This window comes from Triturus cristatus, chromosome 5_1 (genome assembly GCF_964204655.1).
Source record: "Triturus cristatus chromosome 5_1, aTriCri1.1, whole genome shotgun sequence".
NCBI classification, from domain to species: domain Eukaryota; kingdom Metazoa; phylum Chordata; class Amphibia; order Caudata; family Salamandridae; genus Triturus; species Triturus cristatus.
The window spans coordinates 829,757,648-829,901,826 of NC_140587.1; positions in this window are offsets into that span (position 1 = coordinate 829,757,648).

The window sequence follows — 144,179 nt, forward strand, 5'->3', positions numbered from 1 at the left end:
TATTTACTTGAGGTGGATACCTAACCCACTCAAGTTATGACCAAATGTCATACACCCATTATGTTTTTCTGTCAATATTTTAATACTGTTGAAAGAAATGTTCCTACTCCCTTGCTAATGGATGACACTTTTAGGAGCTGTAGACCAGCCATTCTCTTCCTGCAACAGTTATGCACTCTAGCAGTTTGTTATGCAGTACTTTGATTTCTTTGTAGTGCAGTGAAACATAGGAGCACAATCAAAAAGAGTAGCACAATATGCATAAATTGACAGTGCTGACAGTAAGATTTTGAGTGATTTTAACAATGTTATTTTTGACAATGTCATTTTTATAATTGCTTTCATGGATGCTAACCTTAACCAAAATGAACTTGGTTTGAAAAATATTTGGCGTAGGAATTTCTGATGGGTTTGCATGTAAGGTGGGGGTCAAAGGTACATGCAGGGAGAGATTAGATACAGGACAGTACTGAGGCACTAAGATGAAGCCTTCCTTTTTAGGTCTCGCCTGGCGTAGACTGCGCAGACATGCGCAGTCTCTCTGGTGAGATTTAATGATTTAGAGGAGATTGCTCTAGTGGGCTTTAAGCCCCGCCCCTCTTTTCCATTGGCTGGCATCACCGTTTATGCTAAACGGTGGCCAGCCATCGGAAAAGAGCGTCTAGTGACATACACTTTTCTCTTTTAGAGCCGTCCCAGTTGGACTGGCTCGTTTCCTTTACGTTTGTGGTAAAAGCATTTCTTATCTTTATGAAGCCATGTGTTTCAAACATATAGCCCCATACAGACAAGAAAGCTTTCATAAAGGATGATAGTGAAAGCGGACTGGGGAGCAGTGGTGGCTCTGCAGGCGCCTGTGCGGGAGGGAGGGCGGGTCATCGGAGGGACAGATCACTTGTTATATCTAGTATCATACGTATTTTAGTAGGTTTAGAGTGGGGCTTTATCCCTAAAACTTGGACTGTCAGTAGCTGTGCGCTGCACTGCACAAAGGTAGCTAAGTGCGCCCAAGCTTTCAAAGGCACCGAAAGTGCACGTGCACAGCACCAGGCAAACACGCATTAGGGACGGAACCATCTAGATGGGTAGGGAAACTGAAGTAATCACCGCTATTAAAATGCAGGGCCAGGAAAAGTTACACTAGTTGCTGGGATGTACTGCGCAGAGCTTTCACGAGAAAAATATTTGCAGCGAAGTCTCAATGGTATGCCAGTCACCGTATATGTGTATATGGAGCTGGCGTAGACAACAGTTTTAAAGTGCAGTGAGGTACAACACGAACATGCTCAGTGTTCCTTTTCTCTTGCTGGGACGCGCACAAACCTTAGCTACTCCCGACGAAGAGTAACGCTCCCAACATCCTAGAAATAATCGGGCCGTCCAATACTCCATAATACGAGGCAGCTAGCTGCACGGAAGATCAGATGTGCAACTAAAATGGCCGCACCACGCACAGTGACGTAGTCACGTAGCCTTGCAGCGTCTCAGTCCCAGCATGAACCACACAATGGGGAGTTAAGCAGGCCGGCGATGAGTGGGAGAGTTCACTCACACAATACTTTGAGGGAGTCCTCGCAGGCTGAAGGCGCGCATGAGACTTCGCATGCACAATACCATAAGGAAGTCCTCGTGCGCTGCTCTCGAGACGACTTACAACGGTAAGGCTGGCACCATTTTCCAACTTTCAGACAGACAGGTGTCACTTTAGTTTAAAGTACCTTCTTGCTTCCACTAGACACGTTCTTGCTCCTACTGGCCACCTATGAAAGTAGTAAATGGGATTGTTCAAAATCCTCGATGCGATCGGTCCCGCGACGTTGTGTCGATTCACACTTTAGTTTAAAGTACCTTCTTGCTTCCACTGGACACCTTCTTGCTCCTACTGGCCACCTAGGAAAGCAGTAAATGTGATTGTTCAAAATCCTCGATGCGATCGGTTCCGCGACGTTGTGACGATTCGTCATGCCGATCTGTCCCATTAAGTGGCACACTCTCTCAGGGCAAGTAGTTATGATGATAGCTCAACACCACCCACAATGTAGTGAGATTACCTGGCTGACAATCGATGAAAGACCAAAGAGCAGACCCTGCCTAAAAACTCCCTCACCCTTAGGAGGAGGATTGGATGTGGCCTATCGGCTAGAAATACTGCCTTTGGAACCTGTAGACCGATGCTCAAATCCAGGCCTTGGTGAATGACTCAACATCATGTGGTTTTGGGTGGGCACTTAATCTCGATGTGCTTAAAAATTTGAACATGTAACCTGTGCAATGTATTTGTGTGATCTCTGCTTGATGGACTTTCTCTAGTAGATCGTCTCCCAACCCACCCCATGCCACTTATTTACAGCACTCCGTTGTTTCATAGCTAGAATTTCTCTCTCTAAATACCATTGCATACTTAACATAATCCAATGAATTCCTTCTTCTTTACCAACCACCCAGTGGTAGTACTTGGGTAAATCTAATCAGCAACCCCTTGTTGAAAGGTCCTTGTAGAATTTCTACTGGCAGCCCTGTCTCTATCTTCATTCATTTCAGTGTCTGGGTCAACGCCCTCTGGCTTCAGCAATGCAGTGAACAAACTTGCTCTGTCTGTGAAGGTGCAACCCTTCTCCATCTTGAGCCATGGCAAACCAAGGGCCATCTAAAATGGATCCCACTTGTTCCTCACAAACATACACTGCACACACTCACCTCGTCATGAATGAGCACCACATATAATATGTACACCCACATAGAATGTTAGTGCAAGGATCTGAATATTACTGTGAAGTAGGCCACACACCCTCCTAGAACATACAAAGGTCTGCTCTACACTAATAATCCTAAAAAGAATTGGTATGTGGTTCCCATTTTTAATGTCAAACAACTAGGACATAAATAGTATAATGTCCGCAAAGTGGACACGTATGGTGTATCTTGGCTTTACTATTAACAGGCCTGGGCCTTAGCCTACGCACTAGATTGGCGCCCTAGCTTGGGTCAACAGAAAAGCCAGAATACTGGTTTTGCATGCTGTCTGGTCACTCAGGGTAGGGGGTACATGCCTGTATTCCATGCATGAGATGTTTGCGACTCAACAGTAATATAGTTCACATCTCAAATGTCCTATTTTGAGTTTGGGATGCCTTGGCAACACCACTCTTGTGCCAGTTATTCGCATGTACATTCTCTGAACTGGTCCAAGAAAGGTTTGGTGCAAGAAAATTAGCCAAAGAGTAGCGTAAGGCTTCTGAAATGGATGCTTGCATTCACAATAGTCATTCTTCAATCGTCATTGAAAATGCAATAGGCGTCACCTTTTATTAGGTTAAAGCCGTTTGCTTTGCCAATGGTATTATTTAGCAAAGCAAATGGCTTTAACTTAATAAAAGGTGAGGCCTATTGCATTTTCAATGCTTGTTTTAACTCCCTCTTGCTTTGATTGAGCAGAGAATGTACAGTCAGTTCACTCTTTTCAACAATAGTTGTAATTACATTACAAACTTCTACATGGGTTTGTGCACCTTTGCTCTCTCCTCTCATTTATGTAGAATTCATTGAGGCCTTTCCCTTTGAATTGCTTTTGATGTCACTACTCTTGTTGTTGTGTTGAGTCTCTTGTGACCAAGTTTCAATTCTGGGTGATCCCATTTATACCAAACTTTGTCACTGAGTTCGATCCATTGTGATCAGACTCTATATGTACATCACTTGTAGTGTCACTCAGACCAGTGCTGCTGGAACATTTTTCAGAGTGGGGGTACTGCCATTGATACTCTATCACTGAAGTCATAGGGATTGTGAAAAATCCAAGCTTCACTTAAAAAACAAGTGCAGCAAATGTACTATGCCAATTCATGAGGAGAGTGGTAAGGACGGAGTATGTAGCTGGTGGTGTATTTTGGATCATTGGTGGGGTAGCAAACAGTACTTTACAGAAAGCACATTTTGAGTTGAAATGGGCACTAAAATGTGCATAATCATGCAGTTTTACTGGTAAAACTAAATAGCGCACAAACAATGATCTGTGGAAATAGGGTTTCAGACAATGTTTATAATTTGCACCAAATAAAGTATCTTGATTTGTTCCTATTAAAATCTTTATTTCCATTACACTTCCGAATTACAAATAATAGTCTTCATTTGTGCTCTCTCCTAATTGCTGATAGTTTTGAAGTATGTGTATTGTTTATTTACAGATTGTTCCTTTAACTTCCTGTACCACAGCAAAATTGGCTACTAAGTCACTTTTACAAAATCCTTTCACTTTGCCATGAGAGATATGAAAGCAAACACCAGTATCAAAATATGCAGGTATTTTTCCAGAAGACATAGCCTGACATTTGACCTTTGTCTCTCAATGTGCAGCAAATGTGACATAATAAAAACTAAGGGTATATTTATCAAAGGTTTGCTGCGATGCAAGGGTAAGCAGTGTGACTCAAATTCAAGAATTAGATTTATCAAGCCACCCCCTGTGCTGCTTTGTAAATCCAGAGAAATGCAATGCAGCGCAAGTTGCTGCCTTGTGTTACTCTGCCTCAAGGAGGCATTCCATGGGTGGAGTGGGGGTGTTCCCAAACATCTACCTGTACGTCTTGGTGCATTCACAGAGTGGTAAACCTTGAAATGAATCAAAATGATACACCTTCCAAGAGAAGGCGCAATGAGGAGAAATATCCTTACATCTCCTGTTTTTCTCCTCTTTCTATGTGTGCTGCACTGGCATTGTGTAGTAACAACATGAAGTGTATTCTTCATGTAATCGACAAGGCTAAATGCTCTTATAGGGAAATAATGCTTCTGGCCATAGATGCAGAGAAGCCGTCTGACTGGGTGCATTAGTCCTATCTGGCATTGACTTTTTACCACTTTGGGTTTGGAGCAAGACTCCGCACCTGGGTCCTCAACAATCACGGGATGCCACAAGCAGCGGTCAGAGTCAATGGGCAGACCACAGCACTTTTTCTATTCCAAGAGGCACCTGGCAGGGGTGCCTCCTATCGCCCCTGCTATTTGCTCTGCACATGGAACCCTTGGCCCAGTGTATCCGGGATAACCAGTCCATCACCAGGATTTCTTTCAGCAGAGAGGAACATACCATCAGTCTATATGCTGATGATGTACTAGTGGCACAGGACGACCCCACGAGGGCCTTGCCGGCCTTCTTAGCAGGGGAGTTTGGCAGGGTTGCCAGTTTCCGTATTATTATTCAGACGTTGCAGGTCCTCAGTCTGTCAATACCTCCAGAAACTGAGGCATTGCTGACACATCAATACCAGATCTAATGGCGGCTACCTCCATCACCTATTTTGGGGTTCAACTAGCCTCAACAGTAAAGGTGACTGTATCTCTCAATTACCATGCCCTGCTCGGACAGCTCCGGAAAGACCTAGCTCAATGGAAACATTACCACCTGTCTTGGCTCAGCCAAGTGGCAGTATTGCAGATGACATTCCTCCTGGAGATCTTGTTCTCGTTTCAAGCTCAACCCAGTGGGCATGCTTCACTTCCTGCAAGGGGAAATGTGTTGCTTTGTCTGGGCAGATGGGCGGCCCCGAATGAGCTGGGAACAAGGTTTCTGATCCCAAAAAGAAGAAGTCCTGGTGATTCCTAACCTTTTGCACCACTACCAGGTGGAGCAACTGCATTACATGGTGGAATAGACCAATAAGGTGTCCGAAAAAGGCTGGTTGTTTATGGACAGAGTGGTAGCCGGGTCCCACCTGTGGAAGGTTCTGTTTCTGCAGTGGACACAAGGGGTGTGGGGCTATTACTGTTCCCAGGTTCCACCCTAGAGGTGTGGGGCTGAGTGGTGACAAGCAAAACCTTGTCATCATTCCTCTCCCCACTTGCCCTATTCATGTGCAATGCAGATTTTACACCGGGGCTCGACCCAGTTGCGTTCCGGTCAGGGCAAAATACAGATTGCCATTCGATTGGCCATATTTTTGATGAGGAAGGCCTTCTCTCTTTTAAATGATTGCATAAAGATGATGTACTCCCAGAATCAGAAAGACTACATTACCTGCAAGTTTGTAATTGGCTTACTAAACCAGAAGTTAGAGTGGGGGCCCAGTGCCTACTTACCCCTTTTTAAAAATGGCTGGGACAAAGTCCTCTGACAGTCGCCTGATTACAGAACTCTACACGATCCTCCAGAACGCTCTTCCGGTGATCAAGACCATTGGGCCAAAACGATGGAAGCATGAACTTGAGAGAACGCTGATGCACAAAGAATGGTATAACATCTTCAACAGGGTGAGGCACATGACGAGCAACATTGCTAGCATAGAGGCTGCTACTAAGATCGTTACTTATTGGTATATCACCCCCGTATGCTTGTGCAAGGGCAACACTGCGTGCAGTCCAAACTGCTGGAGGGGATGTGGGTCCCCTGGGGCATGCTTTATCTGCTGTGGGGTACAAAAGGGGGTGGTGATGGACGGAGCATCAGAATCAATCAAACACTCACACCCAGTCAACAGATCTGGGTTTGATCCATCACCGTTCTTTAGCCCACTATGCCACCCCAGTTCAGACATGGCCATATGCAAATCAGTCAGACCCTGTGCCTCATGGGAACAGTCCAGCCCAAAATGCCAAGCCATGCCTTCCCTGGACCGGAAACAAGCTTCCTAGGACTGGTTTCTGGCATTTCAGCCGTCTTCAGCCAGGCTTGCTTGAATCCAGTGGCAAAGTGAGCAAGGGACTCACGTCTGAGCATACCCTGCCAACTTATGGCGAACAAAGCGGTACAAAAGGGGGTGGTGATGGACGGAGCATCAGAACCAATCAAACACTCACACCCAGTCAACAGATCTGGGTTTGATCCATCACCGTTCTTTAGCCCACTCTGCCACCCCAGTTCAGACATGGCCATATGCAAATCAGTCTGACCCTGTGCCTCATGGGAACAGTCCAGCCCAAACTGCCAAGCCATGCCTTCCCTGGACCGGAAACAAGCTTCCTAGGACCGGTTTCTGGCATTTCAGCCGTCTTCAGCCAGGCTTGCTTGAATCCAGTGGCAAAGTGAGCAAGGGACTCATGTCTGAGCATACCCTGCCAACTTATGGCGAACAAAGCGGTACAAAAGGGGGTGGTGATGGACGGAGCATCAGAACCAATCAAACACTCACACCCAGTCAACAGATCTGGGTTTGATCCATCACCGTTCTTTAGCCCACTCTGCCACCCCAGTTCAGACATGGCCATATGCAAATCAGTCTGACCCTGTGCCTCATGGGAACAGTCCAGCCCGAACTGCCAAGACATGCCTTCCCTGGACCGGAAACAAGCTTCCTAGGACCGGTTTCTGGCATTTCAGCCGTCTTCAGCCAGGCTGGTATGCCCAGACGTAGGTCCCGTGCTCTCCATGCCACTGGAATCAAGCTATCCTGGCTGAAGAGGGGTGAAGCCCTGAAACTGGTCCTAGGATGCTTGTTTCCAGTCCAGGGAGGACCTGTCTTGGCAGTTTGGGCTGGACTGTACCCATGAGGCACAGGGTCAAGACTGATTTGCATATGGCTGGGTTCAAACTGGAACGGCATGGTGAGCAATAAAACGATGGATTTAGGCCCAGATCTCTGTACTGGGGTGAATGTATGACTTTGTTCTGCATTCTGTCCATCAATTGTTGTTTTTGCATTTGTCACCCCGAGTGGGAAGGGTATGCCCAGACGTGGGTCCCGTGCTCTCCATGCCACTGGAATGAAGCTATCCTGGCTGAAGAGGGGTGAAACCCCGAAACCGGTCCTAGGATGCTTGTTTCCAGTCCAGGGAGAACCTGGCTTGGCAGTTCGGGCTGGACTGTACCCATGAGGCACAGGGTCAAGACTGATTTGCATATGGCTGGGTTCAAACTGAAACGGCATGGTGAGCAAAAAAACGATGAATTTAGGCCCAGATCTCTGTACTGGGGTGAATGTATGACATTGTTCTGCATTCTGTCAATCAATTGTTGTTTTTGCATTTGTCACCCCGAGTGGGAAGGGTATGCCCAGACGTGGGTCCCGTGCTCTCCATGCCACTGCAATCAAGCTATCCTGGCTGAAGAGGGGTGAAACCCCGAAACCGGTCCTAGGATGCTTGTTTCCAGTCCAGGGAGGACCTGGCTTGGCAGTTCGGGCTGGACTGTACCCATGAGGCACAGGGTCAAGACTGATTTGCATATGGCTGGGTTCAAACTGGAACGGCATGGTGAGCAAAAAAACGATGGATTTAGGCCCAGATCTCTGTACTGGGGTGAATGTATGACATTGTTCTGCATGCTGTCCATCAATTGTTGCTTTTGCATTTGTCACCCCGAGTGGGAAGGGTATGCCCAGACGTGGGTCCCGTGCTCTCCATGCCACTGGAATCAAGCTATCCTGGCTGAAGAGGGGTGAAGCCCCGAAACCGGTCCTAGGATGCTTGTTTCCAGTCCAGGGAGGGCCTGGCTTGGCAGTTCGGGCTGGACTGTACTCATGAGGCACAGGGTCAAGACTGATTTGCATATGGCTGGGTTCAAACTGGAACAGCATGGTGAGCAAAAAAACGATGGATTTAGGCCCAGATCTCTGTACTGGGGTGAATGTATGACATTGTTCTGCATTCTGTCCATCAATTGTTGTTTTTGCATTCATCTGCTGTGGGATCACACGATACTTGGGCACAATACTGACTGAAATCACTACCCACTCCCAAACACAGTTTTGTAGAGGCCTTATTTTTGCAGATGTTGATTCTATTTTGGAGTGCTGTCTCGCTTTTTGTTGTTAGATGTACCTTCTCGAAATGCAAGAAAAACAATTTGAACCATAAAAACACGTTAGACCTTGCATCTTTGGCGTGTTTTTTCCCCAGTCTTTGTTGCTTCTAACCTTCTGTTTTTGACTGTGTGCTGCACACCAAATCAAAGAAGTCAGAAAATGTTGCTAGTCTATGATTCGACTTTTAAATTCGCAGGAAGACTGGGCCTCAAGCTCACAAAGGAGATGACTCACCTTTACAAGACTATGGAGCAGGTGTGTGGGGTTATGAATCCCCGGAGAGACTGCAGGCAACCCAGAATAAATATCTCAGTAGGCTTTTATTTCTCTCCAAATCCACCTCTAGTTTCATTTCACCCTTTGAATTGGGCATGGGGTTTTTGTAAAATGTGGTTAAAATGGATCAAGTTTTATTGTGGGTTAAAATATGGAGCACTCCTAAAGCTATGTTTTCTAGGGGTGTGTTGAAGGACTGATTAAATCTAAGGATTAATAGTTTCATCCCACCGTTGGCATATGTTAGGAATACTCTTTCTAACTTAGTCTTAAAAACACTTTTTGATTCTCCAGACAGTATTGAACCACATACAAAAGCCTTGGTAAAGCAAAAGTTCCTCTCGTATAGAGACAAGGCTCGAATGGTGAGAGCTTTAGACATGGTTTCAGCACTGAATCACATACCAATCCCTACCACTTCTGAAATGGAGCCCTATTTAAAATGGAGAGTACATCCAGAACATAGATTTTACTTAACCAGGTTAAAAGTAAATACAATCCATTTCTTAGTTGTTTTTCCTCACACTAGATCCTAGTTTTAATCTCTACCATGCTGTCAATGTTTTGCTTCTTCCACTCAAACTACTGTGCATTTTATTCTATTATGCACCTTATGCCGCACTTTGAGAGTTTACTTTTTATGCCCAATTGTATTGTCTGAGCATTTTAAATTTTACCAAGAAGGGATGGAATTTTTAAAACATTTACGTTCTCCAGAAATTTGTTTTGATGTTCTTACTTATATTTTGCTGCTATCAAATTGAGAAGGAGATATGCTTTATGAAATCGGACATTTTCTGAAATCTGTTGCCTGTATGTACTGTATCCTATGTTTTTTATGGTATTTTTGATGACCAAATAAAGATTATTAAAACAAAAGAACTGTGTGCTGCATTTTGTTTTTGCTAGTTTTAGAACTCTGGGCACTTTACTTCCGCTGATCAGTGCTAAATTGCAAGTGCCCCCTGTTTAAATGGTGATATGATCGGTTATCCATGATTGGCCTATTTGATTTGCTGTTAAGACCCTAGTAAGGTGCACTCTGTGTGCCTTGGGCCTGTAATTCAAATGCTGCTTATGGGCAAAATTAACCTTTGCTTAACCCTCTTGTAGCACTGATTGAACCAACCACCTGAGTAACCCTGAAAACATGTCTCAGGCCTGCCACTGCAGTTTCTGTGTGGGCAATTTTAAACTGCAGTGTCAACCTGGCAAGTGCACCCACTTGCCAGGCTCAAACCTTCCCTTTTTCTACATGTATACCACCCTTAAGGAAGGCACAAGGTAGCCCCATGGGCAGAGTACAGTGTTTATGAAATGTAGGTCAGGTACTGGTGTGTTTCACGTCGTTATAGTGAAATGCTGCCAATTTCGTTTTTCACTACTGCAAGTACTTTTTTTTATCATCATTGGAGCTGCCTTGTAGCCTCTCAAAAGTACAACTTTTGATTGGGAAGATACAGAAATTTTGAGTTTGGGGTCCCTGAGCTCACAATTTAAAAAGACATCTTTTAGTGAAGTTGGTTTTTAAATTGTGTATTTGAAAATGCCATTTTTAAAAAGTGGACTTTTTTTGCTTTACGATTCTGTGCCTCTGCCTGCCTGTGGAATCCACGTCTGTTTTAGACTGACAGTTGGATGTTTGTACATTCACTTTAGAGAGTCTCACAAAGGGAGCTGAGGTGTGCCCTGCATATCCTGATGGCCCATCACCAGGTTGATGAGTTTTCCTGAGCTAGAGTGGTGGGAGAAGTTGTCACTGATAGTTCACACAAAGCTGTCTTCACACACTGTAGCGTATCAGGATCCAGGTCAGGGAAAGGCAGGGTCTTGTGCACTACAAAGACTTTCCTTTGAAGTTTGCCTACTTCAAAGTCAGAAACTGGTATAAGTACTGGAGCTGTAACCCCACAACTTCAGAAAACGGCTGGACTCAGAGGAGATTTTGGCAAGAAGAACTGCTTGAGAAGCTTTGTTGTGTGCTTTTCTTTGTTGGCTTGCTGCTTGCTGTTTCTATCTTGGACAGTGAAAGAACAGGACTTTGCTTCCTGTATCCTTCTTGCCAAAGTTCTCCAAGGGCTTGTGTGTGCTTACCTCCAGTTAAGAGGTCTCAGGGCCATCATAAGACTTAATCTGCAGACCCAGTACTCCTCTGCTGGCAGTTCTGACCTGCCAAGAGGTGCCAATTCCAGTTCTGGGACCTTGGAGGTGGTTTTGCTGCAAAGGACTGAAGAAAATCAATGCATTGACCTTCAGCACTGGTTTTCCCTGATGCAGCACCACTGGGCAGCTGAAAAACCAACACACTGCCGCGGTGCAGCCGAAGAATAGGCGCAGCGCCTGCAATTATGACTTAAAAGATTGCCGCAGCCCAAGCACTGAGAACCATGTCCCCAAAATCTGAAACACCCACTCTCATTCCAACGCAGGCCCTGCTGTGCAGCTAAAGAAATTGACACATCACCTATTGGTGGCTGGAAAATCGATGCAGAGCCATTTTCGCCACTGCTGCATCGACCCAGCACGCCCTGATTTTCTTCATCAATGTAGCCCAGCAGTAAGGTACTGAGGCCGCATGTCCCGAAATCGATGCATCTCCTCCTCTGCAGGAAGAAATTGACGCCTCACATCCCCATTCAGTAAGGAATCAAAGCATCACAGCCCCTGCACGGCAGTAAGGAATCGATGCATCAGTTCCCCTGGAAGTAAGAAATTGATGCATCACCTCCCTGGGAGTAAGGAATCAACACATTGCTTTGTTTTCCGGTGCCCCATCTCCCCTGTGCCTCTTTTCGTCTCTGATTTTGATGCATCCCAGATACTTTGTGATAAAAGTGACACATCTATATTTTCCTATTAACTTTTTTAAAGTGATAGCCTTACTTGTGTATGTTGGATTTTTGTTGTTTTGGTCTTGTTTTATTCAGATAAATATTGGTTATTTTCTAGACTAGTGTTGTGTAATTTTGTACTGTTTTCACTGTGTTACCGAGTGTGTTCTTGCAAATGCTTTACACATTGCCTCTGAGATACGCCTGACTACTCATGCCAAGCTGCCAAGGAGGAGGTCAGGGGTTTTGTTAGCTGTGTAACCACCTTACCTTGACTAAAATAAGGGTCCCTACTTGGACAGGGTACAAGCCACTGCCAACTAGAGACCCCCATTTCAAACAACACAACTGGATGTTTGACTAATTAAAACAAGCATTGACATAGCCAATAGGTCTCGCCTTTGGGACCATATAAGTGTTTAGCCATGCAACAGTTGCAAAACTAAATACTTATAAGGTCCCAAAAGCGAGACCTATTGGCTATGCCAAGCGGCCGTGGGGCCGCAAAAGGGATAAGTGATCGCAATCGCAATCAAACATCAAAGCGGAGTGCGGCCGCGAAAGTGAAAGTAATCGCGGTATAGCACGGCGCCCGCGCACATGCACTGTAGCTCTAGGCTGGTCGGGCAGCACTTTTTGGAGCCCTCTCAATAAGCCTCTCCAGACCAGCGCATGCGCTGGGTCAGGCGAGACCTAAAAAGAGAAGAATGTTCTGACCCATAGAAAAATCAGAAAGTCTACTGCAGACACAAAAAGTGCCTTATCACACAGGGCCTCAAATACCACTGAAAATTGTAACCTGCTAATTTGCATAGCATGGGGCACACACATTAGCAATTGCCAGTTGCATCTAATTACAGCTACAGCATCCAGGAATGCAGAATCCTGCACAAGTTGCGCGCGATTCCTCCCATGATGGAGTGTGCAAAATTACAGAATGCTATTGTATTTGCTTGTATAAAACTAATAAAATACTTTGAAATTAAAAATAAATAAATTGGAACTTGCGTCTAAAACTGAATCACTGCCTTAATCTTGATCAGGAACATTTTATTCTTTAGAACATGTTCTTAAGCATATTTTTTTAATAGGTGCGCCAAACTCGGTTTTAGTTCATTAAAAACCTAAAAACATAGTGATCGTAAATAACATCCAGCATTTAAAAAATAGTTCTCAATGTATTCCACGCACCCGGTTCTGTCCACAGCAAACGCACCTTCTGAGTAAGAAAACAATTTTATATCAGTGACCACACTTGCATGATGTCGCTGTTATACTGTTTTTAGCAAGAACATTTCAAATCAGAGCTGCAAAATTGCATGAGATAAATAACACCTTCATTGAAAGCCCTCCCCGTGGTCTTGTGATCACATAAACTTATTACACCACAGCAATCACCCTGCAAGAGAGTTCTCCAGTTTCTGTCACCATCTGAGTGTCTGCTCCTCATTTCTTTACCAGTGTATTCTGTTCCTTTGGCGTTTGGTGCAGCGAGCCTCAGAGGGCCGTCTGCAGCCAGTTATAATGATGCTCTGACAACAGTTGTAATTGAAGAGCTCCTAGCAGATGGAGCCACGGTGGGTGAGAGATCTGTCTCCCTGTTGCTTGAGGCCATCAGCCACTCTGTCCAATAAGAAGCTCATATTTTTCCGAGTACTAATCATCTCGGCCTGCATAGCAATCAATCGGCGAGGCACGCTTCCCATTGTAGGTGTAATTGCCTTTGCTATATTTCGGGCTTGGACATGGCAAACTATCCTCGTGTCTGCAGGCCCAGGGGCTGTGCATTCTAATAGCCACCTCTGCCGGCACCTGTGAAAGCCGCTGCTCCCATTGTGCACTGCGTCTTGAAGTATGGTGTCGTGACTTGTCCCCGAAGAGCTGGCTGCGATTTCTGCCTTGATGCTCGCGGTCTGGGCAGCAGAAGGATGAGAATTTTGTGTTCCACTGATGTATTAGCATTGCTGTCACTCGAGACGTTGAAAATAGCGTCCATTTTGAGATTGTCTCGTGTTTACTCTTAATCAGGTGTTTTCTTTGGACCCCGCACTTGGTGTTGGTAATTTCAATGATTTATTTGTGGGTGATTTTGAATGCTAATGATGCCGACAATTTTGTGTTTTAGCTGTCTGCCACTTGACCAGTCTCAAGAGAAAACAGGGGAACCCTACTCACTCAGGAATCAGGGTAATAGTTATATAGGAAAAACAATGGTTCCTGTGGAATTATATACTGTGAGGTTATGATACATAAGCACAATCGCAATATAGAGGGTTAGATAATGGCAGAGCACGAAGGAACCACTAACACACCGATTCCATTGTAGTATATTTTATGGATTTTTTAAACAATAAAGTTAGGAGTAAACATTATACATCAAAACAACATTTGTGCATAGTGTCCCAAGTGGCACAGGGAACCTAAACCTAAGTGATAATGTGAATATTATATACAAGGTTCCCACTGTTTGTACAAGTCGACCATTATCAAAATAATACCATGTGAACAACAGCTACATACAATGATATGTGCTGGGAAAATGGTTCGCTTCTTCTGTTTGTCGACGGCATTTTGTCCCTCAAAACAATGTGGGATCTCTTCAGGACTATTGATGAAGAGAAATCTGAATTTATGATTGCGCAGCCTTGTGAAAATGATGTGCCACACGTGAAGAATAGAGGAAAAGGGTTTACTCACATGAGGACCCGTCCAGGTACTCAATGTGAGGACAGGCTGTCAATCCAATGGGGTACGTAGGTGGGCCAGAGGGGCTCAATTAATTTTACGCCACAGCCGTAGTGTTGTAGAATACCTTTGTGGATTAACAGTGACAATGCACTTAGAGTATTTCTTGGTAGAAGATTGGAAAAGCAGGACAGCGCTCCGCATGTAGATTCAGAAAAAGCCACGTTAGTCACCTTGATCTGACTTCTACAACACTACGGCTACGGCTGTGGCGTAAAATTAATTATTGCGATTGTGCTTCTGTATCATAACCTCATAGTATATAATTCCACAGGAACCATTGTTTTTCCTATATAACTTGACCAGTCTCGGTCGCAACGGTATAAACAGGGCACAATACTTATGACTTTTAAAATATATGTCACCGCTATTGTCATAAATTGTTCAGCCCAGTAAGGGTAAACTAACACATTTAAAAATAAATATGAACGTGTTTGCGAATCGAATAAGCATGGAAATGTGGTATACAGAATCATTAACACATTTAACAATATCAGTAGCCCTAAATATATTCCAGTGGTTGCTGGTAGCTCTCCTGGCACGTATTCATCTGGAATTGAACTCTTTGCTGCTTCAGCACTGTTTGTGTGTGCAACTCGGGCACTTTTTATTTCTGTGAAGCTTCACTGAACCAGAAGGACAGCCCAAGACTGACTGTAGTGAGTATTTCACGTGCCTGTCACGTGCTTTACCTTCATGTGCAGGCGACAGCCACGTCGCTAGTTGTGGGGTGAGTTCTCGCATATTGTAGTTAATTGAAGACGCATTGTTATGAATTTTAAGTTGTATGTATTTCACTGCCTCGCAAGCCCTGTGAGCAGTGAGTATGGATAATGGATTCCTTAAACAGTTGAAGCATTCACTGTTGGGATCCTAGCTGACCAGTATCAGTGCGCCATGGACTTCAGACTATGAAATAAACCTCTTCAAACATCTGAAAGTAGTCAGCCACATTATTACATATTGGCAACGAGGATGGGATAATATTTTCACTGCCGGTTCAGGCAATAACCTGTCAGCCAGACTTACCAGGCTGGTATCCAACCTCAAAGAATTTCTGTTTGAAATTAAGCATGTTCCAAGAGGCAAAACCTTTGTGCGGATTGTCATTCAAGGAAGCCAATAGAGAATACGAATGATGATCATGTTTTAGATGGCGTTGTTTGTGTAACGTCAGTAGATGGTGTCAGCAGGGAATACACAGGCCTGAATGAATCTGAGTGGTTGTATGCATATCAGAGTGATGCTGTTTCAAATAAGCTCAGTGAGTACATTATCCAAGAGTGGCCCGAGAAGAGATACCTAGGGCCTCATTTACTAGATTTTTGCACAGGGCAGTGCCACAAGGAATCTTGCTGCGCTGCCCTGGAGCAAAAGAAAAGGGTAGGAGGCACCATATCTATGAGATATGGTGCGTTCCTGTCCTTAACCCCTGTACTGGCACAAAATAGGCTGCCATGCATCAACACAGGCACCCTTGCATCATGATGCAAGTTTATCTGCATTGTAGGGGTGATTGTGATTGTTTTTGTGCAGGAAAGAACACCTTCTTGCACAAAAACAATCATGAGAGGTGTTTTCCTCTTTCTATGTGTGCTTCAGAATGCAGCACACATAGAAAAAGGAAAAATAAGGAGAAATAAAGTTATTTCTCCTCGTTGTGCCGCCCTTACGCCTTCCCTGTAAATCTGGGAATGCATCAGATTCAATTAATGTTGTGTGGGAACACCCACAGCAACACCCATGAAATGCCTCCTTTCACGCAGAGTAAGGCGTGAAAGAGGGCCATATTTCCAAGGCCATGAAAAGCCATACAGGGTGGCTTTAAGTGGCCTGGTAAATATGAGCAGGCACACTGCGCCACTGTTCATCCAAAAAAAGTGATGCACCGGCGGCACAATGGGCTTGTAAATAGGACCCCTTGTTGGGTAATTGAGGTCATTTGATCAGGTGGCAGATGAATTGTCTCTGGCAATTGATCAACTTTTGAGAGAGAACTTGTATGTGACCCCTACCACACTGCATATTGCCATCATCACACTAGCACATCTAGGTCACCTAGGTGCAACCAAAACCCTCTTGTGTATCAGACAGTATTACTGGTGGCCAGGTTTTGAAGCACACTTTAGATTGCTGATTCATAAATGTCAAGAATACTTTTTATCAGACAAACACTGGAGGGTGCACAAGACACCTTTACATCCTGTGTCATACCAAGATGTCGCATGGGAGAAATTGGGTCTAGATTTCTCTGGGCCACACATCTTGCTACCTGAAACCATGATGTATCTGTTTTTGGTTGTGGATTACTATTTAAAGTGGATGTAATTTCGTTTTGTTAAGTAACCTGGCACGGATTTGGCAATGGAGTTCTTGGAGCAGGTGTTTAGTTTAGAAGGTGCTCCAAGAACCATTGTTACTGACAATGGTAAACATTTTACCTCTGAGAGGATGGCAAAGATGTTTCAACAATCATGATATCACCCATGTGCAAGTAGCTTTTCACACCCTTTCCTCCAATGTACTAGTCAGGAGAGGTAACAGAATTATCAAGGAGGGAGTACTATGTGCTTTAGATGCTAATCTGGATGTGGAATCATTTCTAAAACAGAAGTTGTGGTATTCTCATACCACACCACATTGCACTACTGGGGTGTCATTGTTTTCTTTGCTCAGGGGCAGAAGTACCTACACAACTCTCTTTCCCACTTGGCTGGAGAAACAAGTCAAGAGTGTTGAAACTAAGAGTGCAACATGTAAGGAGGAGGTTGTCTCAAAGGTCATTGCCAGTCAAATTAAAAATGAAACAGAATTTTGACAAAAGACACAACCGTTCTTGCCAGGATATACATAAAGGTGACAAGGTGATAATCAAATGTCCAGTCAAAGTAAGGAAGGGTGATTCTATTTACTCAGCTCCTTAGTTGATAAGGTTGGTAAGGGCGCTGCAATACTCGAGAGCAAGACTTGGTGGAACAAACGTTAACTTGTGAAACGGTCTGATCAATAGGCCAACAATATACTGAGAAAGAGTAGACCAGTGTTAGATTCTGATTGGGCAGACTGGGTACAACCAACATCGGTTACTCTTGATGAGCGTGGGCCAGCAGAACCTGCTATGAATGGGTCTTTCTGTCCATCAAGCTCAGCTGCAGTAGCTGAACAGGCACAGAGGAGACAGGGGGGCACACGTGATGTCAGAGTACCTGCCAGATTCAATGATTTTTTAATGTATTGAACTAATGTATTGTTTGTCATGGTGGGGCTTCTTTTGTTTTGTTTTAAGGGAAAGGTGATTTAGTAAGTATATGAAATGCCTCTCGTATGCTGTATCTGCACGTGCCGGCGACAGGTGTTGTTAGTTGTGAGACGCATCCACAAGCATTGTTGTTAATTGAAGGAACATTGTTATGAATTAAAGTTGTATGTATTTGACTTCCTCAAGTATCTTGCGAGTGGTGAGTATAGATTCCTGAAACAGTTGAGGCATTCGCTGTTGGGATCCTGGCTGGCCTGTCGCAGTGCGCCATTGGCTTCAGACTATGGAATAAACCTCTTCAAACCTGCAAAAAGAGTCAGCCGCTGTTGGAAAGTAGGATCTGCTTCTTATGGTTACCCCCACGTTTTGCTTGATGTTACACTGTTTTTGACTAGTCTGGCTGGGATCTTGTTAATCAGGACCCAAGTATATCTGCTTTCTACCTAAAATGTATTGACATGTACTTATAAGTCCCTAGTATATGGTACCCATGTACCCAGGGCATACTTATCCCAGAGGCCTCCCCTGGGCTGAAGCATGTATTATGCCACCCAGGGAAGACCATGCAACATGGAACTACAGGTCTGCCATTGCAGCCTGTGTAAGCTGGTGCATGCACCACTCACGATTGATATAGGTTTACTATATCTATAGGTCACTATACTTTAAACCTATAAGTCACCCCTATAGCAGGCCGTGACAATCCTGAAGGCAGGGTGCTGAGTTTTATGTGAGAGGTTCCCCTGCATGAGCAGAGTCCCTCTTCAGCCTTCTGAGACCATTCTCCTGGGTTGACTGTGGCACAGCCAGACATATAGGTAGAGGTGCATTATAACCTTGCAGTAAATGCTAAACCTTGAAAACAGCTGAGACAAAACATGTTGTGTTTGGTATCAAACACCTTTGAATCATACCTCCACACCGGTAACCGGTGTTGGAGGTATGATTCCACCCCTCAGAAGTAAGCTTCGTGGGTCCCTGGTCTTCCCAGTACCAGCCTTCTCGACCCAGACAGCACAAAATGGATACTGCCGACCAGAGACACATTTCTGCCCTCCTGCTGCTGAGCCAAGCTCAAGCAGAGGAAGGCAGCACAATAGGCATCCTGTCAGAGGGAGGTGTGACCACCTCTCAGACCGGATTTAGTGTATTGGAACTGGGTGGGTGCACTTCCAAAGTGCCTGAAAGTCTGCACAAGGGGCACATTTGCGGTCCGTGTGCATAGTCCAGTTCAAACCAGTTCTGGCAGCTGTTGGCTCCTGCTCTGGTGCAAAACTGGACAAAGGACATGAGTGTAAACACCCCCCCTGTTCTGACCCTCCCCTAGGAAGGTCCGCGGAATCTGTCCGACCCTCTCCTGTGAGCACAAAAGGCCTTATCTGGCTGTAGGACCTTAGATTCAACGTGAACATGATTCTCAACAAGAAACCACTGACCTTCGACCGTTTGGACACTCTGGACTTCGCTGGACTTCGACTGGGCCCGACTTCGTCTCCTTCTCCATCCAAAGCATTGTCTTTGCCTGTGCACCATACAGGCTCTGTGCAGGACCTGTGGAGCATCAAGGACAACTAAAGTATCTCCCTCGGGGTGATGGAGTCCCTCCCCTGTATTCGCAGGCTCCGTAACGCTACTGACCAGTCTGCTGATCCTGAGCTCCTGTGGACTCTGAAGGCTCCAGCAACACAGGAGGTGGGTTCCTATGTTCATTGAGGTTGGGCTGTCCTCTCACCAAGTTTGAGGACAGTATACCTCATGGGGACTACATAACCCGAACCCCTGTGCATCGCATACTTTGGCAATTGCATATGCTTGTTGGTATTCCCCAGCTTTGTGCATTAGGCTGTTGATAGCCCCAACCACTGTGCACATTTCTTACCAAGGACTGTGGCCTCCTTATACTCTGTGCCCTGCAAGCTGTTATTTGGTGAAACTGCTAGAGGTACCCTCGCGACTCCTGTGCCTTCGGCCTGTGGGTCCACTTGAGGGGCAATCCTGATTTTCTTGAGCTCCCCTGGTTGCTCCAAGCCTGCCCTTACTCCCCTTGCTGTGGTGAGTCCTCTGGTTCTTGCTGGGCCAGACCGTAACCTTTCTTGACCTTCTTCATGGGTTGCTGTTGCCAAGGCTTGTTGGTGCTCCCGCCGGACACCTACCCCTCAGCACTCAACATCCTTCGTGGGACAGCTGGTCCCTGTAGCTGTAGAGTCAAGGTCTCTTTCTTCACACCTGAAGCACCCAACATTGGTGGGCATTCGTCTACCGAGCCCCTGGTCACTCCTGAGTGACCCAGACTCTGTCCCCTCCGCTTTCAGGTTCCTTCCATCAAGAATCCACCAGTGTATTCCACCGGACACTTTTCTTCTTTCCAGCAGTGGCATTTCTTTGAATACTCCCATTGAGAATGATGACGGTTTCCGACGCCACTTCAGACCTATACACCCGGCTTCCCTGGGATAGGTAACTCTGGTACTTTAGCATCCACGGTTGGGGTGGCTCTCCAACCTTCTATGATCCAAAGGGTTTCCTCATAATTCACTGCGAAGGGACCTTTAACTTTAAAATTGCAACCGCAACTCTCCCATTGAATTGTACGTAGCACGCAGTCGTGTTCTCACACTGCACCCGTCCTCCATGGGGTCCCTACTCACTCACCTTGGGTGGTTCCTTGGGGTCCCAGCGATGCTACACATTCTAGACTCTGTCTTGACTCAAGTCGTGGTTCTTATACCACTATTTTTAATATTTGGTTTTGTCTCTACCTGGAGCCCACTATGTATTAGTGCTACTTACGATTGTTTCTGTGCTAAAGTATCGTGTGCTTTGTGTTTATCTGTGTGTAGCAGATACTGTGAGGTATTTAAGGTGTTATAATAATAAATATATATTCTTATAACTACTGTGTGGTTCTCCTTTCTTTTAACCAATACAATAAGATTGCATTCTAGTAAAACAAGCTGCTTAACATTCCTTCAAGACTAAGCCTGAAGGCTGCTCTCCTCAGCTACCACTTGGATAGCTTTTCTAAGGTTATCTTTGACCTCTTAAATCATCATAAGGGTTGTTTGGACTGGTGCAAGGTGCCCACTTTAATTAGTGGACATCATATACCAGGCCAACTTCTCACAGCGGCTTAATACACAGATCTACTGAGGGTATTTGTAGCTCTACTTCGTGTAAAATTGGGTTGTAAGTTGAATGGGGGGGGGGGGTGACCCCTGTTCAAGAAACAGCCACAATCCCTGTCAAGGTGAGCTACAAAAGTTATTAAATTAACCTATGCTTAACCGTCTTGTAGATAGGCACAAAAGCAGTCAGGCTTAACTTAGAGGCCATGTGCAATGCAATAAAGTGAAAATACAACACAAGAAAAGTTTCTCCAATACATACAAAGCGAGTAAATTATTTGATGCCAAAATAACAAAAATCCAACGATTAGTACCAGACTTATGAATATTTAAAGTTCACAGTAAAAAATTGTGCCTAAAAGATCAAGCTTCAACTGTGGACATTTAGTCACAGGAGACTGGGTCAAAGTCGAACATTATGGCAGACTGTGATGGAGCGTGAGTCAGATACAAGAAGTGGATTGGGCCAGGTGGCGCTTAACTTTGGACTTGAAAGAAATTTTGAAAAAAATGTTAGAGTAGGTAAAAATTCTGCGTTACACAGCTACAGGGATGTCCGAGGAGGAGGCATCATCACCAGGGACCTACTGAACAAAGTTAAGGTAAAAAATGTTACAGTCGGACTTAGTCCAGTGGCGTAACGAAAGTTGAGGGCGCCCCCCTTCCACGCACACAGAGGGGCACCCGCTCCGGATTTGATCCGAGTTATTGGGCCTGAGTACTGTGCTGAGGGGGCCCCCTGTAGCTCAGGGGCTCCGCGCACCGTGGGGGATGCGGGGGCCTGTGTTACGCCCCTGACTTAGTCTCATTTTTGGGAGTCAAAAATCTCCAGCTGTACGAGGCAGGAGGCTGTAGCTGATAAGTGTTCCACGAGGCAGACACTCCTTGGACAAAGTACTGCTAAGCAGGATTTGTTGCTATGGAGAAGAGTGTAGTGGGAGCTACCGTGAAGTAAATCTGACCAGCGATGTACCTTAGGTGCAACTGGATGGGTGGGTGGATGGGTGAAGGGTGAATGGAAGGATGGGTGGCTCAGTGAAAGGGGAATGGAGAGAGAAAGGGAGTATGGATGGATGGATGATGAGTGAAAAGAAGAATGTAAAGATGGATGAGTGAAAGAATGCATACATGAGTGAAGTGGGTGGAGAGTGGAGAGCTGGAAGAATGGATAGATGAGTGAAAGGGTGAATGGGTTGGCGGAAGAGTGACTGGGTGGATGGATGAGTAAGTGAAGGGATGGCTGGATGGTTGAATGGATAGATGGGTGAAAGAGTGGATGGATGAGTGAAAGGATAGCCTGAATGAAAGAATAAATGGTTGGATGGTTGAGTGAATGGATGGATGGGTGGAAGAGTGGATGAATGAGTGAAAGGATGGATTGGGTGAAATGGTGGATGGATGGATGATGAATGGATGAGTGAAAGGGTGGATGAAGGGATGGATGAGTGAAATGATGCATGGACCGACAGACGATGGATAGGTGTGCAAATGGTTGAAAAAGTTTGGATATGGATGGGCACACAGATGGAAGAACAGAATGAATGGTGAAAGCCTGAATGATGAATAAAATAATTAATAGATGCCATTTTGAGAGACAGCAAACTGCTACTGGAATGTTACACTAGTAATTGTAAATGTTTGCATGTTTCTTTTTAGGTGTAAGGTTTTAAGGAGAGCCTCATAGTGCCATGAGCTGTGCTTGAGATGTATATTGTGTTTGTAGCAACAGCCAATGCATCAAAATAAACTATGTAATAGTGTATTGACAGTGCATTATTTAAGAAAGCTGCAGGGAAAAACACCTTTGTGACTTCCGTCAGCTTGTGCAACTCTCTGCAAAGCCCCCATAAGCAAAGTCATATTTTATGTTCCACTTCCTGAAACACCCAAAATGCGTTCCCTATAGTGGGTTCATCACAGCAATCCTCCCTTTAGTTCACCTATGCGTGCTGCTTTACATATCACAATGGCACCCAGATATGAGATGATAGTGACAAAGTCTATCGGAGCAGATCTTCCTGACCACTTCTATCATTAAACACGACAGCTCAGGACCATGAGTTGTAATCAAAATATCAGACTGGACATCCCAGTGCAGTAACCATATAAATAGATTATTGTCATATGAAATACCACAAAAGACCAGTACAGTTGCTCAAAGCTTCACGCATACCGAAAAACCTTGAAGCGCACGATTGTCTCAACCTAATATAAAACTTATTTTGACTTATACTTAAGTGGTTGTCTATTTACTTACATTTATGCTATGGCTCAACTCCCTCTGATGTGTCTGTAAAACTTACCTTTTTTCCTGAATTTTGACCTTCTGTGCTGAATTTATGTCCTGAATTTTGACCTTCTGTCCTGAATTTTTACTCTTACCGTCCTAACTTTGCAACCATGATAGTTGGTCACTCTATGCAGTGGTGCTTCGTGCATCTGATCAAACAATCAGCCGCAGTCCGTGCAGGTAACAGCGGTGGGGCAGTGGGGCCAAGTAAGGGGGGATTTCGAGGGATGATGCAGAGGGAAATTTAATTATTTATTTAATTTTCTTTCTGCATCATCCCGCGGAATCACCCCTTACCCGGCCCTACCGCTGTTACCTACACGGACTGCGACTGCAAACAACGATGAAGAGTAGCCTTAACCTTTCTTCGTCTACTTACACACGTCTGAGAAAAATTACACTGATTTACTTTTGCAAATTGAGGACTGACTATTAATATCATATTTACCTTTCGTCTAGGAGCTTTACCCTGGCGTCAGTGGGAAATAGCAAGTAACAGTAGGGTAGAATTGATTAAGAAATGCTCACTGTTTTTCTAAACACCATCATGCAGTATCGCAGAGCTGTGCTGCTTTTGCTCAGAGTTGTGTGTACAAAATTATAGTTCAGAAATGCATCCTTTGTGATTACTGATAAATTATTAAGTGGATAGAACTGCTTCCCTTAACATATTTAACTTACATAAAATTCTATTGCATTTCTTTCCAACAGTATCATTTATTTTATCTAAAACATAGTTGGACAAAAATCAGCAGAAGTATCAATCCAAAATTTATTTTAAGTCAGATCATGTGAGACAGACTAAATTGCAGAAAATAATGCTTAAAGTAGGAAAGAAAGTGAAATGAGGTATTTATTTAGACGGCAACGGGCTACCTAGAAGGCTTTTGCTAGTTGCCTGCAGACTTATTTCCTTTATTCTACAAGCACGGGACATAAATCAAGAGACTGTCCACAGCCTGCTCCTTAAAGTGTCGAAGTCGCCTTTTGGTTATCATCAGGACAATACATTTAAAGTACAATACAATTGTGGTTTTATCAGCGTCAGGACTCACTACGATATAATGCAGACAGCGCACGCAGAGTGGATATTTGTATGGGTTGTTTATGGGGAAAAGGAGTAAATCAGCAGTGGCAGGGTTTCTTATAGAGAATGGTTGTGCAGCATTCACCGTCCACTCTTCGCGGTTCTGAGCCTCACAATGTTTATCCAAGGTTCGATATAGACATATTGGAAGGAATACGCTCAGGGGCGTAGCTACCATGGTACCCAAAAGCCCAGAGACCTGGAAGGCCCATTGAACCCTGGTCATTGCTGTATTTTACTACCCCAACAGCAGCCCAAGGACCATTCCCTTTCTTGCACCAGGGCTCATGACATTCTTGCTACGCTATTGCACTTGCTACTTGGATACTAGTGAGTTTTTTGGAGAGCAGCACATCAGGCTCCTGCGCTACGGAAATATGGAAACACATGCCACAAAGAAAAGGGAACACTAGAAAACAATCACATGATAATAACAACAGGGAATGTCCCTGTATTCCTTCCTGGCAATCAGAGCAGCTCCCTCACGGGGCATATGAGGTGCAGGCCCAATGACACTGCAGGCACAAGTGGAGATGATTGAGAGATTGGTCCCCTGCTCTCCCACTGCTGAGCATGGCATTGGATGGAGACCCAGTTGGCATGCTAGAGGGGAAAAGTACCATTGAATCCCAATCACTCATGTCCTCTTTCTTCAACTTTTCTTAAATGCTGCCCTATTCTACAGATTCCTGTCAACTTCATCTGCAAGTTCCACTATACTGTATATTCTGGCCTCCAAATGCAGTGTATTGTAATATAAGCTACATGTTGTGTTTATTCTTTGCCAGGGAATCGCTGTTTTAATGTATAGGGGTAGGATGAACATTCCCTCAACCTCTAGCTGATGCAGAGGCCACAAAAGTACCCCTCTTGGTTGGTCACTAGCATACCCTACCCGAGGTCCTCAAAATCTGGTCAGAGGTTAGCACACCAAAGGCAGTGGGTGGTGGATCATTGTTGAACCTTCTACAGGATTTGCTAATGTCTCACCGGGTCTGAACCGTGGCGGCTGAAGCAGGTACCGAGAAGGGTCCTAGACCTTGATGAAAGTGTGACTACAGGTCGGGCCCCCACAGGGAACTCATGGGGCACTTTCCGGATATTGTTTGCAAAGCGCCACTAGAGGAAATTCTCCTCTACCACATATCACACCTTAGCGCGTGTGTCACATATATGGTCTTTTGATAACACGTTTTTAGACCACTCACTTTGCACTACACATAGGTCCTGAAGAAAGTCATACCACTAACAGAGCATGGCTGAAACATGTTGACCGACTAGGATATTCGAGTTACCTTAAGATCTCCTTAAATATCCGACTCTCGTTTTTATTAACTACCAAGGGCCCACTCATTAAAACAGTCATTTTTTAACCCAGGGACCCTTACGACAGCTTTTTTAACATTCACTCATTTCCTTTCACTCCACTCTCATGGCACAATACCAGCTCTGCTGTATCCAGGCGTCGTAGCACACTCAAGGTGCACTCGGTACCTTGTTTGGAGCCCGATGATGAAGCATGTCTTCAACTATGTTGGTGAGTGAGGGCCTTACTATAAATATAATGTGTTTCCTTTCCAAAACAAACACACACCAGGATCACCCACTCCAGAGCTAGTTCTCTTTGCTAAAACAAGTTTCATGTATGTACATCAAGTGATGGACAAAAAAAGGTAATTTAAAAAAATGGCATGTGCCATTGTGAGTATCACTGGAAACTTTAATTACATCATCGGAATATTTGGTCTGAAAGTAGACCTTCACTAAAGGCAGTGACTCTCCTTGGTTTAGTAATAGTTTTCCAGAAATTAGGAAAGTGCCTAGGATGGCCTCAAATTTCAGTGCCCTGCCAATCGAATTCGGAATATCTGGCCTGCTAATCTGCAAACAGTTTACAGAACATTCGTGCATTCATATTTGAAAAACAGCATTTCATTGGCTGTGGGAACTTTTTCATCTGTCTTTTAATTCTGGCCTGCAGATCGAAGGATCTGTCCATGCACCTGAAGCTTTTTGATTGGCTTACCGAAACATGAAGAAAATTTTGTGAGCACCATCAGAGGATGTAAAGATTCAGTCCCCAATTCCTGAAATACAAAATGTATAGCTGGGCGATAAGCAGACCCAAGGTTGAAGCATGCCACTTCAGTGGGTGATGGTTTCTGACCTAAAAACAGAAAAAATCAAGATGGTATAACCCATTCTCGGCCTAAATAAGGTTCTTATTCTCCTATTCTTCAAGCCTATCATTATGTATTGTGTATATGCTGATATTTATACAGGGCATGCAGGAGTAATAGCCTTATCTTGTTTGGGTGAGCAAAATGTATAGAAAGAAATCACTATACAGGATCCTGCTTCAAATGTGCAAATATGTGTTCATTAGACATGTGCATCGAACTATCCTTATGCTGACTTGAACTTGTGTTACCATCCTTATGAAGCCTTACTCCATTATCAGTGAAATGTGAAAATATTTGAGTGTAAATGGCTATGGGGGTATGTTATGACGATGCACAGAAATTACATGACAGTCTAGTTACGGATCTCCCACAAATAATGAATGTAGTCAATTTGATCTTATAGCTCATTATCAAACAACAGCTGGAATCAACTGGAAACTCAAGAGCCCCTACAAATGTTTACACATTCATTGATATGGGCGTAAGAATACTATGCACATGACTAGTCAGGACCAAAGCGTACTCCTCATTTACTGCACACTTTCTGACTGCCCTACTAAACCTTTCCCATTAGTTTCCTCATCTTCAACAGGAGTCTTCCATTTTTTTCTGGGTTCTCAGGCTTGTTTTTACTTCCAGAGCAAGAATTTAGACATTTACGAAACCAAACCAAAAACTAAAAGAGTCAAAACCATGTGATAAACCGGGGTGGCCAAACTTGTAACTGCACATGCAAAGCCTCTCATACATTTTAATTATTGCCCTATCAATAGTTAGCAAACGTTTCTATGTTTCCTATATTTAGGTCCAGGCACAGTTTTGTCCTGAAAAATAACAATATATCCTATGAATGCTAGTTGTTTTTATCACTAGTTAAATTAAAACTATTGTCTGCACAATTTTGAAACTGAATGGGTGATCGTGCTCTTTTTTCCTTTTTAACAGAAAAGGGTCACAGCATTTCAGATTTTAATTTAAAGTGAAAACACTCATGCAGTATTGCAAAATTCATATTATTTGTCGGAATTAGAGAAAGTTCACATTACAAAAACTTCGCATAGTTATATGGGAGTTCTAACATACCACAGGAAAAAAATATGAATGATTATGCTCTTCTTCCCTCACACACCTAAAAGCAGCTTCAAACTAGATAATTTGCAGCTTTGTAACCTCAGCCATGATGCCAAAGTCTGTGTACATAGATTGCACTCGAATCACACTCAGCACCACATGTGCATGCTCCAAGTGACTGCAGTGTGATATAGAAATGTCAAATAATAATAACAAGTTCCTAAATGGAAATAAAACCAGAATAGATGAGCTACTTGTACTCAATATGGTATACACTGGTACTGCAACTAGATGTATAAATATTCTCAGGTATTCATTTCTTTGTGAGGTAATTAGAGGTGTGAGAGATTTCTGTAATCTGCTTTTGCGTAATTAACCAACATTTTGCAAACGCCTGTAATTATGCAAAATGCAAATTCCTCACTCATTGCCCTATTTTAGTGTGGAATGCCTCTTCAAATCCATTTTTTAAGCAAGGACACATTTCATGCTAAAAAAGAAATTAAAAAAACAAGTACCACTAACGACATCTGTTCGCATTCTGGTTGTCCGCATTTGTTCTGTATTATAATTGTGCTGCGCATGAGGTATTATTATGCATTGTGGTGTACAGCATAATTTGGGGAATTTCACATTGCAAGCGTAACATGAAATTCCAGATATTATGCTAATTATGCAGGCACAATTAAAAGTTCTCTCAGGCCCAGTATCAATACATTTCACAAGTTGGTTTTGGTTACGTGTGGCAGGGCATGTAGCTACTACACACTGCAATGTTCATATGAAGATACTATTCGGCAGCTTTCTGATTTTGTGGCCACTAAAAACTGGTACATATTTAGTTTTTTTTGCTCTATTTCAACATCATGTATAGATCTGACACATCTTACTTGTTTCAAGTAAAATACACGGCTCACAGTTCACAAAATCAATAGATAGAAAATAATCAGGCATGCAAAATGCACTTTGGCACTGCAGATGTTCACCGCCCATCTATCCACCTGTTAATTACTGTACAGGGACTTACAAAGGGTGTGAAACTGTCCACAGCAGGAGTCAATAGCACTTTTGCAGCTTCTGGTGTATAGTAGAAACCTACTCTTTTCAGCAATAACAATCCTCTGCATGTTTAAAAGAAGTGAAAACATGAAGATGGAATGGAAAAATCTATTTTTGCTGTAATAACGGGTTTGAGCAAACATTTTTGCATAGCTTCTATGCTATCATCAACCACAATAAGGCATAACAATGCTGAATGACTGATGAAAGTTCTGCACTGGTATAAACAAGTATTTGATTGATGAAAAATAGCCCTGCGTTTAATTTGATTGTACAATACCTTTAAAACTTTCAGGTGTTGAAAGCAAAAACAAAATGTTAGGATCAAACTGCTAACTAAATACAAGTTTTTTTTTTTTTTTTTTAAAGGACTGTGAGAATTTAAAAGAACACCAAACATATTACATTTGGTTTTTCTTTTGTTCTAATTAGTTAAATATAATCTGTCCCTGAGACATACTAAGAAAAGGGTCACCTTCCGGTACAAAATCAATAATTTAAGGCATTTTCTTCTTTCTATGCATTCTGAAGAATGCTGTACGCATAGACAGTGGAGAAAACGAGGAGAAATAGAAGTATTTCTCCTCATTATGTCACTTTACGCCTCCCCTTCTGATGCATTCCCAGGTTTACAAAATGTTGTAAATCTGGAAATGCGTCATGTTGGGTGTTGGTGTGGGAACTCCCACAGCAAAACCCATGCAACTTCCCTTTCATGCAGAGTTATTTACAAGGCCATGAAAAGTCACACAGGGAATCTTTACATAACCGTGTAAATATGGTGAAGCCCATTGCGCTGCTAGTGCGTCAATAAAAGGGACGCACCTGTGGCACATTAGGCTTGAAAATAAGACCCTTAGAGTCCAACCCTTTCCCCAAATTGGTCTACTTTACAGTGGAAATGATAAATGTAATCACTTTAGTGTCCAACATCTGTCCCAAAATAGTTTAGATTGGAGGTAGGGTAGTACATTTAGTCGCTTTAGTATCCAACAGCTTCCCCAAAATGGTTTAGATTGGAGTGGAAATAGTAACTCTAACCCCTTTAGTTTCCAACACCTTCTCCAAAATGGTTTAGATTGGAGTGAGACTATTAAATATAACCCCTTTAGTGTCCAACTCCTACACCAAAATAGTTGAGTTTGGAGTGGGAATATTAAATCTAACCCCCTTAGTGTCCAAAACCTTTTTAAAACGATTTAGATTTGAATGAGAGTATTAAATGTAACCTATGTACTGCCAAACACCTTCCTCAAAATGATAAGGATCCACCAATGGGAAGTGAAACACACTGCTTTGCAAAAGATAACCTATAGCATGAAACAGCCAGGTCTTAAATGCTTTCCTTAAGGGTGAATGAGATCTAACACCAGCTAAGTGAGTTGTCAGTGAGTTCCACAGTCTTCTAACTCCCCATTTCTTTTTCTGAAATCTGGGCACTGTCACCATATGCAGGTGAGCTGAGTGAAGATTTCTACCAGGGATATAGCTATGAAACATAGCCCTAAGCCCTGCCAGGCAGATCTGATAGATTGTTTTGTGCACTAAACAGACAGCCTTGAACATAATACGTTGCCTCATTGGGAGCCAGGGAAGGTCATGCAGTCCCTCAGTCACAGACTGCTGTTTAGGAATGTCCAAGGAGAGCCTGGCCAGTGAGTTCTGAACTAGCTGTAGTCTACCTTGAGTGCTCTTGTTGGTCTCCAACTATATGGCATTACAGTAGTCGATTTTAGTCATGACTAGTGCCAAAACCACTTGATTCAGTGCTGCAAGGAAAGATGTTGATACCACCAGATTTGCCTGAAGGTCTAGGGAGCACTAACAGTCTAGCAGGGCCCGCAGGTACTTAAACTTTTTAGTAGGCATGGGTATAGTACTTAGTGTCTCAGGCCACCAGCTGTGATTCAAAATGGAGGTCTAAGTTCCAAAAAGCAGCATCTCAGACTTTTCCCCATTGAGCTTCAGGTATTTCCCCCATCCATCAAGCTACTGCTGTCATGCGGTGGTTCAAATTGACTGCAGTAGCTACTGAGTCTTTCATAATTGACATGATAAGCTGGATGTCATTGGCGTAGGAAACCACCTGAAGCCCAAATGAATGAATAATCTTGCTGAGTATGGGGATAAAATCTCTAATTCCTTTAGTGCCCAACACCTTCCACAAAATGGTTAATATTGGAGTGGGAATAGTAAATCTAGCCCTTTTTAATGTCCAACAAATTCAACAACATTGTTTAGATTGGAGTGGGAATATTAAATTTAACCCATTTATGTTCAACAACTTCCCCAAAATTGTTTAGGGTAGTAGGAAAACAGGCTTTTTGAAGGTGTTCCCCTCTTTCTGCCCACATTTGGACTACTAGCTGCTGATTTCAACTCTGAAAGGGCACTGGAGCCTGCTAACCAGGTCTCAGTGCCAGTACTCTCTCCCTGAATATGAGGCATGTGAATTGGTAACTCCAGTTGGTAAGGACTTAAACCCTATTATAAGTCCCCGGTAAGTGGTGGCAGAGGTACCCAGGGCATGGGAGTTAAAGGGGTCACCATGGCCTGAAGAACTGATTGTGCCACCCTGAGTGACCCAAGTAAACAGATGACAGCAGTCCTGCCATTGCAGACTGCATGAGTGGTGAAAACTGGTGTGGAATTATAAATGCAAGCATATATGTGACTATATTAGCCTCTTTCCAATAAGGGCTACTATAAGTGATCAGGAGACTATAAAATACCATGGGCTGGCACTTGGGCACCCGCAAAATTGCCTCAGCCTCTCCTAGGACCTGGCTGACAGCCTATAGCTGCAACCACCATGACTGGAATCTAACTGCCTGCCAGGAGGTGTGAACACTCTCAGGAGTTAGGAACAAATGCCTTGATGGGAAGGAGGTAACACCTTCCTCCCTGACGGGATGGCTAGTAAATTGGTACATCAAGGATGTAGACTTCAAAGCTTACACCGCCTGTGATATGCATCCAGGCTGCCTCCCAAAGGAGGAAAGAGCCTTCCCCTTGTGCCCAGACACATTTGCACCCGGGCAGGTGTGACAATTATGTAAACACTAGATGATGGACGGAGCTCTGAAACATTTCAGACACTCACCCCAAGTCACAGATCTGGGTTGAATCCATCATCATTCTTTAGCTCATTTTGAAACCTCAGTTCAGACCCAGCTATAGGCAAATCAGTCTTGACCCTGTGCCTCATAGGAACAGTCCAGACCGAACTGCCAAGCCGGGTATTCACTGAACCTGAAACAATCATCCTGGGACCGGTTTAAGGGTAACACCCTTTATCAGCCAGGCTAGCTGGAATCCAGTGGCAAAGTGAGCAAGGGACCCACATCTGGGTATACCCTGCGAACTAAGGGCGAACAAAGCAAACACAAGGAGATGATGGACGGAACGCTGTATCTTTTCAGACACTCACCCCCAGTCACAGATCTGGGTTGAATCCATCATCTTTCTTTAGCTCACTTCGCCACCTCAGTTCGGACCCAGCTATATGCAATTCAGTCTAGACCCTGTGCCCCATGGGAACAGTCCAGGCCAAACTGCCATGCCAGGTCTTTCCTGAACCGCTCAAGAGGTGTACACCCGCAGAAGGCTATCCACACACCTAGGGAGGGCTACCTGGTCTGTACAGCCGTGGAAGGTATTACCATTTTTAAAAGTGGCAGAATAGAGGGTTATAGCTAGCAAAAGTGGCACCAACCCTGGATTTGGTCACCTATGTGGTGGATTAGCCACTGGGGCTCGTAGCCCATTTCTATTTGCACTCACACCCCTAACACTCATAAATCTAGGATTTAAGGGGCACCCCTGGCACCAGAACCTCAGTTCTGATTTGAATTGCAACAGAGGACAAAGAAGAGACAGAAGTCTGCAACTTCAGAACATGCAGAACAAAGTTGCAATAATCTGCTTCTGGGGCAACCACCCTGCAACTGCACAACAGCGACTCGTCCTGGAAAAAAGACTGGTTATCCCAGACAGAGAGCCCCTTTGAAATCCAAAAGCTCTTGGGCTAGTGGCATCAGTCCACAGGTAAAAGCACTCACCGGGAACCAAGGAATCACTAGCCATCTGGCTCTCTCAGTGATTGCTTAAAAGTAGATGATCTACTGATTTGTGGGAAACATAGTCCTGACATCCATGTTTCAGGCAGCTAGTGTTTTCCCCAGGACCTCGGGACATTGACATATCTTCACATTGACCTTACTGCTGCCATGGCTTGTTAGTGCCAGTCCGACTACCACTAACTTCACTCAACACTGCAACCCGACAGAACTCTGCAGCACCTTCAATCATCCACCTCAGTTGTCTCATTGTTTACTTTGTGCATCTATTTCCTCACCAGTACCATGTAAGTGGTAAAACGAACTCCGCTGTGGCTTGCTCTTCAGCACCAGGGACAACCAGGGCAACTCTGCATGTGGGCTTTACAAGCAAGGTAATATTCAACTGAATGTTGTGGCTTGGTCCTGTGACCCACATCACCGTTCCCCCCTAGTGGGTTCCATGCAAATCACCCTGCTGTTATGTGCCGAGTAGCAACGCTGCCCGTTTTCTTACATTGGTCACTTTTCTACACAATAACATTATTTGCTGTGACATTTTTGCACATATTAGCTTGTTTGACATTGCTGGATTATTTTTTCTGAAACTGCTTTGCTTACACATCTGGCTTCGATCAACATTATCAAGATGTTTTGAACACTGAGTACAAGACCTTTACACATGATGTACAAATGTTGCTCTATGTTCATCCACGGGGCAACATGGCTTTCTGCATATCCATAACAATGCTAATCTGTGTACACATCGCAAGGATGCTTTTTAATATAAATAAAGAAGCATTTCTGGGGGTTGGCAGAGGAGACACTTCCACTGACATCGAAAGGACCTGCATGCTGAGGCTTCGCTAAGCAGCTGTCTAACATCACCATGAGGGTGTCCAGTTCATGACCAAGACGGGGTCCTAAATTATTTTCCGCCAGGTAATAGGGTTGGATCATCCTGGGAATGATTTTTGGCTCTACAACTACATATACTCTAGAAATGCACAGAGTAGGGATTGCATAGTTGGAGTATGCCTGATTACCACCTTATACTACATGCCTGCATATATACACCGTGGGCCCGATTCACAGAACTAACTTAAGACAAATTCCTAAACTTACTACCATTTTGGTATTCACAGAAGGCACTTACTCACTTTGGTATTCACAGAAGGCACTTACTCATTTTGGTATTCACAGAAGTTAGGTTAGGACTCCTAAATGCCTTCTGTGAATACCAGGAGTCCTAACTTTACTACTCCTAAACTAGTAATTTTTCGGTCTACCTGAGTAGTTCAATCGTGCCTTCTCAGAGACTCCTACTCACCTTTAAACTGGAGAAATCTGTGGTGGTAGGGAAATTCACCTCAGCTGAGTATGTATACCCCATGTATTGGCTATAGGCTTTTCAAGCTTGAAAGATAAACTTGCCACATTGTGTTACCCTGTCAACATAATTCATTTACTTATTTTGTTTTTCTTCCAAGCATTTTACAACGTCTGAGAACGAAGGAGAAGAAGCAATAAACCTTGCTGAGAACTGCTGACATGCGGTTACTTAAAATTATTAAACAATGGTCTACCGTCTACTGGTGGAGATGTTACCATTGTGGTTGAGGCATATGAAGCATTCAAAACAAGGGTATTCTATTCCTGGGTTAAATTCCTAGCTGAAAATGTTCATACTAAGTGTGTCATACCTACATTGAAAATGAAACACCAGAGAAATAATGTTATATCCTACTTAATTGTTTAACATTGTAGTCCAGCACTGCTGCCACTAGCTGCTCAGCCAGAGCGTGAGATGGTCATAGAATGTTGGTGTGCCTGTGATGCATGGAATGCCTGGGTGTCTGAGTGGATGAGTGTTGGCAGTTGAAGATGGGCTGAGCAGCTAGGGAGGCTGCTCCTGGTGGGGCTGGTACCACACTAGGCTGGCTGGAGTAGAGACAGATGTAACCAGAACTGGAGACTGAATAAAGATGGCTTAAGAATACCTCCTGGCTCCAGGTGTCTTTCTACAGAGATCACAACAAATACACTCTGTATGAGGGCATAAAAATTCTTCCCTTTTACTGAGAGCATATTAATTGGTTTGAAGGCGCCCTCCCACACACTACAGAAAATGTAAGACTCGGTCTGCCCAGCATAGAAGAAGGCACATGGCTGGTCTTATCTGCATACACACCGCATACTGACATTGAGTAAAAATATACAGAAATCTCACACAATTTATAATGCAAACACGTACAGTTAACCCTGCATGGAATACTGAAGCTGCATATCCTCAATTGGCTACCACAAGTATCAGCCCACAAATGCTGAATGCCCTTATGGGAAAGATGTCCACCAGTATAGAGCAAATTCCATTGTGGAAAGCTCAAAAACAAGCCAGCTTGAGGCAGTATTTCCTCATACAGGCACACTAGAAAAACACAGAATACTAACTATTTGCTTGCCGATGGGGATGGCTTAGGGATGAAACTGATGGGAAACTTTGCTGCAGTATCCACCATTATGTTAAGTAACATAAAAAAAGAGATAATTGCATTGGCCTGAGGGATCTCACTTCTGCAGAGAAGGAGCGGGAATTCCCTAAGATTATCGAAGAAACCTATGCTACCTTAGAAAACCACAACTTAAGAGTAATTCTGAAATGATAATTCTAAGCAAGCACCTGATCCTTCAACAACGAAAAAGTGAGATAATAAACAAAAACATTAAGACAAGCAAAGATAATGGGGTGTTTCTCCTCAGCAGGAAGCCACTGAAAAAAGATGCAATCTTAGAAAACGTGATAACATTAGGAAGCCTTAGAGTTATCAGGATACTGATACACATTCCTCTCATTCCTTTCAGGAGTCTCATCGGATACACGTTCGGAGAGAGGTGGATGGTGAGAGCGCAGATCGGAAGAGCATGTGAAGCCGAAGAAGGAATCACAACGCTCATATTGTCACTAGTGCTTTTTACCATTGACTGCAATGTTAACGCTATACAGTACTGATTCATACTGATTTATACATCCTTCTATAATCTGTAACTCTGCTTATGCTCATTTGATTGTTTTGGTGTTAAAATGTATATAAAAATTGTTTTTCTTTTTATAAGTTGGTGTTGGATTTCCATTGAGTCATGCCAATGATTTATCATCCATCTTGATAGTCTGAAATGCTTAACACATGTTCCTCTAGAAAAGCCCGACTGCTCTGTGCCACACTACCACGACTGAACTAAGGATTTATTAGTGTGAATCCGAAGGACCTATATTGTGGTACTCTTGGAGTGTTACATAATGAATTCTAACCAGCCTCACTGCATAACACTCCACTTTCCTACAAGAATGGAATGGAATAGGAATATTAAATGTAACCCCTTAAGTGTCCAACACCCTCCTCAAAATGGTTTAGGTTGGAGTGGGAATCATAGATCATACCCTTTTAGTGTTCAAACCCCTAAAAATGGTTTAGGCTGGTGTGGGAATAGTACATTTAGCCTCTTTAGTGTCTAACACCTCCACAAAATGGTTTAGGTTGGAGTGGGAATCATAGATCATACCCTTTTAATGTTCAAAACCCTAAAAATGGTTAAGGCTGGTGTGGGAATAGTACATTTAGCCTCTTTAGTGTCTAACACCTCCCCAAAAGGGTTACATTGGAGTGGGAATAGTAAATATTATCGATTTAGTGTCCACAACCTTTCCCAAAATGGTTTAGAATGGATTGGGAATAGTAAATGTTGCCCTTTTGGAGTCCACCAACATCCCCAAAATGATTTACATTTTAGTGGGAATAGTAAATATACCCCATTAGTATCCAACACCTTGCCAAAAATTGTCTATATTGGCGTTCAAAATAAATGTTTTCCTTTTAATGTGTAACACCTTCCACATAATGGTTTGTGGTTTCTACCTGTGTATAGTGTGTATGCATGTATTGTACTTACATTATTAAATGCACATTTTTTGTTTTATTTTTGATACAGACATTTTTAGTAAAGAAAAAATCATGTATATCAATGTCACATATTTTGCTGGTACAGAATTTCCTGTATGTTTTTGGTGTATTATCACATGTGCTGTTTTTTATCCCAGTTATAAAACATGTATAATTTCAAAAGCTCATACAAAAGTAGTATATAAATATTTTTTTCATGCATATAGTTTTTATACATAGTATATTTTATTTCTATATTTTATACTTTTTTGTGTAATAATTAGTACGATTTATTATACAGGCATTTTTTATAATACTATTATATATACATATATATATTCACTGAAACAACCATAGGTTTTAGGTAAAGTTATAGATAGTTGGACATTTCACTCGAACAAAACCAGAGAAATTCTCCCGTTATAGTTAGTTTAGCTAACTATAACTCGCGTCCCCGCAATGCACTGCTGATGACATCACATATTACATCACTCATGACATGGTCAGTGACATCACTGATGACATCACTGATGACATCTCAAATGACATCACTGATGACATCACTGATGACATAATCCAGTGACTGTATTTCTGTAAAGTTTAAATATGTTTAATATATATAGGGAAAGGCGTATTGAAGAATGAGTGGGTGCATAAGTGTCTGAATGGATGATTTAGTAGGTACGTGACTGACTCTATAAGTGAGTGATTACACGTATCTTACTGAATGCATGGGTTAGTGACTAAACTGTGTGAATGTCTGTATCTGTCTATCTGTTGGTGAGTAAGCGGCTACATGGGTTTGTGAATAGCTACATGAGTGTCTATGTGGGTTATTGATTGGTTGTCTGAGTATCTGTAAGGGTGCCTGAGTGTTTGTGTGGGTGGGGTGTGTGTGACTCTGTGCATAGATGTGTGAGTGGTGATTCACTGGGTGCATGGTTTCAAGAGTGCATCTGTGATGGACTGTATGGGTGGGTGAGTGTGTGTATGGGTGTGTTAGTGAGTGAATGTATATCTCAGTGGTACATGTGTGAGTAACTACATATGTGAAAGGCAGTATATATGTGTGTTGAAGTATATAAATGGCTATAAGTGAGAGTGTGTGATTGTGAGAGTGGCTGTATGGATGAGTGTGTGCTTGTATCAGTGATTGTATAAGAGTGTACAAATGTGCTAGTATTTGAGGGATTGAGCTGGTGTGGGTATCACTGTAGAGGTGAGTAAATGGCATTGTGATTAATTATTTGCATGACTGACTAGATGTATGAGTGGTGGTGGGTGAGTGTTTATATAGGTGTATGAGTGCATATGATAGTCCTGTACTGAGTGACCATAAGCATGAGTGACTGTACGGGTGAGTGAGTGGATGTGTGTGTAAACCTAAGAATCAGTGAGTGTGTATGCAGTTATTGCTGTTGGAGTGTCTATGGTTTTGAGAATGGCAGTCTGTAATTTAGAGTGGGTGTATCAAAGGTTATATTGGGGTGTGAGAAGATGCATCAAATTATCACATGGATGATGTCATGAGTGATGTCATGAGTGATGTCATGAGTGATGTCACTGACCATGTCATGAGTGATGTAATATGTTATGTCATCAGCAGTGCATTGCGGGGGCGCGAGTTATAGTTAGCTGAACTAACTATAACGGGGGAATTTCTCTGGTTTTGTACGAGTGAAATGTCCAACTAACTATAACTTTCCCTAAAACCTATGGTTTTTTCAGTGAATTTTAAAGGTTTTTTAAAGGCTAATTTCTAACTATAACGTGCCTGAAACCTATGTTTTTTTCAGCTAGCCCACCAGGTACCTCCAGTAAGCGCCACTGCGCTGCATTGCAGAGAGGTGGCCCAGGCCACACCCCTTTTTACACCACTCTGCAACGCAGCTCTGTGGCGCTTACTGAAGGTATGTGGTGGGCTAGTTGGACCCCAGGGACCCTCAGGATTGAAGAGCAATTAATTCCCCAATTTAAAACATGCCACAGGGCGTGTTTAAGAACACATGTCACCTCAGGCCCCGGCCCCTCCCTTCACCACTGTGCAAACACGCCCGTGGCGCGTTTTATGTTGGGGGATTAAGTCCCCTTGAATCCTGAGGGTCCCTGGGGTCCAACTAGCCCACCAGGTACCTCCAGTAAGTGCCACAGAGCTGCGTTGCAGAGAGGTGTAAAAAGGGGCGTGGCCTGGACAACCTCTCTGCAATGCAGCCCTGTGGCGCTTATTGGAGGTACCTGGTGGGCTAGTTGGCCCCCAGGGACCCCCAGTATTGAAGGGGAATTAATTCCCCAACTTAAAACGCGACACAGGGCGCGTTTGCAGAGTGTTACTGGGAGGGGGCGGGGCCTCAGGTACGATCGCATCTTATTTTGTTTTTGTTTTTTTAAGACGGGGGCTGTGTGGCCCCCCTTCCTTACCTATTTTATGGGCCCTGGGGACGCCATTCCCCAGGGTCAGACCCCTATTTTTTTTAAAAATGGAACGGGGCCACGTGGCCCCCCTCCCGAGGCCGTATTCGGCCCCGGAGACCCCATCCCCCGGGGCTTGGCCAGTTTTTTTAAAATTAATATTTCTTTGGAGGGGCTGCATGGCCCCCCTCCTCAGGCTATTTATTGCCCCGGGGACCCCATCCCCGGGGCCTGCCTTTGTTTAAAAAAAAATGTTATCGTGGGGAAGGGGGGCCATGTGGCCCCCCTCCCTGAGGCCAATTTCGGCCCTCGGGACCCCTTTCCCCGGAGAATGACCATATATATATATGTATTTTATTTATAAAGGAGGGGGGCCACGCGGCCCCCCTCCTGAGGCCTCTGTTAGCCCCGGGGACCCCATCCCCCGGGGCTCTGCCTCATTTCTTTTTTTTTTTAAGTTTATTGTGGAGGGGGGCCACATGGCCACCCTCCCTGGCCACTTCCGGCCCCGGGGACCCCATCCCGGGGCCTGGCCTCTTGTTGGGGACCGTGTGGGGAGCCCCAATGCTCACCATGTGGAAAAGCAATCTGATTTGAATTTTGGAAGAGAGAGCAGGTTTCCTACTCTCTCTTCCTAAAATTCAAACCAGAGTTTGCCATGACAGGGCAGGAGCCGCGAGGCTCCCGCCCTGCCATAGCAAACTGCAGTGTACCGGGGGTGGGCACCCCGGGACACTGCAGGAACTGGCCCTGGGGGGGTGGCGATCCCCGGAGCCATCACTGGCTCCAGCGCGGCCCCCTCCCAACATTGGCAAAGCCCCAGGGGTGGTGGTACCCGGGGCTCGGGGGTCCGTTACAGACCCTCAAATTTAAATATCAGTGCCCTGGGGAGGTGGCGGTCCCCGGGGCGTGTGGGGGGGGTCAGCCCTCACACAGGTATATTTATTAAAAAAAAAGAAGCCCCAGGGGTGGCGGTCTCCGGTGCTGCGGGGGGCTTTAGAGGACCCCCAAACTTTAAAAAAACAAGCCCTGGGGGTGGCGGTCCCAAGGGCTGCGGGGGGGCTGTGTGCCCCCCACAAATATTTATGCACAGCCCCGGGCAGTGGCGGTCCCCGGGGCAGTGTGGGGGGGATTTTGGCCCGCGTTTTGTTTTTTTGTTTTTTTTCTCGGCCGGATTTCTGCACCCAGCGCGAATTCGGCTGATTTTATTTTTTTAAAAAAATGCTTTTTTTGGCCCTGGGAGTCCTTGTGGGACCCCCTGAGCAGGCCTAGGGGGTCAGGGTGTTTCTACCCTGCCCCCTTTTGTTGTTTTGCGCGTTTCTTTTTCTCTTTCCTTGTGTCTCGGTTCTACTGAGGCACAAGATGGCTGCCAACACTTCCTGGTTTGAAGTGTTCACAGCCAATTAGATTGCAGGTCGTGATCCACCGCGGCCATAGATATTGAAACTTTTATTTTTTGATTTTCTCAGCAACTACTGAACGGATTTACACCATTTTTAAAAAAAAAGTCTCTTTCTGTACCACGGGCTACCTTTTTGCCAAATTTCCTATAATTCCGTTCAGCAGTTTCAGCTGTAGCCGTGTCTAAAGTTTCCGAAGGGATATTGATTTTTTTTACCTCTATTTTTTGAATTTCTCAGGAACTACTGAACGGATTTACACCATTTAAACAAAAAAGGTCTCTTTCTGAACCAAGGGCTACCTTTTTGCCAAATTTGGTGTATTTCTGTTCAGCAGTTCGGGCTGTAGTCGTGTCTCAAGTTTCCTATAAAAAATAACATGGAGAAAACACGTTTTGGGACCCCCCTTTTTTCTTGGTCCCCGCTTGCCGAATCACCCCGAAACTTTCAAGATAAGAGCTGACCGGAGCGCCCCACGAGTTTTGAAAAGTTTGCGAAGATTCATCAACCGGCGTCAAAGTTATTTGGAAAACAAAAAATGCTTTTCCTATTGAAAATAGGTCCTAACTATAACTATCTACTGGCGACCGCCAGTAGATAATATATATATGTATTGGTTCAATGTATAATTTAACATTTTGTAAACATTTCCATACATTTTCTACATATATCTGTTAACACTTTTAAATATTTTTGTAACATTTCTATTGCTTTCTGAAGAAAGACAGTCATTTTTTTTTTTCATTTAACGGACACTGTCAATCTATTAGTATAATTTCGAGATGGATTTCATTTGTTTCTGTTGTAGGTCCCTGATGCTGTCTGATGGACAAGATAAGACCTTTTAAAATTTTTATTTAGGGTTTTAGGGGTATGGAGATGAGGTAGATCAAATTAATGTGGGTTATGGTGTTAGTTGTATTTGGTAAGGCTGTTAAGCTGTTGTTTATGTTTTGTTGTTAAGCAGTGTAATGCAATAGGTCTAACTATATTTTGGTAGTATGTTATTGTACATAAATGTATGTCAGGTGCTGTCAGGTTTGTTAGTAGCCCAAGAATACCCACAGCAACTAACCTGCCACTTGTGACCAGCAGAGACGATGGCAGTTGAACAGTTCCCCCAATTCCCCCGAACGCTATCCCCAGCAGAGGACGGAGACCCACGTGCATGAGACAGAGCCCAGGGGAAAAAGGGAAGGGGATAAAATACCAAATGAACTGTGCCCCTTTGTTTTCTGTAGGGTCTGGTCAATGACACTGGGACTCCTCTTGAAGGAGAAGAACCTGCAGGTAAGGAAATGAGAAAACACAACAGTTGTAGCAACACTTTAACTAACCGTACTAAGCGTACCCCCTCCAACTCCTATGTTATCTCACCAGAACTCATGAAAGCCATACCCAGGCATCCCCATCCGTCACACATCTGAAAAGGGGTAGCGGGGTCAATTGGAAGATCAGGAGGCTTCCTCACTTCGAAGAGTTAACTGAGGAAAGGCAGAACTCTTCTTCAAGGGCACGGCTACCTCTCCGCAATCCCCAGAAGACTAGAAGTTCTACCACAAAAGTCTCTAAGGTGTCCACGAGTACAACGTTAATCCTGAAATGGAGCGACACCGAAGGGACTGATCGCCCTCTAGTGTCGAATACCGGTATTTAGGGGGCAATGTTTTACAGGCAAAGAAAAGATAGATACGCTTGCCGCGTATTGTAATTAATACGTAGCCATTGATTTCCGCTATCTTTAAGTGTCAGTGGGCTGATTTACTCTCAGCCAATGTTTGAGCCCTGTTCCCAAATGTCACGGGCTGCCTATTGCGCACTCCGGCGTCGGCCGTACACATCAGCATAGGCACTGGGCGGGAACTAACAAGTCGCGCTTGCGAAGGAATGTTCCGTCGTTGCTAGCGCGATTGGAAATTAAAACTGAAGTGACGGTACAGGACGGAAGCACGCCGGCTTCCCCCTATTACCTGTACCGTGGGTTGACTCGTTCTCTGGGCATCGGGAAACGGCTTCAGGTGCAGTTTCTTCAGGAGCTGCACTGGAGCGACGCTGCAAGGTCTTCACGCGGGGATCCGGCGGGGAGCACCATCCGCCATGATGGTAGCTTCGACGACGAGATTGTCAAGCACTTTCTGCTTCCGGAGGAGGGGCTTATGAATGGTCCGCCTTCTGACTCGTCCCTCTGCATTCTGGGAATTGTATTTTGCGGTTCTTTTCTTGTATCTAAGCGCTAGTGTGGGTGTATGCTTCCTGAGGTGCACTATCTGTTTCCCGACCCTCAGGTAAGTGATCGCTACAATGTATGTGTGCTATTATTTTTGTAGAGTTGTAAAGTTATGTTTTTTTTATCTTTCTTTTTTTTATTCCTCATTCACCTCCAACCCCAGCCAACTAGAAGGTTGGGAAGTCGACACTGTTGCTCTATATTGAGACGTAGGCCTTCGAGGTGTACACCCCGCTTCTGTCGCCCGCCTACCAGTAGCAGGCAAACCCCCTTCATGTTGCTGACATCTAGTTATCAAGGAGAGGGTGGTCTCAGCCAGACAGGGTTGGAGTAGGGACACGTGGAAAACAGGATGGATCTGCCAGGTAAGGGGCAAAGATAACCTCATGGCCACAGGGTTGATAACCTCTTCAATGCTGTAAGGGCCTATGTATTTAGGTTTAAGTTTGTTTATACCCCGAAGATGCAGGTTTTTGGTAGAAAGCCACACCTTATCCCCCACCTGGTATAGGGGCTCTGGTGTTCTTTTCTTATCTGCATATTGTTTCTGTGCTGACTGGGCTGTAGCTAGATTCGCTTTGGCTTCTATTAAAACTGCTCGGAGATGAGCATGGTGTTCTTCTATGCTGGGCAACGGGGAGTGGACCGGCCATTCAAAAGGATGCATATTCGGATGATGACCATAGACACAAAAAAAAGGAGAGCAGCCTAGTGTGGAATGTATAGCGTTGTTATAAGTGAATTCTGCAGTCCATAACAACGAAGCCCAGTGTTGGGTGTTTTGTAACGTGAAACAACGGAGGTATTGCTCCAAGGGCTGATTCAGACGTTCGGTTTTACCATCCGTTTGGGGATGGTAACTAGAAGAAAGGCGAGCCTCCAGGTCCAGTGTTTTACAGAGGGCCTTCCAGAAACGAGAAGTGAATTGAGTCTCCCGATCAGTAATCAGTACACAAGGGATCCCGTGAGCTCTGACCACATGCTGGAGAAACACCAAGGCAAGCTCTGAAGACGTCGGTAGACCTACTAACGTAATGAAATGTCCCATCTTAGTTAGATGATCGACGATTACCAGTATGACCGTCTTTCCGTCACAGGGGGGCATTTCCACGATAAAGTCCATGGATATGGTATGCCAAGGCCATGGGGGGATAGGCAGGGAGCGGAGTAGGCCCGTAGGTTTGGTGTCCTTATTTTTTCCTTGCGCGCATACAGCGCAGGTGTTGAGGTACTCCTGGACGTCTTTACGTAACCCAGACCACCAGAATGCTCGTTCTACACATGCTATTGTTTTGTACAATCCCAGATTACCTCCCATTACTGAGTTATGGTCCCATGTCAGGGCTTGTTGTTGCAGGGTCTTATGGGGTAAGTACAGCGCATGGTGATGATAGGCTAACTCCTCTTTTACTGAGCAGTGTTCTGGTTGCTTCTGAATCCAGGCCTGTATGTCCACGTTTGCCAAGGCTACTCTCACGTCTTCAAGAAAATCTTTGGAAGTAAGGAGAGCTACGGTTCCCGGAGGAGGGTCTTTTTCTGTTAGAATGGATGGTGGTTCTGGAGGACTAGTCAGGGTTGCCTCTCCTGTTTCATCCATACGGGAAAGAGCGTCTGCCTTTCCGTTTTGTGGTCCAGGTCGGTATTTTATAATAAAATCGTAATCGGAAAAAAAGAGAGTCCACCGTAACTGACGGGGTGTCAGGGCCTTTGCCGTTTTCAGGAATAGCAGATTTCTATGGTCTGTGTATATCTCTACAGTATGCAGTGCTCCCAGGAGATAGTGTCGCCATTCTTCACAATCCCTCTTTATGGCCAGCAACTCTTTGTCGGAGATCGTGTAATTGACTTCACTGGGAGTTAACTTCTTTGAATAGTATGCCACAGGGTGTAGCTTTCCGGTTTCAGGATGGCGTTGGGACAACACTCCTCCCACTGTGTTTTGCGAGGCGTCAGTTTCCAAGATAAAAGGGAGTTGTGGATCAGGATGGCGTAAGATGGGAGCCTGCGTGAACTTGTCTTTTAGTAGCTGGAAAGATCGAGCAGCCTCATCTCCCCACACGAAAGGAACATTTTTCCGAAGTAGGTTAGAGATAGGGTGTATAATCTTAGAGAAGTCCTGAATGAAGCGCCTATAGTAATTAGCGAAGCCGAGGAAACTTTGCACAGACTTCACGTTCTGGGGGGTATTCTATGTGGTGATGGTTCCGACCTTGCTTGTGTCCATTTGGAACCCCAGTGCATTAATGATGTAGCCCAAAAATGCTACTTCCTGGGCATGAAAAAGACACTTTTCCAGCTTGGCGTATAAGGAATGTAGTTGGAGGCGTTCCAGAACCGCCTTTACATGAGATACATGCTCACTCAGTGTGGTGAGTAAATTAAAATGTCATCGATGTATACCACACAGAATGTTTCCAGGTAACCTCGCAGTACCTCATCCATGAAAAACTGGAAAGCCGCGGGGGCGTTGCATAGCCCAAAAGGCATCACCTGGTACTCGAAAAGGCCGAACTTGGTTCTAAAGGCGGTCTTCCACTCGTCGCCTTTCCGAACCCGTACCAGGTGATAGGCCCCTCTGAGGTCGAGTTTTGTGAAATATCGAGCCCCCTTCAGCTGATCTAATGACACGGGTATCAACGGCAGTGGGTATCTGTTCTTTATTGTGACTCGGTTTATAGCACGGTAATCGATGCACGTTCTCAACTCATCACAGTCCTTCTCCGGAATGAAGAAAAGAGGAGAAGATGCTGGAGAAGAGGAAGGCCTAATAAATCCGGATGCCAGGTTGTTGTTGAGGTACGTCTTCAGATATTGCGTCTCTGGTTCTGTCAATGCATACTCTCGGCTGCACGGTATATTGGTTCCTGGTATCAGCTCAATGCGACAATCATATACCCGGTGGGGTGGTAACCGGGTAACTTTTGTTTATCAAAAAGGGGCTGGAATTCGCTGTAGGTGTCGGGCAGCAAAGTGGAACAGCAATACCGGTCCTGGGCACAGGCTGCTGCCAAATAAGCAGAGGGGTTGTCTTTGGAATCCGAACAAGGTTTGTTCTCCTTGCTACAATGTGCTAGACAGTAGTCGAAGGTCATCGTAACTGTGCAAGCCGCCCAGCTGACCTCGGGATCATAAAGCATCAACCAAGGCATGCCAAGGATGAGGCGGAATTGCGGAGCGGCGATAAGATCAAATTGAATTTTTTCCGAGTGGTCCCGTCCAATCTTCATCTGAAGGGGAAGTGTGTGATGCGTCACCGGACCTGAAGACAAGGCAGACCCATCCACTGCTTTCACGTTCTCTGGGGCTTCCTTCTTTTCACACGGTATCCCTAGTTTCAGGGCATATTCCTGGTCCATGTAATTTCCTGTCGCCCCGGAATCCACCAGGGCATCCACCTTCAACGGGTCCTTGGTCTTAAGCCATAGGGATACCTCAATGTTCAAGTGAGCTACGGCTGCTTGTTGGGTGTTAGCAAGCACTGACGAGATCATTATGCGTGGGACACCCAAGTCAGGGACTTCATCCTGACTCGGGTTTCCTAGTTTTCCATCGTTTCTCCCTGTCTTGAGGTCGCTGGGACGCGTGGACTGGAGTTTCTTCCGGCTACAGGGGTCCGAGCACGGCACTCCCGTATGAAATGCCGTCCTTTGCCACAATACAGACACAGCTTCATCTTTCTTCGTTTTTCCCTCTCCTCTGAGGTAAGGGGTCCTCTAATCCCTCCGATTTGCATTGGTTCGGGGTTTTCAAGAGACTTAGCGTGTTCGTCCATAGAGCCCTTCGGTCTTGTAAATGACATCCAAACTTCTCCTCGGGCCTTGTCTGCTTTACTTTCCTGGAGTCTATGGTCTAGTTGAACCGTTAACTCAATCATTTCTTCACACGTGGGGGGTAGCTGAACCACTTGAGATAGCACGTCCTTGAGCTCCCCACTGTGTCCTTGGTAAAACAGGGTGACTCTTTTCTCAACCGGGCACTCCATCTCAACCACTAGCCGGTTGAAGGTGGTTATATACGTTAACAGGTCTTGAGACCTTTGCCGTAAAGTGAGAAGCTCTCTGTCCAACGTCATCATGTGCGATTTTCTATCGAACAATTTTCGCAGTTCAAGACAGAAATCCCCAAAATGGTGCAGGATAGGATCATTCCTTTCCATCAGCGGGATGGTCCAACTAGCGGCATTACCCCCCATGTAGGACATCATGAATGCCGTTTTGGCGGCTTCCTCCTGGAATACAGCAGGTTTACACAAAAAATGAAGCTGACACTGATTTAGAAATGTCTCAAACTTTTTCGGATCCCCATAAAAACGTTCAGGAGGTGCTAAGGGAATGCCGGGGTTCTGTATCACATGTACGGTGGGGATGGTGTCTGTTGTTGTGGGGGGAAAGGGAGTAGCAGCAAAAAATCCCCCTAGAAGGGACAGAAGCAGGGGGGTGTGTGGTAGATGCAGGAGGGGGTAAGGTGGCTGGCCGAATGTAAGAGCTCTCCCCTTGACCCCTACGGGAGAGGCCTGCGACCTCTCTACGCAGTATTCCCATCTCTCTTCGTAGGTTCTGGTTCTCGAGGCGCGAGGTTTGGACTTCCTGCTGCAGAGCCGTCAGGCTCTCCAGCAGCGAGGCCAACACCACGTTGGTATCCATCGTCCGGGCTGGAAGTATATACGTGGGCTTGACAATTTGTCAGGTGCTGTCAGGTTTGTTAGTAGCCCAAGAATACCCACAGCCACTAAGCTGCCACTTGTGACCAGCAGAGACGATGGCAGTTGAACAGTTCCCCCAATTCCCCCGAACGCTATCCCCAGCAGAGGACGGAGACCCACCTGCGTGAGACAGAGCCCAGGGTAAAAAGGGAAGGGGATAAAATAACAAACAAACTGTGCCCCTTTGTTTTCTGTAGGGTCTGGTCAATGACACTGGGACTCCTCTTGAAGGAGAAGAACCTGCAGGTAAGGAAATGAGAAAACACAAAAGTTGTGGGAAAACTTTAACTAACCATACTAAGCATACCCCCTCCAACTCCTATGTTATCTCACCAGAACTCATGAAAGCCATACCCAGGCATCCCATCCGTCACACATCTGAAAAGGGGTAGCGGGGTCAATTGGAAGATCAGGAGGCTTCCTCACTTTGAAGAGTTAACTGAGGAAAGGCAGAACTCCTCTTCAAGGGCACGGATACCTCTCCGCAATCCCCAGAAGACTAGACGTTCTACCACAAAAGTCTCTAAGGTGTCCACGAGTACAAAGTTAATCCTGAAATGGAGCGACACCGAAGGGACTGATCGCCCTCTAGTGTCGAATACCGGTATTTAGGGGGCAATGTTACAGGCAAAGAAAAGATAGATACGCTTACCGCGTATTGTAATTGATACGTAGCCATTGATTTCCGCTATCTTTAAGTGTCAGTGGGCTGATTTACTCTCAGCCGATGTTTGAGCCCTGTTCCCAAATGTCACGGGCTGCCTATTGCGCACTCCGGCGTCGGCCGTACACATCAGCATAGGCACTGGGTGGGAACTAACAAGTCACGCTAGCGGGAGGAATGTTCCGTTGTTGCTAGCGCGATTGGAAATTAAAACAGAAGTGACGGTACAGGACGGAAGCACGCCGGCTTCCCCCTATTACCTGTACCGTGGGTTGACTCATTCTCTGGGCATCAGGAAACGGCTTCAGGTGCAGTTTCTTCAGGAGCTGCACTGGAGCGACGCTGCAAGGTCTGCACGCTGGGATCCGGCGGGGAGCACCATCCGCCATGAAGGTAGCTTCGATGACGAGATTGTCAAGCACTTTCTGCTCCCGGAGGAGGGGCTTATGAATGGCCCGCCTTCTGACAAGCCCCTCTGCATTCTGGGAATTGCAGTTCACGGTTCTTTTCTTGTATCTAAGCTCTAGTGTGGGTGTATGCGTCCTGCGGTGCACTATCTGTTTCCCGACCCTCAGGTAAGTGATCGCTACAATGTATGTGTGCTATTATTTTTGTAGAGTTGTAAAGTTATGTTTTTTTATCTTTCTTTTTTTTATTCCTCATTCACCTCCAACCCCAGCCAACTAGAAGGTTGGGAAGTCGACACTGTTGCTCTATATTGAGACGTAGGCCTTTGAGGTGTACACCCTGCTTCTGTCACCCGCCTACCAGTAGCAGGCAAACCCCCTTCATGTTGCTGACATCTAGTTATCAAGGAGAGGGTGGTCTCACTCTCTGCTAATTACTCATAACCGATGACTGTTGCTTAAGGCCCACCAAAAGTCAAAACTGGGAACCCGGAAGGCGAGGCCCTGCACAGTATGAGAGCTTCCCATGAGGCTTAATCATAGGATCAAAGAATATGTATCTGAACTCATTAAATAGAGAAAAATAGAGAAAAATAATTAATGCTCAACCAGGAGACCAATTTATCAGACAATCCCGTACGGCTTTCTTTCTGCTACTTTTCAGTCTGGCCAAGTCGATCCTAGAGGTTTTATACAAGGAAGACAACCAGTCTGAGTATGTGGGGTGTGTGACCTCAACCCATCTCCTACATATTTCTCGTCTAGCCAACAAGATAGAATAAAACAGGAAGCCCCTGCTCAGGCCTATGATGTGACTTGATATACTAAAAATGATGAGCCGAGAGAAACGTGTACTGGGAGGCCCAAGATATCTGCTAAGGTGTTCCCTACTCTCTCCCAGAATTCTTGGATGGCTGGACAGTCCCAGAACATGTGTATATCTGAGGCGTTCACCATACCGCATTTTTTGCAACTGACAGGGGGACCCTTAGTGATTTTGGAAAGTCTAGCTGGGGAAAGGTAAGCCCTGTGTGTAGTAAAATAGTGGTTTCTCCTAAACCAGGCTGGCTTTACGACTGCCAATAAGGTGTTAAAAGAAGGTTGCCACAGATCTACCCAATCTATGTCTGGTATGGATGCTCCTCACAGTTCTTCGGCTAGCCTGAAATCCCCATCAATGGCCTCCTCGATAGACCAATAAAAGAAAGATACTTCTTTCCTCCCTGCCGATCTCTATACCAGTTGCTCTTCCAGCGCGTTCCCTATGCCTATGGGTTTTTTAAGACTCTGGGACCAGCTCTTAACTTGTAGATATTTAAATCTAGACGTGCCCTCCTCCAATTTATCATTTAATAATGCCCAAGGCAAGAGTGAACCCTCAACTGCCAAGTCACCCCACACCAAGAACCCAGCTGTTTTAAGGGAGGCTGCCAATTTATCATTCAAACAGCCCGGGGCCCCCGGAGAATCCCACAGTGGGGCCACACATGAAAAGTAGCCTAAGCCTGTGCATTGTTTAATTCTTGCCCATGTACGAGCCGTACTCAATAAGACTTTCAGACTTATTTTCTTGAAATATTTCTGGTCTCGATATTTAAAAAGAAAGCTCTCCTTAGATAGTCCCACTTGATCTAACATAGCCAAAAACATCTTCCCCCTCTCCGATAAATCTGGGGATTTCAACAACATTCTTGAATGTGTTAGCTGGAAAGCCCAGGCGTAGTACTGTAAATCTGGTAATGTGAGGCCCCCTTTTTCCCTCCTGCGCCTTAGCTTTTTCCAGGATATCCTCGTGGTTTTATAGGCCCACACAAATAAATTAATAGATTGCTGAAGTTTGTCAATAGCCTGCTTCTCAAAATATATAGGAATGGTGTTGAAAATAAAAGTTACTTTTGGGAGGATTACCATCTTGATTAAATTAATTCTACCCAAAATAGTCAAAGGGAGATGGGCCCAGGACTTCAAGAGTTTCTGACACTCTCTTGAAACATTCAAGAGATTGGTCTCCGAGATCTTGTCTATATACTGGACTATCTTCACTCCCAGATAACTTATCTCGCTCGTAATTTGATGTCGACACCCCGGCAGATTCCAAGACATAATCTCAGTTTTTCCTGCATTGACCTCGTATCCCGAGACTAGACAAAAATCCTGCACTAAGTGAATGACTTGGGGAAAAGACACCTCCAGTTCTGTTGAAAGAATTAGTACGTCATCGGCATACAGGGCTACCTCCACTCCCATGCTCCACATTTAAATGGTGTAATACCCATCGCTTCTCTGAGACGTTGAGCAAAAGGCTCTATGTACATGTCAAATAGGAGGGGGGAGAGGGGGCAACCCTGTCTAGTTCCTCTTTTAATCCTGAAGGGTTTGGTCAAATTTCCGTTTACCAAATGCCTCGCTGAAGGCTCACTACATATATGATCAACAACTCGACTACATTTTGGCCCAAAATTAATCCTCTCCAGGACAGCAGCTAGGTAATTCCAACTGATCCTTTCAAATGCCTTGGCGGCGTCCAGTGTCATTGCTGCCAGAGGAAGTGAGAAGGTGGAGGCGAAATCAATGGCACCTATGAAATCATGGGTAAGGTCGAAAAGATTCCTAACTCTCAAAAAACCCTTTTGATCTGCATGCAACAAACCGCCCGCCACCGCACCAAACCTATCAGCCAAAATTCTAGTAAAAACCTTACAGTCGGTGTTCAAGAGTGAAATTGGTCTATATGACCCACAATTAACTGAAGGTTTCCCAGGTTTCAAAATCAGTGTTATGGTGGCTTCTCCCCACGAGGTAGGAGGCCTGATTCCATCGAGTAATATTTTATTGAAAAGGGTTATCATTATCGAAATTATCGCATCTCCCAGGACTCTGTATAATTCTACAGGAAGACCATCCGGCCCCGCAGCCTTACCTGGCTTACAAACAAAAATGGCCTTCCTAACCTCCTGTTGAGATATCTCTAGCTCTAGTTTTTCTCGTTGAGAGGAGTCTAAGGAGGTAAGATTGATCTGTGTCGTGCTCCTCCGTCCAATTCCTCGGGGTCATGCTGATGCTCAAAGGGGGACCATCTCTGAATTACCCCAAGTCTGGACAAGCAATGTACACACAGACTATTGAGGTAATTGAGCGGGGGAAGAATAGGGTAGGAACTGCGGGGAGGGAGACCTGCGAAGGAGACAAGAAAACAGCTGTAGACCCCCTAGCTCAGCACATCCCCACAACCTATCTATACAGCCTATTTCTTCTCTATAACACCTCCTACATGAAATAAAGAATAACGGGGGTTGTAGCGTCAGTAAAGAGCAGAGGGCGATGACAAGTTCAGAACACCTTCTAGGCAAATGAGAAGATAACAGAGGATACAGTGTTTAGGGATGGCTTCGTGTTCCGCTTCCCCTCCCTTCCTTGAAGCGTTTTTATGAACCTTTAAATAAACGCCCGACCCTACACCTACCCAGGGTCTCAGTCTGATTTCCTGATTTGCCAAGGTTATCCCTTACCGACAGATCTCTCTTCTCAAGGACGCTAAAGAAAGGATAACCAAACGACAACAAAATCAAGGGTTGTTCTGCACCACAGGATCAATACTGCGTGGTCCCAATCCATAAAGACAATGTTTCCACACGTAATGTTCAATAAAGGAAGTTTGAACACCAAACAATTAAACCTTGTTCATGTTCTGCATGAAGTCCGAATATATATATATAAATGTACAAAGGCGTCACTTACTTCCACGTTGGTGAGGTGCTAGCGGAAGTGTTTCGCGGGTGCGTTTTCTTCCCTTGCATGAGACCGAGGAAGCTGTGTGGTCTCTCCAACAAGGGAACAAGCAACCCAAGTGTCATTAAAGACACCTACACTCCCCTGCAAGAAACAACAGCCCTATGTGTTTCCTCCAACAGGGGAGTCTGGCGAAGAGGGCGGTGTACTCACCGCCGAGTTATTGCTGTGGGTGATGAGAGGCTGATCTGAGCGATAACGCTCACTAAGGTGCCCCTGCATGAGACCGCAAGTCCTGCACGTCTCAACCAACAGGGGAAGGCACGGAGTAAAACTCGGGGAGCTTGTCCCCGCTTTGATCCAGGACGAAGGAACGACGAAGTCCTCAGGAACACCTTAAATCCTTGGTGATCCCAGGAATATCCAAAGGAGGATGAGGACCGCTACACCGGAAGAATAATCGGCAGCGTCTTCAGGAGGCTGTCGTCTTTATTCTTTCCGGCTACCATGTCCGCGTCACATGTGATGCGAACCGCGCGGCATGTCGGGATATGTAGTTTTCTTGCCCTCCCATGCGTGTCCGTGCACGGAGGGCAGATTGCGTAACCCCTTATGAACCTGAAAATCTAATTCAGCCATTCCTGTGCACAGTTGCTATCTACCTCATTCTCTTCATTATACAGGTCTTGAAAAAAGGTGAAAAAGGCTTCTCCGATCTCTTCATCACTAACTACCGATAAATTAGTATATTCATTATTGATTTATTTTATAAAATGTCGTACTCTGTCAGTTTTGGCTTTCCAAGCCAAAAGTTTACTGACCCCCTCACCGTATTCAAAATGGACGAGCTTACTAGCTTCCCATCATTTCGAGATCCTGGTCTGAATAATATTTTCTAAATGATCTCTCAAAGTTCTCAATTTCGCAACATGTGCCTGGCATATTACTTGGTCCACCTCATTATTGATCTTCGTTTCAACCTCCTTCATTTCACACTCAATGTGTGCAACTTCCTCCCTGTATTACTTGTTTTTGTAAGAAGTCCTACTTGTTTCTAACCCTCTCAGATAGGATTTCAGGGCATCCCACACCAACGGAGTCTCTGCCGAACCTAAGTTTATATTTAGGAAAAACTCTGTCTCCTGAGACAGGTAACAAGCTTCTGATTCATCTAGAAGGGGTGTGCGATCAAATGTCCACACCCGCTGCAATTCTTTCCCTACCAAGTTGAGCTCCATCCATACTGCCGCATGGTCTGATAGGTGGGGAATCAGATAGCCTATGTCTTCAACTTTACCCCTCAAATCATTACTAATCAAAATGTAATCAATCCTGGATTTGTGTCCATATTTTCGATTATAGAATGAAACACCTAAATGAGCACCTGAACTTTCCAGATATCAGATAGGGCATTCTGCCTCATCATCACCTGAAGGTATGTCCTTGATTTGGACAGAAAATTTGCCCTACTGCTTGGAGATTTATCCAATTGAGGGTTTAAGACTATGTGAAAATCTCCGGCTAAAATGGTCGAATCTGGAAATCCCAATAAGTTCGCAAAAATAGTTTTCAATGTGGAGGGGTCATCCTGGTTAGGACCATAATAGCCTACTACTGTTAAGAGAGAATCCATAACAAGTAGCTTGACAATCACTCACCTGCCACTTGAGTCTGTCATAGTATTTAGAAGATGAGCTTTTGCTTGTTTTTAACTAGAATGGCTACCCCCCTAATGGTAGCACTTTGACAGGAACCAACACAGTGCTCCACCCATCTAAGCTTCCCGCAGATCCCACTTATTTCTTCTCTCAGGAGATGTGTTTCCTGTAAGATGATTATCTGTGCGGGGGAGTCTTTAAGATATTGAAGATTTTTTTCCCTTTTACCTTTAACCCGGAGGCCATTAACGTTCCAGGATAAACACTGTTGAGTTTTCATGGTGGGTCAAAAAGTGAAACCCTAAGTATGCCGATCTCCCCAAGTGTCAACACCAAACTGAGAACAATAGCCAGTAAAAACTAATTAGGCCAAGAGGCAAATGAGGATTATTTTTATATTTTATACCCCAATACTCCCCCACCCGTGCTTCCCCTACCCCACCCTTGGAACCCTCCCCGGAGAACCCTACCCCTATTTACCTGGACTATAGGTCCAGATTCTGCCTGCCGGGATACCCTGCCCTGTCCCTGATTATAACACATTACTAAAGTGAGCAAACATCTAACAGACTCTCACCATTACTGCCACTTTTTATGGTGTTGTTTCTAGTCTTGTGGTAATATTCTGTTGTGTTGTTTTGTGTTGTGTTGTGACCTCCACGACCCCCGTGTATACTTATTTAACCCAGTTTCTAACCCTAATTACCTAATGCATGTCACATTCTCTAATAGGTATGTGATGTGACTTTCCAGTTTATGAGATTATTAGGGATTTTTACTTAAATTTCCCAAAAGCTCCTCAGCCTCCTGCACTGTTTTCAAATATACATTTTGTTGTTGTCTATAATTTTTAAGTGTGCCGGAAACTTTAAATGGACGACAGCCCCCATTTCCTAAAGTCATCCATCTTTCTTCCTAACTCCCATTGTTGATCTAATGTGGCTCGATCTAAATCTGAACGGATTTCAAAAGCAAAGTCTCTGGGCTTCAATGATTTCTGCTTTAGGGCAGCATTTAGTATATTCTCTTTCAAGGAAAAAGTCAGGAAGTTTATTAAAATATTTATTGGTTTTGTTTGATTAGGGTGCTTCCTGATGGGGTCCCTGTGGATCCTTTGTATATCTCTCATCAAATCCTCCTCAGACTCTTCAATCAGGACTGCTTCTTTTATGAGGGTTACAATGAAAGCTTTAAGGTCTTCCCCCACTTCTCCCTCAGGGATGTTCAGAAGGCGTAAATTATTGCACAGGGAGTTGTTTTCCAATAATTCTAATCTATCTCGCAGCGCAGCCTCTTTCTTCTTGAGTGTTGAAATATCAGCTCTGGCGACTCCCAGATCGTATTTAAGCTCCTCCACTGAACTTTCTAGGGCCACTGTCCTGGAGTTTAGGAGGTCAAATTTCTTCTCAAGAGATTCGCAGAAGAGCCTGATCTCTCCCTGATTCGCCTCTCAGACGGCGAACCCCTTTCTGATATCCGAAGACAGGGTAGAGAAAAGAGCCTCCAAAGATGCCACCGAGGGACTCTCTTTCTCAGGAACCTTCCCCCCCTTCTCTACCTCGATTACCATTGCCACAATTGCTCTCGTTGCCTTTACCATGGAGGTTGTCGTTGACCTTGCCACTGTCACTGGCCTCTGCATTATCCACGGCAAGGTTTCCACCTCTGACCTCCCTGCTACCTTCAGCTGAGCTCATGATTATACCTACTCCAGAGATTTCAGGATTGCTTAATGGTTCAGGTTATTTGGGATGTGCTAGGCGTGTGGCCGGTATAGGTACAGGGGTAGGAGTGGAGGTATTACCCGAGTCGAGCTCTTCCATGTATCCCGGTGAAGGCTGTCTTAATGTCCCAAGATCTTTCCTTAGAGTCTCTCCCTTTTTTGTCACATCTAATACCTGTGGAAGGATTTTGAAATATGACCTCAATGAAGGGGTGATCTTTATTTTAGGATCTAGGGGGCGAACCTTTTTTCTACAGATTTTGGTACCCCTGCCCTTGATCTCATAGGGCTGAGGAGACAAACTATTGGAGCTATCTTCTGGGTCTATTTCCCCAGTGGTTGCCCCCTTCTTGTGTGCAGGTAAGGCAGATCTGCCCACTAGGGGTAACTTGATGTTTTTTTCAGCAGTTTTCCCTTTTGTGGACCCACGCACTGGTGCTCCTCTTTTTCTGCCTCTTTTCGCACCTTGTGCCATCGGGGCTTTTCCTGCCTTAAGGTTAGTGCTCCCTAAGTCTCCACTAGGTAGTACTGTGTTAATCTCAAGAGGCCCCCCCTCCTGGCCCTCCACGGTCTGTCCTAAACAACTCTGAGATATGGGGAGGAGAGGTAGTAAAAAGTCACCACTCTCGGCTGCTTCGCTTGTGCCCCCCTCCTCCTGGCTTCCTAGTACCTCACACAGGTCCAGAGTTGGGCTCAAGATCGACGGGACCAACCTACAGCTCTCTCCAGGCAGCCCCCGGCCCGTCTCCTCCACTCCAGCAGTCCTCTCCAAAGCGGCTGGTGCAGCAGCCACGGCAGCCTCAGCAGAGCATGTGCTGCCTCTGCCTCTTCTGGACTCAACTCGCAGGAGTCCACGAGCCACCGCCCTCCGGCCTCTCCTCAGCTCCAGGGCCGCTACAAACAAACATGGACGATCTGTGAAAGCTCCAACGCGCATTCCCTAGGTGAACCAAGTTTTAAACTACTATTATTTCCTCGACTGACACTATGGCATAATGCTGTTATGCCATTGCCTTTTTCCGTTTTTCATTTTTTCTTCCGTTTCCTGCTTGCTACGTGTTCCACTGGGAAAGGAGCACCACCGGTGGCAAGCGACCGCTCAAATCACGGCCCCCCGTGTTCTCCATAAAGTTATGTTATTATTGAATTTGGATTGTATGTTTTGTGAGGGTGAGCACATTAATGTCACATTATTTTGCATGTTACAAAGTCAGAGTGTAACAGTTGCAGTTATTTGTAATGCTTTATTTTTTTTAAAAAGAAATAATTTGGCTAAATTTAAACCAACATTATTTGCTAATTTCCCTTGATTTTTCATATTTCCCGGAGCGGATTTTGAATTAAAAAAATGGGGGATATTTTTATGTTTCCCAATGATAGTGGATTACTTTGTTGAATTTAATTTGGACATTTCATTTTTGGCTTTCTTTTTATGTTTGAGTTTTTGTGGATTAGATTGTTGAGAGGTAGAGGTGGATGAATAAATTCAGCTACACTACTGTATTTTTCTATGGGGTGGCCAAGACGGGTATTCATATAACAGGGTCTTGTCTGTACTAACATATACAAGCTAAAAAGCATAGTCGGGATGTAGGCTAGAGCGATTACAAGGGACAGAGATTAACGCAGACAGTACATCCATACTTTGATCTGTTCTGCCTTACTCCGTCAAAGAGCGCTAACCTTGCACTCGAAATCCATATGAAGCAATGCACATTTCCATCTCTCATCACCTCCACTCGTGAGCACATGCGGAATTGGGTTTGAGATAAAACAAAGTCGCTAGACTCCTTCAATCTAACTCACTACACTTGCTGGCTAAAGAAGTCTACAAGACCTAGTGCTTGGCCCAAGTCAATAGGAGATATCTTTGTCAATGTAACCCTGCACTAAATTGTAACAGTAAATGCATATAACTTATTGATATCTCCTAGTAGCCAACTCTGTATTTTGATGTTGTTCTGATGGGAATGTCCCCTGCATAGTGCACAGATATGTCCCTTTTAGACCCAACTGTGGAATGTCTGGTCTCCTATTTGTTGGATTTTAGCCACAACCGTTTGTAAACTAGCGAGGGCACAATAGCCTAGGCTTACCTTTGACAAGAGGCTGGTCTTCCACTTCTCCTGGATCAGGAGGGGAGCACCAAGTGAACCCTCAATAGTGATAGAGGACAATTGTCCCTGTCATGGGTCTGTTCAAATAGAGCAGTGGTGGCAGCATACTGTGGGCAAGATTTTGCTAGCCTTTCATGCAACACAATGCAGCAAGGCAACTTGCTGTGCTGTAGTTGTGTGAAAGGAGGAGCCAAAATACACCATATCTACTAAGATATGGTACACTTCTAATCTATCATAGTGCTAGCACACTGACATAGACAAGCTAAAAAGCATAGTCGGGATGTAGGCTAGAGCGATTACCAGGGACAGAGATTAATTCAGACAGTACATCCATACTTTATTCTGTTCTGAATTACTCCGTCAAAGAGTGCTAACCTTGCACTCGAAATCCATATGAAGCAATGCACATTTCCATCTCTCATCACCTCCACTCGTGACCACATGCACGATTATGAGGGTCAATAGTAGATACAGTGAAAGAGGAATTGGGTTTGAGATAAAACAAGGTCACTAGACTCCTTTACTCTAGCTCACCACGCTTGCTGGCTAAAGAAGTCTACAAGACCTAGTGCTTGGCCCAAGTCAATAAGAGATACCTTTGTCATGATAGCCCTGCACTAAATTGTAACAGTAAATGCATATAACTTATTGATATCTCCAAGTAGCCAACTCTCTGTATTTTGATGTTTTTCTGATGGGAATGTCCCCTGCATAGTGCACAGATATGTCACTTTTAGACCCAACTGTGGAATGTCTGGTCTCCTATTTGTTGGATTTTAGTCACAACTGTTTGTAATCTGGCATGGGCACAATAGCCTAGGCATACCTTTGACAAGAGGCTGGTCCTCCACTTCTCCTGGATCAGGAGGGGAGCACCAAGTGAACCCTCAATAGTGATAGAGGACAATTGTCCCTGTCATGTGTACGTTCAAATAGAGCAGTGGTGGCAGCATACTGTGGGCAAGATTTTACTAGCCTTTCATGCAACGCAATGCAGCAAGGCAACTTGCTGTGCTGGGTTGAGTGAAAGGAGGAGCCAAAATGCACCATTTCTGCTAAGATATGGCACACTTCTACTCTCTCATAGTGCCAGCATACTTCAGGAAGCCTAGCACCAGTGCAGACACCCTTTCATCATGCTGCAAGAGTGCCTGCATTTCAGGTGATTTGTTTTTGTGAAGGATGGGATACCTTCCTTCACAAAAACAATCCCTCAATGCATTTTTCTCTTTCTATGTGTGCTGAAGAATGCATCTTACATAGACGGAGATGCTACCAGGGAGAAAAAACTCCTTGTTACGCTATCTTCTGGGAGGCTAAGCGTCTTCACGCAAAACCAGGTTTACAAACCTTTGTAAGTCTGGGCATCCATGAAATCCATGGGTGGATGCATAGGAACACTCATGCTCCACTCATGAAACAATTCCCAGAACGAAATGTAACACAATGCAATGCAAGCTGCCACGTTGCTTTAGTATTCTTTACAAACACATACAAGGCAACACAAATCATCCCTTGTGTGGCTTTGTACATATCTACTAGCATTTTGCGTCATGGCTTCACCACAACTGTGGCACAGCCACAACACAAAATGTTAGTAAATCTGGCCCAATGTTTGGTAGTGATCATAGCATGATGAGCCCTTTTTATCTGCGTAATGAGAGTGGAAGCCTACTGGCCCACTTGTGCAAATTTTCACTGCCCATGAACCTAGAGCCTTGCACTGTGAAGATTGGCAGAGGAGTCATGTACAGATACAAGTGAGCAGGACTAAGCTGAGCGATGTGTGATACTCTGCAGATAAGCAAATTTGGCAATAACAAAACAGAGTGTCAGCGGCGGCAACCTTCCAAGTTTAACTGTGGCTATCCTCTCAGAGTTGGTACACAGCGCCTATGGTTCTGAGCTATGTAGACAACTGCGTGTCTACTGAAATCACAACAGTATATACAAATTGGGAAACCATAGTAAGTGCATGCCCGTACACATAAATGCAGCAAAACAAGGTTGCTAGCTATGTAGAGTTGTGTGGATAAGAGTCAAATATGAGCCCTTGGCCACATGAAAGGACAATGTGTATGCAAGACAGCACAGCAAGGCAGACTGGTGTGGTGTACTATGTGAAAGTCAGACTGCAGGATCGAGAATTCTACATGACCGAAGCAAAATCATTTTCCCTGGGGCTGTGGGCTAAGTAGTGGCCAGAAGAAGTGCAAGCACCCTGTTGACTTGCTGCAATGTGCACAGTAGTGTATAAAAAAGTGAAACTCCATTCAGTATAGTCATCATGAAGAAGGAAGGCAATCACCATGCAGATGTGGACCTTACCTCAACTTTCACTTCCTGGCAGGGCAGGTCAGCAGGCTGTGTGACTGTGTTGCAATGTGTGATATGACAAAAAATGTTACCCTTGTCACACAGGGTCCTGTAAACAATGTAGAGATAATACCATCTGAAAAGGCAACTACAGTGAATCTTTGCCACATTTCTTATGAGCAACATATGGCCTAGACATCAATGTTGAATTGAAAGTGAATGAAAATAACCTTTGTATGTCTGCCAAAGTTACTGATGTCAACATCTTGCATAGATCACCATTAACATAGTCCAATTTCATTGCAGATGGAGAAACAACACCTCCTTACCACCAGCCTGTCCTGGATGACCAATCTGTTGGTGATGACATCCTGAACCCCATGGACAATGAGAGACCTTTCAGCAACTTCTGGACTCTATGTGAACACCTTCTCCTGTCATGGCAAGGAGTGACAGCGTCAATGGGTCTCCAGATGAACCGCCTACCAAGGAACATGGCCCCTCTGCAAGCCAAAGCCCAAACCTGGACTCTGAGGACCCCCAATTTGTCTTAAAACGGTGAGCGGTAGGAGTCCAGCAGCAGCTGCTAGATGACATTCAGTCAGGGATGGAGACCATTGTGGGCAGCCTAGAGGGAGTCCATAGGTGTCTCAGTCCCAATAAAGACACCTGTACGGCTATAAAAAGCACCTACCTCTAGCTCATAGAATGGAACAGTCCCTGGCTAACATTGTTGGTGTCATGAGACAGAGGCAATAACAACAGCCCTGCCAATCTGATACCAGTGAGGTTGACACCCAGCTGAGGTCCATCCTTGGCATCCTCCAATCCAGGGAGCAGAAGCAGGAGTTCTGCATTGCTACTATGAGTGCTTTCTCAGTGCTGTGCTTCCCTCCTTTCTGTCACAAACAAATGCTGTACCTGTTGTGTGTGTGCCTTTAGATGCCTCCTGCACAAATACCATCACCCTCAGGGAACACACAACACACATCAGAGGAAGAAGATGTGTTCTTCACCACTTTCTGGCAGCGATCTACCCAGTAACATTTGTCTGTGCCTATTGGCGAGTGTCTTGTTGGACCTGTGTTAATTATTATGCCATTGCCCTTGTCACCTGGTACTGTCCCCTTTTTGTATGCCCACCTGTTAATCTGATCCATTTGTTGACTGTCTATGTGGCTTACCTTCCCTAATGGCAATTTGCACCTTCTCCTCACTGACATACTCTTCTCGTCTTCTTGACATGTCACAAAACAGGTTTTCCCCATGGGCTCTGTCTGGACATCCTTTGGCTCTCAAACAATGTTAGGGTTGTTGCTGTAAGAACTGCCACTTTTAATTAGCCTATGTTCACACCTGCAAATACATGCGTTACCTTGAACCAGCGTGTTGTAGGTCGGTTGCATATAGGACTAACTAGACTATGGAGGATGTGTATATCCAAAAGCCACATCCTACTATTTAATGGAAATTGTGCTACAGTCCCTATCACATGCTCTTGCTCAACATGGCCAAGCATCATGTATCTCCCCCGCCATTGCATTATGTGGAAAATCTCATTGACCTATTGAACATCATGGTTTGACAATAAACATCTGTATGTTGTGTGACACACAGTGAAAAAGACCAACTAATCACACATTGCATAACTGCACACATTGGGTCCTGTGAGGCATATAAACCATTAATACATTTTCACACATGCATAGATACCTTGCTTAGTTATCATGACAGTGTCATCGTGCAATATGTCCGACTCAATGCTTAAATTGAAGATATCCTATAAGTACTATTATAATGCTTGCTCTGATAATATGCTGATAATACTGTCCAGACTCCTTCTGTATAGCATCATATCTATGCTCTAGCTCTGTCCGGGGCTATCACGGTGTTGTGAACAAACAAATCCACACAGGTCTGGCTGACCGCGGCGTCACGGGCCAGCTACGGTGTTAGGGAGACCCGCAAAACAGTACCTTTAGAAATGCAGGGTGTCAGAGACCTCTCGTTTAACTTCAGAAAGCACGCCGTCCGCAGGCATCTGTTCCGGAGGTCGGTGCAGGAGTCATCGGGCCCTCGAAGTCACACTCGTTGCAGATCGAACTCCTCGCGGTTGGAGTCAGGAGCGCTGGCGTCAGCGGGCATTGGGTGCTGCAGTGCGAAGTGCAGTGTGCCTCGTGCAATGCCCTCAGGTCAGGGTGTGAGCATTGGCTCGATGGCGGTGTCAGATGCTGTCGGCAGTGAGACCAGAGTTGCGGTGTGAAGTGATGCGGTGCTTGTCGCGGTGCTGGCAGGTCATGGTGCAAGCAGTGGCATCGTCATTGCTGAAGTGCTGTCGTCGGCTGATGAACTGGAGTCGATGGTGCCGGCATGGTAGGCCAAGGCTACAGTGTGGGATGAGGGCGATGCGTCGTGTAAGTTTATGAGTGTTGCCCTCGAACCACAGTGCAAGCAGCGGCCTTGATGTAGGTGTGAAGCAGCTTCATCGGGGATACCAAGGCGGCATCTGAGCCTACAGGTCACGGTGAAAGCAGCGGCTCAGTGACAGTGTCAGATGGCATCGTCGGTGATGCCAGGGTCATAGTGCGGCATCACCACGTAGCAGCGGTGCCCTCTGTGGTGCCTTCATGACACGGAGTCGGCAGCAGCATCGTAGACGGCGTCTGGTTGATTTTTCATGTGTTGCAGTACAAAACACATCGTCGCCAGTGCTGAGGGCAGAAGAACTTGAAGTCTTTGCTGTTCCTGAGACTTTTTGAACAGGAGGCAAGCTCTACCTTAAGCCATTGGAGATACTCAAAGAAAAAATTTGTAGAAAGTTCAGTCCAGTTCTTTCTCTGCCCAAGACAGAAGCAGCCACTGCAGGCCAACACAGCAAAGCACTCAGCATAGTGGTACTTCCTCAGCACAGCTTCTCAGGCTCTTCTTCTTGGCAGCCTCCTTGGTCCAAAAGAGTTCTAAAGTTCTGGTGTCTGGGCCCCAGTATTTATACCCCAAATTCCTTTTTTCTCCCAGGCAGAAAGTGTCTGTGCATAGTCCAAACCAGTTTGAGGCTCTCTGGCCCAGCTTCTCAGCAGGAGGCGGAGACAGCATTGCTCAAGGCAGACAAGGCCTATTCAGGTTCAAGGGAAATCTCCTCCCACCACTCTAAATGCAGACTGGGCTTATTCAGGTGCTAGTGACAACTGCCCCCACTACTTTGAATGCAGCCCAGGTCTATTCAGCCTATCCCTGACCCATCTAGACTCTATGGAGCCAGGAAAGAGAAGGGTATGGCCTTGCAGGAGGGTGCACTGGCCAAGTCGACATGGCAGTAACCAACTGCGCTCGGACTCTGCAGTGGCAGGTATGAGTTACCTTTTCAGGGCTACTCATGTGGGTGGCACAATCAGTTCTACAGGTCCACTAGTAGCTTTTGATTTACAGGCCCTGGCACACTCAGTGCACTTTACTAGGGGCTGACTAGTAAATCATATATGCCAATCATGGAAACACCAATCCATAATACATATTTTACAGAGAGCATATGCACTTTAACACTGATCAGGAGTGGTAAAGTGCCTAGAGTCCTAAAACCAACAACAGCAGGTCATGAAAAAGTAGGAGGAAGAAGCAAAAAGTTTTGGGAAAACCCTGCAGAAGGGCCATTTTCAACACAACCCCCTTCCAGCCTGAAGCCAGGGTAGACCAATCCATACCTCGATGGGCTTAACTTCTTGAGGCGATAGAACATGTAACCTGGCCCGCAACAGCAGTGGTTTATTCCCATTTCTATGCCTTCCTGAACCTAGTTGGAGGCCTCTCAGTTGACCCAGGGGGAACCCTTCTCCTTACCTGTGGACCCCATCTGTGCAGGGCCTAAACTTACTTTGCTCACAGATGTGTCCCAACAGGCAGACAGTACCCACATGGCCAACACAGTGGTGTGGTCCAGTCCACATCGGGGTCTGACACCTCTCCCCCTCCAAAGGGCAGCTCTGTCAACCAGGACGGCAAGCCACAGTGGCCACTGACAGCTGTCAGTGATGAGAGCCAGGCCTTATGCCTTTCAGGCATCTTAAACCTCTGTAGTGTCAGAGAGTGGGGGATGGTGGCCCCAGGTGCCTGGCACCCTTTTTTCCAGTCTCCCTCCTGCCAAATCAGGTATGGCATTCTGACACTGGACCACCAGCCCAGGGTCTGTACCCTGTGGCTGGACAGGAGACGGGGTGGGCTCTCCCACACACTGTCACCCTCCACGGGGCTCTGCATCCCCTCACCGGAAGCAGTCCCCCTTGACTTCAGAATTGTCAGGGCACCTGTGGCAGGTGTTCTGCCCAATTCTCCCACCAGTTCAGGGGTGCTATTCCACCAGCCTGGGGTCTGTCCCCGAGGCTGTACACAGGACTGGGGTGGTCTCTCCCATACCGGGTCCTCCTCCCTGGGGCTCTGGACCCTCCCACCTGGAGCTGCTGCCCGAGAAGACAAACCAGTAGACGCACTGTTAGCAGTCACACCTTCCTCCAGGTCAGGGGGACACCCTGAACCTGCTCCTCCAACCCAGGCTCTGTACCCTTAGGTTGGACCTGTGCCTGGCAACCCAGGACTTCCGGGGGAGTACACTAACATCACCCGAAGGGAAACACACTCCTCATGAGCTCTGGGAGAGTCAGCCTGGAACAGGTCTCCAGCCTCCTGTCCACCTTACAGAGCATGAATATACCCCAGGCCAGACGTGGCCTCACTGGGGTCAGTTATGGGGTGCTCTGACGTCAGAGCTGGCAACCCCTGACCCACTGGTCCTTCCACAGGGGACAGCGTCCCCCCTCACTCATTTCTCTGGACTCATGCACCATCCCAACAGGAGCGGTGCTGCCAGACACCAGAACCGGTGGGACACTGGTTACAGCCGTACCTCCAGCTCACCTGACACCTTGGGATCCTCCTTACGGATGGCCTCTGGTTACAGACTAGGCACCCCCTCGGACTGCGGACGGGCGCAGACGGCCTTGCATTGTGCATGCCTTCGGCGCGCCGCGTCCGCTGCGCGGTCGTGTCATCACGCACTTTTTAACAGGGTTACAGTGGCCTGATGCTTTACCATTAGCTCTTTTGTGGACAAGAACAACAGCACATTCTAGGACAGGATTTTCACCATACAAGGTCATGTTTGGATGCCCGGCAAATGTCTGGGGGGTCCCACGACCCCGTTGGTTCTCAGATATTGAATACCCATTATTATTTGACTACCTTTGCCAGTTAACTGAAAATTTGTGTTCTATTCACTAACAGGTCTGGGAAGCCCTGCCAGTCACACCGAGGGGCCCAGACACCACATTCAGCCTGGTGATTTCATCCTGATTTGCAATTTTCAGAGTAAGAAGACTTTAGGGCTGTGCTAGAAGGCGCCAGAACAGGTCTTTCTGGCTACATGTACTGCAGTCAAAGTTGCTGTCTGAAAGAATTGGGTGCATGGCACTCATTGCAAGCGAGTGCCTCTGCCTTTGCCTTATGACCAGTGGATCAAGGGCAGAGTAAGGGACTTTGAGTGTGAGACAGTGCCTCAGTTTGTCCCCTTCAGTGATGCTAAACTAACCTGGACGTAAACAGATGCGGAGAATGATGAAGTGCTGAATGCAGCAGTTCCACCGGAGATACAATCTATCCAGTAGCCCCTTTTATTTGATCCCTTTGTGCCTGGAGTCACCATGTACAATCTGCGTCCTCGGCTGAGGATTAGTGCACCGAAGGAAAAGTCAGATTAGCAGGGAATGGACTGTGTAAATTAGGGTTTACTTTGCCGTAGTATCAACGGAGTTAGTTTAGGGTGATGTGAGGTTGGTGCACTGTTTTGACATTGGACAGGATAGATCAGACGTGCTCCTTTGGAGGGGGGTACATTATCCTGATCGGCGTGGGATTCATCGTGAGCTTAGGACTGAGCAAGCTCCACCACCGGTGCTCAAGAGCGTCAACGTTTGATGAACAATAGGGGCCTGTACCAGTGAGCTCTGACGGACACTGGGAACACTTACCTTTACTATCATTTTTGATGCATTTCTTTCCTTACTTCATAATGCATCCTTTTGGTCGGCCTATTGATGAGGAGGAACAACCATTTGCACACCTCGTTTAGCACAAGGTTGGTCAACAAAGAGTAAAATAGTTTGGATATTAATTGTTGTGATTGCAATTGTGACAATATTTGGAATATCCTGGTTTCTAGAGGAGAAATATCCTGTACATTCCTTGGTAGGTATAACACCAACTCCCCCTGAACACATTTTTGTTACTCTAGCCCCACACAAAGCTGCACACAGGCAGTCCTACACAGACAATGTATTTATACAAATGTTGTATCATGCTCATAATGTGTCCAATACTACTAATTGTTGGGTTTGTGGGTTGCTCCTTTTGGTCACTCATAAGAGAGACAATTTGTTATCTATGCCATTGTCCTATATTGGCAGCTGCGAGGGTTGGTATAAATTGTTTTGACTGGTGTACTTCCAATTTCATCTTTCTACTTTGGATATGACGTCCGCTGATTCTCACACTGCAAATTAATATTTACACTTCTACCGGGGGTTTACCCCAAAAGGACCAGCAGGACGAGGGACTCTAGGGACACTATCCTCAATGTCTTGTTTGAAAACATACCATAGAGTAGAGGACACTGCCTGGTTTTGAATGGAAATGGCTGATTTCCAATGGTTTAACACCTCTGAGTACTTCCAATCCTTCCGAAGTAGAAATCTTACCAAAGATAAAGCGCTACCTGTGCTAGTGGTCAATAAGACAACTAATTTTTGTGTCCAAGGGACTGGGCAGATAAAAGTGGGTAAGAGCAAATGTAATTTCACCTACAAGCTGAATACGTCTAATAGTCCACCTTTGATCCTACCCCATAATGTCTATTTTGTCTGTGGGTCACAGGCTCATGTCTGGCTCCCGAGGGGATGGTCAAGCACGTTATCTTTCCTTCCTTTTTTCCCCTGTATATGTGTCCCTGTCTAATTATCACAAAACTCATTGGATGCAACGTAGAAGTGCATTTCTGGCCCGAGTTAGAAAGGTTGTTGAAACAAAGGATGTAGATCAGACAGACATGCCCCATGGCAAACAGCCTTCAAGTTGGTCAGTTAACTAGAGTTGTGAAAGTGGTACAACTGCTGGGATAATGACGAATATCACTGCTGAGCTCGAGGCTACTAGATTAGTCACTTTGCAGAACAGGATGGTGTTAGAAGATATTCTTGCAGATCGGGGAGGGGCCTGTCGTGTCATAGGCAGCAGTTGTTATGTTTACATACCTGATAACGCTCCCAATGTTTATTCAGCTTTACATAAATTACATAGGATATCGGCTGAGATACACCAAGAAACAGGTACTTGAACACTGGCAGCGTGGTTAACGAACGCGCTAATATCCTGGGGTTGGAAGATACTCACTCTCTTGGCTGTGATTACCGGTACTTTCTTTACCTGTTGCCTCTGTATACACTGTCTCCCAGCTTGTTGTACCTATTGTGTCAATGTTCTCATCCTCAAACAGAAAATATCAGTTTATGATACTAATGCCGCAATTATGTTACAAAAGGATATTGATGATAAGATGCAGATAGATGAGGGTATCTTTGAGTACTGACTATATGAACAACTCCTCATAGTGATGTCTCTTATCGTTGCAAATGTTATATGTATCTTGACAATAACAACATAGTTAGCTCATGCTAAAAGGGGGGGTCTGTTAGAATGACATTTTTTTCGCTGTGTTGAATATGTATTGTTCTATGTGAGTTCGAATTTTATATTTGGTAGCCATTTTGAACTATGATCGTAACAAATTTTCCCCTTCTTACAAACACAGCTTTTGGTAACTCTAGATTCTCCAAGGTTGGGCCTTGTTTTTTCTCTATGAATACACTGTTCTTATTAGCTCCTACATTTCCCGCTATATAGAGGCTTTCTCCCACTAGTCTAGCGATGGGCACGGACGGAAGACCTTGAGCAGGAGAAAGTGCGTGCCCGGCCTCAGGATCGAAACGTATCCTTCTGTACTTCTTTGTGTAGCTGCATCTGCCTGGAAAATTCCATTGTGGGCGTGTCTTCATTGGCTCTGAATTGTACATAATGTATCACCATTTTTGCTGATGTCAGTCCCTCTGTAGCAACCCTAAGAGACTGGGCAGACTGGGCTCCACTCAAGTGTATCTGAATAAATATATTTGTTTGAAAATCTGAGGCAGCGCCAAAAAATGTCTGCCTCCCCAGGGGAGGCCCTAAGTGTGCTGCAACGAGGAAGAAAACTTTTATTTCTACTGTTTTTTCGCTCTTTCTTTGTGTGCTGCATTCTGTAGTACACATGAAAGGGGCAAAGTGCCATTGATGATTGTTTTTTTGCAGAAGTGAAGGACTGTGGAAAAACGCTAACATGGCTATTGTGCCGCCATTTAGAAAGGTTCGCACGAACGTTGCCCTTGAATGCCCAAACCCTGCCAGTCCTGTGCCCTCCCCACCACAGGCACAGCTGTGCACACAAGAACCCCCCTACATGCCATCTGCCACCAAGCCAGCTCGGGAAGATGGCCCTGGACTGTTTCCCACACCCTGCTCCTGGGTACACACACCTGCCTTCGACAACAGCTAAAAGCTGTGAACAGGACCATCAAACATTCTTCCTGTGCGGACTTAACACCCCCTCCCTGTGAACAGCGGAATCAGGCCCTTTACGACCTGGGAAATACAACCAACATCAAACCCTCTGTTTCCCTCCATCCTGCTTTAAGACTCTTGTGTCCGGACATCAAAGGCGGGAGGGGTGGAGGTATGGGTATAAGAGATTGTACGCCACAGAATGAAGTGGCAGTCTTGGCAGACAAGTTTCATGTTTTACTTCAGGAGACTGCCCTAACCCGGGTTATCAAAATAAAGCTGGTGTTCCCGTTTTGAGACTGGAGTCCCGTGTCTACTTTGTCTTTTCCTGGAAAGGTGAAACGTAGATTTAGGCGTGCCCTGCGCCGCTGGCCTGTACCTCACTGTAACTAGTGGGAAGTCTTCGGGGGTCAGTTCTACAGAATGGTACAAAAGGGGGTGGTGATGGATCAAACCCAGATCTGTTGACTGGGTGTGAGTGTTTGATTGGTTCTGATGCTCCGTCCATCACCACCCCCTTTTGTACCGCTTTGTTCGCCATAAGTTGGCAGGGGATGCTCAGACGTGAGTCCCTTGCTCACTTTGCCACTGGATTCAAGCAAGCCTGGCTGAAGACGGCTGAAATGCCAGAAACCGGTCCTAGGAAGCTTGTTTCCGGTCCAGGGAAGGCATGGCTTGGCAGTTCGGGCTGGACTGTTCCCATGAGGCACAGGGTCAGACTGATTTGCATATGGCCATGTCTGAACTGGGGGGGCAGAGTGGGCTTAAGAACGGTGATGGATCAAACCCAGATCTGTTGACTGGGTGTGAGTGTTTGATTGGTTCTGATGCTCCGTCCATCACCACCCCGTTTTGTACCGCTTAGTTCTACAGAATGGCGCCCGAAAGTGGACACCTCCAGAGGTCGTAGGTCAAGCCCGGTGGTTGTGGAAGGGTCCGGTGATCAACATCCAAGGGAGGCGCCATACACCGATTCTGTCCAAGTTGTCAGCTTGTAGACCTGCGGATCTCGAGAAACCGATCCCCGCCACCCGGTCTGGGCTAATTGACTATGACTCTGGCTGGGGTTCCTGTCGGACGGTTGGATTCCAGGAAAAGGACCGGGACCCACGGCTGAAACGACAACACATTTAAATCGGTCAGGTAAGGGTGGGTCTTACAAACCCACCTATTTTAATTCAGAATTGCAACCAAGTCAGTGTATGGCGGGAAATTTGGTTGTCTTCGGCATTTGCAAAGTCCAAAGCCAGCCGTGATATATTTGGATTCACGTTAGCCGGCAGAAGCTTCCGGTTCTGCTGAGCTCCGCAGGGGTACACAGAGAGCCCTAGCATCTACAGCCAAGCCTTCAAAAGTCAGTTGGACACCATGACCTTACCCTCCACTTCAGCACTTATACAGTACGTCGATGACCTACTCGTCGCTTCCCCTTCCGAACAGGAATGTCGCGAATGCACCACCATACTGCTACTACATCTACACAAACACAAACATAAAGTTTCCCTTCCCAAATTGCAGTACTGCCAGGAAGAAGTTACGTATCTCGGACACCTCCTATCAAAGGAAGGGAGACGTCTCACACCAGATAGGATACAGTTAATTTTTAACATGAGCTGACCTCATACTCAAACAGCAGTCCGAGGCTTCATAGGTATCACTTCATACTGCCGTCAGTGGATCCCAAATTACTCTCTCACAGTCAAACCTTTACTCGCACTGATCACAAAGGAAGTCCCCAATGTAATACCATGGTCTTCTGAAAGCGAGCAAGCCTTCCAGACACTCAAACAAGACTTATGCTCTGCACCCGTATTAGGTTCCCCCTGCTACACCAAGCCCTTTTTCCTTTTCACACATGAACAAGGCGGATGTGCATTATCCGTGCTGACTCAGCCCTACGCCGACAAACAACGCCGATGCGCCTATTTCTCAGCAACCCTAGACCCAGTTGCCCAAGGGCTCCCGAGTTGTTTGAGAGCCGCTGCTGCTACAGCTGTGTCGATACGACAGAGTGCTGGGCTAGTAATGGGTCATACCCTCACCGTGATGGTACCACACTCTGTTGAGGCCCTCTTGAACAAGACAAAGACCCAACATCTGACTAGTGCACGCTTGACCAGTTACGAACTAACACTCATGGCCACTCACATTACCATACAGAGATGCACCACACTTAACCCAGCCACCTTATTGCCCGCTACTGGCGAGCACCAGAATACTACTGATCCGCATGACTGCCTTCTTCGGACGGAGGAAGAAACGAAAGGGCGAATTGACCTGACAGACCTTCCCCTAAGTACACCGGATGGCATACTCTATGTAGACGGGTCTTGCTTCAAGCTACCTGGTGGGAGAACCACAGCAGCCTATGCAGTAACCACATTGCAGACGAAAGTAGAGACAGCTAGGATACCCCAACAATCAGCACAGGCAGCCGAACTCGTAGCGCTCACCAGAGCTTGCGAACTTAGCGCTGATCTGCGGGTGACTATTTATACAGACAGTCAGTACGCGTTCGGGGTAGCACATAACTTTGGCCGACTATGAGCAAACAGAGGGTTCCTCACATCCCATGGAACACGTATGCAACATGGTATCTTAATAGGCAATTTGCTCGATGCCCTGACACGCCCCAAGCAACTGGCCATAGTGAAATGCAGTGCTCACAAACGGATCACAGACGACATAGGACGAGGGAATGCCTTTGCTGACCAGACAGCCAGGGAGACAGCAAAATAAAGGTCGGACAGAATGTATGTGGCAGGTCCGGCCAGATGGGTACCCGAGGGAGGGATGATTGAAGATTCAATAGACAGTGTGAAGGAGATACAGGCAGAAGCAACTGAGACAGAGAGAGCGGTATGGGCTGACAAGACCGCCCAATTAGACAACAAGGGATGTTGGACAGACCTCTCTGAGCATCAGAGATGGATGCCCCCAGACGCCTATGTCCTCCCGGTAGTAACAATGGCCGACGGACCGGCACATATCAGTGCAAAGGGAATTTGTAGACTCCTGGCACCGACCTGGGCCAATGAGAACATCTCCAAGACAGCCACACACCTAGTTAAGAACTGTATGATATGCCTCATGCATAATCCCGGCAAGGGCACCCCAACACCTCCTGGCAACTTCGCTCCTCCTTCCTTCCCCTTCGAAGCCCTACAGATGGACTTCATTGAGATGGAACGGGTGAACAATCTAAAATATGTGTTGGTAGTGGTCTGCTCTTTCAGCAAGTGGGTAGAAGCGTACCCAGCTAAAAATTGTACAGCCACCACGACAGCCAAACTCCTCCTGAAAGAATTCTTTCCGCGCTTTGGGTTACCCCGCCTAATATGGAGTGACAACGGAAGTCACTTCACAGGCCTAGTCATACAGAGCGTCTACACTGGCCTAGGCATCAGGCAGAAATTTCATGCCGCAAATCATCCGCAATCCGCCGGATTGGTGGAAAAATACAATGGCACCCTTAAGCTTAAAATATCAAAGATCTGTGCCAGCACCGGATTGCCATGGCCAGATGCACTACCGCTGGCCTTGCTGTCCACAAGAACCACCCCACACACACGGTCCGGACTCTCGCCACATGAGGTAATCTTCGGTAGACCCGCCAATGTATGCGGAGTACCCAGACCGAGGAGGTTCTCCGAAATAGAATACCCAATGTTGATAGATTACCTGAAACAGCTCACTGACAGTTTACGTTCTATACATGCACAGGTGAAGGATGTCCTCCCCCAGATTCCTGAAGGACCTGGCCACATCATACGGCCGGGCGATTGGGTGCTGACCCAGAACTTCCAGAGAAAGAAGAGCCTCGAACCCCGCTGGAAAGAACCACAGCAAGTGCTCCTGGCCACGAGAACTGCCGTCAAGGTCGAGGGGCGGAAGAACTGGATACATGCCACTCACTGCAGGCGTGTGCCTCTGTCACTGCCCAATGACCGATGGGTAGATGACAACTTGCCAGACCAAGAAAGGGAGGCGGTTCCAAGGTCCATAACCTTCAGTGAAGAACAACTAAGAGACACAGAGACACAAAACGAAACGGATGACACACCGCTGGAGGCCATACCTCCTCACCTAAGAAACGAACAATTATTTGATGATCACACCACTCCAGGCAAAAGAAGATACGACCTAAGGCCGAGAAAACCAAAAAGTGGGACATGATACGTGTCATCCTCTGACAAATTTCTGACACCACTGACCTGACCGCTGGAACGGTCGTGATAGATGTCCTGGGACACGACTCGAGAAAGTGCCAATAGGGCTGCGGGTATCGCTACCGGGTGAAGCAACCAACCATCACGGGCAGCAACTAGGGGTACAGATACAGGATGACCGGAAACATCGAAGCACAAGCCACAGATCAACTGAAGAAGAAGAAGGAGAAGTATTATAAGATGATACACAAAAGGTTCACTATATGTCTGGGCTTACTACTGATCGTCTGTATGACACTGACTATCATTGGATGGGTACTACATGACACTCTCCCAAAAACAGTACCCCAAAATCTGACAGAACATGAATATGCCACAAAGCCACCACCTGAGGGCCACAGACAACGAGAATATGTGAACAACACATTCCTCCAAATGATACATCAACACCAGCTTGTCATGAACGTTACAAACTGCTGGGTGTGCGGCCTGATACCGCATTCCACTCAACGAGGAACGCCCTTCCTTCCCCTGCCATTCTCAGAGAATGGGTCCGCATGGGCCCTTTACAACATATTCGCAGGTGCATATCTAAGCACTCCAAACCAGGCCCCTGGCACTTCATTTGGACCTCAGAGAAGAGCAATAGTAAACGGAGTAATGGCAATGATGAACTATCTTAAAAACAATAATACCGGGACTCCAGACGAAAACGAAAAATATGAACGGTGGAACTTAACATACTATGTGGCCAGCTTCAAAGAAAGAGAACGCAACAGGAAGGCACCGCCTGATGTCTGGGTAGTGCCACACACAGGAAATCTGTGCCTCCAAGGGAAAGGCGGGAACAGCAAGGCCCAACTAGGCACCAGCGTATGCGACCACACATACGCCTTTTCCGAAACAGCATCCCCGCCACTGGTGTCAGCATAGGGCACCTACTTTGTCTGCGGTGACAAAGCACATACATGGCTCCCAGCCAACTTCACAGGGACTTGTTGCCTTGCCTTCCTCCTTCCACCAACATATACTGCCTCCGCTACCCATCATCAGGTGGGATACAAAAGACAAAAGAAAAGAGACACTCTGAATTCCGAAAGCACTGCTGGCCAAATCGTAGGCGACTTCTTCAAGGGACTCATTCCTTTCTGGGGTCCGATGGTCAACAGCCAAGAGGTCAGGCATCTGTCCAGAGTGGTCGAAGCCACTATCAACGAAACAGCAGGAGCACTGAGCAACATCACGGCAGAGGTCCAAGCGGACTGTCTCATGACACTTCAACACTGCATGGTCTTAGACATCATCCTGGCATATCGTGGTGGTGTATGCAAACTGATTGGATCCAGCTGCTGTGTGTACATTCCAGACAACGCACCAACAGTGTATTAGGCCATCCAGAGACTGCATAAAATCGCTGAAATCACACACACAGAGGAAGGGAGTTGGTTCTTAATGTACTGGGTATGGGGGCTAATTGCAAGCTGGGGCTGGAGACTAATGACTGTCGTCGGAGCCATCCTCGTTGGTTTGTTCTCATGCTGCCTCTGTATCCAGTGTGGACCGGCACTCTGTGGATTTTGTGCCACGTGTCTGACACCCACACCTGTCAACATTCACAAACTAAACGAACAGAAACAACAACAACAAGAAATCCATGAACTCATGCAGATACGCCTATAGGGTTTGCCATTCAATGGCAAAAGGAAGGACTGAAGGACTGTGGAAAAACGCTAACATGGCTATCGTGCCGCCATTTAGAAAGGTTTGCATGAACGTTGCCCTTGAATGCCCAAACCCTGCCAGTCCCGTGCCCTCCCCACCACAGGCACAGCTGTGCACACAAGAACCCCCCTACACGCCATCTGCCGCCAAGCCAGCTCGGGAAGATGGCCCTGGACTGTTTGCCACACCCTGGTCCTGGGTACACACACCTGCCGTCGACAACAGCTAAAAGCTGTGAACAGGACCATCAAACACTCTCCTGTGCGGACTTAACACCCCCTCCCTGTGAACAGCGGAATCAGGCCCTTTACGACCTGTGAAATACAACCAACATCAAACCCTCTGTTTCCCTCCATCCTGCTTTAAGACTCTTGTGTCCGGACATCAAAGGCGGGAGGGGTGGAGCTATGGGTATAAGAGATTGTATGCCACAGAATGAAGTGGCAGTCTTGGCAGACAAGTTTCGTGTTTTACTTAAGGAGACTACCCTAACCCGGGTTAGCAAAATAAAGCTGGTGTTCCCGTTTTGAGACTGGAGTCCCGTGTCTACTTTGTCTTTTCCTGGAAAGGTGAAACGTAGATTTAGGGGTGCCCTGCGCCGCTGGCCTGTACCTCACTGTAACTAGTGGGAAGTCTTCGGGGGTCAGTTCTACAGAAGGGTGTCCATTCTTCCACAACAACAAACATCTCTGCAAGCAGGCGTCCTTGCACAATGGTGCAAGGGTGCCTGCACTGGCACTGGGCTCTTTTTTCATGCCAGCACAAGGGTGAGTATAGGAATGCGCTGAAATGTAAATACGGCTCATTCCTGTGCTTAGAAAATAATGCAACTTGGCGCAACAAAATTACTTTTCACACTGCGCTGCGCTATTTTCTTGTAAATATGCCCCTGCATTCTCAGTTACTGGAGATACCCTCTGATACAACCCAAAATGAATGGTTGGGTGATTTGCACAGAACAGTCTATTGTGAAAGACTGATCTACAGAATATAGGGTCAACTAAAGATCTTCTTCCAAATATGGCCCCTCTTTCTGGAGAGGAACCAATTCCATTCCCCTACCTAAACACCCCAGACTACATAAGCCTGTACTTGCAGACTATGTGTGGGTCCTGGTGGTGTCACATAGGATATAAACCTTCATAAACTATTTCATTGTAAGGAAAACATCTGATAAAAAAAATCTCTCTTTTTGTGAGTTGGTAGATTCTAAGATTTATACTTTAATATATATCATATTAAAGTTCTGCACTGTATACCTTGCACGGATTCTTACCCACAAAAATGCTGCCGGTATGCTTGCTTCTTTTATTGCTGAAGCAAAGATCTATTATACCACTCCTGGATATTCAACTTCTGCACTGCCTCTGCACATTTCCCCAAGCTTTGCAGGGGTAAATCGATAAAGGGCAGGATAAAGGTCCAATCCCAGCACTCTCTCCCTAAATGATTGATTCATTACTTCTTGTCCTTATCCTCATATCGGATCGAGACAGAAAAATCAATGTATCCCTTACCCTCACCTTTAAGCTAACTCTTACCCTTCTCCTTTCTCTAGCCCTTAACACCAAATATACACCTCACTCCAACCAAACTCTCACATATCTTCTATACTTTTTAACATATTTCAAATAAACTATGTTTCAGGTATTTTCCCGTAGGTCTTATGTGACAAAAGCAACTCTTCTATATTGTATCTCTTCATTGTGTGTCTTAGGTGCCAGCAGGGCACAAGTCGGGGGTACACACGGGTGGACGGCGTCCACTCACTATTTCCAAGGTTGGATGCCGTCTACCCTGCCAAGAAGTTGGGCTCCACTGAAAAATATGCTGAATTCGTCCCGGTGTCATTTGCAAACACCGGGACACCTTCAGCAGCACCAGCGCCTGCATGTTGTTGTCTGCTTTCGATCTGCAACAACGTGCAGGCGGGTAGGGGGCTTTCTTAGTTAAGACTCTTACTAGGCCCATATGCAAAGGCTGAATCTGAGGCGTCATCAGGCCTGCTTTTGTTGGAGTCTCCTGGCTGGCAGCAGTCAGTAGCCTCACATCTAGAAGCAAATGCAGCAGAGGGGAACAAAAGCTCACACCTAATTAGCACTTCACATATCATTGAGTGAGGCAACTTTACACTTTGCTCAGGCTCTGTTTAGGAGATATGAGTGCACTGTAAGAATGTCAGATGTGTTGGTCTTTCCCAGTATCTACACAAAATAGCATTTATATAGTGTTTACTACCCTTGAGGAAGCGTTGTAATAATTTAAATATCTCTATTTTTGCTTGTATAGCACTATGGATAAGAGAAGTTTACACTGACAAAAGGCAACATTGTTTTATCTGTAGCTTACAAAAGTGTGAATCTTCTGCCTAAATCAGGAGGGTTTCCCTGTATACTCGAATTGTGCTCCAATGTTCTCATGGTAGACCTGTTAAACATATATGCGAGGGTTTAAGATCTGATGTCACTTCTTATGATGCCACTTCCTTCATTAAGTAGGTTAGTCCCCCCACTTATTTTTTAAGGACTTGTGCACTGGGTACCAGCAAATATGGCTGCCATTGAGACAGGTGGAACTTTAAGGTAGGGGAGTACTGGTCATTGCACGTGACTCACGTCCTATGAGTCAAACAATGGTTCCAGTGATTGGGATTGAATTTTAAATTGAAAGCTTTGCTTCTTCAAAAGTCGGCTTCCGCAGGACCCACTTGATAAAAGAGCAGCAGCGAGTCCTCTTTTTTCGTGGGCCTCCCTCTCAGATAAACATCTCTTTTTAAAAGATCCCCGGAAGCCTTTTCCGCGGTCGGTTCCCAGCATGCACTCTTCGGAGCGGATGGGTAATGTGTGCAAGTACAACATCTGGTTTACAACGTGCGTCTGTGCTCACTACTCAGTGAAGCAGCCGAGCGTGCGCAATACAGTAGCAACTCTCAGATGGGGTCGAAGGTTGAGTCATTTGTCACGCTCTAAATGAGGCGTCTACAGGACGCCGTCTATTAACCGTGAAATGGCGCGCGATGTGTGACGCGATTCCATAACTGTTTTTAATCATCCCAACTGCTGGAAATATTCACTGAACGGTGCCTGATGAGAGCTCATTTCAATTTAAAATATTGCTTGTTCCTTGAGATTACACGTTTTTGGGGTAATTCATCCGCGTTGTTGTAAGGCCTACAAGATGTGCAGTGACAGCCTGGCATTGCATAGAAATATGCTTTATTCTGTAAAGCCATTTTTGTACCTGTTCTGTGACTTTAAATCACATTTATCTATTTCTCAGCGCCGTCACTCTTTCCCTGTCTGTTTAACTGAGAATGTGGAAAAAAACATTAGATTCAACAGACTGAGCAAAGGAGCAGATGTGGTTCAAAAGTCTGTAATAAATTCACAGACCGGGAGCTATTGAGGAAATCTGCAGCGGTGCTCTCGCCAATTCAACACCCAATTAGCAGTGATCAGTTTGAATTTGCAATCTGGCGGAAATGAGGTTGCACATAAAATGGCGATATGTTTCGAGATTATTTGCAAAGTAAAATGGAATGTCGGATCTACGTTTTGTGGGCTGGCTAGAGCTTAATACTGGCTGGAAAAATAGCATTTTCTAAACAAAGTATTTTCTATGTGTGAAAGCATGTATACGAAAAATGCAACTGTGCAATAACAACATAATACAATTCCAATATATCCATTTAAGAATGACATCGACAATTTTCTGCGGTGTCATGTTATATAGCGCTGTATAATATTATTCTCACAAAATGCCTACAATGGCTCTAGCTGGCATATAAGGCTTGTGGTGGAATAGTTGTAAATTAAATCGCCTTCACAATATTGTAGGTGGTATTGTCATCAAGAAAGTATGATGAAAGTGCATCAACATAGATTAGATGGTAAGCAAATTTAATAGCATAGCCATAAATAAACCTTCTTAATACAATTTAGAAATTAGGAACCATGACGGTTTATTAAAACATTTAGGTTCATTATACACGGAAAAACATAGTCTCAAAATGACTCAAAATCAATGCATATTAAATTATATATAGGGAATTAGCATTAAAATTAGTCAAAAGCAGCAGGGGGTTTGATTTATGAGAGCCCTCTGAAGGAAAAGCAAAATTATTAAAACTCCCAAAAATGAGTCAGACTAAGAAAGGTATGCTTTCTAAGAATCAAAAGATGACTCAGCTTATCTAAAGAACAAACCCGAGCCTCTCCAAATACCCAGAAAACAATCATACAACAACATGAGGTGAGCAAAATGTAACATAGGCAAATCAAATCGCAATATAGAATATAATGCAGCATTACCTAACATAATAACAACCCCTAACTCAATAATTATTAGTCCCATTTTGACCGAATGTCGAAAGATGTGCCAAGTACAAATCTAGTTATGCACAAAATGGCAGACCTATGAAATGAATAGGACTACAGAATGTGGACAGTAAAAAACCTTGAACAGCTACAGTGTGATGGAAAGATTTAGTTTACCAAGAACTATACATCTTAATAAAGCATACAATTTGTACAAATTTTGCTCCAATTATATAGAGAGAAATTGAAGTTACAGTCATGGTTGGAAATTCAAGATGGATTCGGTCTAATTTAGACCCTATTGGCCTTTGAAAAACATGGGGGCATATCAGCAAGCCGGCGATAAGAAATTATTGCCGCTTTTGCGTCCATTTTCTGACAAAAAGCGGCGATAATTTTATCGCCTTATCAGCAAGGTCACACTATGGCGTGAAACCTTGCCTTATCACCATTTCCCTTAACGCCCATCTTTGCATCTCTAATGAGATGGAAAGTGGGCATTCCCCACCAGGATAACGGGAGAAATGTTGCTAAGCGACATTTCTCCTATTATCAAGCCTCACGCAAAGCAGCATAGCGACAAGAAAAGTAGCGATAACCTCTGTTATCGCTACTTTCCTTACGTCTGCTTTGAAACTGACTTAGCCATGATATCCTATGGAAGGTGGATATCATGGCTATGTATGTGAGGCCCTATCAACAAGCTATCGCCAAAAGTTGTGTGTTTATCACTGGATTTCCAGCGATAATCGCACATTTGGAAGCTTTCACTCTGAATTTTATCGCTTTGGAGATAAGCATTGCTAATAGCACGCTATCCCCGCGATAAAATTCAGAGTTGGCCGGCTATAATTATCCTAACGCTAAGAGCGCTGAGCGATAATTATCGCCGGCCCTTGCTGATATGCCCCATGGTTCTTTAATGTGCAGTTTGTTTGTTGGTGCAAAACATTTGTGATTAAGCAAACATTGGGGCATATTATCAAGACAGGCGATAATATTATCGCCGCTTTAGTGGCAGAGAACTGCAGCTAAAACGGCGATAATGGGCTTGATAATATGCTCTATGGAATTCCAATTGAAGCTCAGGTTAGATGTCCTTCACATCTAACATGGGCAATCATTTTATCGCCTGTCTTGATAATATGCCCCCTAATTTGTTAATCAGAAACAACTCTTTCGGATTGCCCTTGTAACGCTGGGCTGAGGGGTCATACAGGCAGTGACAGGAATAGAATGCACACAGGCATTTCAGAACGATACTCATATTCCGTAGTTTACACTACTTGTCTATTCCCTTTGCCCTCATGACCAAATAGGAGGCTGTTTAGTAGGTAATTGTGGGGCAAGCCGTCAGCCCTGTAGTATCCCTAGTGTCAAAGGGTGCATGATGTCACTTTCACAACCTCTGACATTTGTGTACGTCAACGTTATTTTTTACTGAGAAATCACTAGTTGTAGCGTGCAACATTACTATATGTCAAAGCCCTACACTTTACTTCAAAATTGCTTACGCACTTTTAAGCGTAATCTATTTGTTTTTATTAATACTTGTATTTGTTTATGTATTTCTTTAGCACCAGCCTCACCTTACAGCATTTTATTGTATTTATTCGGCACAATGTATTTGAAACCAGTTAAACAGCTAGCGACTAGACTACCAGAGCTCCATTAGGACGGTTAGAGTTGCAGATACAGGAGAAGACCTCAAGATGGCAGCATTGATGCCATCTTGTACGTATTACCATCAACCTAATTGATTTTGATTGGATAGCCTCTGTAGGATTCTGAGGAGGCAATTATCAGCTAGAGAGGACTGGTTAGGGACTGATGTTAAACATAAGAACAATCTAAGGTGGATAATTAATGAATTCGAATGAGGTAGTAGTGCTCCCCAATTGGGAAATTACCGCACCTCAAAAGCTATGACGTTGTATATGGTCAAATCTTGTGCGAATAAGTAGTGAAACAACTTTCAGTTAGGTTGAGGTGCTATTCCGGGTCAGTTCACCTACTACTAAAGGTGCTAATTACACATTAAGGGGCATATTATCAAGCCAGGTGATAAAATTATCGCCGCTTTAGCGGCAGAAAACTGCCGCTAATAGGGCGATAATGGGCTTGATAATATGCTCTATGGAATTCCAATTGAAGCCCATGTTAGATGTTCTTCACATTTAACATGGGCTTCAATTGGAATTCCATACAGTAATTTATCAAGCCCATTATCGCCGTTTTAGCGGCAGTTTTCTGCCGCTAAAGCGGCGATAATTGTATCGCCTGGCTTGCTAATATGCCCCCAGAAAGCGAATATGTATACATATATGCAAAAATAGAGCTTTGTTAAGCACTTTCATAAATGAGTACAATTGTCCAAAATGTAGTGGATACATTTAATAATCCCAAAAACATTTCGAGCACAATTTTACATTATGCAAGTTGAATACAAATTTATGGAGTCTTGCGACTTTTTATATTTTTGCTAAAAGATATCACTGGCCTGTATTGAACTACTGCTTAATGTAAAATTATGCTCGAAATATTTTTTGTGATTGTTAAACTTATCCACTACATTTTGGACAATTGTACTCATTTATGAGAGGGCTTAACAAAGCTCTATTTTTGCATAAGGTGGTAAATGTTACGTTAATCGTGTCACAGGTTTGCTCACTAGCATTTTTTTAGGCCATACCATGACGAGAAAACAGACTTTTCAGCCTTACAGACTTTTGGGAAGGGTTTTTTTTCCAAATGTAAATGCTCAGGGAAGTTGTTCTACAGTAATGTTCTGTGGGGCAGATTTATGTCGGACTTGCACCACTTTTACGCTGCCATTGTGTCACTTTTGTGACGCAGTGGCGGTGTAAACCCTGCGCCACGTTGAGCCCGTATTTACATCGTGACGCATCTATGGAGATGCGTCATGGTGTAAAGCCCTGCGCCACATGAAACCTGCGTCAGGTTCCATGTGGGCGTTTCTACGCAGAGGGGGGTGTTCCGTCGCAGGAACGCCCCTGAAAAGTGACTCAGTGAAATCTACAAGATTTCACTGAGTCACTGTTCCAACGCTGATGCGTCAAAACCATGCGCCTGCTTGAAGCAGGCGTAAGGCTTGACGCACCACGTTACAGATAGGGCAAGTTGGAAGAGTGCTGGAGTTGCGTGCCGCACGCAACACTCCTTCAGCACTGCGCCAACTTTACGCCCCAGATGCGACCCGCATCTGTTTATTCCTGCGCCGTGATGCGCCGCATTGTAAATGCGACGCATCATGGGTGGCGCAAGGGTAAACTTGCGTGCCGCATCTTTCCTGGCGCATTCCTGCTGATTTGCAGAGATGCGCCAGGCAACATAAATCTGCCCCTTTGTGCTTAGGGATACCAATTTCAAAACTGCGTGTATTTGACTGATTAGTCTGAAAATAACCCTGGGAGGCTGATCTAATGGGTGTGGTGATTCACATGAAAGGTCCATATTGGGAAGGTAAACGAGGGTGTGGCTGATTAGCTTTTTCCAAAATAGGCACCTACATTTGACGTTTGACCTTTCCTTAATGGAGAGCCAATGCATTCCTTTAGCAGCAGGTCGGGAATATAAGCTGGGATCAGTTTTCTGGGCTGTTTGAAGTGTGGTGAATGAAGGCAGCTGGTGAAACTCAAAAGTGGTTGAGCTTAAGATCAGCTAACAAACTTTGGCACACAAGTGAATATAGCAAGCTGGACGTCTGCCAGAGGGTACTCCTCTTCAGAATAAAACAAAAATATTGGAGTAAAATGGTGAATTTTCCAGCAATATTGTTGTAATAAATTAACCAGCCTCCTCACTCACCAGAGGCTTCTGTTCTGAGGAGAGAATATTGCACCCGATGTAGGCGCTTTAGCCGCTCCTATAATGTTTGTATCTGAAGGTTGGGGCTGGTGGCAATTGGGCTCTCTGGTGTGCAAATGGGATTCTGTCCAGGGCGGCGAAATACAAAAAGATCAATACTAGTACATTTTGGTGTGGTGTTTCCAGAAGGCCAAGGTCACACAAGTGCGTTACATGTCATATCCACGTTATGTGAATTCACGGGCTGCCTCCACCAGCCCCAAACCTAAAAGATCTGCAGTATATTCTATTTGTATGTGCACCCCAAAGAACCCAATTACTTCAGTCCCCCCATTCATCAAAAATCTTAGGATCAGCTTAAACACCTAAACGTGGCCCAATCCACTCCTCCAGATCAGAGAAGAAGGGTGGTAGGGGTGGATGCTACAAAATGTGCAAACTATTTAATGTTAAAGATAAAACAAGTGCTTACAAAATATATATTTTAGTGATACCCAATCAGATTGTAATTATACAAACCTTTTTTTTTAATAAGTTTCCATAAGAAGTGTGCACTCCAAAACTCAGCTGGAGGCACCTTTGTATTACTGCAAAAAAGAATAGGTATTTGTCACCATTAAGCCTCAAGTGACTCCATCTATTAAAGCCATAGACAAACTTGTCCTCAAGGAACCTTTAGATCTGTTGATTAGCCAATTGCACACGTTTACATTTTTTTCAGCTAGCAGGCACCCTAGCGATAAAACTTGTTTTTTCTTTCACTGGCTGCCTCTCCCTTAAATTAAGAGCAGGAGGATCTTAGCCCCTTCCATTTCAGCCAGAGGCACTGCAAGGTTGCAATTAAATTATACTGATTGTAATACAATTTTAAAATAATGACTTTCATATTCACAGTGCTTTTAGTCACAGAAGAGCACTCTGTACCACTCTAAATACACATATTACTATGTATTACGCTTTGTGTCACACCGGATAATCATCATAATGCGAAAGAGTACATTTCCCACCAAGTTTTTTAACTTGCTTTCATTTTTCATTTAAGGTGTTTGGGTTATATGCAATGGCTGGTAGGAGAAAGGACGTCAAAAGAGCTGCAGAGAATTATTTTGTACTTTTAAGCTACATCTCAGACCATGCACTGACTGCACTCATGGATTCCTCTACCCCCACTTGCACTCAAGATCACAGTTTCCACTCTTGTTTGTATGCCACTCATTGTGCGCTGCCGGCAATGTGACCACTAAGGGCTTTTCTGAAAAGACAGACGAGTGCCATGCTAAGGCCAGGCAAGGGCAGTTTTCTGGTTCAAGCCTTTAGTAGTCTCTTTGCCATGGTGAGGGTTTGGGGGCTCACTGCTTCGACCTGGCAGGTGATGCTGATGTCACATGCCCCACTTTTCAATACATTTCAGTCTAATCAGCAGTGAAGCTGATGGCTACTGAATATCAACTGCTGGTGTGCTTTTGTGCACAATGTATCTGTTGACAGCATGCAAGTGACCCAAAGTGACATACTCACCTGCCTCTACTCACCACCTCATACACATGTGGCCTCCTGCTCCAGTGCACTGTATGTCTACCCTTTCCCAACTGGCCTCAGGGTGGGGTGTGGTCCTTCATGATTGCTGACCTCTCCACACCCCTTGACTACTTGGGAAAGGGAAGGGGAGAAAAGGCAGCAATTATTACCTTTCAGCCCCTTGCAGTACCAGACAGATGACAAAAACCCATGGGGATGCTTTAGTAAGTGATGCTACAGCGCATCAACATGGGTTGAACCCTGGAGTCCCCTGATCAATACAGGCAATGTCTGGTGTAAGGTAAGGCCTTAGGCCTCCCAGGTGGTTAGCCCATGTTTACTAGAGCAGTTGCCTGTTTAATGTGCCTGGCTCCTGACCCTGCATAAGCAAGGGTTAGAGAGTGACATCCAACAAGCACTGCAACACTTTTAGCAATGCATCACAGTGTGTAATGCAGTTATTTAATACACATATGTAGATGTAGTAGGATCTAGATTGGATGGCACTCAAAACCAACAAAAACACCAGCTGCCCTTGGTGGGGAGATCATTTTAAGACACTTTTCTGTAGATGGGATTGTTATACTCAACTTGGGAGGAAACAAATCAACAGATCTATGTTTTATAGTTGGAAGGGAGTCATAACTGGAGGATACCATGACGTTGGTTTATGTAATGGATCAAATTTTTGGTGAATAGTGATGTGTGCGTTCATTTTATTGTCAAACAGTACTCCCAGCCTGTGTGCTCTTTGGACAGGATTACGGCTGGGTCCATTGAGAGAGGAAATTTGAAAGAGAACGTTCAAATATGCACTGTTTCATGGAGAAGGTTGTCAGTTTTCTGAGCAGTGAGGCAGAGACATTTTGGGCCTGATTTACAAAGGGCCTGGGTACTCATGGTGGAGGCCCCACAGATGTAGGGGAGTCTCCGCACTCGGGTTGGAATCAGAATTCTCACTGCGGTGATTCCACCCTGAGCACAGAGACTCTCCTACGAATACACGGCAGCCACCTCGAAAGTGGAGGCCATTTGTGTATCAGGCCCTTTCTCTTCATTCCCTGTTTTAAATTTTTTAGAGACTTTGCTGCTCTGAAGGGCTTATTTATGAGCCCCTTGTGCCGTCGGTACGTCATGTTGCATGACGCACCAGTGGCGCAACCTACTGTGTGAAATTTACAAGCACTTTTCGTGACTCTACGTGTGCTCATAAATATTGCTCCAATTTACGCAACATGATGCATGTTAGGGGCGTGACATGGGTGTTGCTGTGGGTGTTCTCACGCAACACCCATGTGCATTGTATTTCCAGATTTATGGGCAATCGTTAACCTGGAAATGCGTCAGAATTCTATGCCACCCCCAGGGGTGGTGTAGCGAGGTGCAACAAGGAGAAATCTTTTAATTTCTCCTCATTTTTTCTTCTTTCAATGCATGCTGCATTCTACATCACGCATTGGAAGAGGAAACCACCTCAAGTGATTGTTTTGAGCAAGAAGGTGCCCCTTCCTGCACAATAACAATCTCCCCACAACACAGGCATTCTTCCACCACAGTTCAAAGGTGCATGCGCCGGCGCATGGCAACAAATATGTCTCATTACATCGCAGACTAATACCACGCATGCCATTACAACGTGGGTATTCCTACGCGATGTCAATGACAACGACATGCCATTACATGACAAAATGTTACCACGACTATGCCTTTACTATGCCATTACAACGCAAAGGCATGCGTGGTAAAGGTATACTCATGGTAAAAGTTTGCAAGGTAAGTGACTCTACCCTACCCTAAACCTTAATGTAGTCCCCTGTATGAGCCTCCCCCGACCCCCAGTCCTCTCCCTACAATAACACTACACTACCATGCATGACCCCCTGACACTACCCTAAACCACTACCCTACACTACAGAAACACCACAACACTACCCTAAACCCTAAAACACTACCCCTAGCATGACCCTCCCTCTTCCCCAGTCCGGTCCCTACACTCAAAAACTACCCTGCACAACCCCCCAACACTACCCTAAATCCTAAAACACTATTGTACCCTACACAAACACCACAACACTGCCCTAAACCCTAAAATACTACCCCCAACACGACCCTCCCCCTTTCCCCAGTCCGGTCCCTACACTCAAACACTATCCTGCACGACCCCCCGTAACTACCCTAAACCCTAAAATACTACCCTACACAACACAAACACCACAACACTACCCTAAACCCTACAACACTACCCTACACTGCACAAGCACTACAACACTACCCTAAACCCTAAAACACTACCTCCAGCATGACCCCCTGTAAGACCTGGGGTCTCCAGGCCCTAAGGGGGTAACGTGACACGAGCGGCTGGGCACCCAAAGGCTCGTGTGTAAAGCGACCATGCAACACACGCATCCTCTGAAGCAAGGAACGCACACAATAAGGGACGCCACACTGTGGAGATTTATGCAAATAACTCAAGTTTATCCAAGCAGTTGAAGATAAATGCAGTTCATGGGATAACAAGGCAATTCATGAGATATAAATGCACTTCATGAGATATAAATGCAGTTCATGGGATAACAAGGCAATTTATAAGATATAAATGCACTTCATGAGATATAAATGCAGTTCATGGGATAACAAGGCAATTCATAAGATATAAATGCACTTCATGAGATATAAATGCAGTTAATGAGATGACAATGGCAATTCACTTATGTCAGCGTTTGATCCGCCAGCACCATATTCACCAGTATGATATTCACCAGTAGGATATTCACCAGTAGGTTATTCACCAGTATGTTTCCGGCAGGCTCTAGGCCACCCTTGTATATCTTATTCCCCGTGGTAGGGTTTGGGGACTGTAGCGCCACTCCTGGGGTCGTGCAGGGACCCAGAGCAGACCTTGCGGGCCTACCGCTACCTTGGTTACCTGTAGCGCCTCAGTGGCGATCACCGCGCTCTACGCGCTAAGCCGGCTTTGTACACCTCGGGACAAATCTGACGAACACCTTCAGAGCAGAGCATTTGAACATAGCGCCACTCGTAACCAGCACGCAGTGAATACTTCAGCACTGAGCATTAGAACATAACGCTACTCGTAATCAGTAAGCAGTGAATACTTCAGAACGGAGCATTTAGAACATAGCGCTACTCGTAATCAGTAGCAATGAATACTTCAGAACGGAGCATTTAGGACATAGCGCTACTCGTAATCAGTAGCAATGAATACTTCAGAACGGAGCATTTAGGACATAGCGCTACTCGTAATCAATGCAATGAATACTTCAGAACGGAGCATTTAGGACATAGCGCTACTCGTAATCAATGCAATGAATACTTCAGAACGGAGCAGTTCACGGAGCACAACGATTCTTACGGAGCGAGCCTCTCGCACTCCGGTGCAGTTCGTGGGGCACAGTGCTCCTTGACAGTCTGCAGAAAAGGGGGGCAATCCCTCGGAGGGGCCACAGTTCTGGGTTAACGGGGGACTCCCACGGAGGGGGAACCAGGGTCTCAGGGTGCGGTGCTGCTCCCGGTCGATAGGGGAACCACCGGGGTCCTTCCCAAGCATCCCGGCTTACCTTGATCACGACGTCTTGAGGCGTCTAACCCAACTCCGGCCTCCGCAGGTGATCCTTCCACGACAGGGGCAGGCCACGGCCTCACGCACCTCTCTCAGCAGCTGCGACGGCAGCGACGGGGCCCCGGGCTTCTCCGCGGGCCTCGCCTCGATGAGGGGCACTCTTCCGGCCTCCGGGCCGCAGCGGTGTGCGCGCTTCAGCCTCCACGCAACCAGGGGGGCTCAAATTAAGCTAGGGAGCTCCGCGCTCAAGGGAGCACGCTGCCGGGGATCCCAGGCCAGGTCAGGGAGCGCAGGGGTCACAGCGCTAAGACCTGGTTGATCCTCAGCGATACCACAATTGGTTAGGCATGTAGTTTCGATGTTCAGTCTTGACACGAAGTCACAGCATTCAGTTTCAGTATTCAGTTGTTCTATAAAGTCTTAATGGCGCAGATGTCTCCGGCGCCCTTGGGGGTTCTGTTCCTGGGGGGTAGGGAATGAGTTGGCGACTAGGTCCTTCCTAGTCAGGCTGGGCAGAGGTTCCCTGGGTCCTCCTACTGCTGGGCAAGATCAGTGGGTTTCACAGGATCCCTCACTCACTTAAGAGGCAGCACCTAAATCCTGTCACTCTCAGAGGCATAAGTCCCTGGCTAGGCCCTACCGCCTACACCCCTGCATGGATTCTCCTGCTCTGCTTTACCCCACTGGCCAACTGACTAGAAAAAGTTCCTTCCCTCACTTAAGTAGCCCTAGGTCAGGTGACCTCTAGCCAAGGCGGCAAAAGTAAAACCACACCTCCCTTCTAGAAGGTTCCAGCACATTCCAGGAGCTTCCCCATTCTACCTATGGGACAAAAAGGCGGGCTGGTGTTGCAACATTGTTGTGGGGTTCCAGCCAGCTCCTGGCAGCTAGGGTGCTACTAATCAAGACCACTCTGCAGTAGCAGGGGTCTGTGGCAGACATCTTGGGAGAAGGAAAAAACGAAAAAATTCAGGAAAAAGGGCCAAGTCCAACACACGTCCCCCCCAGCCGAAAGCCAAAGGCTCGTGTGTAAAGCGACCATGCAACACACGCATCCTCTGAAGCAAGGAACGCGAGAAAAGGTGGACGCAGGCCCGCAACTGTAGGAGCACCCGCAGGTTCTCCTCCACTCTGGAACCCGAGGGTTCCCTCTTAAACCTCCCTGGACCAACGAAGCCACCCCACTGGGGCTCCCTAGCTGGTTGTGGCCAGGACTGGCCCCTGGGCCATCCAGATGTCTCTGGCCCTTGTGGTCTCGCAGAGTGGGGGGCAGTAGCCCCAGGCCTGTAGTGCCCGTTGACCACTCTCCTACTCTTCCTTGCAGTCCCAAACTGCCACTGGTCCTTCCACCTGGGGTCCGCACCCTCAGGCTGACCAGCCTTCAGGGGCGAGGCTCTCCTCCCCCTACCTCTCCTTCTGGGGTTCTTCACCCTCCTACCCAGTCAAGGGACTTGACCCCTCAACTGGTTCCCCAGCCTAGGGTCTAAAACCTTAGGCTGCACCGGTGCCAGGGGCGAGTCTTCCCTCCCCCTGCACCCCCTCCCAGAGTTCCGCACTCTCCCAACAGGAGAAGTACCCCTGGAAGACACTTCTGGGGGGACACTGGTAACAGATGCCCCACCCGCCAGGTCAGGCAACCCCTGAACCTGGCATCCCAGCCCAGGATCTAAACCCTGCGACTGGGCCAACCCCAGAACCTCAGGAGCTCCGATTACAGATGCCCCGGGTCCTCCTGACACTAGGGGCTCCCCTTTTCCGGGCGGCACATCAGGACAGCCTAGGCTCCCAACCTGGGGCTCACTTATGGAACTCTCCAGGCCCTGAGACTGCAGTTGGGGCACCTCGGGACACCTCCCCATCTCACGCCTTCCTATAGATAGGTCGTGAGGCCCTACAACCCTCTCACTTTCCTGGGACCTAGCTGGGCTATCCGCCACCTCTCCCACCTCACTGGGTTGGAAGATCCCTGCACCACCTCCTTCAGGGTCACCCACCAATGCCTCCTCAGACACCCTGGCGATATCATCCTTGGGTAACTTTGGCTCCTGGGGATCTTTTGGTATGCTGCCACCATTGTCCTTATTGGACGCATTCATCTGGAGGGTACGCAGCTCCAACTCCTTCAGCCGAAGCTCGTGCGCCATCCTCTTTTCCTCCATTGCCCATCTCTTGTTTTCTCTTTCTCTCTCTCTTTCATGTTCCAATTTCGCTAGCTCCCACTTTAATTGCCTCTCTTCCCTCCTGTCCTCGTACTCCTCCGAAGACGCGCTCCTCCTAGACCCTGTCCTACTACTGGCCCCAGAACGTCTCCCTGGGGGCACATTTTCAGACATATCCACATTAAGTATGTCTAGTACTTCCTGGGCTCTCTCCTCCTGAGGTGCATCTGGCGCCTCCTGTCCCTCATCCTCTCTCCCTTCTGGGTGGGCCTCTACCCATGCCCTTATGGCGGTACGGAGTTCCGGTCCTTTGGCCCTCCGCACCCCAGGCACCCCCATCCCCTGCCCAAACTCTCTCAGTTGCTTCACCGAGTACCCCTCGAGGTCAGCTAACCGGAATTCCATCTTGACAGGTCAGGACCTAGATACTAAGGAAGAAATTCCTAGGATATGGGTGACAGTTACCAGCTAGCCAGGATTCTCTTACAGTCTCAGCCTGGACAGTGGAATCAATAAATGCAGCAAATAATAGTTGCAGAGCTTTGAAACAACAGGTGTTTAATTGTGGCGCCCTCCGCTTCACGGAAGGGTGCTGCATGGTCACAGGTCCTAATATCCCACCGCTCGCCAACAAATGTAAGACCTGGGGTCTCCAGGCCCTAAGGGGGTAACGTGACACGAGCGGCTGGGCACCCAAAGGCTTGTGTGTAAAGCGACCATACAACACACGCATCCTCTGAAGCAAGGAACGCACACAATAAGGGACTCCACACTGTGGAGATTTATGCAAATAACTCAAGTTTATCCAAGCAGTTCAAGATAAATGCAGTTCATGGGATAACAAGGAAATTCATGAGATATAAATGCACTTCATGAGATATAAATGCAGTTCATGGGATAACAAGGCAATTCATAAGATATAAATGCACTTCATGAGATATAAATGCAGTTCATGAGATAACAAGGCAATTCATAAGATATAAATGCACTTCATGAGATATAAATGCACTTCATGAGATGACAATGGCAATTCACTTATGTCAGCGTTTGATCCGCCAGCACCATATTCACCAGTATGATATTCACCAGTAGGATATTCACCAGTAGGTTATTCACCAGTATGTTTCCGGAAGGCTCTAGGCCACCCTTGTATATCTTACTCCCCGTGGTAGGGTTTGGGGACTGTAGCGTCACTCCTGGGGGCGTGCAGGGACCCAGGGCAGACCTCGCGGGCCTACCGCTACCTTGGTTACCTGTAGCGCCTCAGTGGCGATCACCGCGCTCTACGCGCCAAGCGGGCTTTGTACACCTCGGAACAAATCTGACAAACACCTTCAGAGCAGAGCATTAGAACATAGCGCCACTCGAAACCAGCACGCAGTGAATACTTCAGCACTGAGCATTAGAACATAACGCTACTCATAATCAGTAAGCAGTGAATACTTCAGCACTGAGCATTAGAACATAGCGCTTCTCGTAATCAATAGCTATGAATACTTCAGAACGGAGCATTTAGAACATAGCGCTACTCGTAATCAATAGCAATGAATACTTCAGAACGGAGCATTTAGAACATAGCGCTACTCGTAATCAGTAGCAATGAATACTTCAGAATGGAGCATTTAGGACATAGCGCTACTCGTAATCAGTAGCAATGAATACTTCAGAACGGAGCATTTAGGACATAGCGCTACTCGTAATCAATGCAATGAATACTTCAGAACGGAGCATTTAGGACATAGCGCTACTCGTAATCAATGCAATGAATACTTCAGAACGGAGCAGTTCACGGAGCACAACGTTTCTTACGGAGCGAGCCTCTCGCACTCCGGTGCAGTTCGTGGGGCACAGCGCTTCTTGACAGTCTGCAGAACAGGGGGGCAATCCCTCGGAGGGGTCACAGTTCTGGGTTAACGGGGGACTCCCACGGAGTGGGAACCAGGGTCTCAGGGTGCGGTGCTGCTCCCGGTCGATAGGGGGCGCACCGGGGTCCTTCCCAAGCCTCCCGGCTTACCTTGATCACGACGTCTTGAGGCGTCTAACCCAACTCCGGCCTCCGCAGTTGATCCTTCCACGACAGGGGCAGGCCACGGCCTCACGCACCTCTCTCAGCAGCTGCGACGGCAGCGACGGGGCCCCGGGCTTCTCCGCGGGCCTCGCCTCGATGAGGGGCACTCTTCCGGCCTCTGGGCCGCAGCGGTGAGCGCGCTTCAGCCTCCACGCCACCGGGGGGCTCAAATTAAGCTAGGGAGCTCCGCGCTCAACGGAGCACGCTGCCGGTGATCCCAGGCCAGGTCAGGGAGCGCAGGGGTCACAGCGCTAAGACCTGGTTGATCCTCAGCGATACCACAATCGGTTAGGCATGTAGCTTTGATGCTCAGTCTTGACACGAAGTCACAGCATTCAGTTTCAGTATTCAGTTGTTCTATAAAGTCTTAATGGCGCAGATGTCTCTGGCGCCCTTGGGGGTTCTGTTCCTGGGGGAAGGGAATGAGTTGGCGACTAGGTCCTTCCTAGTCAGGCTGGGCAGAGGTTCCCTGGGTCCACCTACTGCTGGGCAAGATCAGTGGGTTTCACAGGATTCCTCCCTCACTTAGGAGGCAGCACCTAAATCCTGTCACTCTCAGAGGCATAAGTCCCTGGCTAGGCCCTACCGCCTACACTCCTGCGTGGATTCTCCAGCTCTGCTTTACCCCACTGGCCAACTGACTAGAAAAAGTTCCGCCCCTCACTTAAGTAGCCCTAGGTCAGGTGACCTCTAGCCAAGGCGGCAAAAGTAAAACCACACCTCCCTTCTAGAAGGTTCCAGCACATTCCAGGAGCTTCCCCATTCTACCTATGGGACAAAAAAGGCGGGCTGGTGTCGCAACATTGTTGTGGGGTTCCAGCCAGCTCCTGTCAGCTAGGGTGTTACTAATCAAGACCACTCTGTAGTAGCAGGGGTCTGTGGCAGCCATCTTGGGAGAAGGAAAAAACGAAAAAATTCAGGAAAAAGGGCCAAGTCCAACACACGTCCCCCCCAGCCGAAAGCCAGGGTAGACCGATCAATGCCTTGATGGGCTTCCCTGCTTGGGGCGAGAAAAGGTGGACGCAGGCCCGCAACTGTAGGAGCACCCGCAGGTTCTCCTCCACTCTGGAACCCGAGAGTTCCCTCTTAAACCTCCCTGGACCAACGAAGCCACCCCACTGGGGCTCCTACAGTTGGTTTATGTAATGGATCAAATTTTTGGTGAATAGTGATGTGTGCGTTCATTTTATTGTCAAACAGTACTCCCAGCCTGTGTGCTCTTTGGACAGGATTACGGCTGGGTCCATTGAGAGAGGAAATATGAAAGAGAACGTTCAAATATGCACTGTTTCATGGAGAAGGTTGTCAGTTTTCTGAGCAGTGAGGCAGAGACATTTTGGGCCTGATTTACAAAGGGCCTGGGTACTCATGGTGGAGGCCCCACAGATGTAGGGGAGTCTCCGCACTCGGGTTGGAATCAGAATTCTCACTGCGGTGATTCCACCCTGAGCACAGAGACTCTCCTACGAATACACGGCAGCCACCTCGAAAGTGGAGGCCATCTGTGTATCAGGCCCTTTCTCTTCATTCCCTGTTTTAAATTTTTTAGAGACTTTGCCGCTCTGAAGGGCTTATTTATGATCCCCTTGTGCCGTCGGTACGTCATGTTGCAAGACGCACCAGTGGCGCAACCTACTGTGTGAAATTTACAAGCACCTTTCGTGACTCTACGTGTGCTCATAAATATTGCTCCAATTTACGCAACATGATGCATGTTAGGGGCGTGACATGGGTGTTGCTGTGGGTGTTCTCACGCAACACCCATGTGCATTGTATTTCCAGATTTATGGGCAATCGTTAACCTGGAAATGCGTCAGAATTCTATGCCACCCCCAGGGGTGGTGTAGCGAGGTGCAACAAGGAGAAATCTTTTAATTTCTCCTCATTTTTTCCTCTTTCAATGCATGCTGCATTCTACATCACGCATTGGAAGAGGAAACCACCTCAAGTGATTGTTTTGAGCAAGAAGGCGCCCCTTACTGCACAATAACAATCTCCCCACAACACAGGCATTCTTCCACCACAGTTCAAAGGTGCATGCGCCGGTGCATGGCAACAAATATGTCTCATTACATCGCAGACTAATACCATGCATGCCATTACAATGTGGGTATTCCTACGCGATGTCAATGACAACGACATGCCATTACATGACAAAATGTTACCACGACTATGCCTTTACTATGATGCCATTACAACGCAAAGGCATGCGTGGTAAAGGTATACTCATGGTAAAAGTTTGCAAGGTAAGTGACTCTACCCTACCCTAAACTTTAATGTAGTCCCCTGCATGAGCCTCCCCCGACCCCCAGTCCTCTCCCTACAATAACACTACACTACCATGCATGACCCCCTGACACTACCCTAAACCACTACCCTACACTACAGAAACACCACAACACTACCCTAAACCCTAAAACACTACCCCTAGCATGACCCTCCCTCTTCCCCAGTCCGGTCCCTACACTCAAAAACTACCCTGCACAACCCCCCAACACTACCCTAAATCCTAAAACACTATTGTACCCTACACAAACACCACAACACTGCCCTAAACCCTAAAATACTACCCCCAACACGACCCTCCCCCTTTCCCCAGTCCGGTCCCTACACTCAAACACTATCCTGCACGACCCCCCGTAACTACCCTAAACCCTAAAATACTACCCTACACAACACAAACACCACAACACTACCCTAAACCCTACAACACTACCCTACACTGCACAAGCACTACAACACTACCCTAAACCCTAAAACACTACCTCCAGCATGACCCCCTGTAAGACCTGGGGTCTCCCGGCCCTAAGGGGGTAACGTGACACGAGCGGCTGGGCACCCAAAGGCTCGTGTGTAAAGCGACCATACAACACACGCATCCTCTGAAGCAAGGAACGCACAAAATAAGGGACGCCACACTGTGGAGATTTATGCAAATAACTCAAGTTTATCCAAGCAGTTGAAGATAAATGCAGTTCATGGGATAACAAGGAAATTCATGAGATATAAATGCACTTCATGAGATATAAATGCAGTTCATGGGATAACAAGGCAATTCATAAGATATAAATGCACTTCATGAGATATAAATGCAGTTAATGAGATGACAATGGCAATTCACTTATGTCAGCGTTTGATCCGCCAGCACCATATTCACCAGTATGATATTCACCAGTAGGATATTCACCAGTAGGTTATTCACCAGTATGTTTCCGGCAGGCTCTAGGCCACCCTTGTATATCTTACTCCCCGTGGTAGGGTTTGGGGACTGTAGCGCCACTCCTGGGGGCGTGCAGGGACCCAGGGCAGACCTCGCGGGCCTACCGCTACCTTGGTTACCTGTAGCGCCTCAGTGGCGATCACCGCGCTCTACGCGCCAAGCGGGCTTTGTACACCTCGGAACAAATCTGACGAACACCTTCAGAGCAGAGCATTAGAACATAGCGCCACTCGAAACCAGCACGCAGTGAATACTTCAGCACTGAGCATTAGAACATAACGCTACTCATAATCAGTAAGCAGTGAATACTTCAGCACTGAGCATTAGAACATAGCGCTTCTCGTAATCAATAGCAATGAATACTTCAGAACGGAGCATTTAGAACATAGCGGCACTCGTAATCAATAGCAATGAATACTTCAGAACGGAGCATTTAGAACATAGCGCTACTCGTAATCAGTAGCAATGAATACTTCAGAACGGAGCATTTAGGACATAGCGCTACTCGTAATCAGTAGCAATGAATACTTCAGAACGGAGCATTTAGGACATAGCGCTACTCGTAATCAATGCAATGAATACTTCAGAACGGAGCATTTAGGACATAGCGCTACTCGTAATCAATGCAATGAATACTTCAGAACGGAGCAGTTCACGGAGCACAACGATTCTTACGGAGCGAGCCTCTCGCACTCCGGTGCAGTTCGTGGGGCACAGCGCTTCTTGACAGTCTGCAGAACAGGGGGGCAATCCCTCGGAGGGGCCACAGTTCTGGGTTAACGGGGGACTCCCACGGAGTGGGAACCAGGGTCTCAGGGTGCGGTGCTGCTCCCGGTCGATAGGGGGCGCACCGGGGTCCTTCCCAAGCCTCCCGGCTTACCTTGATCACGACGTCTTGAGGCGTCTAACCCAACTCCAGCCTCCGCAGTTGATCCTTCCACGACAGGGGCAGGCCACGGCCTCACGCACCTCTCTCAGCAGCTGCGACGGCAGCGACGGGGCCCCGGGCTTCTCCGCGGGCCTTGCCTCAATGAGGGGCACTCTTCCGGCCTCTGGGCCGCAGCGGTCAGCGCGCTTCAGCCTCCACGCCACCGGGGGGCCTCAAATTAAGCTAGGGAGCTCTGCGCTCAACGGAGCACGCTGCCGGTGATCCCAGGCCAGGTCAGGGAGCGCAGGGGTCACAGCGCTAAGACCTGGTTGATCCTCAGCGATACCACAATCGGTTAGGCATGTAGTTTTGATGCTCAGTCTTGACACGAAGTCACAGCATTCAGTTTCAGTATTCAGTTGTTCTATAAAGTCTTAATGGCGCAGATGTCTCTGGCGCCCTTGGGGGTTCTGTTCCTGGGGGGAAGGTAATGAGTTGGCGACTAGGTCCTTCCTAGTCAGGCTGGGCAGAGGTTCCCTGGGTCCTCCTACTGCTGGGCCAGATCAGTGGGTTTCACAGGATTCCTCCCTCACTTAGAAGGCAGCACCTAAATCCTGTCACTCTCAGAGGCATAAGTCCCTGGCTAGGCCCTACCGCCTACCCTCCTGCGTGGATTTTCCAGCTCTGCTTTACCCCACTGGCCAACTGACTAGAAAAAGTTCCGCCCCTCACTTAAGTAGCCCTAGGTCAGGTGACCTCTAGCCAAGGCGGCAAAAGTAAAACCACACCTCCCTTCTAGAAGGTTCCAGCACATTCCAGGAGCTTCCCCATTCTACCTATGGGACAAAAAAGGCGGGCTGGTGTCGCAACATTGTTGTGGGGTTCCAGCCAGCTCCTGTCAGCTAGGGTGCTACTAATCAAGACCACTCTGTAGTAGCAAGGGTCTGTGGCAGCCATCTTGGGAGAAGGAAAAAACGAAAAAATTCAGGAAAAAGGGCCAAGTCCAACACACGTCCCCCCCAGCCGAAAGCCAGGGTAGACCGATCAATGCCTTGATGGGCTTCCCTGCTTGGGGCGAGAAAAGGTGGACGCAGGCCCGCAACTGTAGGAGCACCCGCAGGTTCTCCTCCACTCTGGAACCCGAGGGTTCCCTCTTAAACCTCCCTGGACCAACGAAGCCACCCCACTGGGGCTCCCTAGCTGGTTGTGGCCAGGACCGGCCCCTGGGCCATCCAGATGTCTCTGGCCCTTGTGGTCTCGCAGAGTGGGGGGCAGTAGCCCCTGGCCTGTAGTGCCCGTTGACCACTCTCCTACTCTTCCTTGCAGTCCCAAACTGCCACTGGTCCTTCCACCTGGGGTCCGCACCCTCAGGCTGACCAGCCTTCAGGGGCGAGGCTCTCCTCCCCCTACCTCTCCTTCTGGGGTTCTTCACCCTCCTCCCCAGTCCAGGGACTTGACCCCTCAACTGGTTCCCAGCCTAGGGTCTAAAACCTTAGGCTGCACCGGTGCCAGGGGCGAGTCTTCCCTCCCCCTGCACCCCCTCCCAGAGTTCCGCACCCTCCCAACAGGAGAAGTACCCCTGGAAGACACTTCTGGGGGGACACTGGTAACAGATGCCCCACCCGCCAGGTCAGGCAACCCCTGAACCTGGCATCCCAGCCCAGGATCTAAACCCTGCGACTGGGCCAACCCCAGAACCTCAGGAGCTCCGATTACAGATGCCCCGGGTCCTCCTGACACTAGGGGCTCCCCTTTTCCGGGCGGCACATCAGGACAGCCTAGGCTCCCAACCTGGGGCTCACTTACGGAACTCTCCAGGCCCTGAGACTGTGGTTGGGGCACCTCGGGACACCTCCCCGTCTCACGCCTTTCTATAGATAGGTCGTGAGGCCCTACAACCCTCTCACTTTCCTGGGACCTAGCTGGGCTATCCGCCACCTCTCCCACCTCACTGGGTTGGAAGATCCCTGCACCACCTCCTTCAGGGTCACCCACCAATGCCTCCTCAGACACCCTGGCGATATCATCCTTGGGTAACTTTGGCTCCTGGGGATCTTTTGGTATGCTGCCACCATTTTCCTTATTGGACGCATTCATCTGGAGGGTACGCAGCTCCAACTCCTTCAGCCGAAGCTCGTGCGCCATCCTCTTTTCCTCCATTGCCCATCTCTTGTTTTCTCTTTCTCTCTCTCTTTCATGTTCCAATTTCGCTAGCTCCCACTTTAATTGCCTCTCTTCCCTCCTGTCCTCGTACTCCTCTGGAGACGCGCTCCTCCTAGACCCTGTCCTACTACTGGCCCCAGAACGTCTCCCTGGGGGCACATTTTCAGACATATCCACATTAAGTATGTCTAGTACTTCCTGGGTGCTCTCCTCCTGAGGTGCATCTGGCGCCTCCTGTCCCTCATCCTCTACCCTGCATGACCCCCCAACACTACCCTAAATTCTAAAACACTACCCTATACTACACAAACACCACAACACTACCCTAAACCCTAAAACACTACCCCCAGCATGACCCTCTCCCTACCCCCAGTCCGGTCCCTACACTCAAACACTACCCGGCACTACCACCCAACACTACCTTAAACCCTAAAACACTACCCTACACTACACAAACACCACAACACTACCCTAAACCCTAATACACTACCCCCAGCATGACCTTCCCACTTCCCCAGTATGGTCCCTACACTCAAACACTACCCTGCATGACCCCCCAACACTAAACTAACTCCTAAAACACTACCTTACACTACACAAACACCACAACACTACCCTAAACCCTAAAACAGTACCCCCAGCACGACCCTCTCCCTACCCCCAGTCCTATCCCTACACTCAAACACTTGGCACTACCACCCAACACTACCTTAAACACTAAAACACTACCCTACACTACACAAACACCACAACACTACCCTAAACCCTAAAACACTACCCCCAGCATGACCCTCCCACTTCCCCAGTATGGTCCCTACACTCAAACACTACCCTGCATGACCCCCCAACACTACCCTAACTCCAAAAACACTACCCTACACTACACAAACACCACAACACTACCCATTAACCCTAAAACACTACCCCCAGCACGACCCTCTCCCTACCCCCAGTTCAGTCCCTACACTCAAACACTACCCTGCACTACCACCCAACACTACCTTAAACCCTAAAACACTACCCTACACTATACAAACACCACAACACTACCCTAAATCCTAAAACACTACCCTACACTACACAAACACTACAACACTACCCAAAACCCTACAACACTCCCCCCATCATGGCCCTCTCCCTTCCCCCAGTCCTGTCCCTACTCTCAAACACTACCCTCCACGACCCCCAACATTACACAAACTCCACAACACTACCATAAATCCTAAAACACTACCCTACACTACACAAACACTACAACACTACCCAAAACCCTAAAACACTACCCCCATCATGACCCTCTCCCTTCCCCCAGTCCTGTCCCTACTCTCAAACACTACCCTGCACGACCCCCGACACTAACCTAAACCCTAAAAAAGTAACCCCCACCCCTAGCCCAATCCCCCTTGCCTCTCTCTCCTCGTGGTTCCTCTCTCCTGGTTCCTGCTTCACGCCATCTGCACGGTGCATGTCATTGTGAGGAAACAGAACAGCCTCAGTTTCCTCACAACAATGTGGATCGCCATTACATCGCATGCGTTGTAACTCATGCAATGTAATAACATGCGGGGGAACAGCCGCGTTGTAATGGGAATAGTTTTTGCACCAGCGCAGGGAAAGGCACAGAGATGTAACATGTTACTGTAAATATGTTGCATCCCTGTGCCTCGAAACTAACGCAGTGTGGAGCAGCAAATTAACTTGCGGCACCGCGCTGCGTTAGCTTCTCATAAATAAGCCCCTGAGTTTCTAGACACTTCCTCTAAGCTCCTGAGATAAATAAAAGTTGCATCTGCTTTCCAGTGGAGAGGGTTTCTGAGATATGGACGAGCAGGATCATGTATGTGTTACACAAGAGAATCAAGCGGGTGGGTCACTATGGGACTCTGAAATTAAAGGTAGTGATGAGAATTGCACGCCTAGATTGATTTGCTGACTGACAAAACCATGAAGAAAATGCACCAACAATGTGGCAAGAGGGTTAAATAACGTTTTTTAGTCAATGGTGCCAAGTATGGCTATGAGATCCAAAATTGTCCAAGCACGTTTTGCCCTAGTAGATAGCAGTTGTTAGTTGGTACTTCCTTTACTATGAACTAGAACCTGCTTTTGGGTCCCTGGGGTGGATGGAAACATAACTAGAGAGGTATAAGATCACCACAGTTTCCAGAATATGTGCAAAGTGCTACGGGCAGGAGATGAGGTAGTATTTGGATTGAGATTGATTGCAATTATTATATTTTTTAGTATTTAAGTGATGATGGCAATTTTTTATTTATTTGGGACAACACCTGATAAATGTGTGGCACTGAAAAGTTTAGTTAGGTTTAGGTCAATGGGTCTTGTACTGCACATGGCTGTGCTATTGAGTTTTAATTTTTAATACCTTAAATATTTGTTCTGACATCTGAGTCATCCAGTTACCTCTCTAACAGTGCCAGTTTCTAGTGAGTTGATCTCCTGCTTTCCAAGGAAATTAGAGAAGTTTGACTGTCCATTAGGTACAGAGAGCAAGCCTTACAGAAATACAATTTAGCTGCTAAAAGCTCAAATATGAATTTCATAATTTTCAATCTTGATATGAATCAGTTTTTCAAAGTTTTTGAAAGAAATTCAATTTGGAGATAGGATATAAAATCAGTAGTGACTATGACCCTGATTGTGCTGAGGTACAGCCATGATTTCCATATTACAATTTAATCCAGAATTATGACATATGTATTTGGTATTTCTGAGGATTTGGATGTACTATATAATATGGCTGTGGAGCCTTATCGGGGAGTACACTCACAAACACCATACTGAGTCCAGTCAGTATTGTTTGCATAACCTTAGTTCAACCCTGTGTAGCTGTGGCTTCGAGTAATAAGGTTTAACAAATTAACAGCACCAAACAACAGAAGAAGAAAGTCACAGAACATTAAAAAGACACAACAACAATTTATAAAAATAGACCGTATTTTTATAAAGTTTTAGAGACCTTGATCATCAAAATCCACCTTTGGGATCCGGAGATACGGATTTTCCAAGTTTTTATCAAATTTAAATGCAACCATAAACAAATATCGGTCAACAAAAAGTTTGCAAACTTTTCAACAGTTTAAAAGAGATTGTGTAGGTACTCTGACCTGTGTTGGGTGACCAAATCAGGCAGGTAAAAGTTCTAGGGGGACAGAGAGGATAAGTTGGACAGTTACCTGACCATCAGAGCATTTTGAAAGCGAGTTCCACACTTTACAGGATGATCTCCATAGTCATCAATAGAGTGGTCCTGATGCTGAGGATACAGGAAAAAGATGCTCAAAGTGTGTTCTTGTTGTGGTGTGGTCAATTGGGGTGTTTCTGTGGTGGTCCCTTAGTACACGCATGATGAGGGGCAATTTTGGCCATGGAGATCAGGTTCCTCAAAGAGCTCAATATTGCAGTAGTCTGTCAGTCGATGCTACACTGCTGGTCTCCTTGCACCGTGTTTGGGGCAAAATCCTTAGGTGGTGGCTGGTTTGCCTCGAGTTCAATAAATCCAGAATTTGATAGCACTCCCAGGTTCAGCAGACTTGGGTGCAACTTTTGGCTATCTCAGATTTCTCCTTTTGTGTGCCTGGCAACTTTGTAGCAGCAAACCTTCTGCAGGGGCTACCAACGTTGTTGGTTTGGGGTCTTTCAACTCATGTGTACCTGGAGCTGGTTCCAAGGGATAAACCAACTGATCATTGGAGTCACTGCTGTGGGTGAAGGTGAAAAACCAACTTTTCCCTGAATCAGGATTTGCAGACACAGTCCAACTCTCACCAGCCCAAACGTGCAGCAGGTGTAGTCCTCTGAATGGTGCAGCCTATCTCTGTGCGAGTTAAAGGCTACAGCACAGTTCTTATCCAGTCCTTTCTTCAATTCCAGCATGATCTGAGAGCCAGGCGCCAAGGGTGCCACATTTATCCACGGAAAGAGCCCTGAGGTGATCATGTGGTCACGAGCCAATTGGGTACTGGGTCCCCTCCTGCCTAGTGATGTGGTTCCTGCAATGTGTGGCATCTAGCTAATCTAGATTACCCCATTCTTGCCCCTTTCAAAATGGTTTGATTCTGCCTTGTTTGTCAGGAGCACGGTAGCCCACCCTGGAGGTGTGGGTACCAGTGGGCTACACGCCAACGGGAAAACTGGTTTGGGGCTGGGTTTTCCCTCACGAGCTCTGTCTCCTAATTGTCTGCAGGAACTAAAGGCAATCAGCTCGGGGGTGTTATCGCAGACTGCCCTTCAAAGGCGGCTTCCCCTTTGAAGTTCGCCTTTTGGGCTACTGCCCTCAGTGGCTATTCTCATGAGGAGGTCTCACCTCGCTCTGTGGAAACTGCCTTTTTTCCTAGGCTGGGGAGTCATTCACACTTCTCCCCAGGTGGTCAGAAATCTGTCTGTGTGCCAGGGCATTTGAGAGGCCACTGGCCTAGCTGGAGTGCAGAGTGGCAACTTTCTAAAAGTTGCTAGCTTAAATAGTGACATTTACTAGCCTGGGCATCTTGTCAGATTTAATGCCATCATTAATTTGAAGCCTTACCTTGCCTTGTTAAGTAATCCCATTTGGAGGTTTGCCAGGCTGGGATGCCAGCCGGTAACCCTGTGTTAGCCAATGTCACTATTAACCTTTCCACAGAAAAATGGCATTTTGGAATTGGTGCTGTTAAGACATATCAAAAATGATATGTCCTTCTCAGTAATATATAGCTCCCTGCCATAGTGCTTCATAGGACTTCCTCAGGGCAGATTACTTATATACTTAAGGAAAGGGGTGGCTTTGCCATTAGTTGTAATGGCAAAGCTGAACTAGCAGTATAAACACTGCCCTTTCAGTCTTCAGTGGATAGCTGGGGTCCTTTTTGTCCTTGTCACATGCAGGGAGGCACAAACAATGCTGCAGCCCTGGGTGAACACTCTGCCTTACATGTCCTTGTTACCATATACTAGGGACCTATAAGTAAGTCAATACTTGCTAATTGGGTGCATCCAATTAAACATATCTTTTGTATAGGGTTAGGACACTGGCACTGAGGTCTGGTTAGCAGGCTTCAGTGTATTCTCAGAGTCTGAAAATCATCAGCGTCACACCCAAAAATGTGGGTTGTTAAATGCAATAAGTAGCATTTCCTTACATGGCCCCCTTCAGCCAAAGGTGATGAGCAACCTAACCTTGTGATTTTCATCATCTAAGTGAAAGAACCTGGGAAGGCCATTGGCATTGGCATGGTCATTCACAGGTCTGTGTTCCACTCTAAAGTCCATACTCTGTAGGGAAATGGACTCCCTAAAAAGTTTGAGATTCTTTCCTTTCATCTGCATCAGCCATCTGAGAGGCCTGTGGTCAGTTTGAACTGTGAAATGAATCCCAAACAAGTAGGGTTTTACCTTCTTCAGGGACCAAACCAAACCAAAGACTTCCCTCTCAATGGCACTCCAACTCTGCTCTCTGGGGTCAAGTCGCCTGCTTATAAAGACAACTGGTTGATCTTGAACCTGGTCATTCAGATGCTGCAGTACTGCCCTAATACCATGTTCTGAAGCATCAATTTGAACAAAACACTATTTACTAAATTCAGGTGCTTTCAGGACAGATGCTGAGCATATAGCTTCCTTAAGAGTGTCAAAGGCCTTTTGATATGTCAGTCCATGACTTCCCTTGTCTGTTTCTCCGAGATAAACTGTGTTAAAGATGCCACCATGGTACCATATCCTTTTACCACCCTCTATAATACCCAGCAGGCCTAAAAAGGCTCTGACTTGGGTATGTGTCTTTGGAGCTTCCCAGGCAAGAATGATATGAATTATGTATTGGAGAGGTTGTACATTGCGTCCAACTTCTTGATGGCCCAAGTACACTACAGACCCTTGCCCTATCTGGCATTTATTTTCCTTGATAGTCGGCACTGCCTGTTGAAGGGCTTGAAGCACATCCTTGGGGTGGATCAGTTGATCCCTCCAGGTGGAACTAAAGACAGCTATATAATCCAGATATTCTGCACTAAAGCTTTCCAAACCTGTAAGTACTTTAATCACCAACCTCTGGAAGATGGCAGGTGCATTCTTCAACACAAACGGCATCACCTTGTATTGAAAGTGGCCTTCTGAGGTTGAAAAGGCAGACCTCTCCTTAGCTACTTGTGTGAGGTCTATCTGGCAAGAACCTGAAATCAGGGCAAATGTGCTCAGATATCTTGAGGCCTGCAGCTTATCATGAGCTCATCAGCTCTTGGTATGGGGAGAGCATTAGTTTTAATATCTGTATTTAGGCCTCTATAGTCGACATAGAATATTAACTCTGGTTTTCCTCCTTTTGGATTTGATTTAGACACCAGAACAACTAGGGGGCTCTATCACCCCTAGCATTTTTGCAACATTTCCTTTAATGCTAGGTTTGACCTGTCTAACAAGCTGCAAATTTTGCTTTCGACAGGTAAACTGTCACCCGCTTCCGCATCATGTGTACACTATGATGTCAAACCTGGGATCAAGGAAAACAAGTCAGCAAACTGCCCTAGCAAGAATAAACAGTCTCTCTGCTGCTAAATAGTCAAAGTGATAGAGAAGACTACTCCCTCCACAGAGCCTTCTTTGACATTTGATGACATCAGGTCTGGGGAAGGTTCACTTCTTCCTCTTCTCCTCCATCTGTCACCATGAGCATTTTAATATCAGCTCTGTCGTGATATAACTTGAGTCCTTTCACATATCTTGCCCTGTGAGGGTGTCTTGGGGTACGTGAATCCAACAGGTATGTGACTTCCCTCTTGCGTTTCAAAGAAAGAGGAAGGCATGTTTATCTTGGAGTGCTCTGGGTGCAACAGGCTCTAAAACCCAAACCAATTGCCCAGCCTGGGAAGCCTTTTGGGCATTCCAATACTTCATAAACTCCTGGCTGGTCTCTAAGTTTGTGTTTGCCTTTTTCATGTATTCAGCCATCCTTGATCGAAAGCCTAGTACATAATTGCGGTATCTCCCATATTTCTCAGACCAAACTTAAGGGACCCCTGACTCGGTATCCATAGAGCAGATTCAAGGGAATGAATCCTGCTCTATTCTGGGTAACTTCCCTGTAGGCAAACAACAGGCATGGGAGAAGAATACCCCATCTCCTAATGGTTTTATCAGGTAAACCCATGATCATGCCTTTCATGGTCTTGTTAAACCTTTCCGGAAGCCCATTACCTTATAGGTGGTAGGCTGTAGTGAATTTATAAGCCACTCCACACTCATCCCACATCGCTTTCAGATTAGCAGACATAAAATGTGTGCCTCTATCTAAAATGACCTCCTTAGGTAAACCCATTCTGTTAAAATAACCAAGCAAGACTCTAGCTACTGCAGGAGAAGTGACTGTTCTAAGGGGTATGGCGTCTGGAAATCTAGTGGCCTGGGCCACTACAAAAACCTAAGCCCAGAGTCAATAGGTGGGTCTAGGGGGCAAAATATATCAATCCCCACCCTCTCAAAGGGGGTCCCTACCACTGGAAGTGGTTTAAGGGGAGCCTTTGTCTTGCTACCTGCTACTGGCTTGACAGTAAACACAGGAGTGACAGAATTCCTTCACCTTGTCTGACCTCTGAGGCCAATAGACCTGGTTGACCAACCTGTCTCTGGGTTTGGTATGCCCCATATATCTAGCTAAGGGGATGTCATGGTGTTAGAAATGGGTTTTCTGACTGGCTAGGGTATGCACCTAAGCCAGGCAGAATCCACCACTCTAGTCAGGATAAGGGATTTACACATCCAAAATAACCCCTGCTCACCCCTTTGGTAGTTTGGCATGAGCCCTCAGGCCTATCTCAGAGGCATTGTGTAAAGCATTTGCACACAACAAACAGTAATACAGTGAAAACAACACAAAAGTACACCACACCAGTTTTAGAAAAGTATCCGATATTTATCTGTGTAAAACAAGATACAAAACGATAAAAATCCAATTATACAGTTCTTCAAAACATCAATAAGGCAAAAATAGACTTTAAATGCAGTCCCTTGAAGTTGATAGCTCTGTCGGGGCTATCGTGGTGTCTTGTATACTCAAATCCAACAGGTCTGGCTGACCGCAGTGGTGCGGGCCGGCTGAAATGTCAGAAAATCATCAAAACAGTACCTTGTTTTTCCACGCGTTTGTGCAGTGTCGTGGCTGCGGGGTGAAGCGTAGCGGTACAATGTGCAGTTCTCTCAGGTCGCAGTGCAAGCAGTGGCTTGGTGGCGGTCGTCTAGAGGGGTCGGTATGACCAGGGCTGCAGGGCAAAGTGTGGCGGTGCTGACAGGTCACGGTGCAAGCCACAGTACCAGTTGAGAATCTGGAGTCATTGGGGCTGGCATCGGTGGCCCAAGACTGTAGTGTGGGATGGGGCGGTACATCGTGTAACGTACGAGCAGTGCCCCCAAACCACAACGCCGGCAGTGGCAGCGATGTCAGCTTGCAGTCGTCAGTAAGACTAGGGTGGCAGGTGAAGCGAGGCGGTGAGCATCTACAGGTCGCGGTGCAAGCAGCGGCTTGGTGGCGGTCAGTGTCGAAGTGAGACCAAGGCTGCAGTGCGTGATCTTGGTGATGGCGTCAGGATACCTTTTTCCTCTGTGGCAGCTGAAACCTCAAGTTCCAGAAGTCGGTACCCAGAAAATGTTGAAGTCTTTGCTGTTCCTGAGACTTCTTGAAAAGGGGGCAAGCTCTACATCCAGCCCTTGCAGATACTTAGTATGCAGAAAGAGCAGTCCAGTGCTTTCCCTGCCCAAGACAGAAGCAGCAACTGCAGGCCAACCCAAAAAAGCAACAACAACATAGGGGCAGTACTCCTCCGGGCAGCTCTTCAAGCTCTGTTTCCTGGTAGGTTCCTTAGTCCAGCAGTAATCTAACGTTTGAGGTCAGGGCCCCAATATTTATACAACATTTTCCTTTGAAGTTCTGTGGTGTTAGCACAAACAAAGTTCTCCTGGCACTCCAGTTCAGCCTGGCTCAGGCCAGGTTTACCACAGGAGGTGGAGACAGCCTGTAGAAGGCAAGCACAGTCTATTCTGGTGCAGGTGACAACTCCTCCCACTATTCTAAAGGCAGCCAGGTATGTTCATCCCGGTCATGAGTCACCCAGGAAAGGTAGAACACACCTCAACCTGCCCCTTGTGTTTGTCTAGTGTGAATCCACAAACCAGCCCCTGCCAGTCTAAAACCCAGACAGCGAATACACAACAGGCAGAGGCATATTGATGGTTAGATAAGAAACTAACCACTTTCTAAAAGTGGTGTTTTCAAACACACAATATAAATATCATCTTTACTAAAAGATGCATTTTTAAATCCTGAGTTCAGGCATGCTAAACTCTACTTTTCTATCATATTCCCCTGGCAAGCTACATATGTAAAAGTGTTTACAAAGCAGCTCCCATGTTAATCTATGGGAGAGATAGCCTTTCAACAATTAAAATGAAATACCCAGTATTTCACTATTAGGACTTGCAAAAATACACCACTGCATGTCCTACCTTTTAAATACACTGCACCCTGGCCATGGGGCTACCTTGGGCTTACCTTAGGGGTGACTTAAATGTAAGAAAAGAGAAGGGAAGGGCCTGTCAACCGGGTGCACTTGCCAGGTTGACATGGCAGTTAAAAACTGGGCACAGACACTGCAGTGACAGGTCTGAGACACCTTTGAAAAGCTACTGGGTGGCACAAGCAGTGCTGCAGGCCCACTAGAGGCATTTTATTTACAGGCCCTTTGCATACACAGTGCACTGTACTAGGGACTTAGTGGAAAATCAGATAAGCCAATGATAGAAACATCAATCCATAAACATAATTTACATGGAGAGGATGTGTACTTTAGCACAGAATAGCAGTGGTAAAGTGCCCAGAGTCCTAAAACCAGGAAAAACAAGTTAAAAAATAGGAGCCCAAACACAAAAAAAGTCTGGGGGTGAACCCGCTGAAAAAGCCAAGTTTAACACATGGGATAGGTTAAGAAGGAATTCACTTTATTGTTGAAGGACCACCACTTTCCTGGTTGCCCCTGGTTTTGGGTCCCTTGCCTCACTATACATGATTCCCTCCCCCAGTATACCTTTTGGATACCACCGACATCTCCTTCCTCCTGTTTGATAGCCACCCTTCTCAGGCCTGGAAGAGTGGGGCAAGACCTTTGTCACTGACTTAAGTTCTCTTTGGAGGAGCCACTTGCTCCATGGAGGTCTGACAGTCCAGGCCGCTTCTTCAGGGCAGCACCCTCCTCTTCAGAGGCCAGGTCTTCCCCCAAATGGTTATGCTCCTTCTGGCACTGGAGACTTGTGGAAGAGACCTTCCCAGGCTTGATTTGTTTTGATTTACCAACTTATAATATGCAAATAAATGCCCGAAGGTGTCAAGGCACAAATGCAGTTAGTCTACCTGGGGGCGAGAGCATCATCTTTATACTAAAAAGACATTAGGGCCAGTAAACTATCCCCACTCAAAGTCTACCCCAGCTATGGGACATGACTTTGTAACATTGTCAGAATTGATAATCTCATGCACTTTATCAAGGAAGATCTGGCATGGGGAAACCAGCTTGGTCATAGCCATGGTTATTCTGGCACCTGTATCCATCAAGGATTGGACGTCCACCCTATTGATTTTTAGCCACTGCCTGTACCTTACCATACTGACAGGTCAGTGGGCCAAGGTTCACTTTCCTCACCATCTAGGGAAACTAATGCAGCTTCAATGTAACCCCTCCTATCCCCAGGGACAATTTCCACCTCAATCCCTATACTGGGTATAACCTGGGAACTATCACCAGTGTGTTATTTCTTTGTCAATCCAGGATCCCCTTTCTTGTACACAGGCTGTCTACAATCATAGCACACCTCAATCTATGATGGGTCAAAATACTTTCCCTGATATCCCCTACCCATCTGGAATTGGGATGTGTAAAGACGAGAGGCTCCGGTATGGTGAGTAAATTCCAAGTTTATTTGAGGTGTGGCACAGTGCATCTGTACACAGCAAAGCATTGGCAGTAACTGTAGCACCAAGGCTCTGGAACATGGAACCAAAGTTGTAAAATGCAGGTGGATGGTCCCATGTTCCAAGCATGAGAGAGAGAACGAGGGGAAGGGAGTGTTAGACCTGGCACCATTGACGTGGTTCTCCCTTCCATTTTTTGCTGTTGCCTCACATGTTTTTGCTGGTTATAGATGCTTTGGGCACTGTGCCACTGCTATTCAGTGCCACAGTGCAAGTTCTCCCTACGGTAAATTGATGTATGGATTAGTGACTCCATGATTGGCTGGTTTGGTTTACTTGTCAGACCCTAGTACAGTGCAAAGCGTGTGCCCAGGGCTTGTAAATCAAATGCTGCTGGTGGGCTTGCAGTACTGGTTGTGCCACCCACAGAAGCAGCCTGTAAAGTGTGTCTCGGGCATGCCATTGCAGAGCCTGTGTGCAGTCTGGTACTGCCCTGTTGACTGGCAAGTGCACCCACTTGCCAGCCCCTAAACCTTCCATTTTCTTCATATCAGACACCCCTATGGTAGGCCCAAGTGCAGGGTGCATTGTAAGTAAAAGGTAGGACATGCCCTGATGTGTGTGGCATGTTCCGATAGTGAGTTACAGCCATTTTCGTTTTTCACTATTGCAAGGCTACCTGTTCAACATAGGCCAGAATGGGCAGTTTGATTATAACATCTTATAATCCTAACTGACACAGGGAACTATGTAGAAATTCAAGTTTAGTATGCCTGAACTCAGAATGATAAAATGCATCTTTTAGTGAAGTTGGTTTTAACATTTTGTGTTTGAAAGTACCACTTTTAGAAAGTAGGTACTTTTCTTGCCTAACTATCCAAGCCTGCCTCTGCTAGGTTCTGTATTCCTTGTCTGGAGTTTGAGTGACAGGGGTTGGGGGATTCCAGGAGACAGGGTGAGTCAGCACAGGGCTGAATACACCCATCTGCATGTAGAGTGGTGGGAGGAGAGAACCTGGGACCTGAATAGGGCTGTGCCTGCCTTCCACAATGCTCGCTCCACCTCCTGTGGTGAGTCTGATGTCCCTGGCCCACACTGTCAAAGGAAAGAAGGAGTCCTGTAAAGAAAGTGCTCCAGGACTGCACAGAACTGGTTTGAACTAGGTACAGACACTCTCTGCCTTCAGAGACACAGGATTTTGATGTAAAAAAGGGGGGACCCAGACCACAGAACTTTAGATCACTTTTGGGAAACAAGAAGAACCTTTGCTGAGGAGAGGAACCAGAGAGAAACTGGAGGAGACTATCCCTAAACTGAGTATTGTTTGGGGGATTGGCCTGCAGTGGTTGCCTGACTGCCAAAGAAAAGGAGAAAGGAACTTTGTGCTACTTTCATCAAGTTGTAAAGGACCTCCAAGGGCTTGAAGATTGAGCTTGCCTCCTACTGAAGTCTCAGGGATAACAGACTTCACCAACCAGCTCCTCTGCATCCCCTTGCTGGGAATTTGAAGTCTGTGCTGTTGTGCTGGGCCTTCTGAAAGACTGTGTGTCGCTGGGAGTTGTAAGCGCGACTCACGGAGAAGAAGCGCATCGCATTACCAAAGCGCCTCGCATCACCGGATAAGAGTTTCGCTGTCGCAGCAGACGCCATCGTAAAACCAGAGAAGCGTGTCGCCGCCGCAGCCGCTGTCGTTGCATCACTGAGTAAGGGTGCCACCGCTGACGCATCGCATCACCGAAGTGCCTCGCATCACCGAGAAGAGTGTCACCGTTGCAGCAGATGCCGTCGCATCACCGGAGAAGCGTGTTGCAGGGCCTGTTGCGGCTCAGAAGATTCACAGAGTCGCCGCACGGCCGTCGGGCGTGCATGCATCGCCTCATTGTTGTCGCATCAAGAAGAAGATGCCATTTTGTTTCATCGCACCAGATCGTCATCGCATTGTGGCACTGCTGGTTGCATCGCCACAGAAGCACAGTAAGAAACCGACGCATCACCTCCCAACGCGGAGAAGAACCGACGCATCACCTTCCCTCCAGTAAGGAACCGACGCATCCCCGTCCCCTACGCAGCAGTAGGGAACCGACGCATCATCTCCCCCAGAGTAAGGAACTGACGCATCCCCGTTCTTGCATGTAAGGAACCGACGCATCACCTTCCCTGCAACTCTTTTGTTTGTATAGCGTTACGCATCCAAAGGTACATTGAAAGTAAAGTGTCGCATTTACCATCTAAAGAGAACTAAGCTATTTCTACCATTCTAAAGTACAGTATTGTGGATTTTTGTCGTTTGTAGTCTTGTGTTAAGTCTAGTAAAGATCACTTATTTTTATTATACAACCTGTGTGGTGTCCATCTGTAGTGTGTCACTGTATTACTGTATGTGTTCACAAATGCTTTGCACACTGCCTCTGAGATAAGCCTGACTGCTCGTGCCAAGCTACCAAGGGGGTGAGCAGGGGTTATTTTAGGAGTGTACCCCTTACCCTGACTAGAAGCAACGGTCCCTATATGGTCAAAGGTACCTACCTCTGCCAACTAGAGACCCCCAGTTTTAACATTGGTGGCAGTGGTGGGATTCTGGACATGATTGGTGAACACTGCTAGTGAGTGCAGACCAAAATGCAACCACATACTTTTGGTAGATTGTTTTTCCTGGGATTTTCTATTTTTGGCAAGAACTGCCAAATTTAGCCACCATGAATAAAACAGCATCCATCGCATCCGTTGAGTGGGATTTTGAAGTGGAGAAACTAGAAAGCTACAATGTGAGACAGCTAAAGCACTTCTGAAGGAGATTTAAAGTTGCTATGACCGGTCTCGCCAAGAAGGATGAGTTCCAAAAGGCGCTGAGGGCCTTGGTGGAAGACAAGGAGTAACCCTGAGCATGTGGAGAGGGCTGACGAGGCAGAGGGGATGCTGGATGGGCCATTGGGTCCAGGACGGAGGAGAGTACCTTTCCCAGCAGGTAGCAGTGTTTCTTCCAAGGGCCTGCTCCCAGAAGAGCTGGAGGACAGGGAGAAAAGTAGGATGCACAAAATGGAGCTGGCCAAGCTCAAGATGGGTGGGCAGTTGGAGTTGAAGAATGGGAAATTGGCCCTAGAGGAAAAAAGGATGCAATTGGATCATGAGAGAAGTTTGAGGGTGTTGGAGTTAAAAGCTAGGAGCGTAGAGATTACTCTCTGGTGGCAGCACACCGTCCATGCCTGTTGAAGCAAGGGTGTATATACCTAAGGATGTGGTTAACATTTTTTATAAGAATTATGATATTGGACAGTGGTTCAAGGATATATGAGGTATCCATGTCCTCCCACCGGGTCCCTGAGAAGGATTGGGGAGCGGGGTTGTGGAGGCGGTTCCTTAGTTAGGGGCGGGATACATTGTTAGACTTGCCTTCTGAAGTCCACAATTCTTATAGCCATATGAAAGAAGCACTGATGTCCAGGTATGGGTTGACTCCTGAACTGTAGAGGCAGAGGTTTAGGAATTGCAAAATGTTGGAGTCAAGCACATGGGTAGAGTACGTAACTTTCTTTTGCAGAGCATTGGATGGTTGGGTGAAGGGTAGCAAAGTGAATGATTTTGAGGCGCTCTTTGATTTCATTGCATGGGAGCACTTGACAAGTAATTGTTTTCCAGAGCTACGCCAGCACCTTATTGATAGCAGGCTGACTAACCCTAGGAAGCTTGCTGAGGAGGTGGACCGCTGGGTGAGTGCCCAGGTCCACAGGGTCACATGGGAGACTCCCCCAGGTGTGGGCAGGGTCCCCAGCTGAAGAGTGGGGGGAACAAGGGTAAACAGAGGGAGTTCCAGAAAGGGCCCCAAAGTAATTCCCAAGGGAACCAAGGGAAAGGTTCTCAGCCTCATCCTGAGAAGAAGCCCGGGTCACTGACAGGTAGACATGTTCAGAGGGGACCCCTGAGGTGCTTCAAGTGTGGTGAGGTGGGCCGCAAGTCTATTGATTCCCGGTGCCCACAGTATGGAAAGACAGCACCCCGTGGTGCAGCACCCCGGCAGATGGCGAGTGTAGCCCTGGGGGAGGAGATGGGTGCCCAAGGTTGGTGTGGTCCTGCAGAGATGTCCCTTGTCTGTTTAGGAGACTGTGAGGTGGTCCCCAGGACCCAGCTGCCTGATAACACTAAAAAGTAGAGGCAGTGGGTGACCATCAATGGCCATAGAGTGGAGGCTCTGAGAGACACCAGAGCCAGTGTGACAGCTGTCAAGTGTCACCTGGTGTTTGAAGAGCAGGTGGTCCCCAATGCATTTTACCCAGTTGTTGCCGCTGACAACACAGAGAGCCACTGCAAGGTGGCTCAGGTTCCCTTTGAGTGGGGGGGGGGTCTCTGGTACTCTTCAAGTAGCTGTGAGGCCAGCCATGTCTGTTGACTGTCTGTTGGGTAATGATTTGGAGAGCTCTCCTTGGGCTAAGGTGGAGCAAAGGGCTAATTTGGAGATGTTGGGTTTGCCTGAGTTGGTGTGTGTGACCACCTGGTCCATGGTAACCAGTAAGGGTGTTCAAGAGGACCTGGAGCTTGAGAGGGATGCCCAGGTGCCTGCCTTAAATAGAAGAGGCACGGGGCATGGGAAACCGGCCCCCGAAGTTCCCACGGTCCAGAAGGAGACAGACCTTGAGGGGGATGCCCTGGAGCCTACTGGGGAACAGGTAGCTGAACTGGGGACCTACCTGAGCTGACCCATTGGCAGAAGGAAGTAGGACCCTTCAGTGAAGAGTTGTGTAAGGAGCAGAACAAGTGCCCGTCTCTTGTGGGTTTGCGGCAGCAGGCTGCAAACCAGGCAGCAGGTGATCAGTCTGGATCACATTGGATCTACTGGGAGAATGGTCTCCTGTATAGTGAGCCTAAGGTTGCTGAGCCTGGGTCAGCCCATGTGCTGGTGGTACCCCAGCGCTTCAGAGCCTTCCTACTGGGGCCGGCTCATGATGTGCCTTTAGCAGGACATTTGTGACAGGACAAGACCTTTGAAAGGCTTGTCACCCACTTTTATTGTCCCCAAATGCGCAAGAGTTCAGACACTCATTACAGGACCTGTCAGACTTGCCAGGCAAATAGAAAGAGTGGGTGGAAACGTAAGGCTCCTCTCTAGCCATTCCCTGTGGTCAGCACCCCCTTTGAATGGGTGGGTATTGACATTGTGGGGCCACTAGACCCCAAGACAGCCATGGGCAACAGGTTCATCCTGGTCTTTGTGGACCATGCCACCTGGTACCCGGAAGCCATTCCTCTCAGGACAGTGACGGCCCCCGTGGGGGGACAGGCCCTGATGGGAATTTTCTCCCGTCTAGGGTTCCCTAGAGAGGTGATGTCTGACCAAGGTATAAACTTCATTTCCAAGTACATGAAGTACCTGTGGCAGAAGTGCAGTGTAACATACAAGTTCACCACTCCTTACCACCCCCAAGGTAATGGGCTAGTTGAAAGGTGCAACCGGACCCTCAAAGGCATGATTCTGGGTCTGGCAGAACCCATGAGGCATAAGTGGGACGTCCTCTTACCATGCCTTCTCTTTGCTTACCGTGAGGTGCCACAGAAGTCTCTAGGGTTCAGCCCCTTTGAGCTTCTCTATGGTCACCCAGTGAGAGGACCTCTGAGTTTGGTCAGGGAAGACTGGGAGCAATCTCCCAGGAAACCTCCCCAGGATGTATATAGCTACATGCTGGCCTTCAGGAATCAGACTAGGCGATTCAGACAACTCACTGAGCCGAATCTGGAAGTCAGCCAGGAGGAGATGAAGCGGTGGTACGACCAGAATGCCACTATGGTTGAGCTTCAGCCTGGTCAAAAAGTGTGGGTCATGGCCCCAGTGGAGCCCTGCCTGCTCCAGGATAAGTGGACCGGACCATTTGAGGTGGTGGAGCGCAAAAGTCCTGTTACCTAATTGGTGGACTTGCTGTCTCTCTGGAACCCCTTGCGGGTCCTGCATGTCAACCGCCTGAAGCCCCACTTAGAGAGGTCCAAAGTGGGCATGCTCTTAGCGACAGATGCTGAAACGGAGGAGGAGACTGAGCCTCTTCCTGACCTCCTTTCGGCGACAGAGCGAGATGGGTCAGTGGATGGTGTGAACCTCTCTTTCACCCTGACCCTGAGCAACAGAATGACTGTCACCAGTTGCTGGGACAGTTTTCTCATCTGTTCTCCCTGATTCCCAGTGTCACTGATTGGTGCACCCATGATGTGGACACTGGAGACAGTCCTCCTGTTAGGCACAAAACTTACAGGGTGTTTGACAGGGTGAGAGCTTGCATCAAGGAGGAGGTCTCCAAGATGCTTGCGTTAGGTGCGATTAAGTCCTCTAACTGTCCTTGGGCCAGCCCAGTGGTCTTGGTCCCAAAGGCTGCCGCACCGGGTGCCATGCCAGAACATCTGGTTATGTGTGGACTACCAAGGGCTCAATTCAGTCACGAGGACTGACGCGCACCCCATCCCCAGAGCTAGGGGCTGCCTGGTACCTTAGCACGTTTGACTTACCATCTGGGTACTGGCAGATCGCCTTGTCTGATGAAGCAAGAGAGAGGTCAGCATTCTCCACACCAGAGGGGCACTACCAGTTCCGGGTTATGCTTTTTGGGATGAAGAATGCCCCAGCCACCTTTCAGAGGTTGGTCAACCAGGTGTTGGCTGGACTGGAAAAGTTCAATGCCGCCTACCTGGATGACATAGCAGTGTTCAGCACCAGTTGGGAAGAACACCTGCGCCACCTCTGGAAAGTGGTATTGGCGCTGCGGAGAGCAGGCCTCATGATCAAGGTGAGTAAGTGCCAGATCGGGCAGGATTCCTTGGTGTACTTGGGACACCAGGTTGGGACCGGCTAGGTGGCGCCCTTACAGCCCAAGATTGAGACCATCCTGGCTTGGGAACCCCCTAAGACGCAGACAGTGGTGAGAGCCTTTTTAGGACTCACTGTGTATTACAGGAGGTTTGTCAAGGGGTATGGCAGCATTGTTGTCCCCTTGACAGAACTGACTTCCAGGAAGCAGCCCAACAAAGTGATTTGGACTGACACCTGCCAGAAAGCTTTTGATGCCCTGATGACTGCAATGTTCACAGCGCCCGTGCTCCTGGCACCCAATTTCTCAAAAGAGTTTATCGTTCAAACAGACGCTTCAGAGCATGATGTGGGGGCTGTTTTATCACAGATAAATGAGGAGGGCCTAGATCAACCCATAGCCTTCATCAGTAGGAGGTTACTTCCACGGGAACAGAGGTGGAGTGCAATTGAGCTCGAGGCGACCTTTGACCCTGTCGCCAGGCAGGTCGCTCTCCCCATCCGCCACGCAGCCCCTTGTGGGTTGAACCTCCGTTGCCGCTTTTGCCGCCTGACTGCTCGCTCCCTTTTTTATTCTGTACCCCTGCGCTTGGCTTTCTGTGCCACTTTGTTTTTTTCATTCTGTGCCCCTGTGTTTTACTTTCTGTACCCCTGTGCTCTGTTGTCCCCCTCCCGCCGTCTTTTTCCGCCGTTTTTTCCCTGGGTTTTCCCCGGGTTTTCCCCCGCCGCTGAGCCCCTGCGGCCCGCCCCCTTCACTCCCATTGGCCGCCCCGCTCCCACCTCCCAGCTGCTCCTCCCTCCCTCTGCCCTCATATGGAGGCCACGAAGCAGTGGTAGAGAGCGACCTTTGACCCTGTCACCAGGCAGGTCGCTCCCCCCATCCGCCACGCAGCCCCCTGTGGGTTGAACCTCCGTTGCCGCTTTTGCCGCCTGACTGCTCGCTCCCTTTTTTATTCTGTACCCCTGCGCTTGGCTTTCTGTGCCACTTTCTTTTTTTCATTCTGTGCCCCTGTGTTTCGCTTTCTGTACCCCTGTGCTCTGTTGTCCCCCTCCTGCCGTCTTTTCCCGCCGTTTTTTCCCCGGGTTTTCCCCCGCCGCTGAGCCCCTGCGGGCCCGTCCCCTTCACTCCCAATGGCCGCCCGCTCCCTCCTCCCAGCTGCTCCTACCTCCCTCTGCCCTCATATGGAGGCTGCGAAGCGGTGGTAGAGAGCGACCTATGACCCTGTCACCAGGCAGGTCGCTCCCTCCATCCACCACGCAGCCCCCTGTGGGTTGAACCTCCGTTGCCGCTTTTGCCGCCTGACTGCTCGCTCCCTTTTTTATTCTGTACCCCTGCGCTTGGCTTTCTGTGCCACTTTGTTTTTTTCATTCTGTGCCCCTGTGTTTTGCTTTCTGTACCCCTGTGCTCTGTTGTCCCCCTCCCGCTGTCTTTTCCCGCCGTTTTTTCCCCGGGTTTTCCCCCGCCGCTGAGCCCCTGCGGCCCCGCCCCCTTCACTCCCATTGGCCGCCCCGCTCCCACCTCCCAGCTGCTCCTCCTTCCCTCTGCCCTCATATGGAGGCCGCACAGCGGGTGCGCCGCTGGCGCGCCTAAGGCAAGCCAGTCTGCACCCGTCTGCGCCTGGACCGCACCCAGCGCCAGAACCCCTGGACCCCGCATCCCCCGCAACGCCAGACTGCACTACGACGCAAGCACCCTCCACGCACTCAACACCAGACGAGACCACCCCTGTTACCGGGCTACCCCGAAACGCACCCAGGGGCCTTTCACCTACCGGAACTGCAGATTCACCAGCATCCAACCCTCCACACCACCAGCCAGAGAACCCAACCACCTCCGCTGCATCCTCCTCAAAACCCGCTCCGCTCGCAAGCACACCATCGAACTCTGGGACCTCCTAGACTCCACCGCCCCGACGTCGCCTTCCTGACGGAGACCTTGCTGAACGCCACCTCAGCACCAGACATCGCCATAGCCATCCCACAGGGCTACAAGATCTCCCGCAGAGACCGCACCAACGGAGTGGGAGGAGGAATCGCCATCATCCACAAAGACTCCATCAAAATCTCAACGAACACCGATGACACCCTCACCACCGCCGAGCACATGCACTTTCAGATCCACACCGACCCCAACACCACCCTCAGAGGAACTCTCATCTACAGACCTCCCGGACCCCGCCCACAGTTCAGTGACACCATCGCCGACCTCATCAGCACCCACGCCCTCGCTTCCACGGACTACATCCTCCTCGGGGACCTGAACTTCCACCTCGAGAACAACAACGACGCCAACTCCACCGCCCTGATCGACAACCTTGCCAACCTCGGACTCAAACAGCTCTTAACGACACCTACTCACGCCGCTGGACACACGCTCGACCCCATCTTCTCCGCAAGCCCCCACGTCTCCTTCAACCACACCACGGAACCACACTGGACCGACCACAGATGCGTCCACTTCACCTTCAGAAAACCCACCACACACTACCGCACCCAACAGCTACCACGCCGCTGCTGGGGCAAGGTCACCGAGGACCAACTGACTACCGCCCTCGCCCTGAGACCACGACCAACCTCACACAGTGGATCAACGACTGCGCCAACACCCATGCCCCTCTCAAGACCTCTACAACCAACCACACCATCAAGAAAGCCGTCTGGTTCACTGAGGACCTCCGGATCTCCAAGCACACCTGTCGGAAGCTAGAGAAGAAATGGCTCCACGACCGAACACCAGACAACCACACAGCCCTCAAGAGCGCCACCCGCAGACACCACCAACTCATCAGGACCACCAAGAAGACCGCCTTCAAGGACCGCCTAGACAACAACGCACACAACACCAAAGAGCTCTTCAGCATCGTGAAAGAACTCTCCAACCCCAGCTCCGACACCAACGACATCCCGCTATCTCAAGACCTGTGCGACTCCCTGGCCACCTTTTTCCACCGCAAGATCACCGACATCGACGACAGCTTCAACTCTGACCCTCCCGCACCCACCACTGAGTCCACCACCCCTGCGACTACCACTCGCACCAGTCACCTGACCGTCTGGTCCAGCGTCAGTGATGAAGACACCATCAAAACCATGAGCTCCATCCACTCCGGATCCTCATCGGACCCCTGCCCTCACCACGTCTTCAACAAAGACAGCGCAACCATCGCGCCCCACCTCCGGAAAACAATCAACTGTTCCTTCGAGACAGCAACCTTCCCAGAAAGCTGGAAGCATGCCGAGATCAACGCCCTTCTGAAGAAGCCCAAGGCGGACCCCAAGGACCTCAAGAACTTCCGGGCCATCTCCCTGCTCCCTTTCCCGGCAAAAGTGACCGAGAAGATTGTCAACAAACAGCTGACCCGCTACCTCGAAATTAACAACATCCTGGATCCTTCCCAATCTGGTTTTCGCATAGGCCTGGGCAGTAAATTCCGTTCCGTTCGCGGAATTTGCGGAATTTGGGTAATTTCGCGTTCCGCGGAGAACGCGAAATTGCCCAAAAATCTGCGTTCCGCGACTTCGCGAAATTTTTTGCTTGTTCGCGTTCTCAATATGCGTGTTCGCGAGATATTTCACCCCGAGCACGCAAACAGCGATCGCGAACAGGAAAAAAGTATCGCGAACAAGCAATTCCGCGTGTTCGCGGAATTTCTGCGTGTTCGCGGAGATTTTTTACCGTTTCGCGGAGATTTGCGGAACGCGATTGCGCAAATTCCGCCCACCCCTATTTTCGCAGCAACCACAGCACCGAGACCGCCCTCATCGCCGCCACTGACGACATCCGGATCCTGATGGACAAAGGAGAAACAGCCGCCCTCATCCTCCTGGACCTATCAGCAGCATTTGACACGGTCTGCCACCGCACCCTATCAGCACGCCTCCATGACGCCAGTATCCAAGAGAAGTCCCTGGCCTGGACCACATCCTTCCTCTCCGGCAGTCCGCCTCCCACCCTTCCACTCCAAAACCACAGAGATCATCTGCGGCGTCCCATAGGGATCCTCCCTCAGCCCGACGCTGTTCAATATCTACATGGCCCCCATCGCCCACGTCGCACGACAACACAACCTCAACATCATCTCCTATGCCGGCGACACCCAGCTGATCATATCCCTCACCGAAGATCCCCACACCGCCAAAGCTAACCTCCACAGAGGAATGAAGGCCGTAGCCGACTGGATGAAGGACAGCAGACTGAAGCTGAACTCAGTCAAGACGGAGGTCCTCATTCTCGGACCCACCCCATCAGCCTGGGACGACTCTTGGTGGCCCACGTCACTAGGCACAGCCCCGGAACCCACGGACCATGCACGCAACCTGGGGGTCATCCTCGACTCCACTCTCTCCATGACCAGGCAAGTCAACGCCGTCTCCGCGTCCTGCTTCAACACCCTCCGTATTCTCCACTGGATCTTCAAATGGATCCCCGTCGACACGAGAAAAAACGCTACCCAGGCCCTCATCACCAACAGACTCGACTACGGGAACGCCCTCTACTCAGGAACTACAAACAAGCTCCTGAGACGACTCCAACGCATCCAGAACGCCTCGGCCCGACTCATCCTCGACGTCCCCCGCCGCAGCCACATCTCACTCCACCTGAGAGGCCTGCACTGGCTCCCCGTCAACAAAAGGATCACCTTCAAGCTCCTGATCCACGCACACAAAGCACTGCACAACACCGGACCCACCTACCTCAACAACCGACTCAGCTTCCACACCCCCACCCGAAGCCTCCGCTCAGCCAACCTCGCCCTCGCCACAGTCCCCCGCATCCGAAAAACCACCGGCGGCAGCAGATCCTTCTCCTACCTCGCTGCCAAGACCTGGAACACTCTCCCCACCATCCTACGACAGACCCAGGACCTGCTGGCCTTCAGAAGACTCCTCAAGACCTGGCTCTTCGACCAGTAGCACCCCCCCTCCCCAGCGCCTTGAGACCCTCTCAGGTATGTAGCGCACTTTACAAATGCAGTGATTGATTGATTGATTGATTGATTGATTGATTGTGGTCTGGACACTGAAGAAGTTGAGACCATACTTGTTTTGGACTCACTTCTGGGTTCAGACAGACCACAGGCCCCTTAGATGGTTGATGCATATGAGGGGTGAGAATTCAAATCTGTTGAGGTGGTCAATTTCCCTACAGGGTATGGATTTCACGGTGGAACACCGCCCTGGTACAGAACATGCCAATGCTGATGGTCTTTCCAGATTTTTCCACCTTAGTGATGAGTACCAGGAGGTAGGGTAGTTCTCCCCACATTTCAGCTGGAAGGGACACGTGTTAGACCTGGCATCATTGGCGTGGGTCTCCCTTCCATTTTTTGCTATTGCCTCACATGTTGTTGCTGGTTATAGATGCTTTGGGCACTGTGCCACTGCTATTCAGTGCCACAGTGCAAGTGCTCCCTATGGTAAATTGATGTATGGGTTAGTGACTCCATGATTGGCTGGTTTGGTTTACTCGTCAGACCCTAGTACAGTGCAATGCGTGTGCCCAGGGCTTGTAAATCAAATGCTGCTGGTGGGCTTGCAGCACTGGTTGTGCCACCCACAGAAGCAGACTGTAAAGTGTGTCTCAGGCCTGCCATTGCAGAGCCTGTGTGCAGTCTGGTACTGCCCTGTTGACTGGCAAGTGTACCCACTTACCAGCCCCTAAACCTTCCCTTTTCTTCATATCAGACACCCCTAAGGTAGGCCCAAGGGCAGGGTGCATTGTAAGTAAAAGGTAGGACATGCCCTGATGTGTGTGGCATGTCGTGATAGTGAATTACAGCCATTTTGATTTTTCACTATTGCAAGGCTACCTGTTTCCCTTAGGCCAGAATGGGCAGTTTGATTATAACATCTTATAATCCTAACTGACTCAGGGATCTAGGTAGAAATTCAAGCTTAGTATGCCTGAACTCAGAATGATAAACTACATCTTTTAGTGAAGTTGGTTTTAACATTCTGTGTTTGAAAATATCACTTTTAGAAGTAGGTATTTTCTTGCCTAACTATCCAAGCCTGCCTCTGCTAGGTTGTGTATTCCTTGTCTGGAGTTTGAGTGACAGGGGCTGGGGGATTCCAGAAGACAGGGTGAGTCAGCACAGGGCTGAATACACCCATCTGCATGTAGAGTGGTGGGAGGGGAGAACCTGGGACCTGAAAAGGGCTGTGCCTGCCTTCCACAATGCTGGCTCCACCTCCTGTGGTGAGTCTGATGTCCCTGGCCCACACTGTCAAAGGAAAGAAGGAGTCCTGTAAACAAAGTGCTCCAGGACTACATAGAACTGGTTTGGACTAGGTACAGGCACTCTCTGCCTTCAGAGACAAAGGATTTTGGTGTATAAAAGGGGAGACCCAGACCCCAGAACTTTAGATCACTTTTGGGAAACAAGAAGAACCTTTGCTGAGGAGAGGAACCAGAGAGAAACTGAAGGAATAGACTATCTCTAAGCTGAGTGCTGTTTGGGGGATTGGCCTGCAGTAGGCCTGGGCAGTAAATTCCGTTCCGTTCGCGGAATTTGTGGAATTTGGGTAATTTCGCGTTCCGCGGAGAACGCGAAATTGCCCAAAAATCTGCGTTCCACAACTTCGCGAAGTTTTTTGCTTGTTCGCGTTCTCAATATGCGTGTTCGCGAGATATTTCACCCCGAGCACGCAAACAGGGATTGCGAACAGGAAAAAAGTATCGCGAACAAGCAATTCCGCGTGTTCGCGGAATTTCTGCGTGTTCGCGGAGATTTTTACCGTTTCGCGGAGATTTGCGTAACGCGATTACGCAAATTCCGCCCACCCCTAGCCTGCAGTGGTTGCCTGACTGCCTACTTTCATCAACTTGTAAAGGATCTCCAAAGGCTTGAAGATTGAGCTGGCCTCCTGCTGAAGTCTCAGGGATAGCCACTGTTGTCGCTTCACTGAGTAAGGGTGCCGCCGCTGCCGCTGTCGCATCGCATCACTGAAGCAACTCGCATCACCGGAGAAGAGTGTAGCCGTCGCAGCAGATGCCATCGAATCCCCGGAGAAGCATGTCACCGCCGCAGCCACTGTCGTCGCATCACTGAGTAAGGGTGCCTCCACTGCCGCATTGCATCACCGAAGCGCCTCGCATCACCAGAGAAGAGTGTCGCCTTCGCAGCAGACGCCGTCGCATCACTGGAGAAGCGTATCGCAGGGCCTGTCATGGCTCAGAAGATTCACCGAATCGCTGCACGGTCATCCGGCATGCACACATCGCCTCATCGATGTCGCATCAATAAGAAGATGCTATTTTGTTTAATCAAACCGGATTGTCATCGCATTGCGGCGCTGCTGGTCACATCGCCACAGAAGCGCAGTAAGAAACCGACGCATCACCTCCCCGCGCGGAGAAGAACCGACGCATCACCTCCCCTCCGGTAAGGAACAAATGCATCCCCGTCCCCTGCGCAGCAGTAGGGAACCGACGCATCATCTCCCCCGGAGTAAGGAACCGATGCATCCCTATCCTTGCATGTAAGGAACCGACGCATCACCTTCCCTGCAACTCTTTTGTTTGTATAGCGTTACGCATCCAAAAGTACCTTGAAAGTAAAATGCCGCATTTACCATCTAAAGGGAACTAAGCTATTTCTACCATTCAGAAGTACAGTATTGTGGATTTTTGTCGTTTTGTGGTCTTGTGTTAAGTCTAGTAAAGATCACTTATTTGTATAATACAACCTGTTGTCATGAATCTCATGACTACTGATCATTCGCCCTTTAAGAAACCCACCCCTGACCCGTGCACCAGCACGACCATATGTGTATATAAGTGTTACAATGTATATACTATGCGCAGTTTGTATGATTTATATTGTGTGCTTAGTTTGCGAATAATGCGATGTCACCTTTTGTAATGAGCATGTTTGAAAACATCTGTTCAAGCATTTTACGATATGTCCATATGAGTGGCATTGTTCGTGCAGTCAATGCGCAAGCATCAGTGAAGTAAAGGAATTCACGTTTGGCATCGTATCAGAGAGCTGGGAGCCGCACGTGAGTCACGTGCATCCTCACGAGTCACACACACGGTTAGTAACGTGAGGGGCACGCGTAAACACCGGGTGCGGTTTCCTATTTAAACCACACCCAGTGTTCTGGAAGGCGCTTTGCCTTCTATCTGTTCAGCGCGTCGGACCGCGTTGGAAAGCCTCCGCTCGCTGTCACAGTCTTACCTGATTCTGGAAGCGGAAGTCCTTTCGAAGATCCCCGGAGCTGAAAGTTCTTTCCTCATCGACGGCAGGCCCTAGAGAGAGAAAGACAAAGATACGGAGATAAGTACATTTCATTTTTAAAGGCGCCCAACGAAAGAAAGGTCCTTTTGAAAGAAAGACTGAACAATTTTTGGAAAGCTTTTGGTAAAAGCGAACGTCACAGGAAATTCAAGGACAGATTGAGAACCAGATAAAAGCAAGGACTTGAAGAGTTTATTTTCTATTTGGCAATTGTAATGTGTTTTAAAATGAAAGGGCTGAATTGAGCATAGTATTGGCTTCCAGAGAAGAGTTTCGTATTTGTGTAATGTTTATGTATGCAAATAATATTTGATCATACCAGACAGAGAAGAAAAGACGGAATAATCTACACTAAACATCAAAGTTGGAATAAAGTGAGTACACATTACAAGTTAGTTACTACAGTAGGATGATTGAGATAAGGAGATGAAGTGTGATTAGGAATAGGGAATGGTTACTTATATTGTTTGTTTGTACAACTTTTTAGAACATCAGAATTCCGGCGCTCTATCCAGAGAACCTCCAAGAATACTGCAACCATCCTCACATCCGGTCAATCAACCCTCTTCGCGCAACACAAGAAAATACTCGGACGTAGGCCTAACAACAGTTGTACGCAGGTAGGCTTAATCATTGAATCTGAACGCACCTAATGTAGGATAAAAAATACTAAATCACAATTAGACTTAGGAAAGATAGGTAATTATGTAATTATTGTTTAACAGGTCGACAACAGAAAACTCCAACCTAACGTCCAGTATCCGGCCCTCCTCCTAAATTTCAAAATTCATATCTTGTAGTAGAACTAAAAGTACAGGTATTACTTAGATATTTGGGAAGTTGGTCTCTTGCGTCCCTGCGAAATCTAACTACGTTGAGAAAACACCGCAAGGTAAGAGACGACGTAGTAGTTTGACAGAAGGCAAAGCCCAAGAAAAATATTTCGCCCGGACGCAATGGACCAAACCTCGCAAATCTCTCTTCAAGACATTGCAGCTATTTTGACTGAAATTAAGACAGAAAATGCTGCTTTACGCAGAGATCTGTCGATATTGCAGGGCGTTATCCAACAGAAACCTCCTATAAAACCAGCAACATTTCCCAAAGCATTTTCTGATTCAGCAACTTCGTCTACTAATACGTCAACTCAGATTCAGGTAGTTACCCCGGTACCCATACCTCTCGCACAACCAGAGAGATTTTATGGAGATAATAGCAAGTACTCCATTTTTATGAATCAATGTCATTTACATTTCTTAGCCAAAGCAAATGCATTTCCTGATGATTCCTCTAAAGTAGCTTTTGTTTTATCCTATTTGGGTGGAGACGCAGCTCTCTGGTCTGTACCTTTAGTTGAAAAAGATGACCCTATTTTGTATAATTTCAAGGCGTTTGAGCGTGCTATGAAAAAGCTTTTTGCTAAGCATGTTTTTGTTCAATCTGCTGATAATGAGCTTTTGAATTTAAAACAAGGAACGTCTGACTTGCTTCATTATATTTCAGTCTTTAATAGACTGGTCCTTGAGGCAGATTGGCCGGAACACAAGAGAGTATCACTCTTTTACCGAGGTCTAAAAGAGGAATTAAAGGATATGGTGATGCAAATCTTAGAGCCTCCTGAAGACATAAATGAGTTCATAGATTTGGTAGTAAAATTAAATCACAGACTGTCTGAGAGAAGAGGTGAAAAAGGGAAATCCGATCATAAGTTGTTTATGATCAAAGATAGATCTACCACAGTGAAAGACGCGTCGCCAAAGACAGATTCTGTAGAACCTATGCAAATAGGTACTATTCAAGGTCCTCTATCTAAAGAAGAGAAGGAGAAGAGGCGGAAACTCAATCAGTGTCTTTACTGTGGCAAGACTGGTCACTTTGTTAAGGAATGTCCAACACGTCCAAATAAATGGAAAAGTAAGACTTCAGAGGTAGCCTTAGTACAACCTCAATCGGAAAACTAGTACACTCGATGAAAGAAGAGGTCAATTTGTCGGGTGCTATTTCTAGTCTGGCCTCTACAGTTCCTCCTTTAGGGAGTCGTCATTTGTGTATAAAGGTAAAATTAACAGCCTTATCTGATCCAAGTAGTTCATGGGATGTTGATGCTCTGATTGACTCAGGGGCCACAGGCAATTTTATTGATACACAATTCTTAGCGACTCTAGGCTTCAAAACTGAGTATAAGACAAACCCAGAAATCGTAAGGGCTGTAGATGGGTAAGAATTGTCGTCAGGACAAATTCAGAAGCAAACAGAATGTTTGAGCTTGGCAAGTTCTAGCATACATAAGGAATACATAACTTTTGACATCATAGATGCACCTCAATTTAGGTTAATTTTAGGAATACCTTGGCTAAAACGTCATAATCCCAGTATTGATTGGGAAGCTCGAAGCTTACTGTTTAATCAAAACATTGTCAACATCATTGCTTTAGTGGGGATCATCAAGAAAATCTGGTACAAGGGTATGATTTCCCCATCAAGTCCTCAAGTATTCTACTGTTAGAAGGTGTACCATCCGAGTATTCGGATCTTGTTGATGTTTTCGACAAAAGAAAGGCAAATACTCTTCCTCCTCACAGAGACTTTGATTGTCGGATCGATTTGGTTCCTGGAGCTACATTACCTTGTAGTAGGATCTATGCTTTAACAGAAAAAGAAAATGAACACTTACGAAACTATTTGGATGAATACCTAGAAAATGGCTTCATCAGGCACTCTAAGTCTCCAGTCTCTTCTTCTCTTTTTTTTATACCAAAGAAGGGGGGAGAATTACGCACGTGTATTGACTACAGAGCACTAAACAACATAACCATTAAGAATAGGTATCCTTTGCCTCTCATTCCTACGTTATTGGATCAAGTAAAACAGGCTACAATTTATACTAAATTGGATTTGCGCGGAGCATACCATCTTGTACGGGTTCGGGAGGGCGATGAATGTAAGACTGCGTTTCGCACCAAATTCGGCCTTTTTGAATATCAAGTAATGCCCTTCGGACTCTGTAATGCTCCAGCTGCTTTCCAATTTTTTATAAATGAGGTGTTACACGAATTCATAGATGTGTGTTGTGTAGTGTACATTGATGACATACTCATTTATTCAAATTCGAAAGAAGAACATGTAAAACAAGTTCGTGCCATTCTTCAAAAATTGCTTTTTAATTCTCTTTTTGTAAAATTGGAAAAGAGCCTGTTTCATGTGTCTCATGTAGACTTCCTTGGTTACATAATTAGTCCCTCAGGCATAGAAATGGATCCCAAAAAGGTTGAAGCAGTTACAGCATGGCCAAATCCAGTTTCTGTGAAACAGGTACAAAGCTTTTTGGGCTTTGCAAATTTTTACCGACGATTCATTCAAAACTTTTCTCAAGTAATTACCCCGATAACACGTCTCCTACGTAAAGGGGTAAAGTTCGAATGGTCTGATTCTGCGGAAAAGGCATTTCAAGAGTTAAAAACTAAATTTACCACAGCCCCTATTTTAAGTCATCCAGATCCATCACAACCTTTCATTGTAGAAGCTGATGCCTCTCAGTTTGCTTTAGGAGGCATCTTATCGCAACGCGATAAAGATACGGGTCAAATGCACCCAATTGCATATTATTCTCGAAAATTAACAGCACCCGAACAAAATTACGCCATAGCAGACAAAGAATTGCTGGCTATAAAAGCAGCGTTTGAAGAATGGCGCCATTACTTGTTGGGTGCACGACATCCAATAACAATTTATACAGATCATCGTAATTTACAAGCTTTAAGATCTGTTAAGGCCCTCTCTGCCAGACAATTACGATGGTCGTTGTTTTTCAATGATTATAATTTTATAATCACTTATCGACCAGGAAAAGAAAATTTAAAGGCAGACGCTTTATCTCGAATAGGAGAAAAGGACTTTGAAAAAGATGTGGTAGTGAAGCCAGTATTACCGGCAACATGTTTTCAAGCTTGTCTAAATACTAGTGATGTAATTACAGACTTAAAGAAGTCTTTTACGATGAAAGAATTTAACAAATGGAAAGAGGATTATCCTTTTATTCAAGAAAGAAATGGACTTTTGTTTGTTAATGTTCAGCTTTTGGTACCCTCATCTGAAAGTCAACAAATGATTATGCATCTTCATCATGATACATTATTGTCAGCCCATCCAGGCATTACGAAGACTTATGAGCTCATCAAAAGAAAATTTTGGTGGCCTGCCATGTTCAAAGATGTACAAAGATTTGTAGAAACTTGTAGTGTTTGTAGTCAAAATAAGTCATCTCATCAAGCACCTAGTGGTTTGTTACAACCATTACCCATACCCCCTCAACCTTGGCACACTATTTCTTTGGATTTTGTGGTAGAACTTCCCCAAACCAAGAAAGGATTTACTACTATCTTGACAGTTGTAGATCAGCTGTCTCGTATGGCTCATTTCATACCCTTACAAAAACTTCCTACCGCTATGGAATTAGCTCACATTCTTATGATCAATGTGATAAGACTACATGGACTTCCGTCAGTGGTTATTTCTGATAGGGGTTCTCAATTTATTTCACATGTATGGAAGAAGTTAAGTACATTATTGAATATGGAAGTCAGGTTATCATCTGGTTACCATCCTCAAACCGATGGGTTAACGGAACGAACCAATCAAACTATAGAGCAGTTTTTACGATGTATGTTAACTAATGTTGATGAAGAATGGTCAGATTTGTTGTGTGCTTTGGAATTTGCCTATAATAATCTAGATCATTCTTCTTTGGGTATGTCACCATTTTTCTGTAATTATGGATTTCACCCCAAAAACATCCCTAGTGAGATGAAAGATTCTTCTGAGGTGCCATCGATACATGACTACATTTCTAAATTGAACTCAATCCATGTGGAAGCTCAATATCATTTAGCCAAAGCTAAGGAGAGTCAAAAGAAAGCAGCTGATAAACATCGAACCATTCAACCTACTTATGTTGTAGGAGATAAAGTTTGGCTAAATACAAAACATTTACGACTCAAGGGTAATAAAAAATTTAATCCACGATTTATAGGTCCTTTTTTGGTGGAAAAAGTGATAAATCCGGTTTGTGTTAAACTTACACTGCCTCAAAGATATCGATGTCACCCAGTGTTCCATGTGTCATTAATCAAACCTTTTCATCCCCACACTCGACTAGTTCGTCCTCCTCCTTCTGTTGTTATTGAAGGTCATCCAGAATTCGAAGTTAAGAAAATCCTAGATTCCAAAAGAGTTCGCGGAAAATTATTTTACTTAATCGATTGGAAAGGTTATGGCCCAGAAGAACGAACCTGGGAACCTTTAACTAACTTAAAGAACGCTCCAAAAATGCTTAAGACTTTTCATACACGATTTCCACAGAAACCTAAACCAATAGCCAGGCTTTTAGGGGGAATCTTGAGAGGGGAGTACTGTCATGAATCTCATGACTACTGATCATTCGCCCTTTAAGAAACCCACCCCTGACCCGTGCACCAGCACGACCATATGTGTATATAAGTGTTACAATGTATATACTATGCGCAGTTTGTATGATTTATATTGTGTGCTTAGTTTGCGAATAATGCGATGTCACCTTTTGTAATGAGCATGTTTGAAAACATCTGTTCAAGCATTTTACGATATGTCCATATGAGTGGCATTGTTCGTGCAGTCAATGCGCAAGCATCAGTGAAGTAAAGGAATTCACGTTTGGCATCGTATCAGAGAGCTGGGAGCCGCACGTGAGTCACGTGCATCCTCACGAGTCACACACACGGTTAGTAACGTGAGGGGCACGCGTAAACACCGGGTGCGGTTTCCTATTTAAACCGCACCCAGTGTTCTGGAAGGTGCTTTGCCTTCTATCTGTTCAGCGCGTCGGACCGCGTTGGAAAGCCTCCGCTCGCTGTCACAGTCTTACCTGATTCTGGAAGCGGAAGTCCTTTCGAAGATCCCCGGAGCTGAAAGTTTTTTCCTCATCGACGGCAGGCCCTAGAGAGAGAAAGACAAAGATACGGAGATAAGTACATTTCATTTTTAAAGGCGCCCAACGAAAGAAAGGTCCTTTTGAAAGAAAGACTGAACAATTTTTGGAAAGCTTTTGGTAAAAGCGAACGTCACAGGAAATTCAAGGACAGATTGAGAACCAGATAAAAGCAAGGACTTGAAGAGTTTATTTTCTATTTGGCAATTGTAATGTGTTTTAAAATGAAAGGGCTGAATTGAGCATAGTATTGGCTTGCAGAGAAGAGTTTCGTATTTGTGTAATGTTTATGTATGCAAATAATATTTGATCATACCAGACAGAGAAGAAAAGACGGAATAATCTACACTAAACATCAAAGTGGGAATAAAGTGAGTACACATTACAAGTTAGTTACTACAGTAGGATGATTGAGACAAGGAGATGGAGTGTGATTAGGAATAGGGAATGGTTACTTATATTGTTTGTTTGTACAACTTTTTAGAACATCAGAATTCCGGCGCTCTATCCAGAGAACCTCCAAGAATACTGCAACCATCCTCACATCCGGTCAATCAACCCTCTTCGCGCAACACAAGAAAATACTCGGACGTAGGCCTAACAACAGTTGTACGCAGGTAGGCTTAATCATTGAATCTGAACGCACCTAATGTAGGATAAAAAATACTAAATCACAATTAGACTTAGGAAAGATAGGTAATTATGTAATTATTGTTTAACAGGTCGACAACAGAAAACTCCAACCTAACGTCCAGTATCCGGCCCTCCTCCTAAATTTCTAAATTCATATCTTGTAGTAGAACTAAAAGTACAGGTATTACTTAGATATTTGGGAAGTTGGTCCCTTGCGTCCCTGCGAAATCTAACTACGTTGAGAAAACACCGCAAGGTAAGAGACGACGTAGTAGTTTGACACCTGTGTGGTGTCTATCTGTAGTGTTGTCACTGTATTACTGTATGTGTTCACAAATGCTTTACACACTGCCTCACAGATAAGCCTGCCTGCTCGTGCCAAGCTACCAAGGGGGTGAGCAGGGGTTATTTTAGGAGTGTACCCCCTTACCCTGACTAGAAGCAAGTGTCCCTATTTGGTCAAAGGTACCTCTTTCTGCCAACTAGAGACCCCGAGTTCTAACAGAGAGGAAAGAGGAAAAGGAGAAGTGTGATAGAGATGCAACAATGTGACTCCGGGCTCTGTACCTTGGGCATTTTGGGGGCCCTTTTTGTGTTTCTCTATCTTTTTAAACTTGCCCCTATCTTTCCCCTGAAGGGTGGCCTGTCCCACTTTTTTCTGTTAACCACCTTGGGACTTCTTGGGCACCCTAGTGCATACCCAATCATTAGATATCTTTCCCAGCTCTCTAGGGCTAGATATCTCAGAGTCCACCAGATGCTGGTATAACATCTCTTAGGTACAAGCGGTAAGTATGTGTTCTTTTGCCACAAAAATGTATAGGCTCTCATAGGTATCCACCTTGTTACTATTAATAGAGCTGTACAGTGACTTCGCAGAGGTATCCACAAAGTCTGCCCATGTCTGTGTTGAACCCTATGCATGCTCCTAAACCTTTGACTATACTTCTCAGGGTATGGCAAAATAACTCAATTAGTGCCTCTCTCATGTGTGTGTAAGATTCTGCCACCTCCTCCTCATGTATAAACAGTCTATCTCTCCCTAATGTAGATATCAGTTCGGAGGGAAGGACCCCCATTGTTCTGCAAGAACTTTCTGATGATAGCCACTTGTCTATGTCATTCCCTTAGTATATTTAGGAACAATACCCTTGAGCTACCTGGGATCATAGCCACCACCTGTGATTACATCTGCTTCTCTTTTGTTGTCACCATTTTCTTGGGGTTTCATCCCCAGCTTGATCCTTCTCTCTTCCAGTGACAGTTTCTTCTCTTCCAGGTCCAGCTTTCTCTCCTGGATGTCCAGGAGGCCAAGCTGGGTGGACAGATTATGTGGTCTCTTCAATCAGGACGAGCTCCCTTCACTCCCAGACAGGGAATTAGCTCTTAACCGAATTGTGGGCCCTCCACTTTCATTGTTCCCATCCAGTTCCTTGAATTCCGCATCACCTTCCCCCTCTCCACTGTCAGTGGGGGTTGTAGCATCCTCCCCACCTTGGGTACCTGTAAAGGACTACACCACATATGAAGGTTAGCAATACATGTCTTTATTCTTCTGTGTGTAACAGCAAACTCAACATTCTGAACTAGCCTTCAGTGCATTCCATTCTAGCTCTTACATCACAGTTCTACAGAATCCAGCTGGAGCCAAAATGGTTTCGTCATTTCTAATTTGCAAGACACTACATCTCCCCCTGTATTAAATAAAATAAAAAAAAATTACAAAATATTTATGTAGATAGGCATATGCCTTCAAATCTCTTCAATCAATTTTCGTGGCACTCTAATTGTTTAGCCTGATCTTGTTCTGGGAAACTGGGAGTGTCATCATCGATGTCCAGAATCTGTGTCAATGGTGTGGAAGCAACAGCAGTTGCTGATTTTTTTTCCCAATAAAATTTATATATACAGCAAACATGACCCTAGATGGCATCAGAGTGCTTTACATAGGAGGAAGGTAGGATATAGTTGTGAAAACAGACACTCGTCACATATATGAATGGAGAATTGTAAGATTGACATCTATAGAGGATCATCAATGTAGTCATACACCATACAAAAATAGTAGGCAGGTACACAGTCAATAAAACATAAGGTGTTATCAATAGAGCATAAGATGATTATCTTAGGGCAAAAACGTGTTAATCAGAAGTGTTTTCACTTCTTTTGTGCAGGAGGAGGTAGATGAGATTAGACGAACATCCGGCAGCAGAGAGTTCCATATCTTACGGACGATACCCGAGAAGGCTTTGTAACATGTTTTCTTTTTGTGGAAAATCTTTGATTTAAGTAGTAGGGAACTCAAACTTCGTGAAGATCTGCATCCCTCTGATAATTCTAGCTTTTGTGCCAAATATCTGGGGGTCTTGAAATGTAGGGCTATATGAGTAATGCAAGCAATCTTTAGTTGTATTCTTGCCTCATAAAGGAGCCAGTTCTTAAATCAACAAATGGTTTAATACCATCTATAGTAATTAGATCACCCATTTTCCGTATGCCTGCTCGATGCCAACCAGGCATGTACGAGGCGTAGAATATCAGTGGAAGATTGGTGTTGTTGTTAAGAGGGGTATAGTAGTTAAGACTTCTCAACCCAAAAGTTTTCCGTATGTTGGAAAAGACTTTAAAGATATTAATTAAAGACTTAAATCTTACCCGTTTGTAGTAGCCATAGGAGAGTTGCCTCCAAAGGCATATACGGGTCCCTTCCCCTAGAAGCAGTTGATAGGGTGGTGGTAGGCCTAAACCTGGGGTATGTGAATGTTCTTGCAACAATTCCGCGCTGTATTGCATGGCCGCAGCCCAATAATAAAATTTCAAATTAGGTAAAGCCCAGCCACCTCTCTCTCGGGGAAGAGATAGGAATTTAAAGGCTCGCCTTGGCCGGGAATATGCCGAGATGAATTGAGAAAAGATATGGTCACATTTTTGTAGAATTAATTTGCTCTTTTCCAAAGGAATGACCCTAAAAAGTATAACAGTTTAGGAAAATAGGTCATCTTAATGACATTGCACCTCCCTACGATGGTAAGATGTTAGTTATTTAGTCGTTTAAGTGCCCATTTAGTTTCAATAGCTAGTGGGGTCAGATGTTTTTCGACAATTAGATCAATATCAGCTGTTAGAGTGACCCCAAGGTATTTTGCAGATTGTACCACCCTGGTATCTACTCAATCACTCTAATTCTAAAGCACAAATGGCAGTCACAGGATCAGGAGTGACTATTGCCAGATCGTCAGCATAAGCCATGATTTTAGCATCTAGGCCAAGTCTGCTCACCGCTCTGATGGTATGGTTGTTTTCTATAGCTTTTTTAAAAGGATCAATATATAGAGCGAAGAGCAGAGGTGAACATGGACACCCCTGGCGAGTCCCACGCGATATTTTGATCTGATCGGTCGGGGTCCCATTAACAAATACATTGGCTGTGGGATTACTATAGAGAGTTTGTATGGCTTGTGTTGCTTTTGGTCCAAAACCCATTTTCTTCATGAGCGCCCATAGAAAAGCCCAGGAGACCCGGTCAAACGCTTTCTCAGAGTCAAGTAAAAGTAATGAGATCGGGTATCCCCTTACTTGTGCTGCATCCAACAGTGTAATGGCTATGCGAATACGTTCAGTTGTGCTTTTTTCAGGTATAAACCTGTGTTGCCATTGCGAGACCAAGGTCTCTATTCTCAGTGATAGCCTTGCAGCAAATACCTTAGCATATATTTTAGAGTCACTATTAATAAGGGTGATGGGCCGGTATGATCCCATTTCTAAGGGAGACTCATCTTTTTTTGAGAATATCACTATTTTAGCATTGGACCAAGAATCTGGAGGGGGTGCTACATTAAATATAGAATCTACCAATGTAATAAAAATGTTTTCAATCTGGGGGGCAAATATTTTATAAAATTCCACAGGCATATGATCTGGACCTGCCGCTTTCCCATCCGGTAGGTTTTCCAGGGCTTTGGATATCTCTTCCCATCCAGGGGATTCCTCAAGTTGGTCATAATCCTCGGGGTTAAGTGTCTCCAGGGTAATCTGGTCTAGATAGGCCAGACTTTCCTCTTCTCTTAGTTTAGATCTCCCTGCGTTATCTTCTGAATAGAGCTTCTGGTAGAAGTCACAAAATGCATTACGGATCTTACTGGCATCTTTTGTGATCTCTCCGGTATTAAGCTGGATTGACTGAATTTCGCTAGCAGACACCTGTTGTCTAATTCTGAGAGCGAGTTGGTGGCCGATATTATCGCCACACTCATATATTTTTTCCCTGGCAGAGGCCCATTTCTTAGCAGTTTTTTCAGCAAATATGGACCCTTTTTCTGCTTTACTAGCTATTACTTCCAGCTGAGCATTTTCAATATCGGCCCCCAAATTGACTGCTAAGATCAAATCTTCCTCAGCTTTTTTCATCTTGTCGTGAGCTTTTGCTAATTGAGCTTTATCTTTTTGATTCTGTCTTATGGAATACCGCAGGGTTTCACCTCGAATGCCAGCCTTCATTGCATCCCACACTGATCTTACTGCTGCTGATCCTGTGTTAATTTCTAAAAACTCCTTACTCCACCCTGCATGTGTGAGCGATATCCCTCGTCATAAAGTAGAGCTTTTTCAAAGCTCCAGTTCGAAGTATCTATTTTCATTTCTACCCCGCTAATGTTTCAAAAAAGGGGGTTGTGGTCTGACATAAATCGTGGGGCCATCTTAATAGAGCAGTTTTGGAGTATGGATGCAGATACAAAGAAATAATCTAATCTAGCAAATGAAAGGTGTGGGGCTGAAAAGTATGTGTACCCCGGATGAGTGGGTTTTAAATTAGCCCAAACGTCGCTGAGTCCATGTGTTTTTATGTGGTTAAGTAGGGCCTGATAAACTTTGGGATTCCTGCCTGTGTATGACCAGTGATCGGTTGCTTTCCAGTTACTGGGTAGGTTAATATTTAGATCACCAGAGATTACCAGTGGCAAAGGCCAGTGGGCAAGTTTGCCCGTAAGCCAGTTGATGACCCCTGGATCATCGGTGTTACTTCCAAAAATGGAGCATAGTGTAGAGGTCGAATTAGGGGAGAGATGGCACTCCGCGATAACCCACCTACCCAGTGGATCAGACTTTACCCTATTGGATGCCAGTGGATGTCTATATTGACCCAGAACTCCAACTCCTCTCGTCTTTGCCTCCTGGGAGGTTCCCCCTATAACCCTGTACCCCAGTGAATTTAATAAGTGCTTCTGGGATCCCTCCACATGTGTTTCTTGCAGGGTGATAAGTTTTGCTCCCAGAAAACGTAAGCACTGGGCTACTCTCTGCCATTTTAAAACATCATTGAGGCCACATATATTAACGGACACAATTTTTAAAGAGCATTGATTATTCATGTTATCTGGCATATTTTTACTGACTTTCTGTTAGCTGTATATCCTGTCTCATCAAGCCTGCGATGATCCTTACAATGCCCTAATATTGTAGCTTTTTTGTACATTTTTATTCCCCTTTTCCTGTACTCTTTTCTTTTGCCTTGAGAGTTAACCTTCTTTTTATGCATTTTATTTTCAACATCTAATATCAGATTTACCAGTGTCATGCACCCCAACACCAATGATTCGTGGACCCCCCCCCCAAAATTAGAGCAATCAGGAAAGTCCTGAATGATGGTTGACAGTCGCTGATTCAACACCGCTAGGCTACGCTCTTGAATAAAACGAGATGCATTATCGGCTTATATTTTGACTTTTCTAAGCCCACATTAATAAATAAAGACACCGGGAAAGGAAAAGCTCATTAATCCATCAGATTATTAGACTCATTTTTCTTAATTTATCTCTGTGCATTTTTCTTTTCCCCTTGGCATTTATCCCCCTTCTAGACTTTTATTTATTGTCTTTTGTTTCCCCCGCCTTTAACTCCCCTAAGTACTCCCCTGCCTTGCTCTCAGACATAAAGGCTTGTGTGGTCCCATTCAGAATCACTTTTAGTCTGGCAGGATTCATTAAAAAGACTTGAGCACCTAGCTGTTTGAATGGGGTGATTAATTAGCGCAGATGCCATCTACGCTCTACCGTAGTATGGCAAAGATCCGGTTTGGCAAAAATATCACCCCATTAGCCCCTTTCAGAGAGTTCAGACGGGCCTGATCATATACATATTGCCTAAGGAGGAAGTTCCCAAGAACACTAAAAATGCTCTGGGTTTTCCTTCAGAAGGATTACTGCGATTGCGGTTAGATCTAATGTTGAAGGGAAATCGGTGTGCTCGCTGGATTTCGTAGTCCCAATTCCAGTCTGTTTGAGTCGGGAAAGTTTCACGCAGCAGTTGTACAATGTAGCGCCTTGGGTCATCGCCTTCAACGCCTTCCAGAATACCTAGCAATCGGAGGTTGTTACTACGTTGACGGTTTTCCTGTTCCTCCATTTTCGCCCTGATATCTGTCAGACATACCTCATGAGCCAACCCCTGATTTTTCAAAGTGGTTACTTTGGCTTCCAGGCTTTCTGTATGACACTCAACCATACTGACCCGGTCGCTCATGTCCGTACATAGTTTGTTTAATTTTTGTAGACCCCCTGCAGCTTTTTGGCTGCCCCCTTAGCAGGTCGATTGTCAGAGCGGACCTCTTCTTGGAAGTTTTTGATAGAGGCCAAGATTGAAGATAAGGAGGGTTCTGCCGTGGACTCGGATGCAATTTTAGCACTTTCCCAGACCTGTTCTCCTTCTTCGCATGGAGGATAAGACATTTGTGAATCTGAATAGTCCCATTTGAGCTGGCTCCGCCTTTTAGGGGAATTCCTATTCTTCACTTGACGTTGATCTGTCCCAGTGTCTTTGGAGGGATCAATACTGATATCTTCACTAGAGCTAGAGCTGTTTAGTTTGCCATCAGAGGTGGATAAAGAGCCATCCGAAACAGAATAGAAGTGTTCCCCACTAACTTCTGGGGTCCAGGGAGCTCTGAGGCCAGGATTAGGTTCCGCTCTAAGGATATAATCACTGATTCCACTTCCAGGCATTAATGTAATAGGGTCTGAGTCTGAGGGGCTAATAGTATCTTCAGAGGATGGCACAGCAGTTAGTACATTGGTGGATATCTTTACCAGAGCTGCAGAACCTTCTGTATGATTTTGATCTATAGCCTTTTCACTCAAAGGAGTTTGTAAAAGAATACCCCTTTCTTGAAAGACCCCCGGATTGCCCCAGGATTCAGGTCATCCCGAACATCTACCAGCGGGGGATCTGGTTCAGACACTGTGTGGGGTGTGGGGGCTGGAGCGTCACTCAAAGTAGTCTCAGAATTAGCGGATAATGTCTTAGGTCCCACAAAATTTCAACAATTGTTGGTTGAGCACCTTCCTTTGCACCCCGAATGATGCTCCCACCGCTCCCAGTCTTTCCAACAGCCTTTTTCAAATAATTACTTTCCCTTTTACCTTTTGCAGAGTTCTCAAGCACAGCACCTTCACCTGTGATGTTGCTGTTTGGCGTGGGTTGAGGCGCCTTTAACTTGTTGTTTTTCCCAGTTCTGGGAGCCCTGGACGACATCTGTCGCTTCTGGTGAGGTTTCCTGATCGGGGAGATGAGTCTCAGTGCACACGCCAGGAGAGCCAAGAAGCCCAGAAACAAAAAATAGCCAAAGAGTCCAGGTGCACTTCCCAGCGCAGCTTGTCTTCCACCTCTCGGGTCACCCCAATTCCGAGGGCAGGATCGCAGCCCTCACGACCTGTTCCCACTTCGGTCAAGGGAGAGAGAGCTCGAGAGGAGCTCCGCAAGTGGTAAAACAAAGTACCAAAGGATTAGGAGGCAGCAGAGAGATTGTATGGTCTCTCCCGGCGTTTCCCCCAGTGCAGCATTGAAAGCGAGGTCCCGGTTCTTCTGGGCAAACAAGCAAGACAGCTGTGCTCGCGTCCTGTCTGTTTTCAGCCTCGGCAGCTTCAAAAGGCGGCAGCGGCATCTTGAAACTGCTCGCATGGCCGATTGTCGAGCAGTACAGCGTGCGCGGCAGAGCAGCGAGAATCAGCTTGACACCATCTTGCCAATCAAGCCTGACACCATCTTCATGAAGGTCTGCATCCCTCTGATAAATCTAGCTTTTGTGCCAAATATCTGGGGGTCTTGAAATGTAGGGCTATATGAGTAATGCAAGCAATCTTTAGTTGTATTCTTGCCTCATAAGGGAGCCAGTTCAGTGCTTTTAGAGCCGGGATATGTGATTATTTCTTTTTGTTCCAGAGACAAGTCTGGCAGCAACATTAAAGGAGGGCCTTAGCTGGGCCAGTTTGTATCTAGGTAGGCCGCATAGAGTGGAGCTTCCGTAGTCCAACCTGGGCAACACAAAAGCTAGGACCACCAGCTTAAAGTCATCCTGTGGGAGGAAGGGTTTAAGTTTCCTTAGAATACTCATCTGGTAATTCACTCATTTGTGGGCATTACTGATATGATTCTGCATATCCAGGTATTTGTCTAGTATAATTCCCGAGGATCTGGTGGAGTCATTAATGTGAGGAGAACAGTTGCTTCATCCACAGGTCGATCTTGGGTGTGTGGTTAGGAGGAGTACTGAGAGAAATTCCATTTTGGCAGTGTTGAGCTTGAGTTGGTTGCCTGTGAGCCAGATTTGGGTATTCTGCTAAGTACAAAAAAGAATGCCAGCTAGTTGCGCACGCCCATAGTCAGTCCAATTCGTTGATATCAAGTGAATGTATAATATATATATATATACAAAAGTCCTCTAAGAATGAAAGGTATTCCACAATTCCACCGGAAAAGATGAAAATTCATCAAGGCTTCAGTATTGAACGTTCTCTTAATTGGTTTGTAAATTAAAATCCAATATTCAGAAACAGCCAACACGTGTTTCGTCTGTACTTGATAAGTACTGTGACTTTCTCAAGGCTGTAAACATAAAAATGTATACAAAATCAGTATAATAAGATACAAACAAATACCTAAAACACTAATGTTACCATATATACCACCAATGTTAAGTAAATAATAAAACAAAAGATCTCACCAGAGATAAAGAACACCTCAAAGGTAGAACGTGTTTGAAAATAGATCCGTGCAGATAGAATAATATCAGCCCAAGTATACAATGACCAAAAGCAAGTATAAAGGAAGAGAAATTAGCGAAAGGATCTGAGAAATAATAGACACAACATAGCACATTGAAAGATATAACCTAAAAACCATCAAACAGACCCACTACAATAAAAATCACCCTGTATATGAACCATACAATGACACCCATGCTACTGTAGCAGGAAACATCGCCTCACAAGTGATATAGTGCTCTTAAATATAGGGACACATAAAGGATTCACACATTACGTAACACCCACCTAATGGCTGGATGTAACTAATCCCAAAATCTGATAAGAATAACAAAGACAAGTTATCAAATCAATCGGAAATCTTCACAGCATACGGTCGAAATTTACATCAATTCTAGTAGAAAAAATAAGCAAATAATTTGCAAAAAGTTTAGTTATATGTAGTGTAAAATTATGTAATTATACAATGACCAACAATGAAAAGAGGGTGGTGTCTGTATGCTTTTGTCTTAAATGAACATTAATGAAACATCAGCAAAAACAATTGAATAATCCGTAAATAATAAGGCAACCAAAATGGTTGAAACAATGACAAGGTACATGAAGTTAAAAACGGGAGCTTAATCAAACCCATAGTAAGTGAGCATGTGGCCTGCGTAATCCACAAATGTATAAACGATCGATACATAGATAGGTCTCAAACATGTGCAGGCTACGAATGAAAGGAAAAAAAAATTACAAGAATTTCTAGATTTAACAGAGGAGAGTTAAGTGAGTTGTTCAAAAACATGCGTATAGGGTTCCACACTATGTACAATGTATAAACCTATTACAAGATTATACAGCCATGATTGAACGACATGTATTTGCACATGTATTAGCCAGGAATGCTATTAGGTAAAATAATTCAAATGCTGCATCATGCTTCCTATTGTTCAAGAAAAAATATAACATGTCCGTATTAATCTGTATTTACAGCACTAAAAGCATCCTATAATAGACAAATGTTATGTTATGCACTTTTGTATTGCGCACAGCTGCCCCAGCTAAGGGGCGTCCTGGCGCATGGCAGGCAATGTGCAACAGATAGCAGAGACACAACACAGATAAAAGATCTATTTAAAAAGAAACGTTTTCAGAGCTTTGCGAAAGGCCAAGAGGTCAGTCAGTAGCCGCAAGTCCACTGGGAGGGAATTCCAGAGTTCAGCCGCCCTCACCCGAAAAGAGCGACCACCAGCCCGACACAACCTGTATCGGGGGACCACCGCGAGCGCCTGGCTTCCCGATCTCAAAGCGCGGGAAGGAACATACCACGACAGGAGGTCAGCAAGAATTGGCGGACCTACTCCCCTCAAGATCTTAAACGCCAAGCACAACACCTTGAACTGGATGCGTGATTTAATGGGGAGCCAATGCAAGGATCTCAAAACACCTGAGACAGAGCTCCTTCGGGGTAAGCCTACAATGGCTCTAGCCGCGGCATTCTGCACTCGTTGAAGGCGGGTAGTCTCCGCCACGTTGGTCCCTACCAAAAGCGAGCTGGCATAGTCCAGGCGAGATAATACCGTGGCCTGGACTATCAGCTGCCTGGTACCACGGTCAAAGAACTTAAGAATGGGCCTCAGCGACCGCAAGATGCCAAGACAGCCGGCCGCGATTTTCTTCGAGTGGCCCTCGTAACTGAGAGCGGGATCCATCCACACTCCCAGATTCCTAAGTTCAGTGACCGGGAGAGGGACCGGCCCCAGTTTAATGGGCCACCACTTGTCCCCCCACAGTTCCGCCTTCCTGCCAACGATCATGATCTCGGTTTTCTTCGCGTTGAGCTGGAGACAGTTGTTCTTCATCCAGCTTGCCACCGCCCTAAGTCCACTCTGAAACCTGGGGGCATCCCGATCCGCATCCCCGCTGATAGTCACCGCTAGCTGAGTATCGTCAGCATACGAGACCATAGTCATGTCCCATTGCTTGACGATCTCAGCCAGCGGTCTCACATACAGATTGAAAAGCGTGGGACTCAGCGAGGAGCCTTGCGGGACCCCCTGTCTCAGAGGAAGGAATTGGGACTGGTACGGTGGCAACGCAACGCTAAAGAAACGATCGTTCAGGAAAGAGCGAAACCACTGGAGGGCAGAGCCACCCAGCCCGACCTCCTCCAGGCGATGCAGCAGGATAGGATGGGACACGGTGTCGAATGCGGCGCTCAGATCTAATAAGACGAGCGCCGCTGTCTGCCCCGCATCCATCACTGTGCGTAGGTGTTCAGCCATGGAGAGAAGGGCAGACTCCGTGCTGTGACCAGCACGGAAGCCATTTTGGGTGGGATCCAAGATGTTAAACTGGATGAGGTGGGCCGAGAGAACTTTGTTGACATGGGCCTCCATTACTTTGGAAGGCCAGGGAAGCAAAGAGATAGGCCGATAGTTTTCAGGCTTGTCTGGGTCCAGTGAGGGCTTCTTTAGGATGGGGGAAACCATCGCCCGCTTCCAGCTACGGGGGACCGTGCCCGACTCCAACGAGATGTTGATCAGGGAGTGTACCACGGTCCGACCCACGAACGACTCATCTCTAAAGAGAGCCGAACTGAGAGGGTCGGCGGGGGACCCAGATTTCACCTGCTTTGCCAAGATGTGAAACCCTTCCAATGTCAACAGGGGAAGCGAGTGCAGGGCTGTGTCTCCACAGATGGAAATTGGAGATTCAGCTGGGGGTCCTGTGGATGGAAAGGTCATATAGATGTTTTGGACCTTTTCCTGAAAGAACACCGCAAGAGCCTCACAATGAGCAGTAGAGCCCGTCGTCGGAGCATCGGGGCGCTTAGCTAGAAGATCCTTCATCAATTTGAAAATAGTTTTCGAGGGGTTAGAGCTGTTGCCGACTTCGGCAGTATAATACAATGCCCGAGCGCGGCACACAGCCCGATGGTATACTTTGACGGAGGCGAGATAGATAGCTTTTTTCCCCGAATCGTACGCCTTCCGCCAAGCCCTCTCTGCGCACCTGCAACTGCCCTTGAGCGCACGTAGGGCGCCATCGTACCATGGGCTAGATTCTCTGGCACTGGTCTTACAGGCGGTGAGTGGAATGAGCGCATCTAGCGCTTTGGAGATCCACGCGCAGAACCCATCGTAACCTGAATCAACAGTTACAAACGGATCTAATGGCTCTGCAGCGAGGACACGGTGCAGATCTTCCAACCGTAATTTGCCCCAATGCCGCCTTACGATCAGCTTAGCAGGAGGGATGACAGTCCTACCTGATAAAGGGGTACTAATGGCGACCAAAGAGTGATCAGTCCAACCCAGGGGCGAGACGGCAGTGACAGCAGCATCTGTCAAATTAGAGAAGAAGGGATCTAGCGTGTGGCCACCGATGTGGGTGGGCTGCTGAACAAGCTGCAGCAACTGTAAGGCCTCCAAATCCGTGAGAATGCCACTGACCGCAGGTAGGTTGGGTCAAACCAAATGGAGATTAAGGTCCCCCAGAATCGAAAAATTGGGACACCCCACCACCAAGGAGCTGACCACATCCGGGAAAGCGGCGCGAAACGCCGCCTCGCTCCCTGGGGGACGATAGACCACCATCCCCGAGAGAGAGAAGTGAGGAGTAACCAGAATCTTAAACAACGCACTTTCACATCCCGCAATGGTCAGTGCGGTCCAGGAGCAAGTAAGACTAGAACGAATAGCCAGGGCAATTCCCCCTCCCCTAGAAGATCGATTAAGGGTACGGACTGTATAGTCAGGGGGGAATGCCAGATTAATAATGGCTCCGTCCTCGTCTTTCAGCCATGTCTCGGTGATAGCCACGATGTCCGGGCTTTCATCCTGCAACAGGTCAAATACTGCCTGATAATGTGACACCAGAGACCTAGCATTAAAACTAAAAATGCGGAGAACATGCTCCGGGCAGGTGTAGCAAACGGCTGCCACCGGACGTGTGGGGGCGATAGAAGTAGCTTGCTCCAAAAACCACTGACAGCCAGCACAATAATAGGGACCGTCCAATGGATGTAGGAGGGGTAAGCTACAGCCAGCAGTCCGGCGTCCCAGGTCACGCAGGGTGTCACAAGAGTATGTCAACATGGCTGGAAATAACCAACCGCACCTCGTACCAGCAGGGCCTGGCCAGAGTCCCGCGCGTCCTTAGCGCGGACGGGCGCAGACGGGCAGGACTCTGGCACGACTCCGGCCAAGCGACGGCGTCCCAGCTGCGCGTTCCCGCTGCGCGGAGAGGACGACTTTAAATAGGCGTCCCCTGGACTGAAGCGAGCGTCAGGACGCTCTAAGATGGCGCCCGCAAAAGCGCCAACAGCCCCAATCC